Genomic DNA, 105,725 nt, shown 5'->3' on the forward strand with positions numbered 1-105,725 from the left:
CTGGCAGCTGCAGCACACTGCTGGCTCATATTTAAGTGATTGTCCACTAGGACTCCGAGATCCCTCTCACAGTTACTACTATTGAGCAAGGTACCCCCTATACTATACCTGTATATTTGGTTTTTCTTGCCTAAATGTAGAACCTTGCTTTTTTCACCATTGAATTTCATTTTGTTAGATAGCGCCCAGTGTTCAAGTCTGTCCAGATCCTTCTGTATCCTAAGCCTGTCTTCTGGAGTGTTGGCTATTTCTGCCAGCTTGGTGTCGTCTGCAAACTTCCAGTGTTGGAGTATTCACCACTTCTGGAGGCAGGTTGTTCCACTGGTTAATTGTTCTAACTGTCAGGAAGTTTCTCATTAGTTCTAGATTGCTTCTCTTCTTGATTAGTTTCCATCCGTTGCTTCTTATCCTGCCTTCAGGTGCTTTGGAGAATAGCTTGACTCCCTCTTCTTTGTGGAAGCGCCTGAGATATTGGAACACTGTCCCCCCTCGTCCTTCTCTTCAGTAAACTAGACATACCCATTTCCAGCAACCGTTCCTTATATGCTTTAGCCTCCAGTCCCCTAATCATCTTTTTTGCTCTTCTCTGTACTCTTTCTAGAGCAGGGGTAGTCAACCTTGGCTCTTTTATGACTCGTGGACTTCAACTCCCAGAATTCCTGAGCCAGGTAAGCCAAGGTTGACTACCCCTGTTCTAGAGTCTCAACATCTTTTTTACATTGTGGTGACCAAAACTGGATGCAGTATTCCAAGTGTGGCCTTACCCAGGCATTGTAAAGTGGTATTAACACTTCACATGATCTTGATTCTATCCCTCTGTTAATGCATCCTAGCACTGTGTTGGCTTTTTTGGCAGCTGCAGCACACTGCTAGTCCTAGTGATTGTCCACTAGGACTCCGAGATCCCTCTCACAGTTACTACTATTGAGCAAGGTATCCCCCCATATAATAACTATATATTTGGTTTTTCTTGCCTAAATGTAGCACTTTACTTTTTTCACCATTGAATTTCATTTTGTTAGATAGCGCCCAGTGTTCAAGTCTGTCCAGATCCTCCTGTATCCTAAGCCTGTCTTCTGGAGTGTTGGCTATTTCTGCCAGCTTGGTGTCGTCTGCAAATTTGATGATTTCCCCATCTATCCCCTCGTCCAAATCGTTGAAGATATTGAAGAGCATTGGGCCCAGAACAGAGCCTTGGGGCACCCCACTACATATTTCCCTCCATGTAGATGCAGTTCCATTGAGGACCACACGCTGAGTACGGCCGGTCAGCCAGGTACGGATCCATCTGGTGGTGATGCTGACTAACCCACTTTCAAGTAGTAGGTTGTGATCTACTTTATCAAATGCCTTACTGAGGTCCAATGACTCATTGTCGGCTGTAAGGTGAATCTGAAATAGCTGGAATGTTTATAGATACCAAGCAGAGGAAGAGTCCTAGCACTCAAACCCACCACTGTGAAAAACAAAGCTTAAGAGAAAAAAACAACTAAAAGTTCTTTGCTTGTCGTTCAGAAGATAATGCATTTCAAGCCGACCACTATTTATAGCAAGTGTGATTGAACTAGAGGTCCACATAAGCTTGTGTACAATATGTTTGTTCTAAATTACTATCATAATTACTACATTTGCCAAAATAAATGATTTCTAAATATAGCTAAACCACAATTTGTTCTTTTAGCAGGAATCAAAATCTCTTATTATGAGGTAGAATTTAACTGTTATTTCAAATACATTGTTGTTCCTTTATATATAGTAAATTTATTATACAAGGCAAATAAATAGGTCGAATGCACATATTTCTTTTTAATGTTTTATTAGTGTACTTTTTCCAAGCTCATTCATTGGACAAACATAATGGGAACTCCAAATAAAAAATTAGAGTTTTCAGCTGTTCAGAACAAGAGAGACTATGACATTTCATTTTTCCCCATTCTTTGTTAAAGAAAAGCATATTGATAGAATCATTAGGCACGCAATTGACACATACTATACAATTTTATGCACATGTCACTTATATATCTTCTACAGGTTGATGTGCTCTTTAGATTTTGCTCCTTGAAAAATCTATGCTCTTTTGAGCATAGAAAAGATTTTCAAAGTGACAAACCAGACTTTTAAAACAAGTCCTTAGATAAGCCAACACAGCAGCAATAACTGAATATTATACATTGTTAGTTAATATAGTTTACCCTTGTTCTCAAAACCTTAAAAATGTTTTTACAATTATTCAAATACACATGCATTACATGAAAATATTGCACTGAAGTTAGAATTGAGAGCGGAGTTCATATTTTATTTTTTAAAATTATTACACTTTCTGATAGTATTAAAATTGTTTATTTGTAGCAACACCAGAGGCAGAAGCTTGAGGATGAACTATATGAAATATTGAACCTTACCATCCATTTTCTTAAATTAAGGCTAAATAAGTATATTTGTTGGACAATGGCACATTTATTTTCAGAGGCTAGTCATATCATTCTCAGGCTGGGATGTATGTGGATAATTATGTGCAGCAATAACCTAAATTGTGTGGTATACAATGATGGGCTACAGTTCATGTAATGTCAATGTACCATAATAATTTATTAGGGCAATGTATACAACATGCTTCCTCCCCGTGGGCTCATTTTGAAACTAAATACAGATGACAAAATGCTATAGTATAGTGACTATTAACATAAAAGGCATATTATGTTTCCTTAATGCAAATGTTTTATGAAATAAATTTCTAAAATCAACTACTGAAAATAAACCTAAAATCTAGAAATGATATTCATGGATAAGAGATATATTCTATTTTCCTGACTGCGATTTGTCCATTTGCATTTTAGATCTGGGTAATCTACAAGGATTAATTCAAGTTAATTAATTCAAGTAAGAAATCGAAGGCAAGTTCTAATTTGTTTCCCACTGGGTTTCCTTTGTCTGATGGTCTATGTAGATTCTGGCTGCATACCACTTTAAAAATCAACTGCCTGGAACACAAGGACATTAAGAGGTCAAATAGACCTGTTGAGAGGATGCAGGTTTAAACTGCAGGAGCAATTCAAAGGACCCAATATTCTTTCATTTAAAATGCAAAGAGCACCAGAATGCTAGGACCAAGTTTAACCATAGCAGTACTGATGTCCTATTTTTCTATGTAAAATAATTTTGATTTTTTTAAAAAATAGAAACATTTATATATCTAAATCTCATTATAATTTGTATAGCCAAACTATTTTTATCTTTTCATTAAGAAATGGGAAAAAGAGACAATCAAGAATCAGAAATGTATAAAAGAATATTTGTATGAAAACTTTTAAGGTCAATTGTCATTTATATTTAGAAAGATGGGGCATGATAGACAGGGAAACAATATTTCATGTATTTTATCTTAAACTGTCCTGCTATCACTAAAAGGTATTACACATATAGTATACAAATCTGTAATAATTTTTTTTTTAAAAAGCCACAATTGCAATTGAGCACATGCTTCTTACAATGAACATGTATTTTTTTTCAGTTTGACCAGTACTAAGCAAGCTTCAAATTGTTGAAGCAATGCTGCTCCTTTCACCTTTCATTTATTTTGAAGTTGCATATTATTTTCTCCTGAATGTAAATAGCAACTTCAGTTACAAGATCTCTGCAAATACAGTAGTATTTACACTCAAAAGTCAAACATGTCTTCAAAAGAAATCATGTTAATGAAAACCAAATATTTTTAATGAAAATGTTTAATATCAGAGTAGTAAAGGATATTATAGTTTGGCTATTAGGGATTTAAACTACTTTTCAAATAGACTACATAATATATTATTTGAAGTTGAAACAAATAAACTGTATTTCCTTGGTAGTCTCGGGGATTCTTGAAGAAAAATAACAAAAAAAGATGTAAATTCAAGTCCAAATAATTATTACTTCATTCATAATTAGACATTGTGGTGGAAGTAAAGAAAACAGATGAGGTATTCCATGTAGAAAAGATTTATTGAAATTTATATTATGCAAAAAATATTAAAAGCTATGATAATCATATATACACTATGGTATATTCAGGAAGTTGCTATTGTTTGCAGATGACTGTTTAGGAAAGTTCATAAGACTTTCATATTAGTAACAATTCATTTTAGTAATTTATCAGCTGAAGTGAATGTATCAGAGTGATTTCTTTAAGGTCAAATAGGGCAATTTTTTTCAAAGAAACTCTTAATGTCAAGAACATAGTGCTTTTATTTGCCTCTCTTCCAATCTCCCAGATTATTAACAAGGAAATAAATGTACTAACTTGATTTAATTTTAAATATTGTTTTGAGCCTTGTCTTTTAAAAGTTATATGTAGCCTTGAAAGACTAAATTGAAGAATGTATCAAGACCCTTAAACCTATGTTTATTTCTTTTTTTATTTCTACCCTATTCCATTGAATAGTAAAATGTGAACAAAGTCTTTCTTAATAAGTTCATAAAAGTTTTCCAGATATTTAATTTATTTGGAAATATAATTTGAGAGCAGAGATTTTTTTTATAACCACTTGTCCACTAGACTTCTCATCATGCCAGTCCAACTTCTGCAGAGCTAGGAGGTACTCATAATACAAAACAACTCACACCTGATTCTCACATTGCACAATCTCCTAGTTCCAAGCAAAGTAGTCAAGTCCTCTATTTCTACCCTAGAAGTTGAGCTTTACTTTAATTAATGGACCCAATATAGCATTTTTCATTGTTGGCAATCACAATCTATAAGATTCGGAAAAGACAGAGATTCTCACAACAGACTAGTATTCTTCTCAATGTTACACAAAGATACACGAATCATTTAAAACACATGAATCCAGTTCATGATAATGGTTGCAATAGTGATGAAAAATGAGAAGAACCACATTTCTTATGTATGTATTAATGATCTAATATAAGATTCTAAAAGATTGGTGTGAGAATAACAACATGAGTTTCAAGCCCCAGAGAATATGCCCAGGTCTTGGGGCAAATGGACACCAATTTTATAGTAGGAAGTGTCACCTTTTCTGTAAATAAGATGATTGTGTAGATTGTAGTTTATGTTTATATATCTGCATTTGCTTTGAACGTGAATGCAAGTTTTTGAAGAGATCGTGGAATCCGTACTCTGAAAATAAGGTTTCCAAGAAGCCCTCCAGAAAAACATATACCATTCTCTTATTTAGTTGAGTATGCTGGAACATTTCAAAGACTCGGAGAATGCCTTTTCTTGTTGTCTCAGCACCAAGGATATGCTTCAACTCATCTAGACAAACCACAAAACAAACTTCAATGGAAGCTTTATCTTCATTTTTCACATATATATTAATTGAATGAACGTATGATTATAAATTATGAAAAATACCATTTAAAATGGATTCCATAAAAAATTAAATGTATTCAAGCAATATCACTTTTTTATATAAGTATTATTTCTCAACTTGTTTATAAAACATTTATATGGAGAGAAAACAAGACTGTATTTAGTTACTACATTTGCTATATTTCCTATTTCAGTTCAAAAAGTAATTAGTTTAATATATTCCACGTACCAGGCATTACTCCCAGCAGTTTTGTTTTTGCAGCAATTCGTGTTCGCATTCTGATTGCATTATCTCTGTGGGGAACAGTTTCAGCTAAAATGCCATTTGGCCAAAAGGCATCTCTAGAAGGAGACAAATCTACTTATTAAAATGACTATTATTTTAGAATTACAATATCTAAAAATAGTGCTATTACCAAAAACATCTTGCCTATGACAGATTTGCATAAAATAAAAGCACAGCACTTGAGTGATTTTTTTTCTTGATAAATGTATGTGCATTATCAGACTCTGCTTTTGAGTGATTTATTGAATTTGTACTGGCTTTGGCATCAATGACATTATACATGTGACTGTGTTCCATACACCTTGCAAAAAACAGCTTGCAAAGTGTAGCCCAATGAAATTGGGGGATATTAAGCTCAATCAGTAAAACTTAGCTAGGTGATACATACAAAATTAGATACATTCTCTCCTCATTTAATGAATATGTTTCTTTCCAATGACTGGTTGTTAAGTGAACACATGACTGTAAGAAAGAAACTGCAAAGAACATACTTGTTGCCATCTCATTCAGATAAAGCTCTGCCCTATAGCCATGGTGGCAAACCTCTCTGTGGGCACGTGCGCCGTTGCCCCAGTCCTACACCTTCAGCTGGGTTTTATAAAATCTTTTTGCTTTAGGTCTCCACCGCCGTGTGCAAAAAAAAAGAGGTTCAATTAATCAATCAATTTTAACTTCTCACGTGGAAAAAAAAGATCTCGCAAAGTTGGAACTGATTGATTGAACTTTTTAGTCCCACCCAGTCTGCCGTTACCACTGCAGCCATGCCCACATGGGCCACGGCCGCCCAATTGGCCACACCCACCCAATGGGCTACGCCCAACCGGCACCCGACAATACATAAGTGGGTTTTCGGTTGCAGTTTGGGCACTCCGTCTCTAAAAGGTTTGCCATCACTGCCCTATAGTATCCCGTGCATGACATTTCCTTTTTTGCCTGCCTTCTCACAGAACGATGAATTACTTAAACAAGCTAGCTCTACCTGAGTTGCCTTTTCCAGCAGCATAGTGCTTCTCTAAAAAACAAACTGCAAATTAACAAGCTCATCTCTGTGACTTTAACTGATAGAACTCTCTTATCAACTGTTGCTATTGCCTGAAACTGACCAGATTTTTATTATCAATTTCAACTGAAGGATTTTATTCTCAAGCACCAGAAATTTAGTGATAAATGCATACAATGATCAGAAAATGATTTTTAAATTACTATATTTGTGAATGTTGCTAATCAAGGTACTTACCAAATGAGGAATGATTTTACAGCTATTTCATTTAATCAGAAGCAAAAACTTGATTTTTTTATTGCAAAGGATTTTTACATCTTTTCTTTTTGTATCTATTTACAAATCAGTTGCTTTCTACAAAGTATTAGTCTTTTTGTAAAAGGTTAATAATATCCTAAGCCTTAGTAAGCTCTAATGAAGAAAAAATTATCTTGTAAGTACTAAAATTAATTTTAAGGGAATCTGTCCCTCCTTTAAAGACCTACCTAAACCGTTTAACTGCATCTGCTACTTGCTCAGGAGATGTCATCCAATCAACATGATCAACTATTTTTCTGAAACAAATAAAATTCCTGAATTATATTTTTGTAAAACAAGTGTTTTCGTTCATTTATTTGTATCCAAACTAAATTACTTAAACCTGGGTCCCACTAAAATCACAAGAACACCACTAAGGTCAACTATAAATGAATCCAACCCACTTCACAATAATTAAAATACTTCTAATAAAGAAACAAAAATACAACAATAGTGAAAAGAAGAGAACAGAAGGGGATATGCTCCATTTATATTTATCTTTGTCAAATGCATACCCTTTCTAGGTAACAAATTTATTGCTGATATAATTGCTAGAGTATTTTTAAATTTTTTGCAAATATGCTGACTGAAAACATATACTTCCAGAATACAGAAATCTCCTATGAAGTCTTTATGGCTATTAATAATGTCATACAATTCCTGAGAATCAGAAACAGCTAATCTTGATACTTATGATGAAATTTAATTTAATGATAATTGCAGTCCAGATTTCCCCATCTAAGTGCAACCAGAAAGTTATGAAGATGTGACACAAATTGCTATTTTAGTTAGATTAAAAGAAGACTGGAACATAATAAGTCAGAATATTTTTTTAGAATATCATAATATGCTTTACAGGGAGCTGCTCTTTAAGAGGTTTTATGAGGTACAGCTGCTATAAAATGCAGCACTCAGGTAGTGATTGATGAAGATCAATCAAGGAAAGAAGCAACCTGGAATTAAGGAAAAACCTCCTAACAGAAAGGTCAATTAGTCAGCGGAACAGGTTGCCTTCAGACCTTGTGGATGCTTCATCATTCAAGGTTTTTAAGAAGAGACTGGACAGCCACTTATCTGAAAGTATATAGGGACTCCTGCTTGAGCAGAAGGACGTGAAGACTTCCAAGATCCTTCCAGCTCTATTATAATTGACTGATTGAATCCTAATACCTTTGGGTATCCTCAGTGCTTTGGGAATTGCACTGTTTGCCAGTTGGTTTCTGGGCACAATTAGAAGTCCTTTAAAGTCCTATGGCTCTAGACATCATTATCTGATGGAGCACCTTTTTTCTATATTCATCTGCATGTCCAAACAGATAAAATATTATTAACTTTCTCCAGGTCCTATATCATCTGATAGATCTTTAAAAGCAGATTTTTTAGAAGCTTCTCTACCTTTTGGAATTTCCTCCCGGCAGATATTTGGTCACCTTCACCTTTCCTTATAAGAACTACTACTTGTTCTTCTTCAGTGGTATTACTGAAGGTAGGGGTTTGCAGGTGTGTGACTTTTTTATTTCCTCATTTTTTCTTGTCAATTTTTATATATGTATTTAGTATCCTTTTGAGATGTTATTTTATGTTGATATTATTAGAAGACCATTAGGAAATAATGGTATACTAACTAAGTAAAAAAAAGAGTATGTAAAGTATCTGCATCAATGGTAGATAGGGGCATCAAAAGCATCAAGCATAGTGAATCTCTACACTTGTGCATTGTATTGGTATTATATGGACAAAAAGTAAAGCTTGATTATCTTGCCATATTGACTTTTTAAAGCTTCCCACTGCAAACACTGCTGATGTGAATTATGGAGCCTGATGAAACAATTATGAAAGAGCAGGGTACTCAATCAGACAGGCACATCCTTCCTCATCTATTCTATGCAGACCCAGCAATATGAGAAAAGCAGTCATATATTCATATCATATTCATTCCCTAATTCACAATATAACCATTTTCAAATAATTAATGTTTAAAAGCAGAAGCATAATTTTTTTGTATCTTTTCCATATAATACACAGGTTTTTAAGAATGAGGCAATGAAAGACAGTACTTATTTATTGTATATCCATGCATTGCTCTAATAAGCTGCTGAAGCAGATTTTTGATATTCCGTCGTAGCCACTGATTTCTCTCCTTCAGATCGAATATTTCATCCATGAGTAGCAGCATTATTTTAAGAGGTACATTGTCTTCTACCTAATAAAATATAATGGAGTGCTTATTGTTAAAGGCATATTATCTAGCTTAAACAACATTAAATTGCTTGTTTGTTAAAATATTTATTAATACTAGAATTCTTGTGTTCAAGCAACTATATTGGATTAGTCCAGTAATATTTATTATTCTTGCAAACAGAAATAATCCCTACTTGATCTAGCAGACAATGACACAAAGAGCAGAAAATTTTCACATATTTTATTTCTGAAATTTCCTATGATATTGTAATACTACTGTGGCAGAATACTAGCAAAAGAAAGATAAATGATAGCTATTATGTGAACAATTTTACATTTATTAATAGTTCACTTATATTTTTACCAGTATGTTTTCTGAAAAACTAATAAAATACAATACAATACAATTCAAAATATATCTTGAAATTAAATGAGGGAGTTAAAAAACTTCCCTGAGTATTCCATGGATTTGCATTTATCTAGTGGAATTAATTACTTTGCCCATCATCTTTAAAGAGCACAGTACTGTGGCATATTACACACTGAATTTGCAGTATCAAAATGTTTTAGAAATGTTAGAAATTTCAGATAAATGTTTGCTAGCATTCTGATGCCCCTTTACGTATCATTTTTATAAATCTAAAAAGCATTTTCTGAATCATTCAATGCACAATGGATTGTGAAATGCTATAATACAAATCCAATACAGTAAGCACCAATCAATATGCACAATATGGTATACCATTATTCCATTACCATTATAATATGGTATATCATATTAGACCATATTAGATCAGTATACCATAAATTAGGGAATATACCAATAATGAGCCCAGAACACTGAAAATTACAGAGTTGAAAATTAATTTAAATAATGTATATAAATAAATCTAGAATATTAGAAACAACAACATGCATAAACATATAAAACTTCTGAGAAGAAATAAGGAAATTTGGCAATGTCACAGTCATAGTAAGTAAACAGAAATACCAACTGGAACGCTTTGATGTGGCAAGTAAAAAAAAGTGAAGTATAGAACAGGTGCAGACATCTGAACCATGACAAATATATCCATAACCACTGATAATCTTGTGGATTTGTATTCTCATTAAAGATAAAATGTCTTTTCAATTGATTTCATATAGTTGGAATTTGGTAAAGTATGGGATCACAAACTTAAATATTCTATTGGCTAAAGTATCTTAGAAGTGATACAGAAATCATCAACTGCTGATAAGATTATAAACAACCTGAAAATGCTTCTTTTGTATAATCACGCAAGTCAAAATCAAAAGAAATGCTCAATCAGTTCTGCATGCCTATCACAGAGGCCTAAACCTTTGATTCTTGCACGGTTTTTTGTGGATTTTACACCTGACTCAAGGATCTGTTTTGTTTTAGAAAACACAACCAAGGCTTGTGTTATAGAAGAAGAAGAATATTCCAAAGAATGTTCCAACACTGGAAGTTTTTAAGAAGAGACTGGACAGCCATCTGTCCGAAATGGTGTAGGGTTTCCTGTCTGAGCAGGGGGTTGGACTAGATGACCTCCAAGGTCCCTTCCAACTTTTTATTATTATTATTATTATTATTATTATTATTATTATTATTATTATTATTATTATTATTATTATTATTATTATTATTATTATTATTATTATTATTTGTAGAAAGAATCACAGGCTAAAAATTTAAGCATTTCCCCCACTGATTAAAGGGTTAGGGTTTGTCATAAATTTTTACCTGCATGCCAAATAATTAGCTAACAAATGAAATAATCCACATTATCTATATATATTAACTATAACTATAATTATTCCTTAACCTTGAAGGACGTAGAGGACCAAACTGGAAGTATCCTTAACTTCAAAATAAACAATAAATTGGTATATTTATTTATTTATTTAGATTTATTCAATTTCTATAGTTGCCCAATTCAATAAGGGACTCTGTATTAAGTATTACCTGAATAAATTCTTTGTAATATTATTTTTTTTGACTTTATCAATAGACAATAATTATTTGAAATTGAATGTTCCTTTTTTACCAAAGTTCTGAAATACAAAACATTTATTTTGCTTATTTTTTGTTTTTATATCTTATTATGTTTTGATCTAGGACACAATGCTCATACATTCAGAGTTTGTCTTTGTGAAGAAACTGCTTTGCTAAGATGGACAGCTTTGACAACTGAAAGAAATTTTCTAAGAGTCCAATATAAGACATAGGGATTTGAAGTTAAAAAAACCCAACATTGTTTATGCACAATAAGAATTGATAAAATACTTAGATTCTAATGAAAGTTTGGATATATTTCAATAAAGAAAAAGACAATACAATCTGCTATTTTGCAATTCATTAATTCTGTTGAATTAATCAAATAATTAACTCACATTATCATCTAGGTGTGCTGAAACCCTACAGTGTTTAGGATCAACATATGTCTTCTGCATTAAAGGAGGCTCCTAAATATTCCAGACAGGGAAAACATGTTATAAAAGACAGAATCATTTACAAATACAGGGTAACAAAACGTAATTCAAAATCGTATTTTATAACACACACACACACATACACACACACACACACAGAGAGAGACACAAAGAACTCTTTCTTATATGTGAAGTATTTAAATCAAAGTTAAAAGAAATCACAATTTCAAATACTTTATGATTCTCTATAGTCAGATAATAAACATCCACATTTTTATACTTATTAATGTATAGCAGCATATAGAACAAATAGAATTGAATTTATAAAATACAATCTCATATAGCATAAATGACACTATACAATGGTTTTATAATTTAAATCAAGGTATAATGTAATATTGTGATCAATTACTTAATATGTTTTCATTTTAGTGCAGTTTATCCCATAGTTTTTGACTTATACAAATGTAACGTGTATAGTTAATGAAACCTGTATTTGTGAATTTACAAATGTTATCTTTAGTCAATATAACAAGAAAATATATTCAATTGAAATTACTAGCTCTCTCCTTTTTTATTTGGTCATTTAAATTTATTTATTCAAATATTTAAATAATATTTAAAAAGAAAGATGCATTCATATGTGCAGAGCAGAGGTAGGTTAGCAATGACAAGGCCAAATGGTATAAGTATATTTTATTCAGGGATAGGTAAACGATTGATGAAAGCAAGGCTACTGGGAAAAATGAAAGAAAACAAATTGCTTCAGATATTTATCCCATCCAGAAATGTTGGTGTATATCTGAATTGTGTATATCTATCCTGTCAAAAATCAGGCCTAAACCATCTATTTCTACACTGAACTATACAACTCAGGTATTGAATACAGAGAACATTCCATTATTTAAGGATATGAAGTTCCACAAAGACATGTTACATGAGAATATGTTATAGCAGAAAAGGAGGTTTGAAATACACCCAGGGCTTTGGACACTTTAATAGAATTTGCAGAGTTGATAATGTGTACCACTCTTATACTGTAACAAAAAATGTGAAAAAATTGCAAAGCGTGCGAAGTAGAAGCCTCCATAATATCCAAGTCTAAAATTACATTTTGGATCAGAATCAAGGAGTTTTTATGCAATAGTTCTATTTAAACAACTTATAACACAATTCACCTACATAATCAAAGTCTCACTAAAATTCATTTGGGGTATCAAACATAAGCAAATTTCTAAACAGAGCAATTATAAAATACCAAACAAATTTAGAAATCATATTATAATAATTGTATATATCTACTTGTATGTTTGCAGACACATACATAAAATATCTACATATTATATATGTTATCTATATGTAGCACAAAAATTGTTTTAAATAATTAAAATGTTTATAAAACATTAAAAAGTTTCAACTTAACTCAAAAGCTATTATAACTAGGATTAAGAAAAATGTAATTAGCAATGCTTATAATCTGGAAAGTCTGAGAATTATTTATTTATTACATTTATTTGCCACCCAACTTGATCGAAATGAGATTTTTGCACAAAAAAGTATCTGCTCCTCATATGTAGTTCACTAGTTGCTTTGAAGGTATGTATGTTGCTCCAAAGCAATAGATATTATTTAATTAATCTGTATGCTATCTGCTCCCAATGGCACTGGATAGCTAAAAATAATCGCCAAACCAAAAATATATTTATCCTCAAAAATAACAAACTTACAAATGAAATAAACCATATATCAAATCAAAATTATGCTCCAAAAAAGATATGTGATTGCCAAATTCCATACTTCAGTCACAGCATGCTCCATGCCGGGAGTTAATCAGGTTTAACTGCTCTCCAGTTAAAACCAGAGTGGAAATGCAAACCAGTTTCCTTGAGGAAAAAATTCAGATATAGGAACAGTCATGGAAAAATGCCCACTTGTCAAATGGCTTTCTTGTGCAGATAGGCCATGAAGAAGCTGACCCTACTTGACCTGTCTGGATGGGCAGATAAATATAAGATACGGCATTCCTCAGATCACTATGTATGCAGGGCCTTAACAATTAGACAACCAGTACCTGATCTGTACCAGAACATGAAGCATTGGAGTTATTTATTATTGTCTGAGTAGTCAATGTAGTTGCTGAAAGCTTTTCAAGGTAACCCTATGTAGAGTAATCCAAACTGAAGAGGAGTAGGGTATAGGTTGACTGTAAGCAAGGGCCCCCCAATTCAGGAATTGTTGTAATTGCCACACAAGATGTAACTGGATCTGGGGTCCAGTACCATAATCACTTCCTTATTCCATTGGACAGCTTTGACCAAACTGGCTACCACATCCTGAGGGAACTCTCAAAGCTCTTTATCCATATTATTTATGGATATGTTATTTATTTATGTTGGGGGAATACCAACATTCTTTTTCATAATGGAAGAAGTCACATCGCAAATAGCAACCACAGAGTGATGTGTCCATGACAATGGGCTATGCTTGATATCCTCCACTTCCAAATTGCATCTGTCCATTTAGCCTGGATCACTTAGATACATCAGACTCTCAATAAGTTGGGTTGGGTCCATGGTTGTCATGACAGTCTAAGCTTCTCAGCTCCTCCATAAGCCTTGCCTAGCACAGGCAATTTGAAATTCTCAATGTCACTAGTTTAGGATATTCCACTGCTACCCCAGAAACTAGGCTAAGCAGCTATGGCAGAGATGTTATTATGCAACAAGGGGAATAGAATACAAGCAATAAATACAATTCCCCCTTCAGGTACAACTGCATTAATAATGTTTTGTACTGGTCATCTAAGAAGAGATGACTACTGATGAAAACTATCTCACTAATGTAAAATAAATTACCAATGAGGATGGTTTCCTTACAGACATATCAGATATTCAAGGGCTGCAGCTAAAACCCCAAGACTCTGAGGATTTGGTATCCTGATATTTGAGATGAAGAATGAGAGATGGATAGCAGAATTGGCCAGAAATACACACTACTAAAAACAGTAATTCTTTTTCCATTTTCTCTCTGCTTTCTTCTCTATTTTTTCTTAACCTGTAAACTCAGACTGATTAAGTAGTTAATAAAAACATAATTTTATTAATACAAATTCATTTTTTCAGGTAATTTTCTGCTATTCAAAGATTTTTAATTTTAATATTTTTTAAAAAGATACTGGGCTTCTAAATGAAAGCAGAACATACATATATAACTAATTCTTTTAAAGAAAAAAGATAGGTTATTAGGGTAGCGAACATTAATTTAGTATTTACTTGCATTATTAAGAAATGATAATAATGATAAAACCTAAATTAGTGTTTTCTATTATTAATAAGCTAGCATTTTTATTTAATAATCATTTAATGTATGAACTCAGGTATAATACATGACATCAGACAACTCAAAAATTAAGATAAATATGGTAGACCATTATGTGCCTACAGAAGATTCCTTCTGAATTTCTTAATAGATTTCCCAGTTGCATCTTCTATTTTAGAATAAATTAAAAAACAGCTTTGATCTTCAGGTCTGCTTTTTCTCGGGGTAATTTACTATATTTTCAGCCCTCCAATACCAGTGTTTTACCAATAGTTAACATATTGAACTTTTCGCCTGTTCTGTTCTTATTTATTTAATCAAAGTAATCTAAAACAGTACAAACTCTGTTGTTTTATATGTACATTCTTACCTTGAAAAATGATTGCTTTATATCTTGTCCCAATCTTTCTGATATTTTGCCCATGTTGTCTGACATTTTTGTCATCCCCTCTGTGAAGCTGTCAGGGATGGACTTGACAGCATTTGAAACATTTCTCATAGAGTTACGCAGTGGATTTACAAATGTGTCCACCTGAAGAGGAAAACATTTACCACGCTTGCAGAAATCTATGAGGACATGATTACAGTCATCCAATAATGCATGTTGGAAAACATCACACTATTTTGGAGACTAGTAACACAAAATTATTAATAAAAATAATACATGGTATAAATATAAAGCATTCATATTCAGTTATTTTGAATATAAAACATCTTAATCACATATTCAAAGTGAGTGTTACTGCATCAGATAGATTTCTTTTTTGTCCTTTATCCAATCCTATATTCAATTCCCAAATCTACATTCGGACAGCAAATTTCTTAGGACAAAATGTGGTTTTTGCTATGCTACTTAGCAAAGTATTTCAACTGATGCTAAATAACAACCATAGTTGGAAGCCAATGAGTTCTCTATAGATGCTTCCATTTGTCTCTTTCACCAGAAACCTTCCATAACTCATAGCCTCCTTAATAGACGATTTAATTTTTTTTTTATAAAGGACTGTTATGGAAAGCTGGGAGAAAATTAAAAGGAAAATTGTGAATAATAAAACTTATTAGCCTATTAGCTCTCATATAACAACTATTGGGAAAAGAAAATTTTTTAATGCAGACAAATGCTGTACTATATTTATATGTTACTTTGAGATCCTGCAAGATAATATCCATGTAGTAATAAGTAATGGCAGATCTATAAACAAAAGTTTGGTAAGGAGGAAATTTTAGAATTAACTTCTCATAGTTTGCCATTGCCTGTTTTATCTCTCATGCAAGATGTCCATAATATAATAATCATAATAATAATTGTACACCACTTAGAAAATGTGTGCATTGACAAAATTTTCATCTAGCAATTACAAAAGGAACATTTGAATTGGATGCTTGGACTGGCATGTATTCTAAGTTGATACATTACTACAGTCTAGGTTCTGGGGAAGAACTTGATGCATATGAAGGTCAATGTCAGCCAAAGTAGTGACAGCTGTGAGTTCACAATATTGTGCATATAATAACAACTGCCTATTCTAGGTTCTTGGGAAGGACTCAATAATGCAAAATCCATTCTAAACATCAAGTTGACTATAAGAAGGCATCATTAAAACTTTATGCTGCCCAACTCTCAACAACTTTGGATAATTCCTAACAATCTAATAAAAAATTACAATAAAAATCAATAAAAATTAAAAGATAAAGTTAAGAGATAGAAAACGTGATAAAGCAAGGAGTCTCTCTCTCTCTCTCTCAGCCTTCACAGATTTTTTAAACAACAGCAAAGTGGAGGCCATCCAGAACTTGGGAGGAGCCTTGGAGGCTCCTTCCAGAGGAAAGGACTGCTACAGAGGTGGTATGCTTCCAATGTCTTGATAAATGACATTGTTTAATTAAAGGAAACCAGAGTACACCAATCCTGCAAAATATAATTGGTTGGGCCGATGTTACTGGAGACAAGTGCTCCTTCAAGTAAGCAGATTCTATGCCATGTGTTATGACATCGGATGAATTTTTCAGAATACTATTAAATCTGAATGCTAATGTTAGAATTATCTGATGTTTATAGTAAAGCATAATATGTATTATTTATCTGGATGTATTCTGTTCAGTTTTGCATTTCATTTTCAAATATCTAGAACCCACTGATTCCCTTGATTTGTTCATTTATGAAATTATTCTGCCACTCAAAATATGGAAAAGAGTGATCACATTTCCAAATGTAAAAATATATTAGTTATATTAGCAGTCTAGACAACAGGAATAAGATTTTCTAAACCATACAGCTTGTGGACAAGACATAGTAGTTAAGATAAATGGAAGTATATTGTATTCAGGTAATCCCTGACTTACAACAGTTTGCTTAACAGAATTATAATGGCCTTGGAGAGGGTGACCTACAAGGTGCTTCTGGCCACTTTGTCTACATAGATACAGCCCATATGGCCACATAATCATGATCTGGGCGCTTGACAATCTGTTAGTACTTAGAACTGATTGCCAAGTGTTCATGATCATATCACCACCATTTGCAATCTTCTCTGCTGATTTCCCCAGAAAGTCAACAGGGAAGCCAGCAGGGAAGATTGCAAGCTATGGCTGCTTGCTAAAGGATTCCCTTTTGTCTCTGGGGGCTGGACAACACCCTCCTCTTCTGAGGGAACTGAACCCATTCGGCAGGGTGCAAAAATGGAACCGAAATCCTGAAGATTTCATATCTATTCTTGCATTCCGCCAAAGGAATTCTATTCTGTGCATGGAAAGAAGCTGTATTTTTTGGCAGGCAGCTCTTTCAACCAGCCCCTGAGATATAAAGGAGTTGAAATCTAAGCAGAAGCAGAGTCAATGCAGTAAGGTGTGTGGGGAGGCCCTGGAAGAGCCTATGTGGACCACATTCAAAAGATTGCTTCTCTTTATTCAGGGGCTGCTTGCATTTTGACAGCAAGCATTTTCAGCTCCTGAGTGGAACCTTCAAGGGTATACCCCATCCTCTTGCAACTCCCTGTCCTCCTTACCTGGGATTCTGTCAGCTTAACTGCATAACTGCTTAATGACCACAATTCGGAATGCTGAGATTGTGGTTGTTAAGCAAAGAAATCATATGGAGAGTCACATGATAGCTCACTTAATGACTGCTTCACTCAGTGACAACATTCTAGCCCCAATTGTGGTGACAAGTTGAGGACAACCTATATTCAAGTACTTGCAAGAAAAATGTATCAGGCTTGAAAAATACAGTATAAAACAGCATAAAATACATATTAAAACTAGTCAATTTGGAAGAAGATTTAGATCTAGTTTTCCAAATCGAAATTTTCAAAAATTCTGTGGACTACACACTTTGTTTTGATTAGATGATTCATGATATGCTTTTTTCTCCTGGGACAATTAAGCCAAGTCAACACAGGTAATTTAGTTCAGTTATTGCAGTGAGATCTAAGTGGGCTGTCAGTGACTGTCCAAAAACTACAATTGATCCAAATACGTTAAGTGACTGTAAAATTAAAGGGAATATGCTGTCTATCTTTTAATCTCCAAAATTATTTTATGTGCCAACTTGCATTTATCAAACTTCAAGCAGCCAAGAAGTAGAACATCTGAAAGATAATTTTTTCCCCATATGTGCTTCCCTTATGGAAGCTTTGCTGTGAATGTTTCTAACTTTTTGAGTTAATTTAAATAAAGAGATATTCCAATTAGGGCACATAACTTTAGACAAGCCTTCTATAAATCAGAAAGCAAATGAAAATGATTTTTATTTGTGCAAAAATGTTGATTCTTAAAGAGTTGCTGGTTTGTTAAATTTTATGGCTAACTACTTTGAACATCCTTTAAATTAACAGATATAATAAACTAATTGAAACATTGTATTTATGAAATTTGGGGAATATCTGGAATGAATCTTTAAAAATATTACTTTTGTTACAATTTTAAGCTGAAGCTTACCATTTTTAAAAGACATAGGAAAATTTTGCAAGGTATTCCTCAAAGGAAAGTTGGTCTCTTTTGTTCAAGTAAAGATAGTGTGGAGTGATAACACAACATTAATTTTATTGCTTAATTCCATAAAAGTTTTAAGAAGAATCAAACAACTTAGTTTATTGGAAGCTACTGTTACTGAAATATTTTTTAGAACTGCTATTAATTAAATCTTCAATTAAATTTGAAATATTGCCTTTTATACATTTTATTAAAAAGAATGGTCATAGAAAAAAAAAAAAGATACCTGTGCAAAAAGCCTGCAAAGGAATTTACTTTTATCCCAACTGCTGAATGATCAGTTTTGACAAGGGCTGTATGAGAAAAAAAGCTGTGCTTTGATTCCTTGATGTGAAACAGCCTCAGAAAGCAATTTCAGCGGGAGACATGCATTCTCTCTTTAGAGCAGGCAAATGGAAACTATAAAGCAAGTGATGCCTGAAATGATCAGCAGCTTTAAAGGTAGATCAAAGGACAGAAATCTTAACATGTTTAAAAACACTACATAAAATTTTAGAATAAATGTCTACATATTTCTTCAAAAGAAAATGTTCTCACTACAAAGATTCTGTATCAAAAAATTGGTTCTCTGAGAATAATTCAATGGTTCTATTCCAAAATCTTATTTGCAGTCTGTATTTATACAAAGTAACAAATTCATACATTAACTGTATCATATTGGTTAAAGGACTACGTCATAGAGTTTTGATGAAATGAAAACAGACTAAATTATTTATTCTTTGAAAAGTTCTGATTGCTAACTTATAATATATACATCTTACCTTCCGAGCAAAATCCCCCTTCTCTTTATTGTATGCCTTGTTTTCCAAGAAATCATACACATAGTGTGCTAAAGCCGGATAAGCTTTCATCACTTCGGGTGTTAACAAAAGCTAGTAGTAAAACATGCAAATTACATTAAGAAAAATGAATATTTTGCTCTGAAATTAAAACAATGCATATATATATATATATGCAATGATTTATATATATATAAATTTAAAGTACCAATACTGTATTGCCCAAAGTCCTACCCAACTGTAGTGAATTACTGAATTATTGTTGAACAATTTTAGCCATCCTACTCAACTCCCCATGGCCAAAACTCCATATTAATTTTAAGGACAGTTAGCTCTGTATGATAACTATGGTTTGATTCTATCTGGAAGTGAACTCATTTAATGTGCCAGTCTCCCAACAGCCGAACCTTACTAAAGATGTGGTAACAGGAACTCCACTACTAAGTAACATGAATGAAAACACAACATCACATCACCACACCAACAATGATAGTTCTGGCAGTCCCAATTGCTGTTGTTAGGCAAATCCCAGGCAGCTGTAGCATTACATGATCAAGTAATCACCACTCGTGATCTCCAGCCATCTTCCCTATTGACTTTGTTGGAAGCTGGCAGTGAAAGTCATAAATGGTGGTCACATGCAATATTATTGCAATATTATAATTGTGAACTGGTTGCAGAGTACCCAAATTGTGATCATGTGATTGTTGGGGACATTGCAATGGCCACAACCATAAGGGCCTATTGGAAATACCCTTTGTTCAGGGCTATCATAACTTCAGTCACTAATGAGTGGACATCAAATAAAGCCTAGGGTGTTTTTAAATATTTACGTAATTCCAAAGCATGCTATCCTAAATACCTATAAAGTTTACTGCAATATCCTAGAAGTCAAATGGGGGAAGAAAGTAACAAAATACACTCATTTTAACTAAGAATCTGAGTATAAGAACATACCTGTAAGTATGAATTTAAATCTTTCTTCCTTTTTTCTAAAAAATCTCTATCCATATTGTTGAATGTTTTTTTACCAGGAAGCTTCAATAAATTTCCTAGGTTTTCAAACTAAAAAAAAAATAGATGTGGCAATTCATTCTAAATACACACACATTGTAGCATTTCAGCAAAAGAGAATATTATTAATTAATTTCACCACATAGAATTGCTAAGAGCTAGGTGGCATTTACATGTAATAAATAAACAAATGTCATAACCAATATAGATACAACACTGCTATTTTCTTCACAAGGTCTATCTGGCAGGAAAGTCTTCTCCGAATCTCTTAGGTTGTTTTCCTTGTTTACTACAATTAACTATGTTAAAACATATTTACATCGGTGGCTAGTTACATTGGAATTTACAATCACCAGTTTCTGGACTGGGGCTCTCTAGATTGAAGGTATAGGTTTGAATAACAACACATCAGTATACATTTTCTCAGTATCTAAATTAGCTATCAAAAAGAAGAGCTGTCGCCCAGTTTACATTCTCTTTTTTTCATACAAGATTTTCTACAGGATGTTCTACAGCAGTGGTGGCGAACCTATGGCATGCGTGCCAGAGGCGGCACTCTGAGCCCTCTCTGTGGGCACATGTGCTGTTGCCCAGCCTTGCCTCCCCCATGACCCCCTCACCAGCAGCCCCCTGGAGGAGAGTTGCCCCCGAGCGTGGCCCACGCAGAGCAGCAAAGCCAAGAACATAGCAGCCAGGCAGCATAGACAAGACTCTGCTCTCACGCCCCATCGTGCACAGTTGATGCGCAGGCATAGGGTGTGGCTGCCATGGCGCTGCTGGGCTGCCTGGGCGATCTGCGGCGGGCCCTGGAGGCGCTGAGTGGCCCTGCGGGCAGGCAGGGTGAGGGCGGGGCAGGGGGTGGAGCGGGGCGGGGACCAGTTTTGGGGAACTCAGTCTCTAAAAGATTCGCCATCACTGTTCTACAGGAACATTTAATTGATTTAATCTTTAATATTGTGTCAATATTAATTTCTAGAGTAATGTAATTAAGAAACATTTTGCAATTGTTTGTAAAAATATATCTGCAAGAAGTCAATGTACGCAGGTTATAAAAGATAAAATAACAATAATAAGATGGTTGAAGTCTGGAACTAGAAAGTCTGGTATGCAAATTTCATCAGGCTCCGATTAGCTTACTCCAATTTCAAGTATATAATTAGGAGACTGTGGAATGGTTTTAAGCAGGGGTCGCCAACCTTTCTGGGTTGGTGGCCTGGTGGGAAAGGGAGGGACAAGGACCTTTATATGCCCATGCGCACACACACAAATGTGGCTGCTAGCACCAGCACGGTGCTTGCCTAGTGCCAGCGAGAGGCTCGTGGCCTGCCTAGCACTGGCAAGAGGCTCGCGACTCGCCTAGCGCCAACAAGAGACTAACACTTGCTTAGCGCAAGGACAGGGGTGAGCACGCACACATGCACGTGTGCACTGACCAGCCACTCAGGAGGCCCGGTGGCCAAGAGGACATGGCCCATAGGTTGGGGATCTCTAGTTTTAAGAATAAGATAAATCAAAATCCATTGATTTCAAGCACACAAAATAAAATTTATTCATTGCTAATTTCAATTAATTGATGTCTTTCTCAAAAAATAAACAAATCAAGATAATTTCAAATTACCTGTTCAGTGATTCTCATATGGAAGTCATGAAAATCACTGTAGCGGCGATATGTTTTCCACTCATCATTAGTATTCGCAGTTCGACGTTGAACAGTTATAGTATATAATGCATATGTCCTTCCATGGTCATTACAAACTCCTGCCATAGTATATGGATTATAATCAGCACAGACTATCAATTAAAACAAACAATAATGGATAGACAAAAAGAAAGACGAAATAGTGGAAGAAATGTGAAATGAAAAGCTGTAGAAAATGAGAAAAGTCAAATCAATATGGACATGCAAACTGCTTTCTTCTGAAATTCTTCTATTTTTTCCCTATTTATCTCAAAAAGAAATGATGTGATGGGTATTTTATGTATATATTATTTACTGTTACAAGAAAAAGCCTGAGACTTAATTTTCCTTCCTCATCTCAGAGATGCAAGGAAAATAGAAATTACTTTAATTAGCCTTTCATGTTACACTTAATCTATAAGAAAGGTAATTTTAACTAAGGGTAGCTGAATTAATTAGTGGAACAACCTGCCTCCAGAAGCAGTGAATGTTCCAACACTGGAAGTTTTTAAGAAGAGACTGGACAGCCATTTGTCTGAAATGGTATAGGGTTTCCTGCCTGAGCAGGGAGTTGGACTAAATGACCTCCAAGGTCCCTTCCAACTTTTTATTATTATTATTATTATTATTATTATTATTATTATTATTATTATTATTATTATTATTATTATTATTATTATTATTATTATTTATCGCACAATCAGCCAGACGTTGAGACTGGATTTGACATTTTTGTCTACCTATCGAGTCCTTACCAACGACCTGGGATAGGCAGATGTGGATGTTTGAATTGATGGACCTTTGGGGACCTGGCAGGGCAGGATGGGAAGAGGAATAGATATGTGGGCATGCTGCAGCACTTCTGCAAAGTTAAGTATTCTACTGAAGAATTATTTGCAGCATTTCTGCAAAGTTAAAAATTCTATAGAAGAATTCTACAGTCATTCATAAGGGCAAATGATTGGGTGACTTCTGTAGAATTTGTAATTTTGAATCAGAGTCGTATATAGTTTTTGGTAGGTATATTGAAACTTTGAATGGTCATTAAATGATCTGTCGTACCTCGAAGATCACCTATACTGTATTGAATGGTGATATAGCACTGAGGTGATATATACCAGATGTCAGAAGAATTCATAATTTTGGACAGCAATGCATATTGTGCTCATATCTTTAGCATATTCCAATATAATTGATGTTAATTCTTTATTTGGTTTTATAGAATGATTGACAGAATGAAAAAAATAATGTTACAAGTGAAAAAAAATACATGTTTAGAGAATGAAACAACCATTGATATGAAAGTTGAACTCTAATGATACATTGAAAAGGATAATAAAACAGAAACATTTACTGGATGCAAATGGAAAATTAATCTTAAATATACAAATAAGTGTATTAGCTAATGTAAGTCTTTCTTCTTGAAGTTTCTGCATAATAACACCAAGAAAACAAATGTTTTAATAATAATGGATAAAAACTATATTAAACAAATAATTAATTACAAGGTTAATCAGTTACGGTTATTTTACCTTCTCATGAAAACACAAATACCAATACTAAACTCACCAGTATCTGAAATGCATGCATGTAGCTGTATCGACTCATCAGCAGTCACATTTGAAAGATCATCCAGTGACTAGTGAGTGAAGAGAAAGCCACGGTTATCATTTATATTCCAGAAATATTATTGCACGAATGGCAAGGTTTTTTTTCAATGCTGAATTTTAACTTTGGAATTTCCTCCAAATTAGGTACACCCAATATTATCATTATTATTTTCTGATGCCAAACAAAGACATTTTTATTCTCGTAGGATTTCTGAGAGTTTTACCTTTTTTTAACTGATGCTTTTTAATTTTCTGATACTGTTTTATTTATCTTATTTATTCTGTATTTTACACTAGACTTTTAAATATTGCAATGTATGTTTTATTCTATTGCCCTTAACATTTTTTCTTGCAACTAGCTACTTAACTATTTAACTACTTTTAAAATAAAATAGTCTCAAAAACAAAAATATATAGTGTCATTTTTGTTTTTGTTTCACTTGTTGCTTTTGTCTTAAATAAACAAGTAATATTTTGAACTTTCACAATGTTGAAAAACATACTTACCAAATTAATGCTGCCTGTAGGAGATCCATTAAATGATTCTGTGTAAAGAGAACATTTTTTTATAAAGCCATACAATGGAAATATATTGGAACATAAGCATGAATTTATATTTATGTACATACATAAACTATATGGATTCAGGATGAAAAAAGGTAAGTGAATAACTGGTTAATACTGTAAATATTAACTAGTTAATTTTTACCATGATTTTTCACCCTAAATCCATATATTTTACTGCACATTAAGTAATGAGAATGATAAGAAATGGAAAGCTTGAACTGAGAAGTGAACTTTAGGACACTGCCTAGATACAAGTATTACAACACTTCAATCATGATATTTTTAATCATATTTTTCTCCTGTTTTTAGAAATGAAAATATTATGATTTCTCCCTGCTGTGCTTAAAAATATAAACAGCTGTAAACAAATTTCTGTATAATGGATAATCTTAGTATTTAACAAACTAAGAACTAAACATTATTACAACTTAAGATCATTATAAAGAAAAAGCCAAGGTATTACAATTCAGTAGTCAAAATAATATTACAACAATTTAAAAAGGAATAGTGAAAATTCCATCCAGCTATTATTTTAAATAGCTTGGAACAAATTAAATACTAGTAGGGAATACTTAGTTCTGCTGATTGCTAAAACTTAAATGAAAAATTGTGCTATTGTCACCATAGGCCACTAGGAGGTAGCCAAGCAGATCTTTTGTTTATAATACCGGTAGTAGAAGTATATTTAATGTAAGGACTAAAGAGATAAGAGTGTTATACACTAAGAGTTTCTGCATAAGCTTAAAAAGAGGTCATATTTAATTTTACTCCAGAAAGTTATTCTTAAAGAAAAATGTTTTTTTCAGTTCTTGTAGAAGTATGAAAATAGTCATATTCCTTTAATGAATTTCACACTTCTGTGGGTATGAAGCACTTTTTCAGAATCAAAGCATGCACACTACCTGTTACTGTGGAAATTTGCAATAGCTATAAAAGAGCAACAAAGAACAGAAGCAGCCGAATGGAATAGTCACAATTCTTATATGTTGAGATATGCAAAATTTCCCCAAATTATCTTTAGTGTCTTCTACATAAGCCCCTCCTTCATGGATTACTGCCTTGTCGTGGCAAAGGGGCTTGCGTAAATCAATGAAGCTATGAGCTATGCCGTGCAGGGCCACCCAAGATGGACAGGTCATAGCAGAGAGTTCTGACAAAATGTGATCCACTGGAGAAGGAAATGGCAACCCACTTCAGTATCTTTGCCATGAAAATCCCATGGACAGTACCAAAAGGAAAAAAGATATGACACTGGAAGATGAGCCCCTCAGGTCGGAAGGTGTCCAATATGCTACTGGGGAAGAGCAGAGAGCTAGTACTAGTAGCGCCAGAAAAAGTGAACCGACTGGGCCAAAGCCGAAAGGATGCTCAGCTGTGGATGCATCTGGTGGTGAAAGGAAAGTCCTATGCTGTAAATATATTTTCTCCATAGGAACATGGAATGTAAAATCCATGAACCAAGGCAAACTGGACGTGGCCAAACAAGAGATGACAAGACTGAACATCGACATCTTAGTAATCAGCGAACTAAAATGGACAGGAATGGGTGAATTTAATTCAGAGGACCATCAGGTATACTACTGCGGGCAAGAATCCCTCAGAAGAAATGGAGTAGCCTTCATAGTCAATAAAAAAGTAAAAAAAGAAATACTGAGATACAATCCCCAAAATGACAGAATGATCTCAGTGCGAATCCAAGGCAAACCATTCAATATCACAGTAGTCCAAGTCTATGCCCCAACCATTGGTGCTGAAGAGGATGAATTTGACCGGTTCTATGATGCCCTACAGCACCTTATAGAATCAACACCAAAAAATGATGTTCTTATCATCATGGGGGATTGGAATACTAAAGTAGGAAGCCAAAAGATAACTGGAATAACAGACAAGTTTGGCCTTGGAGTACGAAATGAAGCTGATAGAATTTTGTCAAGAGAATACGATGGTCATAGCAAACACTCTTTTCCAACAACCCAAGAGATGGCTCTACACATGGACATCACCAGACGGTCAACACAGAAATCAGATTGACCATGTGCTCTGCAGCCAAAGATGGAGAACCTCTATACAGTCAGTAAAAACAAGACCAGGAGCTGACTGTGGCTCAGATCATGAGCTTCTCATTGCAAAATTTAGGCTTAAATTGAAGAAAGTAGGGAAAAACACTAGGCCACTCAGGTATGAACTAAATCATATTCCTGATGAATATAGAGATGACAAATAGATTTAAGGAATTAGATCTGATATACAGAATGCCAGAAAAACTATGGACGGAGGTTCACAACATTGTACAGGAGGTAGCAACTAAAACCATCCCAAAGAAAAAGAAATGGAAGAAAGCAAAATGGCTATCTGAGGAAGCTTTGCAAATAGCTAAGGAAAGAAGGGAAGCGAAAGGCAAGAGAGAAAGAGAAAGATACACCTAACTGAATGCAGAATTCCAGAGAATAGCTAGAATAGATAAGAATGCCTTCTTAAATGAACAGTGCAAAGAAATAGAAGAAAACAATAGAATAGGGAGAACCAGAGATCTCTTCAAGAAAATTGGAGATATGAAGGGAAAGTTTCAGGCAAAGATGGGCATGATAAGGACCAAAATGGCAGGGACCTAACAGAGGCAGAAGAGATTAAGAAGAGATGGCAAAATTACACAGAAGAACTATACAAGAACGAGCTTAGCATCCCTGATAACCACGATGGGGTGGTCACTGACTTCAAGCCAGACATCCTAGAATGTGAAGTGAAATGGGCCTTAGGAAAGCTGAGCAACAACAAAGCTAGTGTCAAGATTCCGACTAATGAAACACTTCAAAGAACTTCCAGGCATTGTTTATTCTAAAAAGTCTTTTTATTCATGTGACAAAATGTCGGCACGGCATGAAGAAGGGATGCTAAGATGAAATCTCCACGCCCCAAGCAGTTATTTTTGCTAGCATTTTCCCTCCCTTACTTTGCTGTCATGATTTACGTTCTCCAATTAGTTTGAAGGGCAAAGGTTCTCTTCCATTTGCAACTCATACTTTCTTCCTTCTCCCCTCCCAGCGTCTTCTGAGTTAACTCTAAAAATACCACACAGCTCTGCATATTTTGTCAGAGCAAGAACATCCAATGTTAGCAGTTTTGACATCTAGTGGAGGTGACAGTATTCCAGCTGAGCTATTCAAAATCTTAAAAGACGATGCAGTAAAAGTGCTACACTCAATTTGCCAGCAAATTTGGAAAACTAAACAGCGGCCACAGGATTGGAAAAGGTCAGTTTACATTCCAATTCCAAAGAAAGGCAATGCCAAAGAATGTTCAAACTATTGCACCATTGCACTCATTTCACATGCAAGTAAAGTTATGCTTAAAATCCTACAAGCTAGATTCCAGCAGTATGTGGATCGAGAACTTCCAGAAGTACAGGCAGGATTTCGAAGAGGCAGAGGAACTAGAGATCAAATTGCCAATATACGCTGAATCATGGAGAAAGCTAGGGAGTTCCAGAAAACATCTACTTCTGCTTCATTGATTATGCTAAAGCCTTTGATTGTGTGGATCAGAACAAATTGTGGCAAGTTCTTAAAGAGTTGGGAGTACCAGACCATCTTATTTGTCTCTTGAGAAACCTATATGCGGGTCAAGAAGCAACAGTGAGAACTGGACACGATTGGTTCAAAATTGGGAAAGGAATCCGGCCAAGGCTGTATTCTGTCACCCTGCCTATTTAAGGCTGTATTCTGTCACCCTGCCTATATGCAGAGCACATGAGAAAGGCAGGGCTAGATGAATCAAAAGTTGGAATTAAGATTGCAGATGATACCACTCTAATGGCAGAAAGTGAAGAGGAACTAAAGAGCCTCTTGATGCGGGTGAAGAAAGAGAGTGCAAAAGTTGGCTTGAAAACCAAGATCATGGCATCCGGCCCTCTCAATTCCTGGCAAATAGATGGGGGAGAAATGGAGGTAGTGACAGATTTTATCTTCCTGGGCTCCAGGATCACCAAGATGGGGACTGCACCCAAGAAATTAAAAGATGCTTGCTCCTGGGGAGGAAAGCTATGGCAAATCTAGATAGCATACTTAAAAGCAGAGACATCACCCTGCCATGGTTTTCCCAGTTGCAATGTATGACTGTGAAAGTTGGACCATAAGAAAGGCTGAGCGCCAAAGAATTGAGGCCTTTGAACTAAGTGCTGGAGAAGACTCCTGCGAGTCTCCTGGACTGCAAGGCGATCAAACCGGTCAGTCCTAGAGGAGATCAACCCTGACTGCTCATTAGAACGCTAGATCCTGAAGTTGAAACTCAAGTACTTTGGCCACCTAATGAGAAGGAAGGACTCGCGGGAGAAGAGCCTAATGCTGGGAAAGATTGAGGGCAATAAAAAAAGGGGACAACAGAGAATGAAGTGGCTGGATGGAGTCACTGAAGCAGTAGGCATGAGCTTAAATGGACTTCAGAAGATGATAGAGGACAGGAAGGCCTGGAGGAATGTTGTCCATGGGGTTGTGATGGGTCGGACACGACTTCGCAACTAACAACAACAACATAGGCCTCTTTGCAAAAAAAAAGAAAAGAAAAAAGAAAGAAAGAAAAAGAGAAAATAAAAGTTAAATCCTATCTGATGAGGAAAAATTACTTCCTATCTGTTTATACTTAGTTATAACTCCTACCTGATGAAATCAACATACCTCCTTCACCATCATCTGATCCTCTGAAACTAGGATCCTTTAGCATATCTAGCTCAGCAAGCATTCGTACATAAAGTGCATGCTGTTTGAATGAAGGATAGAATCTTTCGTCCTGCAGCATCAATTCATATACCTTAATGAAATTAAAGCTTACTATTATGCAAAGTAGGTAATCTAAATCATAAAGCACTTTATTATATAAAGATGCATCTAGATGTAAATAATGTAATAAGTATTTGCATTATTACTCTACATTTCAGTCTAAAAACCAACAAAATTAGTCATAAATATTGACAGATATATAGTCAGATTAGTAGATCACAATAAAACAGTATACCTTTCTTTGAATCTGATCAAAAATTTCAGGAGTTGGGTCCTCATTATTCAATTTTTCTTCCAGCTTTGCTACCAGTGTATCATCAATATTAATTCTTGGAGAAGCCTACCACAGAGAATTAAATTATTTTAGTTTTTATTTTAATTCATTTGTTTGTAAAAAATAAAAATCAGCCATTATTATTATTAAAGATAAAATAAAGCTAGATAACTACAAAAACTGTATCAGTTATTTTAATAAAAGCAAAGAACTCAAGTAGTTCAAGTTATTCATAAAAGTTATATTATTTCATTTTGAGATATTGGAAAGAATATTTACAAGTGACATATAAATTGAAATAATTATATGGGGATGAGATAAGAAGAAATGAAATTTCTGTTTTATGCACTTTCTAATTACTATAGATTTTGATTTACATAGACTTCTCTATATATTATATGGGGTAATTTTATATGTTCAATTTTATCTCTATTCAAGATTAGTTTGCTTACAAATTTATCCCTCAACTTATGACAACCATTGAACCCAAAATCTCTATTACTAAGACATTTGTTAAGTGAATTTGGTCCCATTTTACAACCTTTCTTGCCATAGTTGTTAAGTGAAGCAAGTTAAGTTAGTAACATGATTGTTATGTTAATATGGTTTCCCCATAGTATGTGAGAAGGTCACAAAAAGTGATCACATGACTCTGGGACATTGCAATCATTATAAATAAGAGCCAACTGCCAAGCATCCAAATTCTGATCATGTGAGCATGGGGTTACTCAAGAGTCGGAAGTAAAAAATGGTCATGTCACTTTTTTCAGTGCCATTGTAACTTCGGTCACTAAACAAACAATTTTAACTTGAGGACTACCTGTAATATATTCTTACAACTATGATACTTTTTATTATTATGATTTTTAGTAGCTAGTACAGCAGCCTTCGCTATCTTTTGATTATTTTTAGAGCGGTACCCAGGTACTCAACTGCTTTGAAACTCACTGAATTTGGTACTCAAAGCATTTTGACATGAAAATTTTGTCCTGGTACTTACCATTTATTTGGTACTCAACACACAAGATAGAACATGTCAATGTCAGCTGCCTTGTGACTCACTACTTTATTCCTTATGGGGAAAATTTGTTTGGTACTCATTGTTTTTGGTATTCATTATGCCTCCTGGAACCAATTAACAATGAGTAACAACATACTACTGTATATCCTATCCCAATTATATTGTATGATTTTTTTTTTACTTTTTAGATTTTGTTTAATTTTCTGAAATTTTTCAAATTATTTACTTCTACAAATCTTTTTATAAATAGATGTTTTATAAAACATTTTTGTTTTTTAAAAAAACAATTCTTACCTTTTCTGATAAATACTGTTCATATATTCCAACTGCAGCTGTTCTTAACAGACCTTTGGTTTGTGTTGTTTGATGCATTCCATCCTTCTGATGGTTCAGCAATACTTCTAGCTGTTTCTGAGCTGTAACCCTGTATCCTTCTACTGTTATCCAGAAAAAAAGATGTGCTTGGCCTCCCATCTGCTGCATGTAATCTAAACAATACAATTATTTATTTTCAATTATGTTGGTGTGGTTGTTTTGATTATCTGAGTTGTCCAGAGTCTTGAAAATAAGATGGGCAGTTATACAAATAAAATCAAGTAACAAATAAACAATTCAATCATATGTATAAATGGTTATATTTAAAACATCTTCTAATTGATGGAGCCCTTTCTTTCTTTAAAAATGCCAATTGCATTCACACTATTTTTCTGAAGCAATGTTTTCTAGCAGGGATGCACACAACTATTAAAAACCACTTACACTTATATATTCTTCATAGCACTTTACAGCACTCTCTAAGTGGTTTACAGAGTCAGCATATTGCCCCCAACAATGAGTCCTCATTTTACTGACTCTCGGAAGGATGGAAGTCAATCTTGATCGGTCAGGATCGAACTCCTGACAATGGGCAAAGTTAGTCTGCAATACTACATTCTAACCACTGTGCCACCATGGCATATTATGTTACTTGGACCTTGAAGTATAAAAAGAAGTCTTTTGCATATGATTTTCTTTGTGTGCTGCTACTTATTTTAGGATGTAAATGCAGACTGCCAGTTGGGGACCCTTCTGTGTTTCTTCCAGAGAGACTTGGTATTGTGTCTTTTGTTATATGTTTATATACTATTTCAATCTGCATATTGTGATCAGTGAACAATTAGATCACCAATACAAATCTTCAATAAACCAACACAAAAATATCTTTAAAATATTACATAAAATGTAACAATTTTAAATAAAACAATTTAGTGCTGAAATCGCTCCAAAGAAGTTATAAAACCAGGTGTTAATGAACATTTGCAAAATCATAACAATAACAGATACTTTTGCTTCTGGGGACAGGTTCTATCAAAAGAGAGGGACTTCACAGAACTTTGTCTATGATTCCTTCAGTGCCATCTCTGACAGCAGACATCTTTCAGTAGGCATTTTCTACTCATTTGAACTGGCTAGACACAGTCTAACCAGATACCCAGGTCCTGAGCAACACGAGTTATTATAACCAGCAGTTATATTGTACTTGGAAACACATTGGTAGTTAGTGAAACAACAGTAATGGGAATGTTACATGGCTACATGTTCTCATTTCAATAAGCCAAAAGTATTTTTTTTAATTATGATAGCCAGAATATGCCTTAAATATCTCCTTGCTTTGCTAAAACTGCTGGTAGAATCTAGTAAGTAAGCAAAGAGGTGGAGTATCTACAAAGCTTAGACAAGTACATTAAGAATTTGAAACATTATTGAGAGAAACCCCACTGTGCCAGTGGATTGCCTGGGTTTCATTTTCTGCCGGACTACCTAATCTTCAGGCAGCTTTTTCTAGAGAGAAATAATTGAAAGAAAAGCAACACATTTGCCAGCTTAGTTATTCTTGTGATCCTTGGGCGATAAGAAGACAGCATAGTTTCTTGTGAATTTCCACTGCTTTCAAAAGTTACAACATGGGATTTTAAGATGTTAGATTTGTGAAAAAATCAATAAGAGACGAAATATTGAGATGAGTGAGAGATGACCCATTATGGTATAAAGAAAAAGAAATTGTAGTCTTGAAACAGATTCCTAGAAGGATAAGAAACTCATGAAAAGAATATCAAAAAACTAATTGAAAAAGGAGTGAACTTTAGATGGCTGGTCCCGGAAGGGATTCTAATCAATTGGGATTCTAAGAGATAAAGACTGGATTCCATTTTCAAAGCAATGGAATTTTGTGAGAGACGCAGAGCTTTCCTTGAAGAAAAAATTCCAGAACTTCAAATAGATAGGGAATGTAGAAAACAGGGAGAGGTAGGTAGCACCTGAAGAGATAGCTGTATTAAGAGAGGAAGAAAAAATAGTAAATATATATCAAAAAGAAGGAGCGAAGGTAGGAGAACAAAGATAGGCAAGAACAACTAAATATAAGTAAAGAAAATGGAGAAGGAAAACGGGATTCTTTCAATGAATATAAATGGATTGAACTCTCCCTCAAAAAGGAACAATTTTTTTACACGATTACAAAAACTAAAAATGGATATAGTCTGCCTCCAAGAAACACATATAAAAAGACAACATTATAAACTTTTGGAATGCCCCAAAACTGAGAAACTCTACTTCTCACTAGCATAACAAAAGAAAAGAGGAGTAGTTTTATATATTAAAGAGACAATGGATTCTAAACAAGTCTATGCAGATGAAAAAGGAAGAATATTAATGGTGGAAAAATGATAAATCAAAAACAGACACTGATGGTAGTAATATATGTACCAAATAACAAACAAGAAGAATTTTACCAAAAACTACATAAGGAAGTAGTGAAAACAGAATATCAAAACATTTGCTTAGTAGGAGATTTTAATGCAATTGTAGATGGAAAGCTAAACTATAAAAGCAGCAAAATAGGGAAAAAAGGAAGAAATATACTACCTAAGGCTTTTTTCAAAATGGCAGAAGAAATCTGTTTACAGGATATGTGGAGAGAAAAAAATCCAAAAAAATCCCAGTATACATTTTATTCAAATAGGCACAAATTGTGGGCCAGAATTGATATGATATGGTTATCCTCTGAAATAAGAATGAATATACATGAGATTGAGATATAAACCAATATATGGGGAGATCATAATTTGATAAAGATGACTTGGAAAGGAATAAATAAAAAAATTAGATGATCATTGAATCAAGCTTTATTAAAAGAGAAAGAATGTATACAAATAGCAGCAAAAGAAATAGAATTCTTTTTTAAAGAAAATAAGAAAGATAGATCGCTTCAAAATGTGTGGGATAGGGCCAAAGCGTACTTCAGAGGCTTAGCTATAACTTATATGGCAAAAAAGAATAAGGAAAAAAAACAACAACAAACTAAGTTAAAAGAAAGAATTTAAAAAACTGGAATTAGAATTACAAGCAGACCCACAAAATAATTTTTTTTAAAAGCAAATGGAGATAATAAAACATAAACTTAATAAAAGCTGAAGAAATGGCCCAACAATTTAAAAGGGCAAAACAACACTTTTTTGAAAATGCTAATATACCGGGTAGATGGTTAGCCTATAAACTGAAAAAAGAAAAGGAGAAGAAATTGATAAATAAACTACAAGATGGGAAAGAATGTTTACAATTTCAAACTGAAACAATAAAAAATAGTTAAAGAATTTTATGAAAAATTATATATATATTATATATAAATAAAATTATATATATGGAAAAAGCCAAATTACCCAAAATACCTGAAAGTTTTAAAAATATGTTAAATGAAAAAATAACAATGATAGAATTGATGGAGACTATAAAAAGACAAAAAAATGACAAGATTCCAGGATCAGATGGGCTACTGGCAGAGTTCTATAAATGTCTACAAGACACATTAAGCCTACCAATGAAAGAAGTCTGTAATAAGGTACTATCAGAAGCCATACCTGGGCAGAATCTAATATTACCTTAATTCCAAAAGAAGACTCAGATCTGACTCAGATAAAGAACTACAGACCAATATCATTACTAAACGTGGATTATAAATTTTTGCTTCAATAACAGCAGAGAGATTGAAAAGATTTTTCATTGAATTTATCCATCTAGATCAAAATGGATTTTTACCCAAGAGACAAATAAAAAATAATTTAAGAATTGGATACTTTGGAATATTATGAAAAGCATCCAGGGAAACAAATGGCACTAATTTTCCTAGATGCACAGAAAGCCTTTGATAACATAAATTGGCAATTTATGTTACAATTAAATTGGATGGATTTTGAAGAAAAATTTATAAACATAATCAAAACAATATATTTTAGACAAACAGCCAAAATAATTGTAAATGGAGACTTCACAGAATATGTTAATATACTGCTATTTATATTACCTTTGGAAGCGCTGAATATGTCAGACAAAACCCAAAAATTAAAGGAATGGAGATAAAAGATGAAAAATATAAACTACAAGCATTTGCGGATGATTTGGTATTTATATTAGAAGAACCCTTGGAGACAAGCTCTAAATTATTGGAAAAAATAGAAGAATTTGGAGAAGTAGCAGGATTGAAAATAAACAGAGAAAAGACTAAAGTTATAGTTAAAAATCTTACAGATAAACAAAAAAAATCAATTGTCAGGCAAAATAGATCTCCAGATAGTTAAGAAAATTAAATACTTGGCAATATACCTAACAGCAAGATGTGCAACAATAAAAGAAGATAATTATATAAAACTATTAAAACAAATAAAATTAGACTTGGAACAATGGAAAAATTTACAACTGCCAGTATTAGGAAGAATAGCCACGGTATTCTGTTCCTATTCCAAACAATATCTATAAAAATAGAGAAAAAATTCTTTGGTGAGATAAATGCATCAATTTTGAAATTTATCTGGCAAGGAAGAAAGTTAGAATTAGACTGAAATTGTTACAAGAATCTAAAGAAAATGGAGGCTTTGGACTCCCTGACTGGGTTTTATACTACCAAGCATGTGCACTGTTAAAGGAATGGATTACTTTTAGGCATAAAAGGCTATTATACTTAGAAGGACATGACCTACAACTGGGATGACATACTTTTCTATGGTAAGGGAAGAACAAAATTCATAGATATTTCCAAAATCATTATGTAAGAAATGCTTTATTTTTAGTATGGGAAAAGATAAAAACGAAAATTTATATGAAAATACCAGAGTGGCTTTCAACAATGCAAAAGTTCACTCACCCAAATTTAATTAACTCTGAGAAAATTGTAACTTACAAAGACATCTTGAATATTGAAGAGAATTTAAAAACTAAACAAGAGTTGAAAAAACAGGGCACTGGTTTATCATGGGGGCCTCATTTGCAAATACAAACAACGTATGAGAAAGATGTCAAAACATGGTTTTTATAAAGACTAGACAAGGTTTGATCAGGTATTATTGACATCAAATGAAAAACTGATTAAGAAATTGTATAATTTTTTATTAAGCTTAAAGATGGAAGATGAACAAGTAAAAGAAGCAATGATAACGTGGGCTAAAAAATTTGGGCACAATATAGGGTTAAAAAACTGGCAAAACCTTTGGGGGAAAACTATAAAATAACAATGTCAACTGCATATAAAGAAAATTTATACAAAATTACCACCTGCTAGGCTAGCAAAAATGTTTAAAAATGTATCCAGCAATTGTTGGAAATGTAGGCAAAAACCAGGCACGTATTATCATCTTTGGTGGATGTGCCCTAAAGGAAAAAATTTTGGACAAAAGTTCTTATTTGGTTAAAAAAATGTTAAAAATACGTGTAGATTTTAAGCCGAAACTATTTTTATTAGGTATAATTTCAGAAAAATATGAGAAAGAAAATGTATACTTAATGGTATATGTATTAACCACAGCAAGAATTGTTTTTGCGCAACATTGGAAAATGAAGAAACACCATCTGAAGATGACATAATTAAGAAAACACTGGAATGTGCAGAAATGGATAGACTTACATTGGAGATTAAAGAAAAAGAAGATACAGAATATTTTCAAATATGGGATGTATTTTATCAGTGGCTGGAAAAACAGAGTAGAAATTAGAATTTTAATATATATTAAGCTAAGACCCAGACAACATATTGTTTATTAAGCACTTAAGAACTGTAAACATGAAAAAACCTACTAAAAAATAAAATAAAAAATAAAAAAGATGTGGCCTGATAATACATGAAACATTCAAGCTATTCAAATTTTTCTATTGAGATAATGCAGCCAACTCAAGCATATTTCAACAGAGTACTGTGAGTAAAGCAATTTTTTTCTAAATTGAAATTTTTTTATTAATTTCATGCATATTCAGATTGATATGAATGTTCAAATAGAAGATTGTTTTTAAACACTTATATGCAAATCTCAGTAGGTTGATTTATTTTATTTTGCTTGATATTTTTAATGGATGAAAGACTAATACCATCTAAACTTTATCCAATGCGCATAAAATACTCAAACTTATTCTAGTTAATGACAGAATTTTTTTCATTTCTATGGTCTAAAGCAGGGATGTCAAACTTGCCGCATCGTGTGACGTGTCATGACATATTGTGACTTTTTTCCCCTTGCTGGAGCTGGGGTGGGCACAGCTTCCGTGTGACGCATCCGGCCTGTGGGCCAGCAGTTTGACACCCCTGGTCTAGAGTTAACTTAACTGTGTGGATATTTGGGAAAGAGGAACAGTCATCTGTTCATTAAATCAGTTTGGCATATTAAAAAAAAGCAAACCTACTAAAATAAATGGGATCAAAAAAGCCCTCACATCAATTATATTTATGTATTTTTAGGTAAATACATGCATACCTATAGCATCCTATTACAGTGCTAGTTTTAATCATGCAATATATATGCATTTCCAACTATTGTTTTCTTACCCATAAAAAACTGTAGTGCAATATTGTTTACTAGAATGTTGTCCAGAGGGACTGTGCAAAGTTTTCCAAAATTTGCAGCCAGTTTCACAGTATCTATTTCCTGAATAAAAATACAATACATTAATAGACATGGCTATGCAATATTTATACAACATGCCTTATTTTTGCTACATATAAAAATCAGGAATGTTGTCTTCTTATAAGATTTTAGATATAGAGATTCAGAAATAAAAGTTTGCTTGATAATGCATTGGCAGTAGATTCTTTATCTTGAGCCCGGATCTTAGTTCAGTAGCAATCAGATATATAGCAAAACTAATAACTCTTTTTTAGACGGATCTGAAATGAGAACCTAACCTGACAAATTCAAGTTACTGATATACAGCAGCTATTGAAAACAATACAAAAGAGTCTAATAATACTGAGCTCTATTATTTGATTTAAAAAATCAAGTCTCATAGTTGGCTCAGATACTTATGTATAATTGCAATACATTAAACATACTTACTTTTCCTGACTGTAGCCTTAGTATTGTTGAATCACATACTTTCTTAACAAAGAGTAAGCTTTAATTGGAGATTAAAGGTGTCGTATTTTGCAGAAATGGCAAAGATTTCCGTATATTTGAAAGATCAATCTCAAGAAAAATTTATTTTGGTTTGGAGAAGATGGATAGATTATATTCAGAGAAAGTACGAAGTGAATAAATATTATATAGCTTTTGAGTAGATTTTATATTGTTTTTATTTATTTATTATATTATACATATTTTATATTTATCTTAAGTTGATATTTTTTTATTAGAGTTAAAGTATGTTAATATTTGATTGTATTATGTTTGGGTAGTTTTATTTAGATCTGGGATGACATGTGCATAACCCTGTATTCGGTTCTGGGAAGTCCAGGGGGGGGAGGGGGGAGGGGATCAAAGATGTAAATGTAAATTTTGGTGTATTAAAATGTTATAGTGAAATAATGTATTTGAAAAAGATGAGATGCTCGGCTGGCGCCCCCAAACTGCGTCCGAAGGATGAGGAAAGGAAGGAGGTGGGATGTGTAGGGTAGTTGAGAGGAGGGAGGAGGAGAGAGGTATAGGTAGGAGGAGAAGAGAGGAGGAGGGAAGTAGGCAGGAAGGGTGAAAGAAAGGGTGGACGTAGGCGGGGGGGGGCTGCTGAGCATCTCTGAATAGATATAGGTTTTTTTTCTTGTTTGTTAATGTATACCATATTTGTAACTTGTTTATTTGAAAATCAATAAAAATTTGAATATAAAAAAAAATCAAGTCTCATAGTTGGCTCAGATACTTATGTATAATTGCAATACATTAAACATACTTACTTTTCCTGACTGTAGCCTTAGTATTCTTGAATCACATACTTTCTTAACAAAGAGTAAGCTATTTATCTGATTTTTAATATGATTAATATCTGAAAAGAAAAAGTAAGATTTAAAAGGATAAAACACATCCATTTAAATTCCTAATAAATTATAAATGTATTGCTCAAGACTACAGAGTAGGAGAAAACAATCAAAACTCTTTGAAGAAAAAAAAAGTTTTTTTTAAAAAAATGGAATCAATGCTGTTAAAGATAAGAACTATTAATCAAATTAATATGTGCTGGCAATGAAAATTTGGGTTTTGTGAACTATTGGAGTAGAATATATTCTTATATTTTTCTATGAGAAAAATATGAGAAAATATTTTAAAACCTAGCTTTCATTCTAAATGAGTTATACTTTAAAATCATGAGCTACATTATAGACATAAATGCACTGCATTTACTGTATATATATAAGTACAACTTTTGAAAACTTAAGGATTACTTCATGATTGCGCGTAACATTAACTATGATGAAAAACTCATTTTAAAACAAAATAGTCTTTTAAAATAATGTTTAACCCTTACAGATGCATAAATTAAATTTGTTTCAGGTGCTAAGAACCAAGAATGGCATTTGGAATTACATAACAGTAGGTTTCTTTATTGTTTTTACCTATAGACAGAATCTTGCCAGACTAAAATAACTATTTGCATAGCTAGAGATACACTATGAGAATCGTGAGGGAGGAGCCATTTTAATCCTCTTCTTATTGACCAAACTTTTCAAGTTCTTTAGCCACTTTACCTTCTGGAAAGATGCCACTCCTCCTGGAAATCCAGACTGTATTCCACAATTTGCCAGAACAAGCATTTCCACAGCATACAATTACCTACAAAATTCTTTTCCCTTTACAATGCCTACTGGAATTAGTTTCTTAATAGAACTTTTATGCATATAGCACATGGCTTCCAACTAAATGATATCCCATCTTGATAAGCTTATATGCAGATTTAAATTCCATGACATAACAAAAATGGGATAAAATCATAAATAGCTTGTTATTCAAGAGAGGAAAGTTTCTTATTATTCCAAAAGTCAGTTATGGAAATTTATCTAGCTATCCAAGAAGCTTATATGAGACATAATTAATAATTGCAAGGCTACCTGCATCTTCATTCTACATCTTAAATTCTGGCTTTTCTCAAAATTCTCAAGTTATCTTATTCTTAGGTAGAAAATTTGTCCCTTAAGAAAGATTATAACCTTCTAACTTCTAAGAGAATGCTACGTGAAGAAAAAATAGCATCTTATGGTTATATAATAATTGTAAATGTAAACATAACAATACCAACCATCTCCAGCTGTATCCAAGGAACGAAGATACTGCAGTTCTTCTGTGGCTTTATCTCTTACTGCTTCTAACTCTCCTACTTTATCACTTACTTTAACTATGTTCATAAAGGCCTCATAATTGCAAATTGAATCACGAATCTGAAATATGTGAGAAAGAAAAAGTTTATAAAAACACATTTTTCAGATGTGAATTTTATATATAAATAAGAACTTGCTTTTAAAGTCTGCATTTACTATGTATATATATATAGTAATCCATGATTCCAATAAAGGAAAATATTCATCGAGTAGTTCAGGGTTTAAATGAGTACATCAAGTACATTAATGTTGAAAATAGACAACAATCACAATCTGAGAGGTTATAAGTGTCAGGGTATTTGTTACCTATAAAACTGTCTTTCCTCACTAAGTATGAACCCTAATGTAGCCAAATTATGTATCTACAATATTCACTCATTTCTTATTTAGAAAATATAGACAACAACATACAAATATAGGTAGTCTTCGCTTACTAACCACTCATTCAATGATTGTTCAAACTTATAACTGAAAACAAAGATTTACGATTAGTCTTCAAAGTTCTGGCATCCCCATGGTCATAGATCGTGATTTGGGTGTTTGGAACCTGCCCACATTGATGATAGCAGCATCTCACTACCTTCCAACAAGCAAATTCAATGAAGAAGCTGACAGGAAATGGCAAGTTGTGATCATGTAACATCACACTTAATAACCACCAGTTGTTTACTGATCTTAGCAAGAATTTATGTTCTATGTCAGCCTGATCATGTAACACGATGCTAAATGACTGCACCACTTAGTGGCAGAATTGCTGGTGCCTATTGTGGTTGATAAGGACTATTAATAATGAATACAGACTTGAATTTGAAGAAAAATTGGGTTTACCTTTATATTACAAATGCAAATATATACTTTCATACATATTTATCTATTTATCTCTCTAGCCATGTTTATATACAGTATCCAAATTATCCATCCATGTTTTATCTATCTGTTATCTGTCTATCCTGCATCCATCCATCATCTCCAAGATTATTATTTTTTTACTCCTGCTTTTTCTGAATCAATTTTGCTGCTGTCTTCAAGAATAGGAGGCAGTTGAAGCTGAGATATATTTACTTAACTAATCTGTTTAGCCTGAAAATTGTTGGTTCCTGCATTGCCAGGTTTGGCTTTATGTACCAATTTTTTTTAAATAACTTACCATACATATGAAATGCTGATTAATATAATCAGGATCACTGAGCTGATTTATTAATGGAAGAAGAATTCCTTGAGAAAGGATTTCCTGAAAAAAATGGACAGTAAAATTAGACCTACTGTGGCTATACAAATTGAATGAATGAATGAAAAATCTTTCATATATTTTGAAAAATACATTTAATATACTTTAAGGATTATTTTCATTAAGTAGCAGCCAGTTTTCAGATTTATATCCTAAGTAAGCACAAGCACTTTTTAACTCTAAGTATCAAATCCAATAAGAACATAATTAAACTGAAATCCTTTTTCATTAATCATCTTCCACTCCAATTTAATACAAAGAATGGCTGCATACACTGTCCCCATGTTCTATAAGCACTGCAGAATCCACACAACTCAGTACTTAAATTATTTAAATACACTACTAATTATTTAAGACCCCTACTATCCTGATTTCAAATTACAGAATCTATACCAACATCTTGGCCTTGAATTACTAGTTTGAACTTTTCACCCAAACAATGAGATTTCTATGAAGGAAAGAGGAGGAATGCTGAAAAGATGAACAGGAACTAAGATTGCAAGAAAAAATGAAAGGTCTGAAATATGACCTACGTAAATATTGATTCTGAATTAACTTTCCTTTTTCAAAATTTTTTGACAATCCTGTATTCTTGAAATACAAGATATTTATATTTGATAACTATGTTTGTTCAGGTCTCTGAAGAAAGACTACTGTCCAATTCTTCCTTGTTTTCGAGGACCACTGCAAAAAGACATATTCAGTAGATTTTCTCAATACAAACATACTATCCATGATAACAATAAATGCTATGATGCAATCCCATTCATCTTCTTGTCATCATAACTGGATAATAAAAATTAGCCTGAAAAAAGACTAATTTTGTTAGTCTCTGAATCTTAAGTCTGTTCAATGTAAAGTTTTTTAACAATAGAATCTCATAGATATTTAATACAATAAAAATGTAATGAAGATAACTGTATATAGTTTGCATACTGAAAAAACAGTGCAGATAAAAACTAGTTTTCATTAATATTTTATGCAACAGATTAGTTAGAGATAGCCTACTATCACCTGGGTTGTCTACATTTTGAAAATGATGTAGAAAAAGAATTAGTGCAGCAACTCTTTACTATTCATTCAGTAGTCTGACAAATTTTAGGGCTCTGTTCAAGCCTGAAGATACTGCTGCAAAAAAATTAGGCTACCTTGCTGAATAACAGACAGATGACACAAATATGAAGTCTGAAGCATTTTTTCCTAATCATGGTTTTAAATGCCATGATAACAGCTAATGGCTACATATCAATAGTTATTGTTAATAATGAAACATGTAATGGTGCTATTTTAAAACCTGCATTTTTACAGTATAAATTAATTGTAGTGTTTTATTCTATGCAACACCAAATTACAGTTCTCCTCCATTTACAACCTCAATTGTGATCAGAATATGACTGGATACACATTTACAACCATTTTTACTATGATCATTAAGCAAATCACCATGGTTTGTTACATAAATGATTGTTAAGCAAATCCATCCCCCAATTAATACTACTTGCCAGAAACTGGCAAGAAAAGTCACAAATCACCATCACATGAATGTAGGATATTGAACTGGTTGTAAATGTAAGCTGTTTATCAGGCATCTGAAATGCGATTATGTCACTAGAGGAATGATGTAATTAGGTTCAAGGACAGGTTATAAATTACTTTTTCTGAGGCCATTGTAAGTTTGAACTGTCCTTGAACCAACGTCAAATGTCAAGGACTATCTGTAGGTCCCGCTTACCTCAGGAAAAAGAGTCTGATAAAATATTTGCGTGTTTGCTACAGCATTTTTCCAGAATATTTTCTAATTTTCCAATCTATCTTACAGCTTTATTGTTTAACTAACTAGATCAGATCTTGCTTAGCTTTTCAAGATCACCCAAGTTCCGCTAGATTACTTTCAAACAAATATCATATTATGGACTTCATTTTATGAATTTTAGGAGATATCAGAAGTCCCAACCACTTTATACATTTTAAAGAGAGAAGGATGCTGGCATAGAATTAAAACTTTACTTAAGAGGATGTTGTGTTAAAAATATGTTTAAACTGAGAAGATAACTATAGTTATTAAAAGTGGTAAAAGAAAGGTAGTAGAGCAGTAGCTCTTGAAAATACAGTGGCAAAATAGTTGATTAGTGGTGACAGAGCTGGAAAAAAAGATGATACATTATTACAATCATCATTATCATTTTATCCTGGGTTTTTTTATACAGAGAATCCTCAACTTACTACCACAATTAGGACTGGAATTGCCTGTGGGCTGGTTGCATCATGCGGAGGCGACATCCACCCCAGCTCCGGCAATGTGAAAAAAGTCGTGATACATCACAACTCGTCACTTGACGCGAGTTTGACACCTGTGCTCTAAACAATATGATCGTTAAGCGAGTCTTCACATGACCAGACTCAATTTTACAACCATTTTTATTGCAGTTAAATGAATCACAAGATTAAGTGAATCATAGATTTGTTAAGTGAATCTGACTTCCTCAATTAACTTTGTTGGAAGCCAGTTGGGAAAGTCACAAATCACTGAAAGGTGCTGCAATCATTGTAAAAGCAAGCCAGTTGCCAAGTGCCCAAATTGCAATCATGTCGCTGTGATTTGGAATGTAACAGTCACAACTTTGAGAATGGATTGTCATAATGTAAAACTGTCATTCAATGAATGGCCATAGGTCAAGAACTTGTGTATAAGTGTGGCTGCATTTTGCAAAACACAAAATAAAACATAATCTATAATTATTAGACTAGAATCTAATAAGATTAGCTTTAATTCATTTATGTTTAGCATGAAGCAAAAGCTGATGCAGTGTCTGTTACAGTTTTTCTCATCATTGTCTTTTTTTTCAGGGTAGCAGGGAGAAAACCAATGATGTCAAATAAATACTCTACATATAACAAATCAGTCCACAGAAGCTTCATTTCAAACAGAACTCTCCTACCCCAAATGTATTAATGGTTGTAAAAGCAAACACTTCAGATATAAGTCTCTTCAAGAGTATGCAGGTACAACAACTCTGCATTTATAGTATAAAATTACCATTAGATAATATGAAGAAAAAAATATGAAAAACAATAAAAATAAATATATAGCAGGTAGCAAAGTATCTAATTTTTTTATTATTTTTTATTATAAATCGTCTAAAACATTTCAGTGACACAAGTCAAGCATAGAGATATTCTACTATGTAAAATATTTAATATAAATAAACCCCCCATAGTCACTCCAGATTGAACCAATAAATAAATAACCATAAAGCAGAGAAAACTGAAAACAAAAAATTATAATGTAGCCTGGCTCATAAACATATATCCAAATGTGACTGAATGAGAAAATGACAGTAGTGTGACTTTTTTAAAGGAACCACTAAAATTATTTTAAATAAAAGGAATGATATGCACACAACAAAGTTATCTGTATTCTTATACAGGTAATCCTTGAGTTACAACAGTTCATTTAGTGACTGTTCAAAGTTGTGACATAACCCAACTACTTATGACAGTCCCGAAGTTATGAATTTTGCAGCACCATGACAGTTATTCACCCTTATAAACAACCACAGAGGCACTGTAACATTCGCCCTGCCTCTTCCCTCCATCCACTTTTGCAGAGAATGGTGGACTGAAGACCCATAAGATCACAGTGCCCAGAAGCTTCCAGGCTCTGGGCAAAAGTTTGCAAGCCAATGGGACACTTTGAGGCAACATGATTTCACTGCCCCAACCTCTTCCGTCGACATGCAAACACTTTTCGTGCCGAGACTAGAAGCCTTTGGGGGAGACTCAAAGTTCCACATGTGGCATGCAGCCTCGGTGACTCAAGAAACCAAGCAGGGCGCACTCGTCCTGATCTCCCCACTCCGCTTTTGGAGCGCCAGGAGCACGCACAGAAACCGTGACAGAAAGGCTGGAGAAGGGACAGCTCACTAGATCTTCGCAAGGTGAGTCTCCACAGGTCCAGTTCCTGTGGAAACCTGGCACGGCAGGATGGAAGGAGCAATTATGGGGAACATGAGGTATCTCAGTGGGTCAGGTGAAGCCTTGGGTGGACTTAAACAGCTGGCCTGTTTTATCAGTAGGCCCGCCCATGGCCTTCCCCACCCTGAGATACCTCCTGTGCACTTAACCAACTGCACATTCGATTAGCGAATGTGCGGGTAAAAGCAGGTGTTTTCACATTCATTTTATGTGATTCACTCCAACAAATCCTTGGGTTATGAATGTAATGGGCAGGCACCATTACATTCGTAATTTGAGTACTACCTGTATACAGTTATGTAAGATGTCTAGAATTATTAGATACAGAAGTATTAGAAATAGCAGAGAATTAATGCATGCTTCCTGTATTTTCCAGGCAGATGTTTTTTTGCCTCAATCAGAGCTCTTGTTCAAAAGATGACTCAATACCATGTTGATGTAAAAGAATGAAGAGCAAAATGAACTTGGTCAATCTCTGGGACTTCTTTAAAAACAAGTTCTCAACTATAGACTGCCCATTTTATTTTCAGATAGTGCTAATGAATATTATATTTAATAATTATTTAAAAATTATATATATTATTATATAAACATTATTTATATTTATATAAATATTTAAATAATATTTATATTATTATATAAATATTATGCAGCTCTTAGGCTAAAGAATATTAGATTACTGCAGTGATATAATATGAAATTAAATTTACCCTGACAAAATATCTCATGATCTTGTTCTGGAAGTCCCCGGGAGGTAGCAATAAATACAGTAAAACTTCACACAGATCCCTTAGGAATCCTAAAAGTACAAGGTAAGAATGTGTATCAAAATCTAGTAATATTCATCTATCCATCCATCCACCTATCTACCAAGTTTTTACATACTTCAAATACCATTGACGATTTTAGATGTAAATATACATCTAAACTTTAGATAAGTTTAGTGATAGGATTAAACATTGGAAACATTTTGCAACATTTCTAAAGAAAAAATAGTATAAAAATAGTATTCCTTTTCCCAACAGTAGAATTAAATGTCATATCTATGATATAAAAATGCTTATTGACCACCAAATAACTATCAATATAGACATTTAGTGAAATCAAGTAATTTCTTCTTCCCTTAAATAGTTCACTACAGACTTTTAATTTTTCACCAGTCGTACAATCATATTCTTTCTTTTAAAGTATATAATCCTTTTATAATTAATTATATAGTCATATAATTTGCACATAATTAATAGCTACTATTTTTATCCTGTTATGTTTTAAAGCTTAATAAAAAGTTATCTATGTCTATACTGTATAATATAGATGATGATCAGCACATTTCATTTAAAGTATAATTAAGAAAGAAAATAATCATATACCTTCTTCATCTTTGGGAGATGTGCAGACTAGATCACGACAGATGGTCTCTTCCATTTCAACTTCAACTTCAAAAAATGTATCTACAAGATCTTCTGCTCCATCTACACCAAAATTGGAAACTTGAGCAGATTTTATCTAGAAGAATTTGGTCTGCAATTATCCCTATTACTGAAGTAATTGCATTAATATTTCTCCTCCTTATTAACATTTGTTATTTTAACATTTATGAACTATTTATATATAGTTTAATAATTTAATTATTTTTTCCTACATTTTCAAAGGTATCCAGTTGCTAATGAAGAGACTTACTGTCAATTTCGAAGAATACATTGTATATACAGCTGTACTGCATTTACAGTATACAGTGTAGATAGTGTCTTCCACATCAGGCAAAAGATAGCAAGGAATATGTTCTTGTGTTTGAATGTATAACACAAAGCAAAAAAGAATAATTCTTACTGGTTTGTGTAGTAGGAAGCAAACTGTTATTTGCTAGACTGTACTGTATTGCATATCCTGTATTTCCATTTCTTTTTAATTACTTTGCAAATCATGTGAAGAGGGCCAAAATATTCTACATTCAAGACCAGCAGTTGATATACTCTATCCCTTCAAGTTGTTTTCCTTCCATCCAGGGTTATAGTGAGGGGAAAAATTATTTGATCCCCTGCTGATTTTGTATATTTGCCCACTAACAAAGAAATGATTAGTCTATAATTGTAATGGTAGGTTTATTTTAAAAATGAGAAACAGAATAACCGCAAAAAAATCCAGAAAAATGCATTTCAAAAAAGTTATATATTGATTAGCATTTTAATGAGTGAAATAAGTATTTGACCCCTTTGCAAAATATGACAGTATTTGGTGGCAAACCCCTTGTTGGCAACCATAGAGGTCAGATGTTTCTTGTAATTGGCCGCCAGGTTTGCACACATCTCAGGAATGATTCTGTCCCAATCCTCTTTGCAGATCCTTTCCAAGTCATTAAGGTTTCGAGGCTGATGTTTGGCAGCTCGAACCTTTAGCTCCCTCCAGATTTTCTACGGGATTAAGGTCTGGAGACTGGCTAGGCCACCCCAGGACCTTGATGTGCTTCTTCTTGAGCCACTCCTTTGTTGCCTTGGCCGTGTGTTTTGGGTCACTGTCATGCTGGAATACCCATTCATGACCCATTTTCAATGCCCTGGCTGAGGGAAGGAGGTTCTCACTCATGATATGATGGTACATGGCCCTGTCCATCATCTCTTTGATGCAATGAAGATGTCCTGTCCCTTTAGCAGAAAAACATCCTTAAAGCATAATATTTCCATCTTCATGTTTGACGGTGGAGATTGTGTTCTTGGGGTCATAGACAGCATTCCTTCTCCTCCAAACATGGCGAGTTGAGTTCATTGGCAAACTTCAGACTGGCCTGTACATGTGCTTTCTTGAGCAGGGGACCTTGAGGGCATTGCAGGATTTCAGTCCTTCACGGCATAGTGTGTTACCAACTGTTTTCTTGGTGACTGTGGTCCCAGCTGCCTTGAGATCATTGACAAGATCCTCCCATGTAGTTCTGGGCTGATTCCTCACTGTTCTCATGATCATTAAAACTCCACAAGGTGAGATCTTGCATGGAGCCCCAGACCGAGGGAGATTGACTGTTATTTTGTGTTTCTTCCATTTGCGAATAATCGCACCAACTGTTGTCACCTTCTCACCAAGCTGCTTGGCAATAGTCTTGTAGCCCATTCCAGCCTTGTGTAGGTCTACAATCTTGTCCCTGACATCCTTGGACAGTTCTTTGGTCTTGGCCAAGAGTTTGGAATCTGATTGATTGATTGCTTCTGTGGACAGGTGTCTTTTATACAGGTAACAAGCTGAGATTAGGAGCACTCCCTTTAAGAGAGTGCTCCTAATCTCAGCTCATTACCTGTATAAAAGACACCTGGGAGCCAGAAATCTTGCTGATTGATAGGGGATCAAATACTTATTCCACTCTGTCTCTCACTGTTAAAATAAACCTACCGTTACAATTATAGACTGATTATTTCTTTTGTCAGTGGGCACACATACAAAATCAGCAGGGGATCAAATAATTTTTTCCTTCACTGTATGAGTTCTGGCTGAATAGAAATTAAACAAGAAAGCTTTTCTACAGAAGGCACATCTATCTCTGGCCAGTGATTTCTGTTTATGCAGGAATCCAATGCTGGACTTACATAACCAAAATGTTCTAATCCCTCCCTTTAAATTCCCTTGCAATTGCCTCTATCTTCCCTTAAAAAACATAAGGTATAATATAGGGAAGCCTAAAATCAGGGCAAGGATGAAGAAAGCAGAAAAAAATAGTGGTGGAGCATGTTTCTGTGTCAAGCAGTACAATGCATGCCATATACAATATGCTATTTATCTGTAAGGCAAACAGAACAGTTACTGAATTAAGGAATTTTTAGTGGAAAAAACAAGGTGTACCTTCTGTATCGCTGTTCTACTTCTGAAACAGCATTGATCCTGAGATCCATATGGCCATGACTTTCAGGCAAGTCTTAAAGACTTAACTTTTCCAGTAGGCATTGTATCAGGATGATTTGTGAATTCACCGATTTAGTATTGGTTTCAAGTTTTCATACTCTCTGGATGCCTGTCTATTATGTTTACAATATTATTTTATTGTTACATTGTGTTAACGTTTTTGTACAACACCTTGAATTGCATCAAAATTAGATGGCCTTATAAATATAATAAAATAAATATAAAAATAGTAATAACTTTATACATAGACAGATTTGAATTAATGCGACTTAGAAAAGAAACTGCCTTCATTTAATTTATTATAACATTACTATAAGGAGAACATATTTAGGCAGTACCTTTAATCTGATCATCTCTTTCACATATTCTTTGCTGAGCTTTTCTGAATACTCTCAGATGAGTAGTAAAATCATCTACAATTCGAGTAGTAAAATAAGGCTGCCAATCTATTTCTTTTGTCCTTAAAAATAAAAAAAAAATGACAATGTATTAAATAACAGATTTCTAATACAAATTGACACTTTTCTCTGATCTTAACTTGTTCATTGGATTATAATTAGATTATAGTTAGATTTTTGACATTACAATAACATGTACTGTTTTGCTAAGATCATTTTGATTTAATATCTCATAGATGCTGTTTTACAGTTTGTTTGGCTTTTGTATATCCAAATGTCATACAAAATGGAGAAAGGTCTCAGTTTGATTTCAACAAAATTATCCAGCTGGAATGACATTGATCATAAAGACTTAAGGCGATAGCCTTCTACACAATATATTAACTTCAGCCAATTCATGAATCTGCTTTGCCAAAGCCAGGCTTCTGCAAAATAAAGCTACCGTAGCTTTAATTTGTAGTGAAACATTTTGAATACAACAGAGAATATAAAACATTGCCATTAAGAATTTCTCAAGATGATGAAGGTGTTCCTTATTATAGGTCTGCACCATAAAGAAACTGGGCAATTGTTTTCCTTTGGAAAATTCAGAACGCTGTGGATATAAATTGGCAATACATTTGATTAATAACAAAAAAAATCACCAAACCTAAGTGGCCAGTGCTGTGGGATTGAGAATTCTATCTCCCTAAATCCTAAAATATAGTGAGTAGTACTGATGATGTTACCTAGTTTGGGTAATGAAATGTCTACAAGAAAACCATCAAATCCAGAAAGCACCAATGTACCCCTAAAATACAATTTAGTTTTTATTATTTCACTTGCTGAATAGTACAGCAACTAATCTGCCTTTATATCAAAAATCTTACTTTGCTTTTAGACTAATTTAGAGTGAATCCATTTCTTCATAATTCACTGTGAAAGAGCCCAATGCGCTTAGTTCCACTACTTAAAAAAATAACATGACAATATTATTTACCTAAAAGATGCCAGAGATAAGAAATGGTTTTAGGGGTTTCTAACCACCTGCGCGACAGAATTTATATAAAAACTGAAGAGGAAAGGAGCTAATATACAGTCCACATTCACTTCCTAAGTTTGAGGGATGTTTTTCATTGTAATGCACGTTGCAGAAATTATTCTTACACAGCATCATATACAAAAAAGGGCTCCAATTTATCATTGAAATTTCCAGCTTTTCCAAACTATTACCCAAGACAGAATCAAAGAGATGGCATAAAGGGCCTCATGAGACTTGGCACTGTATTTTTCTGCCAACAGACTATTATGTTAATCCTTTTATGTCACAAAGCTCCCTCTGTACAGTAATACAAACTGAAGTTCTTAGTATGAAAGCTATGTTTTATGGCAATGATGATGATTCATAAATGGCTAATTAGCAATAACTCCATCCCTGAATTCCACCTAAATCTCACTGAAATTAACTTTAGGTTTTGATAAAATGCATAGATGTTTAAATTATAGTTAACTCTTCACATCAACTTAGGGCAATTAATGCTACTTTTTAAAAGATGTTTAGTTTTTTTAGTGAAAACACTGAAAGCAGATCTTCTGAACAAAAGTCAATAACCCAACAACTTCCATGAAAACTAGGATTATTTTTTAAAAGTACTGAATAGTGAGTACTAAGGTTATCTTCTTCTTAGCATTTTTAGGTAGCCCTCAACTTATGAAAATTGGCATTGGAATTTTGATTGTTAAGCAAATTATGTGAATGGACTCAATTCTGCGAGTATTTTTATCCAGTTGTTAAGATGAATCACACAGTCGTTTAGTGAATATGGCTTTCACAATTGACTTTACTAGAAGCAAGCTAGGAAGATCCAAATCATGAACACTTGACTGCAGGAGTCTGCAACTGCTATAAATGTGAGGTAATTGCCAACTGTCCAAACTGCAATCACGTGACCGTGAGTGCGGTACAATGGTTGTAACTCTGAACATGGTTTATAAGTCATTTTTTCTGATACTGTTATAACTTTGAACTGTCATTAAATGGTCATAAATTGAGAACTTCCTGTAGCATAAGATTATGTTCAACTTACTTTTTTAAAAAGTACTGTTTTCTGTGATTTTCCATATCACTTCATGCTTTCTAGAAGTTTAATCCAGTGAAATTGAAGTAGTGTTCAGAAAAAAGCTGAGATTAAATGAAGCGTTCCTCATATGATACAAGCAATTTTTCAACAATGGTTTTTCATATCAGATATTAATTGCTTATACACAAATTAATATCAGAAAATAATAAAATTACTGTAATTTTCTCCTTTCCAAAAGCCAACAGGACTAAGGCACGGAGTATTTGCAACATAGGATATTTGTTTGCAATCAGCCTCATAAACGAGGGGGAGCTATCTCTGGGATCTGGCAAATGGCCCATGCTGGATCCATCTTGAAATCCAAGCATGATTTTGGCATGGACTATTTGCAGTATGGGGCATTTAAAACCAGCCACCAGTGACAACAAATCTCTCTCTTGTTCTGAGAGCTGGCTGCAAATGCCCCATGCTGCAAATGTTCAAAATGTTGCATGAATGTTTTTCAGTCATCCTGCAGAAACCAGAGGAAATCCTCTTTGCAGGCAGCAGCCTTTCCTACTGGCTTTCCCACAAACTGTCTGGAGAAACCAGCAGGGAAGATAACAAATGCCGATCACATGATCATGAGATGCCTGGTAACCAATCATAAGCGTGAACAGATTACCAAGAAACCAGACTGCAATCACATGACTGTGGAGGTCTGCAGTGACCATAACTTCGAGTATGGGTCATAGGTCCTTTCATTCAGCAACAATGTAATTTCTAGTCTCTGAACTTGATTAAGTTCATTATGCTTATTAAGCAAAGACAACCTGTAACAATATTGTTTTGTGAAATACCTATGTAGTTTTTGTAAATAACATGTGTTTGAGGATACTCACATGTAATTGCTATAAACTCGTTTAATCTTCTTTTATAAAATATTGGGAGATTTTTACAGACTTGTTTGAAAACTACTGAAAATAATTCTTACCGAGAAGAAAACTGAATTAGTGCATTTTGGAGAGTCTGCCTGATTTCAAGAAGAAAAGATTCATCATCACTTAGTGTATAATACCAATACTGGACATAGTCACGCAAGGAAAACTGAATGATCTGAAATATAAATACATTTTTTTAAAAAATCAAACATTAAAACATTCATAAATTAATTACATTAAACAAATATTTAGCAAATCAATTTCATAAAATAAACAAAAAATATAATGGGCTAGTTATGTTTGCATTTACTTTATAAAATGTATAAAAATCTGTGAAACTTCGAACAGCTAACACTGATCACTATCTCAAGTACTCATAGCAATATTAATTATGAAATACCACAATTGAGCCTAAAATTTCCCTTGCTAGGAAATTCTGTTTTCAATTATCCTCTTTTGCCTTTTATGACTATTTTCAAGGGATTTCATATAGAAATGTATTCTAGTAATAAAAATGAGTGCACCCCCAATCAACCCCAGTGTATTTTGAACTTTGGACTTTGCCTTTCATTTTCCAAACCCTTACAGCTCCATATTTTCTGCTTTTTTCATATTCTAGAAATTTCAGAAGTTGAGAAGGAGCCAAAAAGTATATGAAATATTTTAGAAATATCAATACATTTATATTAACAAATAGTATGCATACTATCACAGTGTTTCTATAATTTACCAGGGGACTATTTTCTTTCTTTGAATTCTCATAATCCTAGAATTAAGTGATTATGTAAGAGATTAACATAATTTGGACAGGGACAATTTGTGAACCTGCTAAAATATTGCTTACTGTCTTCCCTCAATGCAGCTGTTTTATTATTTGCTTTTAGTTTTTCTATTCTGATATTTTAACCTAGTTGTTATAATATAGGATACTCACAGCAACTTGTCAAGTGGGAGAAAATGAATATATGAGTTACTGTTTATGCATATCTACAATTACATGAGCATTTATGCAGAAAACTATAGCCAATTATTTTACTAATATATTTTTTTGGGGGGTTATATAGAATAACTTTATATAAAACAGCTGTAATAGATTATTCATATTTTTGTAGCCTTAAAACCACTCTTTCTAAACTTGTTTGTCAGAATCAATACAAGTTCCATATATTTTTTCCATATACCATTCCTGATGCTCTACACTAATTTCCATTAAATTATGATGTACCATTCTTTCTTACCACAGAATGGATGGTTTGAAGTTTCCATTCCTGAATTGTAGCAATCCATCAGTGATAATTTTGTATTTATTTTAGTTTTAATATTAGTTTACTCCAATCATAGTTTCTGAGATCAGATAAGAGGTAAATGTTTCTGCCCCATTAGACAGGGAAAAGTGGTAGAATAAGCAAACTACCTAACATTGACATCTCATGTAGGCAAATCATAGTAACATCTTAGTCTACAGTTATGATCTATTCAGATTATTAGCAGCACAGATAATATAGTATACCTGCACTATCCAAAACCAAAGCTGAGTTTAACTTCATCTAGCTATTTAAACTTCTAGCATACATTGCATCATACTCAAGAAATTGTGCCCAAAATGCATACTTATGTTTTGCAAACAATTCTGCCATTAGTTCAAAAACAATTTATAAAATCAATTAATTTTCCAAAACAAATCCAAAATAGTAACAGCAATCATTGTGCAATACTTTCATTTCAGAACTTTCAAGAATAAGCTGGGGGGAGGGGAGAAAACTGGCACTAATAATAATATAAGCAGAGGATCAAAGAGTATGTATATATGTATGTATGTATGTTACATGTATATGTGTGTGTATATATGTGTATGTGTGTGTATATATATGTATATATTACAATTTTGCTATCTATCTTTGCTAAATGTATTAACCAAGGTTGGGGTCAAACTTATAGGACAAAGATTATATCTTCTTTTTCCCCTCAGATCAGAGAGTCTGAAGACAAAAAAAGCTAAAACTTATTCATAGCCTAACCTCAGTAGAAAACAAGTATTATTGTAATACAGGTAGCCCTCGTTTAGCAATCAAATTGGGACCAGCAGTTTGATTGCTAAATGAAACTGTCACTAAGCAGAAAATCACATAACTGCAACTATTTCAACTTTTCTTTTTTTCCACTCTCCCAGTTGTCCTAGCACTCAACTTGGATTAGCACACAGGTTGGCAACCTGCGGCTCTTTGAGCCTTCTCATGCAGGTCCCAGCCTCATCTGCCATTTGCAGACAGAGACAGAGACAGAGAGAGGCACTTGCGCTCCCCCCCCCTCTGTGTGTGTGTAAAGAAGAGAGTGGCCTCACCCTGTTCAATGAGCTGAAAAGCTTACTGGGCGGGGCTCCTCCCTTTGCTGCGTCTCTGCAGGAAGCAGGAAGGGGAGGAGAGAGCCAGCCTGTTGCAGAACAGCTTGAAGCCAGCTTGCCAGGTGAGCAGAAGATCGGAGAGAGGGAGTGAGAGGGGGGGAGAGAAAGAGAGAGAGAGCAAAGAGAAAAAGAGAAAGAGAGAGAGGGAGAGAGAGAAGGAGAGAGAGAGAAAGAAAGAGAAAGAGAGGAGGGAGAGGAAAGAGAGAGAGGGAGAGGAAAGAGAGAGAGAGGGAAAGGGGAGAGAAAGGGAGAGAGAGAGAAAGAGGGAGAGAAAGAGAGATGGGAAAGAGGAAAGAGAGTGAGGGAGAGGAAAGAGAGAGAAAGAGAGAGAGGAAAAAGAGAAAGAGAGAGAGGGAGATGAAAGAGAGAAAGAGAGAGGAAAGAGAGAGAGAGGAAGAGGAGAGAGAGAAAGAGAGACAGAGAGGGAGAGGAAAGAGAGAGAGAAAAAGAGAGAGGGGGGAAGCACAAGTGCCTCTCTCTCTCTCTCTCTCTCTCTCTCTCTCTCACACACACACACACACACACACACACACACACACTGAGTGGGGGAAGAGGACTGGCAGACCAAGGGCAGAAAGAGAGAGAGGGAGGGAGAGAGGGAGACCCTTTTGACATCTAAAATGAAGATAACACTGCATATATCCTTTTTTACCTTTATGATATATATATACATATATATATACCTATACCTATATATACCTATATACATATACATACATACATATGTGTGTATATGTATGTATATACACACACACACACACATACACTATATGTATCTATCTATATATATCTACCTATATATATCTACCTACCTATACATACATACATACATACTAATAATAAAGTTGGAAGGGACCTTGGAGGTCATCTAGTCCAACCCCCTGCTCAGGCAGGAAACCCTACACCATTTCGGACAGATGGCTGTCCAGTCTCTTCTTAAAAGCTTCCAGTGTTGGAGCATTCACCGCTTCTGGAGGCAGATTGTTCCATTGGTTAATTGTTCTAACTGTCAGGAAATTTCTCCTTAGTTCTAGGTTGCTTCTCTCCTTGATTAGTTTCCATCCATTGCTTCTTGTCCTGCCTTCAGGTGCTTTGGAAAATAGCTTGACCCCCTCTTCTTTGTGGCAGTCCTGAGATATTGCTATCATGTCCCCCCTCGTCCTTCTCTTCATTAAACTAGACATACCCAATTCCAGCAACCGTTCCTTATACGCTTTAGCCTCCAGTCCCCTAATCATCTCTGTTGCTCTTCTCTGTACTCTTTCTAGAGTCTCAACATCTTTTTTACATCGTGGTGACCAAAACTGGATGCAGTATTCCAAGTGTGGCCTTACCAAGACATTGTAAAGTGGTATTACAGTTGCAGCACACTGCTGGCTCATATTTAAGTGATTGTCTACTAGCACAATATATATCAGTGTGTGTGTGTGTGTGTGTGTACACACACACACACACACACACACACACCCATACACACACACCCCTATAATAAAGGTAAAAAAGGATATATGCAGTCTTATCTTCATTTTAGATATCAAAAGGGTTTTGTGGCTCCCAGTGTTTTGTTTTCGGTGGGAAACGGGTCCAAGTGGCTCTTTGAGTATTTTGGGTTGCCTATCCCTGGGTTAGCATAATGAACAAGAAGAGAATTAATGCCTGTATTTACATTCACTGGGCAGGGAGTACAAGACAGTTAGCAGGCATACAATGGAGAACACACATTGAAAGAAATGCGTTAGTGCTGACTGCATAGTATGCTTTTGGCCTCAAGCAGCTTAGGAACTGAAAATATATTGGAAGTATAACACTGATTAAAATCTTGTCAATTACAAGCAGCAACTGGGAGTTGGTTAAAGTCACAAAGCTGAGAAACTACAGGAAGAAAGACAGCTCAACAATAGTTTGCTTGTTTAAGCAATCTCTCAACTGTGCCAAGGGGGGGAAAAAAAGGGGGGGCAAAGGACAAGACATGCTAACTGATTGTTTTGATGAACACAGGGAGAGAGAGAAAGAGAGAGAGAGAGAGAGAGAGAGAGAGAGAGAGAGAGAGAGAGAGAGAGAGAGAGAGAGAGGGAGGGAGGGAGGGAGGGAGGGAGGGGGAGATGGAGAGATGGAGATGGATGTTGCCAAGGTCATAAATATGGGCATTGGTTGCAGTTATTTTTTAGTAGTGTTGTAACTTCAAATGATTGCTATTTGAAGTTGTGGTAAAGTGAAGTCTACTAGTATCACCATCCTAGCTTGGCAACAGAGAGGGAAATGCTGACAAGAGACATACATTCAAGACATTCATTAATCAAAGACTTTTGGGTAAAGTCAAAAATATTCAGGAGAGGGTATATTTTATATTATGTTGTGAATTTTCCTTTCTAGATAATTCATACTGCACATGGCATTCATGTTATTTGTAACATAAAATATATATTGTACCATTTAAATACCTAGATTATTCTCCTATCAAAATCTTTACATTTAATAATTGAACTCACAGAATATTATATTAATAAACTTTTTAAAAAAATCAATGTTTTTCAACTCACTTGCTGCAGAGGTTCATCAATTATATAGGCACCGGTTAACCTCCTATCAATCTTAATAGGTTTGCTTTCCTCTTTCATTTCTTCTATGCACTTTGGGAAAGAATATACAAAGTTAATTTTTCAGTTTAGCTTGCAATTTTAGTTCACATAAAATACAAATCGGAACAAAGTCTATGCTTTACAATATAACCGCAAATGCAATTTAATAAAGGTGGGATAGAAGCAAATAAATAAATTTTTCTTTTCCACTTATTTTACCAGTGGTCTTTCCAGATTTTAATCAAAGCAGGATATAAATAAACAAACACACACCTGCACTGTTATTACTTCCTCATAAATACTGTCATTAAATTGTTATAAAAAGAGTAACATATTGGACTAGGACCAAGTAAGCCTAAATTCAAGTCACTTCATGATCTTGATATTTAAATCAACCTTATTTATATGAATGGCATGAGAAAACCCCCCACATACGCCTTACCTTACTATAGAAGATACTACTCTCTCAGAAATAATTGCACAATTTTTAAATTATCACAATATATCAAAATATACTAAATGTTTATAATATATGTAGATTAATATAATCTAGATAATACATGAATTCCAAGATCACAAAAATACACACATTTTTATATCTTCAGAATTTTTCAGGCTAAATTTCTACAGTCAAGATGGATGGAAGAGAGAACGTGTACAGTAAAAATTATATATTTGCCTAAAACAAAATTTTACATATTTATAATATACGGCATTAATCTTCAACTATTCACAGTACCCAGGAGTGGCATTTCTATTACTAAGCAAAGCAGTCATAAAGTACAATGATACATGACTGCATAGCTTAGCGTCAGCAACCCCACAAATCCTGCTATTTTTAATCTGGATAACATGTTGTTAAGTGAGTACTTCCCTGTGACTTCTTGCTGACTTCCCACAAGCAAAGTCAATAGGGAAATATATAAAAAAGAGATCCATTCTACATTTTAAAAAAGCATTGTCAAAAAGCATGTGTTTTGCCCCAACTGCCAAAGGTTATTTCCTATTGTCCTCTGATACAAATAGACTGACCTTGAGACTGTCAGGAAGAAAAAGTGACAGTAACATCAATGCCAAAAAGTATTTGGCATTGAATTTTTATTATATTGTCATGAGATACACAACTAGTACAATATATATACAAGACTGTGGTAGAATTATCTAATATAGCCCAAATGCTTTGGACAGTCTTGAAAGGCTTGGAATGCCTTCCAAACAATAAAATGCTCAGGTTCATGAACTACATAACTGGATTTGCCACTTGTGATCAGAATGGCTCAAAGATATGCTCTCCATCTTGTCATATATGTGATAAGGGTGAGAACATGCACTAGAGAGTGAGGTGCAAAGAGAACTTCTCTGGCAAGATTTTTTTTAGATCATTCATCAGAATTCCTTGATGCAGGCAAAATCAGGATCTTAGAGAAATAGAACAGAACCCAGAAAAGTGCCCCATGCCTATAATGAGCAAAACAAGAGGTCAAATGGACAATTGGCAGTTATAAAAGACGTATGACTCGGAAATCTTAATGTTTATCAGTGATGTCATATTAATGCACAAAGCACATATAGCTACAAGTATGCTAAAAAGATAATTTTGCTGGTGGTTCTATTGTTGCCCTGGGTAAGAAGGAAAGATTACACATAAAGGGCTCAGAAGCAAGGTTCTATAAGAGCAGAAGTTGACTGTGTAATGAAATAATAGTAATTAGCACTGATGAAATTGCAGCATTGATACTGTGGGAATTTTTTTTTAGATAGGGTTACAATTGGCAATTTTAAAAAAAGCTGTTAAAAGACCATTTGAACTCAAATGTTAACTGCACTTCAATCACAAATGCTGAAAATACATTAATAGCCTATTTTATAACTTCTCCCTTTACCTGATACAGGTGGTCCTGACGTTCATTTTGTGACCTTTCAAAGTTACGAGATTGAAAAAATGACTCATGACTGTTTTTCACTTATGACCATTGCAGCATCCCCATGGTCACGTGATAAAAATATAGCCGCTTGACAACTGAGTCATATTTATAATGGTTGAGGTGTCGGCCCGGGTCACGTGATCACCTTTTGGGAACTTCTGACAAGCAAAGTCAATGGGGAAGCCAGATTCACTTAACAAGAGTATTACTAACTTAAAAATTGCAGTGATTCACTTAACAACGGTGGCAAGAAAAATCATAAAATAGGACAAAATTCATCTAACAATTGTCTCACATAACAACAGAAAATTTGGGCTCAATTGTGATCTTAAGTTAAGGACTATCTATATTCACTTTAAAAGATAAATACATTGATTGCCAATAACTGATGACATTTAATCGTTGTTTAAAAACATTTTGCTTACCCATAAAAATTGTTAACTGGAGAAAAATGGTATATAGTAAAATTTAGACAAAATAAACTCAGTGTTTATTGCTTGTTGCTTACCTTATTAATGCCAAATGAGGTTGGAGGAAGAAAGGAGTCTTCACACTGTCCAAGGTACTTCTCTGAATTAGTTTTTCCAAACAAAAGTGTTACCACAAAGCCCCTCCAAAAATAAATTATATAACAAACTTTGAGATAATGTAGTGACTAACATTCACAATATAGAAGAACAACTACTCATATATGCATATTTCTAAGACTATTCCTACAATTATTCCATTAGGGTGCTAAATGCTCTGTTTAAACAACACTATTATTAAAGCACAATTGGTAGAATTAAATTCCCCTTAATGCTTTTAATATTAGCTTAGTTTCTCCAGAGGGAATTGAAAATTATTATAATTTCATTACATTGTCCACAGTAACTTCTAAAATGGAAATAAAGACATAACTGAGTAATCATAACTATTCAGAAAACTGAAAATAGTTTCAATGAGAATATAAAAGTTGAAGGTAACAAATATTTATATATTTTAACTCTTTTAAGATGCTTGTGTTCCTTGCAAAATATTGTTAACTTGGCTGGGCAAAACTTCTGAAAAATTTCCAAATAAGCTTATTTTGGTAGATATAAATACATTGGACTCTTTGGGAAATATAAGTTACATATTTCCATTATATTTTCAACCTGTTTGTCCTTGATCCCAAGTTTAAAGTAAGGCATACAGAGAGATGATAGCTTATGTAATACAATTACACTTAATCTACAATGTATAATGTACATAACATATACTGATGCATATACAATAAATTATATAAAATACAATGTAGGAAAATGCTCATATCATATCACAGCCATAGACAGGTTGGCCTTTACACAGCTTTATCTGATGTTCCCTTCCCTTCAGGTAGACTTTCAAGCCTTAGTTATCTCATGCCTTGACTACTATAACATACTTTACATGGGACATGGGGCTGATCTTGAAGATCACCTCGAAGCTTCAGCTCATCCAGAAAACAATGTTGCAGGCAATGATGCCCCTGTAACTATCACAGCTTCACAAGATGCATTAGTTACCAGCTTGCTTCAGGTGCAATTCAAGATGTTGATCATTACCTGTAATCTTGCATGATCCTATATTTTCATATTTATTTTTTATTTTTGTCCATTATTGCATTTTTTGTTTTTAATGTTTTTATTTGTAATTTTCTAGAGTTATTGGGAGTTAGATGGCACACCAATTTAATTTAAGAGAATGATAATGACAGTAATAGAGATAATGATAACAATAATAATTATAGACTATCAATCTTAACTTTTAACATTTCTTCACCTTGATCAACAAATCAAATGATATACTTACCCACCCAAAGAGCAGAAGATATAAAATGCAAAATAAAATATGGCAAATGGTCCAAATGTAATTAGAAAAAGCAGAACAACAAGGCTTCCCCATCCCCATATGGAAAAATTGGTCTGGAATAAAATGAGAGGAAAAAACTAGGTTTACGTATACATCTAAGTACAAACTTTCCCCCAGCATTTTCTAATTTGACATAACTCTTATGGAGCATCAAATAAACTCTTTATATCAGAATTTATTTCACAAAAATGTATTGTCAGGATCTTTTTCTTTTTGCTGTTTCATTGAAGATATTTAGAAGTAAAAATTAAGTAGACATTCATAGAGATGGAAGTAATGCATTAGGGAAAATATTGCCAACATAATAAATAATCAACTATCAAAAGCTGAATATTTATCCTTCATTGTAGGATTTTTCCAAAGCTTCTTGTTTTCTTAATTTAATCTTTGCTTGCTAACCACTTGTTCAGGAACCATTAAAAGCTATGAAGCACTGAAAAAAGTGATTTATGACAGGTTTTTAAAGTTGTAGGCATCATAGCATCCCCTTGGTCATGTGATTGCAATATGTCTGTATGGCAACAGTGATCTGTCACATAATGATCATTTCTAACCTTCACAGCCAACTTCTGACAAGCTAAATCAATGGATCAATGGAGAAGCCATCAGGAAGTCAGAAAATTGTAGTCATGTGACATCCCACTTAATAACTAATGGGATTTGCCTCATGATTGCAGCTGGAACTGATGATATGTCAATGCGGTCACATGACATTACACTCCACAGCTGTTGCTTAGCAACACAGTTGCAGGTCCTAATTAGGATAAATTAAGTGCAGGAGACTTGTATTTGGCAGCTAATACTGAGCTAATAATCTATAATACAACAATGATGCATTAATTTAAAATAAATTAATAAATATTCCTTAGAAAGTGCAGAAAACAAAACAAAGAACATTTTATTTTATAAGTTTTTATGATTCTTTAAGGAAATTGGGGAAAAATGCACAATGACTTTTGACCAAAGGGACTAACCTCACATTACCACCAAAGATACTAATATATAACAATTTGCTTGCAATCCTTTCAGCATAATGTAGGGTTTATCTCACATTTTCAGGAACTCAAAAAAGGACTGTTGTATTATTTTTATATTCCTGATAAGAATCCTTTGCTTATGGTAATTGGCCACAAGATATATACTATTCTTCAAATCTTCATAATGATTGTCACTGATGAGGTTTTGTTTACATAAACTATTTTGAAACCAAATAATAATGTGACCAATCCTTCTCAAAAGAACATTCAACAAAATACAATTTCCATCATAATTAAGATATTAATGTGATAATCTTCTATTCTTCTTTGTACGAAATAAAATTAAAATTGTTCTTAAAACTCCAAGCATTACATTATTAAGTAATATATATGGCCTGTCATATTTTCTAATTGTAGATCAATAGCAGAAATGCACAATCAGTTTAGAAACTAGAGATGAGATGAAAAGCAAATAGCAAAAGAGTGTCTGTACAATATTGTTAGCTTTATAACAAACAGAAAGACAGTCAAAGAAGGCATGTATTAGGTATTAGTCTAAATGTGGTTTGGAAACTAGACAGCATTACACTAATATGAAGCCTAACCATTAAATTTCCACAACAGCCATGAATTATTTATTTGCTTATTCAATTTGTATGCTGCCCATTCCCAAATCACTGATTCTGGGTAGCAAATAATCATAACAACAATTAAAATATGTAAAACATAATACAAGAAAGATATTAAATATAAAAAGCAACCAAGAAATATTATAATCAGTCAACATAACTAGGAAATGTGGCCGTTCACACACTCCCAGGACTGGGTGCATTGCCAAGTCTTTAAGGCCTTCTGAATGGCAGAGTCATCTGAAGCAGAGTCGTCCTAATTGAAAGAAGGATGTTTCAGAGGTAGGCACTATGGCAGAAAAGGCAAGTCTCCTGGTCCCTATCAGCCAGCATTCCTTGGCTAATCCTAATGATTAGTAAGTTGCAGCTTATGAAATAAGGCCATAGTCAAAACTAAGTTAAAAATACCTTACAGTTCATCTAATTTAAAAAGAAAACAACAAACAAAAACCATGCCTGTACAAAAACAGGCATTGATATATTGCAGAGGTGTAAAACTCGCAATGTCACATGACCTGTCACGATATATCACAACTTTTTTTCCATTGCTGGCAATGGGGTGGGCGCTATTTTACTATGATGCATCTGGCCCACGGGCCGGCAGTTTGACACCCCTAATATATTGATATAGCAATGTTACAAAAGTTGGATACACTACTGGAGACTTTTAGTTCTTTAGTATGGCATAACTGCCATATGAAAACTGTTTGAATACTTTTAATAGGAGGGAAATTAATTCTGCTCTTCCCAATTGAAAAATACAGTATTTGATATCTACCGAAAGTCTGAAATAAACATGAATACCCTTGGCAAGGGATACCATTGTTTTCATCCAACAATACTATTGGGGGACAGCATCCAAGTATGCCAATGCAAAGGCCCTCCTGTGAGATGTAATTAATAAATGATACAGTGATGAGAAGTGCTAGTTCTATCGCCTTGTAAATCAAAATTTAAACTTCTCAGGTTACATCCAAGCCTAGTATGAATACACAATGTACCAAGTTACTACCTAATATTGAACTTTCAATTTTCTGAGTGGGAGGTGAGAGTCTTCCCCATTAGGTCACCACGCTGCTCCACATAATTACTCCCTTATGTTGAATATCTCATAATTACATTACAAAATGTTTGGGCTCATAATTAAAGAGTTAAAGATGCTTTCAAAAAGAAGGTGCCTGGAATTAAATGCCAAGATACTTGAAACTTGAATATCAACCTTCCAGGCATATTTCTTTTGCTGCTTTTTAGTCAAAAAATTTGCCAGACATATTTTAAAAAGACAAAATTCAGATAATATGTAACATATAGACCATTACAAGGATTGGATAGTTTGTCTTTACAGTTCATGTCATCTTCCCTCTTTACTTCTTTGCGTAGAGAATGTATGATAAAACTTCTCATTATAGTCTCAATAAATTATTACAGAGGTCAGAATTAAAATAGTATAAAATAATTAGAATAGAATTACTCTTTAGCAATGATTTTTATGACCACTTGTGTGATTGTCTTGTGTGATTGTTTCACATAAAGAAAAAAAAGTGATCTACTTTTTCCCAAGTTACATCACCCCACTTAGTGAAACTGTCCAGTTTATTCTGTTGCATAAAGGACTAAGAGAAAATAAATACTGGAATAAGAAAATATTAAGTGAATGATTGTGCAATAAGCAGGTTTAAGAATTAGTTGGCAAAAAGCTCTAAGTATTATGTGACTGTGTTTCCTTTAAAAATAAATTCATAGTCTGTCTTAGCTCAATTATTTTTTAAATTTTCTTTGTTAACACAGAAGGAAATTTGAGTGGATAATCCTAATGCAGTTATCTTGTTCACTCAAAAACTCTTTTTGAAACCATTATGAAACCATTAAAAGTATTTCCTTGCTGGAAGCCAAGATTTTACTTTGAAGAAATCCTAAATGTCTATAATCTGACATTCTAAAAATGGAGGCAGGCAAGAACAGCTAGGAAAAATTAAGTGCCCATAAAGTAGAACTGAACCTTTGCTGGAGCTGGCCAAGTAATGCAGCTGAAAATAAATGAAAGAGATCTAAAACAAATATTGGGAGGATATCTGCCATTCGGGGTACAGTATTAGTTAATGGTAATATCCAATTATATTTTTTAATCCCCTGAGTGAGGCTGTCAAAGTCTGTCCCAATATCTGAAGTCTGTGCAGGCCTGAATGGGGAGAAGATCCAACTTTCACCTTGTGCGAGAAATCCCCACTCAAGGGTAATCCACAATCTGATGGTCATGGACTTATAATAGCTCCTGCTTTATGAGCAAGTGGCATCTCTGACCAATAATGCCTTTGCACAGCTTCATTTGATACACCAATTGTGCTTTTCCTAGACTGAGAGGTCCTTCCAACAATCATTCGTGTCTTAGTCATCTTGAAGCTTGACTATTTTAATGCAGTCTAGATCGAACTGCCCTTTGAGTTGGAATTTTTTGCTGTGTGTGTCAATTAAACACTCTGCTTCACAAACTGCACTAATTACTAATCTGTTTCTGGGTGTAATTCAAGATGTTTCTTGGACCTTATAACCCTACATGGTATGGGACTTTGTTATTTGACTATCTATCTCCTGTGGTGTCTCCTGGCCAATAAGAACCAGCAAGATTGGTGTGTATTGGGTCTCTTCTATTAAACAAATTACCTTTTGGGACTAAGGAAGCAAGTCTTCCGTTGTACCACCTGCCCTTTGGAATTAAATTCTTCTTGAAATCTGGGTGTCTCCTATCCTGATGGCATTCCAGAGGGTCTTGAAGACTTAACTGTTTTCCCTGGTCTTGGGCTAGGAGATCTTTTTGAATTTTGTTGATATTTGGATTCATCATTCTTTCTTTACTTGTTTTTTTACTTGTTTTAATTATTTGCATTTGAATTATTATATTTTATCTTTTTGCTACATTGTAAGTTGTTAAGATTTGTTTAGAGACTGTCTGCACCTAATTAATTTAAATTATTGCATTTTTTCAGAGGCAAGCCAATATGGGAGCGAGAAAGGTCTTTAGGAGACTGGGTCTTTGTGTGCAGGCAGTCCTTGAATTATAACCATTTCTTTAGTGACTGTTCAAAGTCACAGTGGCACTGAAAAAAGTTACTTGAGACCATTTTTTTACTCGTACACTGCTGCAGCATCCCCATGGTCATGTGATCCTTTTGCGACTTTCTGACAAACAAAGCTAATGGGGAAGCCAGATTCACTTAACAGCCATGTTACTAACTTAACAACTGCTGTAATTCACTTAAAACTGTGGAAAGAAAGGTTGTAAAATGGAGCCAAAATCATTTAACAACTGTCTTGCTTAGCAACAGAAATTTTGGGATCAATTATGTCATAGATTGAGGACTACCTGTATAAAAAAAGCACTAGTCACTGAAATACCAGTTGCTGAAGGATATAATAACTTGGCATTAATCAAAGATATAGAGAAGATGTCATTAGGCTCGACACAGGGTTTTTGCTTTGTTGTTTTTTATCAGCTTTTGACAGACCTTATGAAATGAAAATTTGAGTAAAGGACAAGCATATTAGAAACTCTTCCTCCAAAATATGGACAAGGGCCAAAAATGGTCCTATAGACACCCATACTCAATTTATACAGACAATGATCAAAGTTAATAATTAAAGTTAGAGAAGTATATCAACTTGAGAATTTCTCCAGATTAACCATACATTAAGATAATAAGTGTTCAATAAGTGATGCCTCTGACTTGAAACAAAAATATAGCAGATGCTTCATTCTATGGTATCTTCCCCTCAACAAGTTAGATGGCATGCCAGAGCTAATATTTTATTTATGAAGTATCACTCAACTTGCAAAAGTATCTTTTTCAGCAGCTTTCTGAAATTTGTATCTAATTTCCCTTTGTAGTACATAGTCTGAAATTCTAATAAAAAAACCAAGCTAATCACTATTTTATACAGTATCTTTTGTTGAGCTCACTAGAAGATATTGCCAACTAAACCAGGAATTATAAAAAGACTACATAAAATCAATATGCCTTGTGTTGGTCACAGACAAAGATCTTTAAGAGCTATTTAATAAAAGGATGAAACTTAGTTTTTGAATTTTTGCACAAAATTTGCCATATAGCATTTCCAACCTGTAATAGTTTAACTTATTATCTATTTTTAAAAACACATCTTGGTTTAATTACTGGTTAACTTTATATGCTGTAATTATATAAATATTTGTTTACGTTCTTTGAATTCCAGCTGCTTTAACATAATAATTACTTTATTATAAGCAATCTATATAATAGTAATTCAGTATAATTTCAAATAAAAGTGATATGTTAAGTTTCTTACTCAATTGTTTTCCTCTACAGTTGAAAATGGCTATGAATTTTGTATTTGACATTTACAATATTAAAAGAAAAAAGTAAAACACACAAATAAAAAGAGTACAGAATATTTGAAACTTTTAACATTCAATATAGTATAATAGATTATTTCCAGAAATGTAATTAATGGATAGTATGCATATAGTATATTTATCATTTACATTGTTGGATAATACTTTCATTATGAGAAATATTATATAACAATGTCTTCTTATCTCATAATGTTTTATGTGTTTCTACTTTACATCTATTAGAAGTATTTTTAATGTTGTTTTGTGGTTTTGCCAAAGTAAAGGGCAAGAATTTGAAAAAGTGATTTGTGACAATATGTCAGAACTCTAGCTTGTTTCAATTGCACATAATCAGGACATATAGTCTCAATATGCTTCTGTGTATACCTGTCAAACAGTCACTGAGATTCAAAAACAAAATGGAACATGTTAACAGGATCTCAAAATGAATAAGAGGTTTCAGAGGTAGACTACTTTCCACGGTGGCATCTTTGGCACTTCCCATTTGATGTCCATTGTCCCTAAGTCATCTTTTAACATCTGACACTACATTTTTGCATGATCTACCACCTCCACTTTCCCTCAGGCAGTTCCCATTATATAGCTTTTTTCGGGTAGCGATGTTCTAGCAAATGAACAATATGGCCACCCAGGTGCATTCAATATTCCAACACAATGACCTGCAACTTCCTAGATATATTCTACCATAAAATTTCCTCATTGGTGACAAGGTCACAGCAAGTGACATCTAGAATTTTCCATAAACAAAGGTGAAGGAACATGGGTTTAGTACCACAAAATATTTCTTAACAGTTGTTGTTGTTAGTTGCGAAGTCGTATCCAACCCATCGCGACCCCATGGACAACGTTCCTCCAGGTCTTCCTGTCTCTGGAGTCCATTTAAGCTCATGCCTACTGCTTCAGTGACTCTATCCAGCCACCTCATTCTCTGTCGTCCCCTTCTTCTATTTCCCTCAATCTTTCCCAGCATCAGGCTCTTCTCCAGTGAGTCCTTCCTTCTCATTAGGTGGCCAAAGTACTTGAGTTTCAACTTCAGGATTTGGCCTTCTAATGAGCAGTCAGGGTTGATCTCCTCTAGGACTGACCGGTTTGATCACCTTGCAGTCCAGGGGACTCGCAGGAGTCTTCTCCAGCACTTAGTTCAAAGGCTTCAATTCTTTGGCGCTCAGCCTTTCTTATGGTCCAACTTTCACAGCCATACATTGCGACTTTTGTTGGCAGGGTGATGTCTCTGCTTTTTAGTATGCTGTCTAGATTTGCCATAACTTTCCTCCCCAGGAGCAAGTGTCTTTTAATTTCTTGGGTGCAGTCCCCATCTGAGGTGATCTTGGAGCCCAGGAAGATAAAATCTGTCACTACGTCCATTTCTTCCCCATCTATTTGCCAGGAATTGAGAGGGCCAGATGCCATGATCTTGATTTTCTTAATGTTGAGTTTCAAGCCAACTTTTGCACTCTCCTTCTTCACCCGCATCAAGAAGCTCTTTAGTTGCTCTTCACTTTCTGCCATTAGAGTGGTATCATCTGCACATCTTAGGTTGTTGATATTTCTCTTGGCAATCTTAATTCCAACTTTTGTTTCATAAGAGATCTTAAAAAATGGAACACATTGCCTCAGGAGATTGTGTAGTTTCCTTCAATGCAGGTATTTAAATAAGGACTGCATGGCAATCTCTCAGGAATGCTGTATTACTAGATTCCTATGTTGAACAATGGGTTGGACTATATGTATGTTCTCCAAGATGCCTTCCAACTTTTATATTATCTTATTCCATCTTCAGGAACAGATGTTTCAGTATCAAAATATTTTGCTCTTGTTTTATGACACCAAGAACTCATTATTGCTTTTTCCTAATTATCTAAATTTTATTTTTTAATCCTGTTAAAACACTAAAGAAGTTTATGGCAATTAAGATTTCAATATAATTTTTTTTTTTAATTTGATAGTGAGACCTGCTATAAAATTATAAATATGTTTGACAACCTAGACCTGTTACATATAAGAATCTTTTTTATTATTAAACATTACTTTTGTCAAAAAGTATGAGAAGGAAGCAAAAACAAACCTCAACGTGACACTAAATAATGATATATTTAATGTCAATTTCAAATGAGATTTAAGAATAATTTCTTTATGTCCTTGAAATACCGTATTTATTGGCGTATAACACGCACCGGCGTATAATACGCACCTTCATTTTAAGGGAAATTTCAGGAAAAAAACTTAAAGGTGGGGCCGGGCGGCGGAGAGCTTGGCGGCAGCGGCAGCAGGAGGATGGGGAAGGGGCGTGGCTGCCCGGGCCAAGGTGGGGCCGGGTGGCAAAGGGCCGCGGTTGCCCGGGCCGAGATGGGGCCGGGCGGCGGAGAGCTTGGCGGTGGCGGCAGCGGGAGGANCCGGGCCGAGATGGGGCCGGGCGGCGGAGAGCTTGGCGGTGGCGGCAGCGGCAGCAGGACGGGGAAGGGCCGCGGCTGCCCGGGCCGAGGTGGGGCCGGGCGGCGGAGACCTTATATCGGCGTATAACACGCACACATCATTTGCCCCCTATTTTCAGGGGGAAAAAGTGCGTGTTATACGCCAATAAATACGGTATATATTTTGGAAATACTTTCTAAGATTATGCTTGATATTAATTTATAGTATATTCTTCATAGACAATGCTGACATTCAATAAACATATAACAAAGAGTATCTGGAGTATTATTTCTACTACTACTCCCATCAGTTTTCAGTTTCTGTCATATTTGTTAATCACATGCAACAAGTGAACCTGGGTCTTGAAGCTTAGCTTTTTTTCCCTGAGCCTGATAAAGCTGTGTATGGATCAGATTATTTTGTCACATAAGAATCTTCATTCAAAAATTAAATTTTGAATACTATTTTTTCTAACAGAAGGAAAAAAATCAATTTCTTACCTATAAATTGAGGGTTACAGTCTCATGCTTTCTGAAAGTAGAACATAACACTATGTGAATGGGCTAAATATCTACAAATGGCCAAATGTAGTTATTTCTAGAAAGCATTATGGCTTTGAAAATCAGTTCCTCCCTGGGAGAGCTATTTGTCAATAAATTAAATTGTCTAGTAATGCATGAATAGTTCTCTATCTTTTCTTTGCACTTGATCTCTCTTCAGGTTTTTTTTGTTATTTTCTAATATAATTTTATTAATTTTAATTATTATAGCACAAACTAATAAACAGAAAACTTAGAGTTTCTTTTCTTTCCTATATACCTACATATTTCTTTTTGTCTTAAATCACCTTCATCCATTTCTTGTTCTTCCTTTTTTTTCTAGAAGGGGAAAGAGATGTATTCATATAGAGTAGTTTACAATGTGAGAGAATGGTTGCCATATGAAGATAATGATCAATAAGTTTTATAAATGGGATGCTGTACTTATAAAGAGAGACACATTTATTACTTAGGTAGGGGAAAATCTCTTGGCTGAAGCCAGGAGCCCTAGATACACAAAGCTTTATACCACAATATTGCACAGGATTTGGGGCTATATTTTCTTTTCTTGTCTATGGTATATGATCATTCATCTGCAACACCAAAGACCAAGTTTTTTTTTCTATCTAGTTTCATTTGTGGATGGAAGACTCCATAAATTGTTGAACTAATGCACTTGAAACTTCCATTCTTTTTCAAAAGGCATTTAGAACTGTAAACTAAGTTTAAGAATTTTAAAGGAAGAAATAGATTTGATTGAATAGTGTCCAATCTTGAAGCATTAGGCTAGGATATTCCAAATTACACTGAACTTTATTTTGTAATAAATCTACAGCTTTCTATCATTTATTGTTTCTTATACTTTTATGGTATGGAGTTTTAGAAAACAGTGATGTCCATACTGTAAGCAACTTTACCTTATCCATAATTAGGATAACAATTGCTATGCCATGTTAAAAAGGATTTCAAAACTGTTCACAACATCTATGATCAGAAACAGCATAATGAAACTGTATTAATTGGACTTTTGATTCAGTGGATCACATTTTTACCTGGATAAACAAAGATGATGGATGTGACATAGTTTGAATGAAGCAGTTAAATTCATATTAATATTACCTTAATTTTATGGTCTATGTTAATATACAGAATTTATATAATGATACCATGAAGCAAATTATATACTGCACACTTATATTTAATTGCAGTAAGAAATAACAGATTCCAAATAGTCTGATAAATTTTTATTGTGTTATCAACATATACTACTTTTTATAAGTAATTCCACTAACTAAATGTGGAAGGTTTGGAATCTGGTCATATTATTCATTCAAATAATCTTTAAGTTTAATTTACATATTGAAAAAGCACAAAAAGGGAAAATTTACATGTAAAAAACATAGTTTTCTAGAAGACAAACTATATATTGAAGGATATTCACTGAGCTGGGAAAAGGAAAACTGAGTGGTCACTGTGCTATAAAAAAGATACTGATACTCTAGGAAAAAGTGCAAAGAAGAGCAACAAAGATGATTAGGCCGGGAGATTAAAACAGGTGATGAATGGTTGCAGGAACTGATATATCTAGCCTGAGAAGAAAAGAAATAGGGATGATATGATAGAAAGCTTCCAATATTTGGGGGATGTCACAAAGAACAAAGAGACAACCATTCATCAAAGTACCTGGGGGCAGGACAACCTGCCTCCAGAAGCGGTGAATGCTCCAACACTGGAAGCTTTTAAGAAGAGACTGGACAGCCATTTGTCCGAAATGGTGTAGGGTTTCCTGCATGAGCAGGGGGTTGGACTCAATGACCTCCAAGGTCCCTTCCAACTTTATTATCATCATCATCATCATCATCATCATCATCATCATCATCATCATCATCATCATCAAATAGAGATACAATTTAAATTTAAGAAGAAATTTTCTGATAGTGAGAACAATTACTCAATTGAACAGTGTTGCCTTCAGAAGTTGTGGGTTTTTAAGAGACCAGACAAAGTTGTTACAAGATGTCCTGCTTTTGAATGAATTATTTGGCCCACAGATATATTTTAAATTCTTTTAGCTTTTAGTTTGTTAGAAATAATAATAACAAGTTCTTTTGTAGTATGCAAAAGCTATTTAGAGAAATGTAAAGGATTAAGCCATTTTCTATAAAGATCAGTACTACAAGAATATCTGATTTTCAATTGTTTAATAGCACATTAACATCAAAAAGCTTTTAAAGTAAAACTTTTAGAATTCCTGATGTAACAATTCTATTCTAAAAATTTAATTTGCACATGCATGTTATTCTAATATATACTATAGAATACATTAGATAACTGACTCTGTGTCCTGGCCACTATTCTGCAATAGTCATGCAAATGCTGCCATAAAAAACAAATAAACAAAGCAGATGGCACAAGCCTGAAATCTATCCAAACCTTCATTTACAAGTTTATGTTGCTTGTATCTAAAATGAAACATTTTAATTTACAAAATACTGTAGGATCAATAAAGTTCTGAATCATATTTAAACATAACTTCATCAAATTTATTATCAGATTGTATAATTGTATAATCAATTACTTTGATTTTTTTTTGTTTTGGATTTTGGTTTGTCATCACCTATTTAGGTTTATTTCCTTCATCTTCTATTAAGGAAGTAAATTCAGACCTGGCATAACAAACTATTTTTTCTTCCTATCAGGTTTAAAGTTATCCTCTTAGTATTCCATGCCACAACTTGAACACGAACTAAGCATTGTAATATATTCTAAATGCTATTAACAATAAACTTGAACATATTTTAAATATAGTGGACTCTTAGAAAAGAAGATGCAGTATATATTACATATAACAGAGGTGGTTATCGAGAAGCTCATATTATGTACACCCTATTTCTAGTGCCTGAATCTTTGCTTGCAGTACTGTCAGGACATTTAAAAAAAAAAAAGGTGTAACAGCACTCTTAAGCAATTATAATCACATATTTTGTATCTACCAAATAAATCTCCAGATGAAGTACCACATTAACAACTATTTGATTAGCACATTAATACTAAAAATGGATTTTTAGTTAAATTTATGCAGCAGCAGAACTGCAAATGCAGAGCCTTCTTTATGAATTCATAGATACTGCAGCTCTTGCGTTGTCCACAAGCAAATGGTCCAAACAACATTGGCAACTGGTATTAAGTTCATTATAGATCCACTCAGCAAGTCAGATTTGTTTGTATAATTACATATATTTTAATAATCATGATTTGGCCACAGTGGAATCCTGTGATATACAATAATTTGTTCCCTAATAAAAATGGAAGCAAAAGATGTTGCACAGTCTGCCACTCACTAAATATGCAGACTATTCAATGAAATATGCTAATACACAGTGATCAATTGACTTGGTCATAAATGGTAGAAATTATGCACTGCTCTGCTACTTCAGTAAAAAACTGTTTTTCACATTTATTTGAGATTTTTTCTTCTTCTTCTTCTTCTTCTTCTTCTTCTTCTTCTTCTTCTTCTTCTTCTTCTTCTTCTTCTTCTTCTTCTTCTGCCATATCTGTTATCGGACGTTGGCAATCATGTTGGCGATCCTGTTTTTATCAGCAGCCGCACGAAAAAGTGCTGCTGAGTTTTGTCCAAACTGAAGATTTCTTCAATTATGCCTAACATAGTTCCTACACAGCAATGTATGTCTATGTGTATGAAACTTGCTTCTTCAAGATACTCTTATTTTTTAGGCTCATGTGAATGCTTTCTAAACTGATCCTAGCTATTTCCATATGTAAAGCAATATTAAGCCTGAGAAAAGAAACAGAGTTGTTTTAACTAATTAAAAAAGATGTTTCACATGCAATCCTTGTGAAGCACCTTTTTAAGGAACTCTACAGCAAAAATATTTAATCAGTTCATTGACAATCATCAAAAATCAATTCCATTTTGTGAACTAGTTAGAGGATGTGCAACATCTTCCAACTGTCATTTTTTTGTTATTTTGATTGAATATGTTTCTCTACAAGAGCAATTCCAGTAACAGTATATAATTTAATGGCTTTTAAGCAATCTGTGACAATTTGGTAGCTCTTATTGAATAAAAAAAATCACACGTTCTTCTGTCTGTGAAAGGATTGTACTGATATCCTAGCCATACTTATTCAAACCAGAAGGGCTAAAAAAGCAAATGTTTCTTATATGAGCTGTCCAATGTGTTTCAAACACTGTTTTTCAAATTCTGTTTTAGATGAAAGTTCATTATCTAGGGTTACTCCATGAGATAGCAGGCTTTTATTGCACTTTAACCAAGTTCTGTTCCAGCTGATGTCTGTATCTTGCTTGCAAAATTGGAGGAAGCTGAGTTTTACTTCTACTTAAGTAAAGTTGGTTAGCAACGTAATAGATAATCAGCTTTTCTAATGCTATTAATCTTTTATAATCTCAATAATTCCTTTGCTTCTATTCCATATCAGTTCAGATTATTTGGGGGGGAGGAATATGTAAACAAACTGGTAAATAACTAATAAATATGTTAAAAGGAAAGGCAGTCTCTTTATATATGAACTAACTGCATTTGAATTCAAGTTAGAAATTCTAGATTAGTGTTTCTCAGAGCAAAGACTCCCTGAGGCTGGTAGTGTATTTATGAATTATATACCTACCATAAAATGAAAAGATTAATTGTGTAGCATACTCCCCAAAATTGAGTTTGACACCTCTGCTCTAAAGACAAGTTATTTTAGCCATAATACAAAATGAAGTTTAAGTTGTATCAAATTCTTTAAGAATACACGATCTTACTTTAAAATAAGGTTATGGAACAGGCAACCTTATCCCTTCATAAGGATTTTTTTGCTACTATAATATCATGACATGTAAAATTAATTTAATGGTTTAAAATAACTTTCATTCCTAACACATCTACAGAATGCTGGAAAAAACATTTAAGATCATTGTTATTTTCTGTTATTTTCTGTTATGATTGGATAACAGTTAAGGAAGCCTGCAACAAACCCAGTACAGATAGCCCTTGACTTACAACACTTCATTTAGTGATCATTTGGAGTTAAAAAAGGCATTGAAAAAAGTGACATGACTATTTTTTCACACAACCACTGTAGCATCCCCGTGATCATGTGATCAAAATTCAGATGATTGGCAACTGACTCATATTTATGACGGTTGTAGTGTCCTGGGGACATGCAATCACTTTTTGCAACCTTCTTACAAACAAAGTCAATGGGGAAGCCAGAGTCTCTTAACAACTATGTTACTAGTTTAATAACTGCAATGATTCAGTTAACATCAATGGCAAGGTCATAAAATGGGAAAAAAATCACTTAACAAATCTTTCACTTAGCAACAGAAATTTTGGGCTCAATTGTAGTTTTAAGTAGAGTACTACTTGTATCCTATTGAACTACTCTGATAGTTATTTCTGTTCAAATTAGGTTGTTATATTCAACTTACTCTCCACCTATTGAAATGAAGCAAAATAACTCTAAGAGTTAAGCCGAAGTTACTTAACTCTGTCAGATTCAAATATCTACGACATTAATATACAATTGAAAACATATTAAAAATTATTCCTCCTGGAGATATGTTTTTAATACAAAATAACTGTATTTTAAGATATTGTAAACTTGCATATAAAGGGCATTATATGTCAAAGCAACTAGAAACAGTTTTTTCCCTGGTGTCATCACTCTGAACTCTGAACACCTAATCCTCAGAGTACTATCTTATATCTAAGTGTATTCACACATATGGTATGACTGTAGTATTATTATCCTTCTCATCTTCTCTATTTCTCTCCTTACTGATATCATTATGTTATTACCCATTGCTTTACATGTACACTGAAAGCTGCTGCACCAGAGATAAATTCCTTATGTATTTAATCACACTTGGCCAAAAAAAAATTGTAATTCTAATATCAAAGAAAAGTACTCATGCGTAGTATTTATTTTGAATTCAAATCACATCAAATCTCTATACAATAAGCTAATCCAGAATTCTGTGTGCCATTGATAGTTATAATTCTCATTTTAACAGAAGCAATACACAAGAACGAATCAAGTATTTGTTTTACAAGACAGCTTTCTCTTTTTGCTGGTAGAAATCAAATAGCATCGCACTATACCATCAATTGTGGAAAGTGCATAATCAAGGAGCCAAATCAAAAGAGAAATTTGCAATTTACCTCACATATAATATGTAATAAAAACATACATTTAAAACTCTGGGAAAAATACATTATCTGAAGAGAAAGTTTTGCAAATAGCATTTTGCTGACTGATATGAATATAATTTCAAATTCCTATTGGAAGAAATAAATATTAACTAATCACCACATGAAGCGTAAATCTGTACTTTATTGTATACCCCACATAAACTCTGGAATGCTTTTTTTCAGTTTATTAAGTATGCTTATTTTTTCACACGTTAAATGTGAAAATAGTATCTAAATCCTCTATATGATTCATGCTTAGTATAACAATGAAGACAAACAAAATTCAACATTATAAATTATTGCTAAATAAATTAGGATTATTACTAACTTGAGACCAGTTTTCTTCTCAGCCAACTTACCACACAGGGATGCTGTTGTGGGGAAAACTGGTGAAAGCATCATACATATCACAGTGGACCAATAAGGAATCAAGACAGAAGTTGCAGGCATCCAATTGAAGCTCTGTTTGGAAACTTTCTCAATATTGCATACAAGTACAAAGCTACAGTAATTGTATTGCAGTGTGATGACTGCTGTCTTGATCTTTTTGATCCCACCATTAACCTATAGGTCATACTGAGCTAAAAAAAATGTAATATAATACTACCATTTTTACATCAGTACAAAGGTTGATTATGTTGTATCCATTTTGCTGATGAAAAGTTAGAAAAGTTCTAAATTATCTTTTAAACAAAGCAACAAATTGTTTCCTTGCATCAGAAAAGTTCTTTTTTTCTGAATAAGCTTTCTCTTTGAGAACTCAAATACCTTGTGTACTTGTTTAGAAATAAAGAATTTTCAGGTTACAAAACATTTTAAGTAAATTATCTGAGGAAAATTCATTAGAATGCAACTAATGACAAAGCAACCAACCATATTGTATACAGAAAGTTGCATGAACAAAATTATGTGATCAGATAATGTCCAGTTCAATATGTCGTGAAAATTCATAAAACTGGGCTGAGTAAACTATGGTTATGTTAACCATGACAAGTATGATTTGAAAAAACATCTAAAGAAAGCATACTAATGAACTGACAGGATAAGGCAGGGATGGCGAACCTTTTAGAGACCGAGTGCCCAAACTGCAACCCAAAACTCACTTATGCATCGTCGGGTGCTGGGTGGGTGTGGCCCATTGGGTGGGTGTGGCCCATTAGGTGGGCATGGCCGCAGTAGTAACAGCAGACTGGGTGAACTAAAAAGTTCAATCAATCAATTCCAACTTTGCAAGATCTTTTTTTTCTCCGCGAGAAGTTGAAATTGACTGATTGAACTTTTTTTTTTTGTACACAGCAGCGGAGGTCTAAAGAGAAAAGGTTTTATAAAACCCAGCTGAAGGCCTAGGACTGGGGCAACGGCGCGCGTGCCCATAGAGAGGACTCTGAGTGCCGCCTCTGGCACCCGTGCCGTAGGTTCGCCACCACTGGGATAAGGCATCATACTTATCTAATAAGCATCATATATATGCTACCTTTGGGTTTATGCCAATACAGAGTACAACTGTAGTGCAAAAGTGCTTCATTGCATCCTGTGTCTGCCTCAGTTTCTACTACAGATTTATACAAAAATACCAAAAATCAATTAAGCACAATAGCTTAAACCATTCAACAGCAGAATTAAAATTCTCAGAAAACTTTTTTAACAGATACCTTTTTAACAATGCTGTCACACTGTATTGTAAATTTTATCTTATGGTAAGACAGTAAGCAATATTTACAAAAAACATATTGCTGGCTTCAACCAAGAAGTGAGCATACAGTACAAGCACTATGAAGTCAAAGTGGCTTGAAAAAGTAGCAGATACCTGAGACACAGAGCCAATGTTGTACCTCTCCTTTTAAAAATCCCACTTTCACTGGCATGTCCCTCCAAATAATTTTCCTACTTTCATCTGCTCTAATAAAAGATTGTAAAAACATCAGCTCACTCTGCCCTTGCTTTGGAAAATAAACTGCACCATCATATGAAAGAAACTGAGGCAGACACAGGATGCAATGAAGCATTGAAAGCTAAGCCCGGCTACTGGGATCGCCTCAGCTGATGACACAAAGCAAACTCAATCAATACTCGGTTAACCGGGAAAAGAAGGGAGAGAAAAGGGGCTAGTGTTATTCATGTAAAAATAAGCTGGAAAGTAAACACCCTTCCAATAGAGGCCTACTGTAGAATAGTTCTTTTCAGCATTAGAAGCCTAATCACCCTGATGCCTTTTCAAAAGCCAAGCAAACCCTCCGCTGCTAAGCGTCCGGGAAAATCCCTCACCGACTTCCGAAGTAGCAGCCCCAAAGGAACACCCAAACCACAATATGAGATAAAACTCACCCAAGGCCAATCTACCCCAGAAAAGCGATGCGGCGCTCTGATTGGGCCTAGACAGTCCGAGGCCAAGAGATTGGGTGAAAGAAGTCTTCAGAAAGCAGAAGAGCTCCAGAAAGAGAGGAAAATAAAGCACAAGCGCCTCCACTGCGGACCCCACCAACCTCCTCTCTTTTCCAATCCGCCCCTTTTGATGCCAAATTTTTACCTCAGGTAACATCATTACTCGCGGTGGAAACCTCCGGTTCTAGCTCCGCCGCATGGTGCGTCTGTCTCCAGCCGCAGCCCAACGCACACCGCTAAGGGACACCGGCAATTCTCAGCTTCTTCAGCGATCCCTCCGTAACGCCAGTCCCATTCCAACTACCGCCGCCGCCACCCGCTCAAGAGCGGCGGCCATCTTAGCTACGTGAGACGCTGCTGCCGCAGCCGCTGTCGGTAGCGCAGCCGCCCAATGGGGCAGTAGGTCGCGGGGCAGGCCTCTCTTCTTTGGTTGGGCTCCCTGAGCTGGCGCGGTTTGTCTTGCGCCGAGGCAGGCAGAAATTTGTTCGTTCTGTCTGCTGCGCTTCCCAGAACGGGACTTTCAGCTTGTAAAGCAGATCTGGATGAAAAGAGGAGGGCCGAGCCCGGGTTGGTACAGACTGTAGGAGATCCGGGTTTAAATTCGTTCTTGTAGAGTACTGGAGTGTATATGCCTAATGACTCTTACTCAGTAATAAAGGGGGTGGAGCAGGGAGAAGACATTTTACAGTATTTATAATCTTGAAGAATAGAGAGCTTAATCTTTAAACTTTAATGGAAAGATTAACAACGGAGAACAAGAGAAGAGGAATTGCAACCAGTTGCAGGCACAAACATGCTGACCTCACCTTCTTTTAAAATGTTACTCATGGCCCTTCAGCTGACAAAACTACCAGCGTGAAGCTTACAGCCCTACTGCTCAACCCATTCCTGCCATGGATTTAACTCCACCAAGTGGTGATATCCTTATTTACGGTGTTCGTGTTAGTGAATGGAATATTTCCCCGTTTTTGTTTTCCTTTCTTCCTGCCACAATCATCAGCCTGCAGGAAAACATCCCCATCCAGGTCATAATTAGGGGCTAAGGACAAATGGCTAGCTCATGTTTGACCATCAAGGTTTGTTCTGACTTTGTACTGGTATTTTTAAATAGAAACCTTTAATAAGTTGCCATTTGGGGACATGTGGTCTTCACATAGGAATGTGGATTGGGAGTTCTTGCAAAATGTTAAACCTCTATTCAAAAGCAGGTCAATTAACTATGGAATGTTGTATGATTTAAACACCCCCAGTATGTAACACCTGGGACCAAATGTATTATTTCTAGGATTATTTGACAACTGCAAAGGGCCTCCATTGCTTTAATAACTCTTATACAAGAACTACATTTGTCTGAAGCATCTTTTTGTCTTTGTACCTGAAGTGCTGTGGAGCCCTGTTATTTACAATAAACTAAATTACTCTTTAAATACCTGTGCTACCAATTCATCAACATGCTATGACACCCAGCTATATGTCTCAGCCCATGGTGAGTTAAGCTATGCCACAATCTCCCTCTCTCCGTGCTTGGAGGCTGCCAAGAGCTGGATGGGGCTGAAACTGAAACCTGGCAAGACAGAATCCTCTGAGTTGGAGTTTTGGTAGATGGAGAATTGCCATCTCTGGTCTTGGATGGAGTGTCATTGCCCCAGACAGATCCATAATCTGGGTTCATGACTCCAGTCATGGGCAGGAGGGTCTTTACATAACTGTGGATTGTGCATCAGTTATGCCTTTTCTTGGTCAACAATCCTTGCTCACAGTCGCTCACACCCTAATTACCTCCTGTCTTGACTATTACAATATGTTGTATAAGGGGCTGCCCTTGAAAAGTATCCAGAAACTTCAATTGGTTCAAAATGCAGTGGCCCACATAACGTTGTGCAAGCCTTAATGTGACATGTGTTATCTCCTGCAGGAATTTGCTTCTGAGTCCTGTTCATGTGCTGGTTTTCACCTTTAAAGCCCTACATGGCTTGGAAGCAGGTTATTGGAAGAACCATCTCTTCCCATTTACATCTACCTAATCCACAGAGGCAAGGAGGCAGGGAATACTATAGGTCCCTTTTCCTAAGAAGTCCATCTAGCAGAATGAAAAAGACGGGCCTTTTCTGTGGTGGCTTTCTCCCTACAGAACATCATTCCATGGATATAAGATTGTACCCCTCTTTCACAAGGCCCTGAAATTTTTCCAACAGAAATAGGGAATCCAGAGTAGGATAGAGCCTATCAAATGGCTTATTTGATTGACTGTTGTCACCTGGGCAGTGGTGGGTTATTATTTTTTATTGTTTCTTATATTAGGATTTTATCTATGTAAGTCACACAGAGTAAGTCACACTTAATGTGAGGTGGGCAGCCATATAAATTTTCTAAAATAAATATTTACTTTGTGAGGTACCTCTGATAAAGCTTTTTGAAATAGACAAAATTTGTTGGATAACTGCTTCACTTTGGGAGTGAGAGACTGGAATACCATGCCAAATACCACATTTGCATAAATGCTGACTTCACTTTTTTTTTAATGAAATAGACCAGACATGTCAAACACAAGGCCCAGGGGCTGGATGCGGCCCACAATGTAGTTTCATGAGGGAATGGCCCCTGCTGCCTTGGCCCCAGCCCAGGCCGCCCGGAAGCCAATGTACAATTTGGTGGTGGCCATCTATGCTGAAATGCATTCAGTCTTAGCTCCACAAGGACGTCTGGAAACAGCAAGGGACCGGCCCCTGCCACGTTGGCCCTGCCCCCTGGGCACATGCTGGGGAGGTGTCACCCTTTTTGAGGAATGAAGAAATGCACCATCGCCTGGAAGTGGCCAGCAAATGGCCCTCGCCTACTTCACATATCTGTTTGATGGGCTCTGGGGGAGGGGTTTCAGCAGGCAGTGTTTCAGCGCCGAGAGGCTGAGCCAGGCAGCACAAATCCAAAAAGAAGTGCGTCACCACTCAGCCCCAGCCTGTCCGATTTCAGCAGGCAGCAAGGTGCAAAGCTGGCGAGCTTTGCACTGCCTGGCTCAGCCTCTTGGCCATGTGAAGAGAGCGTCCTGCTGCCTGGAAGGCATTGTGCAGGTAACGTCAACTCTCACGTTGCTCATGGCATCCCCTCCCCCAAAGCTCACCAAGCCAGATATGTGAAGTAGGTGAGGGCCATGTGCTGGCCACTTCCAGGCGATGGTGCATTTCTTCATTCGTCACTAAGGGTGACACCTCCCCAGCTGCATTTCTTGCCTGTTTTTCTCCCTCATCTCAAATATTTTTCTACCACTCTGTTCTTAGGAAGGAAGGAAGGAAAGAAGGAAGGAAGGAAGGAGAGAGGGAGGGTCTGAGGGAAGTCCTGCCATAGTCCTGCCCTGCTGCCCTTTCACCATCCTCTTGCCCCCTCCTCCTGGCCTATCCTGGCGGTCTCCCATCCTATTGCTAAGGAAGCTTTGGATACAAAGCCGGGTCTCCTCCCATGGAGAGGGAATGGGCCTCCCTCTGATTTTGCCCTCATACCCATCATGAGCAACCTGGCTAAAGAGACCAAGCACAGCAGCAGCAGTCTTGAGGAGGAGGTAAGTGCAGCTGGGCACTCCCTTGGGGTAGTGGGGCTGGGCTTGGTGCCGTGGGTGCTTGAGGGCCAGGCTGGGCGTTTGACCTCTGCTGCCCAGGGCTCTGGAAAGCCCGCGGCACCATCCAGCCCCCCCTTCGCATGGCCTGAGAGGAATAGTGAGGCTCTTCCAGTGGACCATGCCTTGGCACTTATCCCGGTCCTACCCCCTTCTGCCAGAGACCCTCAGATCTGTCTGACTTCTGCCCAGGCCCCCACTGGCACCCTTAATGTGAACGATGTAGAGCTGGCCATGCCCACCCAGTAGGCCACACCTACCTTGGCCACATCTACCTGGCCCCCCAAGGACAACCGCAATGCTGATGTGGCCCTCAATGAAATTGAGTTTAACACCTCTGAAATAGACAGTGGAGTGTAATGGTGTGCAACAGAAAGTTCATCCTGTAACTTCCCCTTTGTCCAGAATAGTAGTTCTCAAAGGATGGTCTGCGGATTCTGAGAGAGTTTCAGGAGGCTTGTAAAATCAAATATCTGTATTATTTCTAAATAATATTGTATTACAGATTTATCAATAGATAAATCCTTTATAAACTATAGCTCTTTGGATCCTGGGTCATTATTAGGAAGATAAATGAACTGAAATTGAATAAATGAAACGAACTGAACTGAACTGAAAGTAAATCATAAATGATTTAGACAAGATGATAGAAGGGGGAAATCATCAAATTTGCAGATAACACCAAGCTGGCAGAAATAGCCAACACTCCAAAATATAGGCTCTAGATACAGAAGAATCTCGACAGACTTGAACATTATCTAACAAAATGAAATTTAATGGTGACAAAAATAAGGTTCTACATTTAGGCAACCCCTCCCCCCAAATGTATAGGGTATAGAATAGATAGTACCTGGCTCAATAATAGTAAATGTGAGAAGAATCTTGGAGTCTTAGTGGACAATCACTTAAATATGAGTCAGCATTGTGCAGCAGCTGCCAAAAAAGCCAACACAGTCCTAGACTGCATTAACAGAGGGATAGAATTAAGATCATGTGACGTTTTAGTACCATTTTATAATGTCTTGGTAAGGCCACACTTGGAATATTGGATTCAACTTTGGTTGCTACAATGTAAAACAGATGTTGAGATTCTAGAAAAAGTGCAGAGAAGAGTAACTAATATGGTTAGGGTATTGAAGACTAAAACATGAAAAATAGTTGAAGGAATAGAATATGTCTAGTTTAATGAAATGAAGGACTACAGATGAAATGATAACAATGTTCTAATATCTAAGGGGCTGCCACAAAGAAGAACAGGGTCAACCTATTCTATAAAGTAACAGGGCAGAAGCAATGCATGAAAGCTAATTAAGGAGAGAACCAACCTAAAACTAAGAAAAATAGTTAGAACAATTAATCAGTGCTTCCAGAAGTTCCCTTGTCTTCACATAAGAGATTGTTCAACCATTTGTCTGAAATGGTATAGGAGCTGTATTTGAACAAGAGATTGAACTTGAAGATCTCCAAAATCCTTTCCAACTCTTATTTTTCTGTTATTCTATTAAGGTAAAGAGCTCCTTAGACCAAGATGTTTAAGAACCGCTGCTGTACAGCAACACCTTGCAAAACCTTTATCACTTCCTTCAGCAGAGATCTCTGCAGTGTTCTCGATAGTTTCAACTGTAGATAGGTAAAGTGTTCCAAAAGCATGGAGTTTTGTTCTGCATGAAATGACAGTATGGATCAGAACCATATGCAAAAATAACTATAGATACAGAAAACACTTTACCAGAGAAACTTATATTCAACTAATGAAAAAGTGTAGGTTATCTATTACACTCTCACACCCATACACATGTAAGATCTATGAAATGCCCCCCTGACATATGAAGTCCTTAAAGTATCTTTGTAAAAAAAAAAAAAACTTTCACAGCAAGCTGATGGAATCCTGAGTGGAGACAGAAATAAGAGTTAGTTAGAAACTTGTGGTTTGGTAAACCAAATTGTTGACCATATCTGAAAGATGGTATGGCTAGCAACTGACCCAGTAGAAAGGTGTAAATAATAAATAGGTCACATGAATGGGTTTATCTAAAATATTCCAATGTCAAGCTGTAGTTTCCACTGTATCTCCTTTTTTGTTGTTGTGTCTGTGCCTTTCTCTACCTTGCAATGTTGTATGTCAATAGTAAATAGGCTGTGGTTCTGCTATTGTTCATAACTACTAAGTAAACTATCAAAGCTTTGCTGAGTGTACAATATATACTGCAATAATTTTGGATATAAGCTCAGAGTCACCTTGTAAGGGAGATAGGTGGTAAAAAAAAATAGAAATAATTTAAAAAAATAAAAATTTTATCTTTTCATATAGGTAGTCCTTAGCTGATGCAGCTGCCAAAAGAGCCAATGCAGTCCTGGGCTGCATCAACAGAGGGTATAGTATCAAGATATGTTATTGCTGCTTTATACTACATGATGTCTTATTGCTGGTTTATACTACACTAATGAGACCACACTCAGAATACTACATCCATTTCTGGTTGCCATAATACAAAAAAGATGCAGGTGAAGGTTCATTCTCCAACCTTGTGGATTGGTTTCCGAACGTTTCATTACAAGGCTAGGTAACATCTTCAGCACCTTTTAAGGAATGTCAGAGTCAGTGCTCTTCTATTTATAAGAGCTTCAGGTGTGGGTGTGTCAAGTGAGGATCTTGTGATGAGTCAAAAGAGAGAAGCTTATGATGGGTCTTGTGATTGGGAGGTTACTTCAGATCAGGGTCGAAGACTGGCACTCCATAAAAATTCCATCAACAGACACATTGATCTACAACCAGCCTACTAACCCCTCAGAATCCAAATCAATCCCACAGCCAACCAGAGAGAGCATCAACCCTCAATCAACTCATGCAAACCCCTTCCCCCCCAGCAGTTCACCTTTCAATGACCCTGACCTGATGTAATCTCCCCATCATAAGACCCATCACCAGCCTCTCTCTGATGACTCATCACAAACCCTCACTTGACATACCCACATCTGAAGCCCTTATAAATAGAAGAGCATTGACACAGACATCCCCTAAATGCCACAATGTTACCTAGCCTGGTAACAAAACATTCAAAAACCAACCCACAAGCTTGGAGAACAACCTTCACTCTCATCCTACATCTGGGCTACAGATATTCACTACTATTGCAAACAAAAAAGATGTTGAGATCCTAGAAAAAGTGCAGAGAAGAGCAACAAAGGTATTTAGGGGACTGGAGGCTAAAACCTGAAGAAAGTTGCATGAATTGGGAATGTCTAGTCCAGGGGTAGGCAACCTTGGCTCTTTTATGACTTGTGGACTTCGACTCCCAGAATTCCTGAGCCAGCATGGCTGGCTCAGGAATTCTGGGAGTTGAAGTCCACAAGTCATAAAAGAGCCAAGGTTGCCTACCCCTGGTCTAGTCTAATGAAGAGAAGGACAAGATGTGATATAATAGCAGTTTTCCAGTATCTAAGAAGCTGTCATAAAGAAAAGAGTCAACCTATTTTCCAAAGCACCTAAAGGCAGTATAAGAAATGATGGAAACTTATCGAAGAGAGATCCAATCTAGAACTAAGGAGAAATTTCATTACAGTGAGAACAATTTATCAGTGGAATGACTTGTATTCAGAAGTTATGGCTTTTTAAGAAGAGATTGGACAGCCATTTATCTGAAATGGTACAGGGTCTCCTGCGTGTGCAGGGACTATAAGAACTCTAAGGTTCCTTCCAATTCTGTAATTCTGTTATATTGTTAATGGCTACTCATTCAGCAACCCTTTGAAGTTACATTAGCACTGAATTGTGGTTAGGATTATCCCACCACCCCTGCCCTCAGTTTGGGTGCTTGGCAACTAATTTGCACTTAACAGGATCATAGGATCACAATTTGTGACCTTGAGCCAGCAGAGAACATTGCAAACTGTTTGAATAAGTCTTCCTCTTTGGTACGCCTTCCCCTAGCCTTTTGGCTCTCACCGTGTCTCACAGCCCACCTGAACACTTTCCCCAAATCTTGCTCCCCCCACTCTATGCCTCCCTCACCATCCATGCATCTTCCCCAAGCCTCACTGCACTTGTGCCACATCTTTCTTGCCACATGACCCTTGGCATTGTCTCCTGCCAGGCAGCAACCACCTCAGGTTTCTCACTCACACTGTGCATCCCTCACCACACACGCACCTTTACAACCCTCCCTGAGCCTTGCTGCACTTGCACCTCAGCTGCCCAGACTCTCAGTTACTTTCCTCCACCTAGAAGCTGTCGCCCTAATCCTATATGAGCTGTCTGGGGTTTGCAATTTCCTGCTGGCTTCCCCATGGATTTTGGTTTTTGGAAGTCAGCAAGAAGTTGCAAGCAGATTCTTGCTTAACAGCAAGTAACATTCTTACTTAATGATGACAATAGGTACTGCAGGGATCGTCATCACTAATCAATATAATCATGTGATATCATATGTTACAATATCATTTAGTTGTACACATTCTGGCCCAATTGCTCAATAGCTGTTGGACTACCAGTGCATAATAATTGTAGAAATATATAACATAATGTTCATTTTTAATAGGTTCCATAATCCTCTTTTCATTTTTCATATGCTGTCAAAAATAGGCACATGAAAAGAATCTCATTTAGCTAGAGCTGTCTCCTGATTATGAATGTTTTTTCATTCTGTTATCAGAAAACTTAGGGCAAAGGCATTAAATAACTTTTTGTGTTTTCCTACTTCCTTTTATCAGTGTGAGGGAGGAGGCAGAACAAGTGCAAAAATAAGAAATACAGATTTATTCAAAACATACCTCATAGTTTACTGTATTGTCTTGTTTTTCAAAAGCTTATGGCATTTACAAAAAAACCCCAAAAAACAGAATTTAATCACAGCAGACTGATTAACTTAAACAACCAGTATTGCTTAGACAAAAAAAAGTTTCAGAATAAAAACACAATATTTAGTAGGAGCCATTTAGGTTCTTGTTTTCAATGTGGTTTCATAGTGCTTAGATGACTCTGCTGTTCATATTCCATTTATTTAGTTGAGACACCAGATGGGCCAGCCATGTTCATATAAAATTGTGAGGGCTAGCAAATGTCTTAGTAGATAATGTTGTCTTTGTTAACTGAAATAGCATCTGCTGTTTCTGAGGAATCAGCATTTACATAATCCACTCAACTTAGTAAATTGTTTTTTATACCTTTTATTTTTTATTTCCTTCTTTTATTTCCCTCCAGTTTTGAAGACATGTATTATAGGCACTATTTGTCTCTATACAGCCTCAGATTAATGCTTCCTTATCTGCATACCTTGAAACTTTTCAGAATTAGTGTAACTGTGCACTGGTCATTTATGCTGTATTCTTTTAATCAATTTGGGTTTCAACTAAAAATAATGAAATACATTATTTTATTGCTAAAAATAAACTGAATTGCTAAAGAAATAAACAGCTGCTTCAAGAATATGAGGCAAGCAAATAAATTGCCTCCTGGGGTGGGGTATCAAATCTGACAAAAAGATGGTTGCAACAGTGTTGAAGCTTCTGCTCATACATGTGGCTGTCATTCTGCCTGCTTTGAGCTCCCCCCACAAACACCACTGGATAATATTCTTCTGAGCTAAGCATAAATGCAGCATATACTATTTTTGATGTAACATTTGGGGCTATTTATTTATTTGGTACCACCTATCTCAGAGTGACTTTGAATGGTGTACAGTTAAAAGCATAAAATCCATATTAAAAATGCAGTCCATCAGTAAAAGGAGCCAGGTAGAAAACAAAAAAACAACAACATTAGGAAAGCCTTAAGGCGTCAACCACCCCAGGGTTGTGTGCTGCTCTGCAAGTCCCATATATGCTGGCATAGCTGGCTCTTAAACTCTTTTAAAAGGCCAGGAAAGGACCAACCTCATCTCTGGAGAGAGGATATCCACAGGGAGGAGACAATGGCAGAAAAAGTCCTGTACCCCGCCAGTCGAAATTTTTTAATTGACTTATCTTCCCTGTGTGACCATGTGAAATAGGCTGATGTGATAGGGATAAGACTATTCTTCAGGTGCCCTGGCCCCTGTTGTGTGGAATATTTATCTTTTAATTTATTTTCCTAAGTTTACTTTTGTTTAAATAATTTTATTATAGCTGTCCATGTGTTAAAACAGAGCAGGAAAAAAAACAGAAAGGAAAGAGTTACATTGTATATTAAATACCCACATCTACTTAGAAATCCAAGTGAATGAACTTGGCTATGATTTAAAATAAAACAAAATTGCAGGAAGCAAAATTATTGTTCACCCAAATAAGGAAAAACTTCTTGATGCCTTCCAAAAACAATTTGCAGACCTTTCAAAGAGATATAAAATTACAAGGATAGCGAAGCTTTAAATATACCACTATAGCTTGGAAGACAAACTCTTGACAAGTGTGGTTCTTCCAGAAAATGCCTGACTTGTCTTGCTGAATGCACAAGAGGATCAGTTCCCCTTGATAATATACTAAGCAGTAGAGACTTAGATGAGGAAGAAGTAGGAAGCAGAAATAGAATTTCAGTACTGGGGAAAGTGACATATAATTCTCTTGATTTTAAGTGATACTAAAACTGGGTATAATAAGATATGTATCTGGAATTTCAAAATCATAGCAGTGGTGATTAAAATTGGACAACAGAGAAGCTAGTGGAAAAAGGACCTCAAAAGGAAATAAAATAAGGAAGAAATAATAAATACTGGGAATTCCATCATGGATGACAAGTATAATTAAAATTCAGAACATCAAACATGCAACTCAAATACTAGAGTTTAGATCCTAACTAGGATTAGCATAACTTTAAATTACTTTAAATTCTCCAGTATTTAATAGTGCACTAGTAAAACATGTTTTGATGAACACCTCTGGCACCTCTAAAAAGAGCAGGAAAAATTATTATATCTAGTGATAGTGGCTTTCACTAGTTTTGATTTAGTATTAGCACATTATGGTGCATTTCATAAACCTTGATTAAGGAAACCATGGCTTCATGTGATGGGTGAATCTTATGAATTTTTGCAGTATATGGCAGTTTCTTGTGACCCTACATTTGTATAAATCAAATATGTGTTCTCTTTTTGTTCATAGGGTCTAACTTTCTTAATTGTGTTGTTTGCATTTCATAGAGTAGGAAAGAATGGGGAGAATGATGAAGGAACAGTTTGTCTTGCAGTGAAGTTATCTATCCATAGACATTTCAGGTTAGGGCATAAAAGATGTCTTTTTTAAATAAGAGCATTAAGTATGATAGTGATTATCCTTAACAATTATTTCCTTTCCTTTATTTGTTGAATATATTGTTAAATGCTGTCTGAATTGTTAGAGATCCATAGAGTCAGGTTAATGGGATTATTTTTTCCCATCTTTGAGCTTTACTTTAGAATAATCTACTTGCTACAGGACTACCTACTTTAACATCAGATCTGGCCACTCTAACTCTACCCAAGTATAACACTGACTTTTATAGTTTAATCTGCTTTACTATCTTCTCCAACACTTCAGGAGGGAGCTTCAGTACAGGCATTAGTAATGTCAATGGCATTGATGGCCCCATGAGTACATTGATGGTACTCAAAGAATGAATATTAATAGCTCTGTGTCAAAATGGAAGGAAGAATGGGGTGATGTCCCATAAGGCATCATTCTATGTTCTGTGTTGTTCACCATGTTTATAAATGACATGGATGAGAAACTGAAAAATATTATCAGATTTCAAGACAACATAATGATGAGGGGTTGCAAACATCTCAGAGAATAGTATCAAGATTTAAGAGAATTGTGACAAGCTGGATTATTAGGCAAAAAAATAAGATTAATTTCAACAGAGTTCAGAAGTCCTATATATGGGTAGCAAAGACCAAATGTATGGGTGTCAGATAAGGGAGACCATACTAAGCAGCAGTACATGCAAAAAAGATCAGTCTTAGAGATTTTTAGACAAACATGACTCAAAGGCAGTTCCAAAAATAAGACAAAAAAAAAATCCTAGATTTTATCAACAGAAGTATAAGCTAGGTTCAAGAGAAAACATATTACCAGTATTTGTAATTGTAATATTTTAAAGGGGAAAGAAATATAAGACAATAAAAAATAAGAAATACTTTTAAAAAGGAAAAAGCCAAGCAGAGAATTAAAAACTATGTAGTTTCCTAATATTGTTTGTATTTAGTTGACACGGTTTCAAGTAGTTTTTAGGCCCCAAGTAGAGAATGCTACCATAGTCTAGCTAGATGATGGTAAGGACATGAGTTATTATAACTTCTTAGAGTGACAAGCTTTTTGTAAAAAGGTTGCATGTTTGAGAAGATGCTTGTTTTGCTATTTTCACATATTAATCTTTTTTTCTGTTACATATGTTATTTATCCTATACTATATTGTCTATACTATATGCCATTCAAAGTTATTAAGTACTTAAGTAGCTAAACTAAGCATAACCCTTAGAAATTTGATAAATGAATTAATGTCTTTCTCTAATTATTCCTGTTAGGACAGAACTGAAACAGTGTCTTTTTCTCTTGGCCTTAAAGAATAAGACACACTGCTAAAGAATAGTTCCTAAATCTTGTATTTTTAGGTATTTTGTAAGTAGGTAATACTTTTTCATTTCTATGAGCGTTTGCTAAGATTTACTGATTCCTTATCATACTTTGGAGGACAAAACTGTATTTCCGTTTGGATAGTAGTATTCATACATTGTGATAAGTCATAATTAATTTAACCATAATTTGTTAAACAAGCCATTTTGGCCAGATCACATATAATGTGAAACAATAAATCATATTTACAAATCACGTGGGTTCATGCATCACCAAAACCCAAATCAAGGACAGTTTAACAGCATCATCCAGATCAAACTGCAATTATACCACAATAATAACACCTGTACAGGGGTGATATTATTATATAAATCAGGGGTGTTAAACTGGTGGCCCGTGGGCCAGATGTGTCATGTGCAGGCCACGCCCACCTCGGCTCCGCAAAGGCAAAAAACACCATGATACATCACAATATGTTACGTGACGCGATCGAGTTTGACTGCCACTAAGTATCTGTATCCTGATATCTGACAAGCCTTTGCATGACAATGACATTATGCATATCATTCTATATATCCCACTTCTTCATGCGGCTTAATCAGTATGTGTGACACTAGCTAATGACTTTGTTTAGCAGTTTCAAATATGATGGTGGTGTGAATGGGTTCACAGATAAGTTGGATAATTTGAAATCAAATGAAAACAAATGTGCATTGTGTCTATGGACATTCTCAATTATCCAAGTCATGGTTGACTTCAAGAAATGCTTTTTTCCAAAAGGTGACTGGACTTTCTTGGGTTTTTTTTCCTTTAAAAACAATTTGCTTTCACACAGAGATCAGTATTTACATTTTAATTCTCACCACCCACTGAAGCACAAACTGGGATAATCATTGCTGGGCTGAACGTTTGCCTACAAACAAAGAGCGGGGGAGGGGGGAGAACAAAAACACACAAAGGAAGCCCTCAGAATTTGTGGCTATCTTAATCATTCCTTCATTAAGTCCACACACAAAAAAAGCAGGAGCTCCTTCATAACATACAAAGAAGAGAACAACAAATGGAGAAATGTTGTTATTTCATACATTACAGAAATATCTAAAATGTTGAGGAGAATTTTCAACCAACACAACATATATTCATGTAGGAATACATTGAGATAGAACCTTGTCCACCCCAAGGACAAAACACTCAGATACAAACCAAGCAATGTGATATATGCAGCATAATCCAGTGAGATCTGTGCAGACATATAAACTGCAGAAATAAAGCGATCACTTCACCTCACAAACACATGGCATAACATAGGAAAACAAACTCATCATCAGGACTGAACTTAGCAGTCCTGAAAGCCAAGGATCACTCTTTTGAATACAGCAAAGTTTAAAGAAGGCATCTATGTTAAAATTGAATACGGTAGCTCTCCCTCAACTGGATACAACACCACCTATCTCCTGTTTATAATGCAGTCCTTTCAGCAAATCAAAGAAAGTTCCCCACCTGTTTACACTCTGATTCAGGTGACTCTGAGGATATAGATAATCCAAGTAGCCTCAACGACTGTCAGAAAAATAACAACCAAACCTCAGAGTGCTAATGAGCAGATGACTGCAGAGAATATAAATTCTTCCATTTCCCACCAGTCAGTTAGAACTGAAAAAGCTTGGATGAGAAGTGAAATGTTTTCCATGGGGGAAAAAAAAACAACAAGAAAGTCCAGTTGCCTTTTGGGAAAAAAGCAGCTTTGCAACTCTGTATAGTGCATTCTTTCTTCCAATGGATAGATGGCCTAGACCAGGGGTAGGCAACCTTGGCTCTTTTATGACTCGTGGACTTCAACTCCCAGAATTCCTGAGCCAGCATGGCTCTGCCTACCCCTGGCCTAGACATTGGTATTAGAACATAGATCTTTTTAACATTTGTACTTTACTAACCTTTACTAATCTAAATGAAATGTTAATATATATTGCTAGTCTGTGTATGATATGACATATGCTAATTAAATAAATTTCTTTCAAAACCAAAATGGGTAGAGCCAATGGACAAGACAATAGGAAGTGGTTGTTTAGGAAGCCTAAACAAAGAAATACACACAAATAATGAATGTTGGCTACATAACAATTTACAACTTGTCATTGACTAGATCACCTGAACTCTTAAGAAGTTTCTTTCTCATTTATAAATTTCTACCCAATTAAGTATCTGATATATAGGTAGTCCTCGATTTATGACTTCAATTGACCCCAAAATTTCTATTGCTAAGCAAAACATTTGTTAAGTGAATTTTGCCTCATTTTATGACCTTTCTTGCCACAGTTGTTAAGTGAATGACTGGAGTTGTTAAGTTAGTAACATAGTTATTAAGTGAATCTGATTTTTCCATTGACTTTGCTTGTCAGAAGGTTGCAAAAGGTGATCACATGACCTCGTGACACTGCAATTCTCATAAATATGAGTCAGTTGTCAAGCATCTGAATTTTCATCATGTGTCCAAGTGGATGCTATAGTGGTCATAAATGTGAAAAACAGTCATCAGTCACTTTTTTCAATGCTGTTATAACATTGAACAGTCACTAAATGAACTGTTGTAAGGCAAGGACTAATTGTAATTGAGCAGAATATATAGCTAGGTATTTACCAAGTTGTGTCCTATTTCAAGCCATCACCCAGGAAGCCCAGCAATATTTCCATATAAAAGTTCAGAAATGGTTACAATTAACCAGAAATGCCACTTCATTAAACCCTGCAAAGCAAGAGGGGGAAAAGACAAACTGGTGTCGATGGTTTACCATATTATTTGTAGTGGCATTCTCTTTGATGTGTTGAGTTAATGTGCTCAACATATTTTGCAAAGTAGGCATTGTGTTTAATGAAGAGAAAAACAGCCTCCTTGAGAGTAATCATATGTGGATTCAATGTATCATAACCTTAAAGACTATAAGACGAAGGGTTTGGAATTAAGGGAGGAAGAAAAGCAAGCAACACACACACACACACACACACACACACACACTCTTCATCTAACTGAAGAGTGTAAAACAAAAGTGCAAATGGACTTCTCTGTTCAGGTTTGTAAAACCCTCCCATTGCTTCAGTGAGGCTGGCCTTGAAGCAGCTTCCTTTCAGAATGAAGTGGGAGGGGAATTGAGCCATTCCCTCTCTTGAAAAGGAATGCCAACTGGGAGGTAAAGTAGGTGGCTGCCACAAGGAGAAAGGATTGCCTACACATCTTCTGCTGAGGCTGTCATTCCTAAAAAGAGGGGGGGAAAGCTGCTACTACCAAAGTGGCTTATCTCTTCTGTTGGACATTGTAAGTTGATTTAATATTTTTATTTGTTCTAAAAGAGATTAATGGGTGTTAATAAATTAATTCCTACTCCTTTGGTATATTCAGTGTTTGCTTCTTGATACTGGTACCTGCTTGCCTGCTCCCTTAAACTCTATATAAACAGATCACCATCATGTTGTGGCAAGTGACTACTATTAAAAAAATCAGAAAGTGAGGCCCTTTAATAGAAAGCATGCAAGCTAAGGGAAACATTTTTAATTGCCAAACTAAAATGTGTATTTTATCTCCATTAGATCAGTGTGCTAATGATCTATAAGAGTGGACTAAAAGCGGTGTAATGATTAAAGGTTATCAGGCTAAATCTAAAAAGAGTCATATTATATAAAAAGATCTAGCATGGTTCTTGGAATAGCCTTTCTTTATAATTTGAAGTTCCCATTTTCTGTTTGTATCAGACTTCTGTGACTTCGATCTTTTTAGTTACAGAGGGACTACAGATCCTAGTGTTATAGACTGCAATGAAACAGAAATTTCTCAGTAAGGAAGAAAATGAGACAAAACTGGAACTGTATTTAAGGGAAAAAAATAAGACAGCCACTTTCTGAAATCTTCTAGAGTATATCCATTAGGATTAGAGTATTATAGGTTTAGCCTTGCAAGGTTCTGTCTATTTGGCATGAGCAAATAAAGAACAACTTGGTTGGATTATTCTATGCCGTTCTTGGGCTGCCTTGACACCCAGACATCCAGCATGGTTGAAAATAGGCATCAAAATACTGGAAAAAGATAAAGCCTTGTATTCTATATAAGACTTTAAATAAAATACTTACATAAAAATTAATAGTTGAATGTAACTACAATTGTATTGGGAAATGACTTTGGGAGACAGAAAGGAGAGTTTACATGGGCAACTGCCAAATAAAAGATAATAATTGAATAGTTTCAGCTCATAAAAGGGGAGATGGCAGAGCAAATGTTTCAGAATGGATCCTTCTTAGTTTTCCAGAGAGAAAAAGAAACGGGGGAAAAATACTTTCAAACTTGTAAGATTCTGTTAATATAATTTAATAAAGATAGACATAGTACTGGCTGGCTGTGTTTCTTGTCTAAACTACATCTCAAGGCTAACACATACTTAAATATAGGGAATGTAACAATGGTTATACTTTTTAACCCTTTCCTTCATGGATTCAACTTCATTCACCAAGGTCAGACATTTCTTTCCCCCTCCTTTCAGATCTATTGCATTGGTCCTCGTGAATTCTATAGACAGACAATAGAACAATTCCTTTTTTAAATTTCATTAGCTAATTTATGCTGTTTACTGCTGATCCCAAGCTTCAGTCTTCAATATGCCACAGTTGTCATTCGATGAACCATAGACACTGGCCTCCTTGCTCAGAGGGGCATTGGGAAATTGAGGCTTTCTCATTATCCTTTGTAGGAAGTAAGAAAAGATGCATACTAGGTTTCTATTGATGATTGATCATGATTGATAAACCTCTGGATTCATATTATAGATATCTATGTCACCCAAAATTTAAATCTTGCCCTTATAATTCCAAAATCCTTCTGTTTCTTAACAGTATCCATTCTTTCATCCAGACTAGACTGCAAAATATAATTTCAAATCAGGTAAGTCCAATCCTCTTCTTTATTTTGATCTTATAACACCTTAAATTTAACTAATGATTTTTCCTTTACCACACACATTTAAATAAATCTTTCTGTATTGTTTAAATTGTACATCAAAATTGGTATTATCTGAAATAAAAATAACATTCTAATCTAGGCAAACTATTCATTTTAATCACAGATAATATAATTCCGCAATTCTTAGCGTTTAATGGGAGTGGCAATCTACTTTTTTTGGCACTAGACTAAGGAAGACTTGGCACACTTGGACATTTGAAGTTTTCAACCTCCATTGTAAGAACCTGTAAGCCCCCTGCTGGTTGGTGTATTGTACTTTTTTAAATGTGGCGCTATGTTCAAGTTTTAGGAAGTGAAAGGAGTGAACTTTTCATAAGACCCATAATTTGCTGCCAAAAATATGATGATACATGTAGCACAACTTTTAAAGAAAATAGAATAAGTTCAAAATCCACAAAAGGAAATAATATACCTCTGATTTTAGGTAGTAAGATGAATATAACCCTGTTTTGACTTTCTTAGGTCATTAGGATAGATACAGGGCAGAAAAGATTGGGGTGATATATTGTAGATCTCTGTGTTTTGCAAAAATACAACTTCTAACAGCACTACCTGCCATGGTCAATAGTGAGGGATGCTGAGTGGTAAAGTTTTGAAGAGTTCTCCGCCTTCCACCATTATTTCCACCCAATATAATAAGAATGTGCCCTGTCAGACTTGTTCTAACAAATTCTTTGATGGATTTATACAAAGCATATTCTTTAATCATAAAACATTATCATTTGCTCCCATCCTAACATTAAAATTACTGGCAAATATGACAGTTGAATTTGAAAATTTGTATGTTAAATCTAAGAAACATATTTCAAAACAACCCCAACCATTATTAATTTTGGATATATTATTATGAAGTGGAAAATAAACATAGGTAGTCCTCGAGATATGACCTCAATGGAACCTTCCCATTTCAGTTACATGTTGCAGCAGTTACTAGATGAAATGTTTCACCTAACAACCCGACATCCCTGCTTCCCCCAATTAATTATTGAATTAATGTGCAGGTTGTTAAGTGAATTGGGGGGTGTTCCAGGGTAGGAGAGGTCATTGGTGGCCTAGTACAGTTCCAGGCCCATGTTCTGCTCCCTGTCCCTCCCCCACCCTGAGACACCCCATGCTTCACTTCCCGTGCCTTGGGAAGGTCTTTATCGCACTCCTATAGGGTCCTCCCAGGCCTTAGGCCTGATTCCACCCTATAAGGCCAAGCATCCTTCTCTTCACTTATCGTTTGAAGAACTCTGAGGCCTTCCAGGATGCTGGAATGACTTGCTTCTTTGCATGATTTTGAAAGTGGCTGCCATTTTGTTCCACCCACAAAATGGTAATTGCATTTGGGTCACCACTGCATGGGCCAGGGACAAATGGCTTTGTTTTGCTGTCTTAACAAGATCTGCATAGTGCTACAGAAACTTTCTGCAGTTTTCAGAAGGTTCTGCAGTGCTATACATACCTCTCCAAGGTAGCAAAATGAAGCAGTTTGTCCGGCAGCCACCATTTTGCTCCTCCAACAAATAGGTCGGACAAAATGGTGGCCACATTTAGGTTGCTGCTACATGGCCTGGAAACAAACTGTTTTATTTTACTGCCTTAACTAGGTCTGCACAGTGCTGCAAAAACTTTCTGCAGCATTCAGAAGCTTCTACAGTGCTATGAGGATTTCTATAAGGCAGAAAAATGAAGCAGTTTGCACAGTGGCCACCATTTTGTCCCTGCCCTCAAACAGGAGGGACAAAATGGTGGCCACATTAAGATCAACATTAAACAGGGACAAACGGCTTTGCTTTGCTGCCTTAAGGTCTGCACAATGCTTTGGAAACTTTCTAAAGTGTTCAGAAGCTTCAGCAGCACTGTGCAGACTTCATTAAGGCAGCAAAACAAAGCAGCTTGTTTGGTGGCTGCCATGTTGTTGCTGCCCATAAGTGGACAGGACAAATAGCGGCTGCTTTTGTATCACTGCCACACAGCCTGAGAATACATAGCTGCCCTCCTTCCAGAACATGAGATCTAGAGAACTTCAAAAGATAAATGTGGAAGTGTGGTGCATGATGGGCATGTAGGCAATAGGCCCAAGTGCTGCAGAGTTAGGTGGATGGGGGAGAGAGGCAGGGGGGCCCCCTGACCATGTAGTTGATCATTATTTAGAACAAATGACTACAGGACCGCTACAGCCATCATAACTTTGAAATGAGGTTGTGTATTGCTTTTGGGGGGGGGAGTCTGTTGTTATTCTAAACATTCATTAAATTGCCTGTTGTACCTCAAGGACTACATGCAGTGGTGGAATTTTTTGATAATTTTTTATTATTATTTTACTAATCAGAAGAAGGTTGTTTAAAATGGGGTGTTACTTTATAATTGAAAGGTTTAAATTGTAGTTTATCCGAAAAGGGGGATCTGCGGTAATATTTTCTTAGAGAAAAAAAAATAGAGAGGGTATGTCTTGCTTAGTGGGTGATTAGAATATGTTCAGAAGATCACCAAAGGGGGCAACTATGTTGGTTCTATAAGAGCTAGAGCTTTCTTCATGCTTTGTTTTTGGAGTGCGATGGGGGGGTATAGAATAAAAAGTGCTGATGTGGAAGGTGTATTGTTATCAAAGAACTAGTAAAGTTCTGTTTTGAATTTGCTAGTCTACACAAAGTAGAATCTTATTTGCTTCCATGTAGTCAGGCAAAATAATTTCTAATTTCCAACTTCTTTATAGGCACAGGAAAGCAAGGAGATCATTTATCTGAGCAGAAATTCTATTTTGTTCTTCTCAAAGTTCTCAGTAAGTATGCAGGCTAGTTCTTATCAGTGTAGTTCTGTCAATTATACTTTTAGTTGTAAGCCAGAATCTAAGGGAGGGGGCAGTAGGGGCTTGATTGTTAGAACTTTGAAAACCTGAGTGAGAGAAATTTGCAAAGAAGCCAAATAATTTCCCATTTTTATTAGCATAGACAGTAATATGAAGGTGCTCAAGGTAAGTAGTATTCTGCCCACATCCCTGGAGCTTAGTAACCAATCTGTAATTTAGCTTCAGTAATTGGTAGATGTTGCAATCAACTCAAAGACATGGCTAGTCTTTTTAAAGTCTCTCTTTTATGAATATTTGTAGCATTGTTTTAAATTACAAGTATAATTCGGTTAGTTTCGAGATATAGCATGATGCTGTCAAGTTTATCTTGTAAGAATGGTTTTGACAAGTTCTTGTCATTGGCATTTATATTCAAGTATAACATGGAAACAATATCATGAAGGACCACAATACTGAGGAGAAGAACCATGTTTTTCACCTCAGTATTGTGCTTCTTCATGAGATGGAATTCACAATGCTGTTTCTATGTTATACTTGAATATAAATGTCAATGACAAATGGTAAACTGGACTTCCCCAGATTGAAAGATGGAAGAACTTGCCAAAATCACCCCAGGTCCTTGGGGTCAATTCTTTTGTTAGGTAAAATGGGCCTTTCAGGAGGGCAGCAAAACTAAGGAAGTTCACTGTTAAAATAGCTAGAATGTTGAAGTCACTAGTGATGGAGGATGGACACTTGGGTTCTCTAGGTTGCAATTTCCTTCTAAAGTTATCCTTGGTCATATTGTGAGCTGGTGAGAAAGCTTTTATTCTTTAATTTATGTGAGATTGTAGCTCTTCTGGGGCAAGAAAGGTTAGTTTGGGTCTGATGGGATTAGGCAAAGAAAGGGTTTGACCCAGTCATATTCAAAATCTAGAAGCGAGAATGCAATCTCCATTCTGTTTTGTCTATAGTAAACATTGGTTTCTATAAAATTAACCTGGAAAGAGTCTGTGGTCAGAGAATTAGACATAACATTATTTCTAGGACTATTTGTCTGTTGGTCTAAAAGATGTTTGTCTTGAAAAAGCAGAAAAACATATCCATCTGCTTGTACATTCTGCCTCCTCAAAAATCAGCTAAATGCTCAAATTATGATAAGAAGAAAATTTGCACTAACTGGCCTTCAATCTGATTCTAGGACCAGATCTTCAGTCTATAGTTTTTAAAGTCTTTTCTGAGTCTTCTTTAGCCTCTTTCCCAGTGGGATTTGGGAGATAAATAAAAATTCAAAACAACAACATAGCAATATATTTCTGAGTATCAGTGCTGGTGAGGAATAGAGGGAGAATAATATCTTATCTCTAGAGAATATTGTTAATGCAAATTAATTTCAGTTACTTGGTCTTCCTATTGGATCTCTAGATGCAAAGAACATAAAATATTTTTCTATTCCACATGAGCCTTGCTGGAAAAAATAGCATTCTTGGGCTCCTCTGAGTTCCTTTTTCTTCCATTGATCTTCAGTCTTGTCTCACTGCTTTGTCTTAATTTAATCTCCCATAGTACTTGCTTCGTTGTGGGTCTGTGCTGAAAATATAGAATGATCTGTAAAGTCTGCTTGCTCTTTCACTGAACTCTTCAAAGGATTCTTTAAAGCACAAAGGAAAATTTAAAATTATGATCTTTGCCTAATCCCACAATTTGCAATTTTAGCACCATTTATTCCACTTTCTAGTAATCTAAGCTAAAGTTTGGAACCTATAGAAGAAGAATGGACAATGTGTGCCTCTCCAGAAGTTTCAACTTATTTCAGGCTTAGCCAGCATGGCCAATGTTAGAGAAAATAGGAGCTACAGTTTGTGACATCTGCAGGACCTCACATTGCTTACGTCTGTTGTAGGTATTCAGTAGTTCTCTTTTCCAACTGGCTTTTTTTTTTTTACTTTGCTGACTGGTAATTATGAAGTTAAAACTAAGCATATCTGGTGGGCACTGTGTTGGAGGAATTTAAAGACCAGTCTACATATAAATTCTGGTATGGGAACATATGGATATTTTCTGACAGTTCTTTCATGATTATGAGTTCTATGTGCTACTAGAAAAATGTGTTTCAGATTTACTATTGAGAATAATGCCAATGAGTAGATCACTAAAAGATAGAGACTCATTTGGGATACATAGTGGGGAGTTAGTCTCTTTTGATTGTCATGGAGAAGATAGTGTTCTCTTTATCTTGTCCAGGATAAAGAACACTGATTTTTTTTAATATCTTTTGGAATAATATATTCATAGGAGCAGACATAATTGATGACATTGTAGCTTCATTTTTATCTCCATTCTTCAGATATCTTCCAGAATATTTCAAATGTTACCATTTTTTGTACTTTTTTCCCAATACTGAACGAAGACAAAAAGCAAGCAAGTCTTTTTTTTCTTCCTTTCATGCCTGGAATATTTAGCTCCCTCTAGTGTCCAATTTCTGAAATTATTAGGACTTCATACCTACGAAGGTGCTATTTATTCCATTCAGTTTTGAAGAATTATCCTACTGATGGTCTGAATTGAGCCCTTTATATAATTTCTTTGAAACATTTTATTGGATAGGAAAAAGTAAATATGAAAAGGAAAGAAAATCATACGATTGGGTTTTACTGAGGAAAGCAAAATTAATTTCTAAAAGAATTATTAGGAAAACCCATGTTCTTTCCTACTCTTCCTCAGTATAGATGCCTCGATATGTGTGGATAATTTACAGGTTACCTATTAGGAGGGGCATTGCTGAGAATTCTAGAATTTCCCACATTACTTACTTTCCTCCTAAATTAGAGAAGATTACTCTACTCTAGGTTGCACTGGATATATTAATTTGTGGGCAACAAATTAGGTGTTTTTTTTAATAAATCTACAACCTGAAACCTTACTTCCAGTATTTATACAAATATATGAGATTGAACAATATAATTATGATTTAAAAAAAAAAAAGATTCTTGCACAAATTTGGAAATTTACATACAACCATAATACTTCATAAAAAGAAAACAAAATTCAGAAATAGGTAGAAGCACTCAGCTATAGTGATCTAGGTATTAAAATCAACAAAGCCTCTCTAGAATTTACAATTTTCTTCTCACTTAGAACCTTATATACTGAGGATTTTTTCTTACAGTTTCAAGATCCTATATTTATCCCAGGCTAACATTAAAAATGGTTATGGAAATCTGTATAACTTCCTTGATCTTGCCCAGCTATATGAGGCTTGATACTAGAAAGAATTCAATGGGCATTTTTGAGTATAGTACAAGAATGTATATGATGATGAAATGAACTCTCTTCTTACCAATTAAAGGGCCCCAGGAATAAGAGGCTCTTTTTCCTACTACTATCTCCCAAAACAACAGAAATTGATAGTAGGAATCAACCTTAGAAGATGCATTCTCAGAGACATATCTGGAATTAGACCAGTAGTTAGCTATGAGAAAACATGTAGTAGAGGACCTTGTGACAATAGTTCTAAGTAATTGTCATTCTATATTAATGTACTTTCCATCTCCATGATAGAGTATATATCCAGGTATAAATTTCCTTGAATGAAGAAATCACATATGAGGCCTTTCTTATATTTTAAGTGTTTGTGCTTCTTTAGCAGAGCATAGTTGTGAACAGATACCTAGAACTGAATCCTACTGGTGTAGCTGTAGCCAGGCCTTATGACTAAAAAAAATAAGAGAATGAGAAATGTTTGTTTGCTGCTCCATTATTGTAAGGTAAACATTACCAAAATAAGAATAGAACATGGGGATAAGATATTATATATTCAAATCTTATTTTATTTCATTACTTTCATTTCATTGTTGATAGGACAGATACTGCTTCTAGCACAGAATCAGTTTTTGCAGTCAATTTTTGCTTCACTGTTTTTTGGAATGTTATAATAGTAACTCTGTTGAAATGCTTTACTGCATAGGGGAATTTGTAAAACTAAACTTTTTGCTACGAGAGTCTTGGCATTAGCTGCTACTGCTTATTTGCTATTTGCAGTCATAATCCTTTTTTCAAATATCTTAATCTTTTTCCATTAATATTAACTGATATGTAAAAAAACAAAGAATTTAGGGCTGCTTCTATTAAGGCAATGTTTCTCTGCCTCAGCAGCTTTAAGATGTGTGCCCTTCCTGATATTATCCTTTCCCCACCTCCCCAAAAGAAAAAGTATAGTGTTGCATTTGAGATTTCTCATTCTCAGGACAGTGGCAAATATAGAAGTGCAGAAATAATAATACTAAAGAACCTTCATTATAATCATACATAGTTCAGTTAACTTTTAAATTAAATATAAACACAGAAAGGTGAACAGACAGGATGAAGATCTTGGGAAAATAAGTCATGCAATGTTTTATAGCATAACAGGAAACGGATGTGACACTTTGGGATGAAAAACTAAAGCCACCTATAAAAAGATACATTTTTTTCACAATTGCAGTGTCAATTAGTCACAGCTACTTTTTATTCTGGAGGATTAGAAAAACCACATGGAAAACAAAAGGTATTTTGTAATCAAGATACTGCTTTTTGCTCATAAGCATATTATTATTTTATTCATTAACTAAATAAAGATAATTTCAACCAACAAACAAATGAATTTGTAAAGTTCTTAAACATGTTTTGATGAGAAAGGCACACAATCTGTGTTTGCAAGTTTTGGCATTAACTGATGTATATTTAAATATATTTAAGGAAAGAAATGACCTGTGACATTAAAAAATCTAGGAAGTGTTGTTAATGAAAACATAATCTGCTCCAAGAATCCTACATAAGAAAGAAATAGTATTTAAACCATGAATTGTTGACTAAATCTTAATGGTTGAATTCATACCAAATGTGAATTTACTAAAGTAGTAAAACAAACTAATCTGCACGCTGTTAGCTAGATACCACTTGTACTAATTGCTTTTTATTATTATTCCATTTGTGAATCACAAGAATGAATAATTTGCTGGTCCTGATAGGCATGATTATACTTGCCAATCAGTAGAAACTGATGAAAGGCATCCCAATTGTCGGCCTGACCAATAGTCAAGATACGGAAAAAGGAAGAAATCTCAGTGAGATTAAGAAGACAAATGCCACTGACATGTATTTACTGGACATTGATGATTCATATAGAATTCTGAGCCATGGTTAGTTCAGTTCAAAGTTTGTTAAATTAGCATACAGTCAGCAACCATTCAAATGTACGATGGTCCTGAGTGATTAGTACCTATGACCAGTTCTTGAAGATCTGGTTTATAGTCATGTGATCACAATCCAGGATTTTGACAAATGGCATTTCTAACCAATCCAATGTCCTATGGTCATGTGATTATGATTTGCAAACTTCCCTGGCAGCTTCCCATAAGCAAAGTCAATGGGAAAGCTGGCAAAAGGTCACAAATGGCAATCTGTGCCATTATTTCTAATGACCTCTGGATCCACTTAACAACAGCCAAAATTGTTGCTCCCAGTTATCATTGTTAAATGGTCTACCTGTAATGAGTAAACTTATTGGGCTAAGCTATAAATTGTAGTTTACAAATCACATTAGCATGCTACTTGAAGGATATTCCATTTAGATAGCATGGTAAGCCAAAACAAGTCAATCCACATTAGATTTAGGACAAAGAGAAGCCTAACTATTGAAGTACAGTTTAAATGTCTCTGCCAAAGTTGCTTTATAGAGGGGTTCCTGGAAGATGCTGAAAAGCATCTTTTGTACCAAGTTCTCCTAATGGAGATGTTTCCTTAACATTGGGAGCCCCATGTCAGCACAGACAACACACAAAGTAATTGAGTGCTAGATGTATTTTTTTTTATATGAAAGAAAGTGCACATAATAAAGTTATAAAAAGTTAGGAAAATACTGTGTAGGAACTGGGGGAAATCCCTGCAAAATTATCTTTCTCATCATTACAGTTAAATTGAATCTTATAAATTGTTTCATAAAGTATATAAAAGGCCAACAACTTTAATGGCTTGAAAAGAGAGCTAATTTAATTTATGGGGTTTTGTGCCTGGGTTCAGGGCCCTGGAAGTGTGATAGAACAAATTTCTTGACTTTAGAAATGGTTATTTTATGATGAGTAACTTATGTGCTTTATATTATGCATTTTATCTATTTTATTATAAGCTGCCCAGTCACCTATTTGACATGGGTGGCTATATAATCAATCAATCAATCAATCAATCAATACTAAACCTGATCACTATATATTCTCTCCTATATCAGTTATGCTAACCAGTACTACTTGATGAAGAAAAAATAGGTAGGAGTATTCTTTTTTTTTTAATTGTTATTGATTTTTCAATTAAAAACAATAACATAAATATGATGCTTTTTATCACAATATCAACCAAGAAAATAACACTAGTCAATACATTCATGGAAGTGTCCGGTGTCCCCCCCCTGCACCCCCCTCTTTCACTTACCACACCTTCCTCCCCCCAAACCTACAACCTCTCCTCCTTCCTCCCTCTCTCCTACCTCCCTTCCTCTCTCAACCATCCCGTCTGGTGCAGTTGGGGTACCCACCGGACACCTCCTTAAAAAAATCACATATAAATCTGCAATACATCAATTTATATACCTATCTATTCCCTTTCCCCCCCCCCCAGGACTTCCCAGAGCTGATCCAGGAAATAAACATACAATAATCCAATTCTATTCAAAGCTACTCATTATTACTACACACTAATATAAACTTACTGTGACTCTAAAACAACATTAAAATACATACAAATTTTATAAATATTATCAATATTTGTTATATATATGTTTAAGGTTTTTAATCAAAAGCTACATGATAATTATTCAATTCATACTTTCTCTGAATATAATCTATCCATCTTCTCCACATTGAGATAAATC

The 105,725-nt window shown here is 35.0% G+C and overlaps 1 protein-coding gene across 1 annotated transcript; it reads right to left on the minus strand.

Annotated features, from left to right (window-relative positions):
• Positions 1-1,810: 1,810 nt before the first annotated feature.
• Positions 1,811-79,287, minus strand: SNX13 (sorting nexin 13). Its single transcript, XM_029283113.1, has 26 exons — positions 79,065-79,287; positions 61,313-61,425; positions 60,009-60,111; positions 57,537-57,626; positions 52,649-52,770; positions 49,556-49,677; positions 46,703-46,804; positions 46,043-46,131; positions 41,277-41,360; positions 40,051-40,189; positions 38,714-38,802; positions 37,376-37,475; positions 30,826-31,019; positions 29,472-29,576; positions 29,135-29,267; positions 24,405-24,442; positions 23,857-23,926; positions 22,228-22,400; positions 20,553-20,660; positions 19,578-19,688; positions 15,197-15,358; positions 11,470-11,541; positions 8,952-9,097; positions 7,083-7,151; positions 5,541-5,653; positions 1,811-5,254 (listed from the first exon to the last, which is right to left on the minus strand). Exons 1-26 carry the CDS (start codon positions 79,077-79,079, stop codon positions 5,007-5,009), a joined length of 2,910 nt encoding a protein of 969 aa, XP_029138946.1. The 5' UTR covers positions 79,080-79,287; the 3' UTR covers positions 1,811-5,006.
• Positions 79,288-105,725: the final 26,438 nt, after the last annotated feature.

The sequence above is a fragment of the Protobothrops mucrosquamatus genome, unplaced genomic scaffold, assembly GCF_001527695.2.
Source record: "Protobothrops mucrosquamatus isolate PMUCROS unplaced genomic scaffold, P.Mucros_1.0 scaffold21, whole genome shotgun sequence".
Lineage (NCBI taxonomy): Eukaryota > Metazoa > Chordata > Lepidosauria > Squamata > Viperidae > Protobothrops > Protobothrops mucrosquamatus.

Bases quoted from the DNA above. Each gene is read 5' to 3' on its own strand.
- SNX13 (XM_029283113.1), bottom strand. The intron at 31,020-37,375 runs GTAAGAAAACAA...TGTATTGTTTAG, and splicing joins TGCACTACAGTTTTTTATGG to ATTACATGCAGCAGATGGGA. The intron at 24,443-29,134 runs GTATGTTGATTT...CTCTTTACACAG, and splicing joins ATCAGATGATGGTGAAGGAG to AATCATTTAATGGATCTCCT.